Raw genomic sequence first — 124,434 nt, forward strand, 5'->3', positions numbered from 1 at the left:
CTGCAGCAGGACAATTGGGTGGACTATTTGGCCATAGCCGAGTTTGCCTTTAACAACTCGCAGCACACCTCCACGCAGATGACACCGTTCTTGGCCAACGTGGGTTATCACCCCCGGTTTTTCCCCCTTTCTCCCGTGGACTCACCGGAGCCGGCAGCGAATGAATTCATGGCGGAGTTACAGGCGATCCATCGGTTGGTGCGACGGCAGCTGGAGAAGGCCAAGGCCGACTACAAGAGGTTCGCTGATCGGTCGAGAAGGGATACGCCTCCATTATCGGTGGGGGATCGGGTCTGGCTGTCCACCAGGAACCTACCATCCACTCGGCCGGCGAGGAAGCTGGACCACCGTTACCTTGGACCGTTCCCAGTCGAGGCCGTCATCAACCCGGTCGCCTATCGTTTAACTCTGCCACGTTCCCTGCGCGTGCACCCCGTCTTCCATCGGTCCTTGTTGGTCCCCGAACAACCGGCTTGTCCACTTCGCCAAGCGGAACCTCCCCCATCAGGACCTCGTGATGGCGACAGCACCCCCGAGTACGAGGTCGCCAGCATCAGGGATTCCCGCTGGCTGAAAGGTCGCTTCCAGTACCTGATCGAGTGGAAAGGGTACGGGCCGGAGGACTTCACATGGGAAGACGCGACCGCCGTTCATGCCCCTGCGTTGGTGACTGCTTTTCACGAACAGTTCCCATCCCGACCGCATCCGGATCGGCAGACCCGGGGGAAGGGCCCTGCGGTGCGGGATAGTGTTGTGACTCAGGGCCAGCCTGTGGGTCCGACAGCCGGCTCCGATGTATCGGAGGACTCAGATGTGGGGGAGGAGGGAAACGAACCGGCTGATGATGATTTGGAGGCTTTGCAGAGTCCTCAGCCGGGGACCTCTTCTCAGCTGCGTGAGCCCGAGAGTGCGGAGGAAGATGACCCACAGCTGGCCCTGTTCAAGGACGCCCGATGCAGGAGGCAGTCGAGCAGGAACAAACAAAGAAAGGCTGTGAGACTCCTCGGGAGGAGGCACAGGGAGACCACGCCCTGAGCTCTCTATAAAAGGAGTGTTTGGGGAGGGGCTGGTTGCTGAAAGCAACTTTTCCGCTTGAGAAGACAAGCTCTAGTGTTTTTGTTAACTGCGTAATTAAATCTTGGCAGAAGCCTTTTAGCCTTGGACGCTCTCCAGACTCTTCTTTTTGAATAGGGGTTGCGAGAAGAGGGCTGGTTCAGAACAATAGGCCCCAAAGGGGCCATTTATCAAAATGGCCATTTTAGAGGGTGTACAATCTAAATCTATTTTCCATTTGCCTGCTGTGTATCAAACATGGTACCCGAAACATGCAGTAGAAACTTTTCCCTGGTTATATATAAAGTCTGTTAATTTAATTATCATTTTGCCAATTAGATCAAGTTTCCATAATTTCAATCAACAACTTCAACTCAAATGGGAAAAGACATGCCTATGAGGAGTTGATGTCTCTAGTCATGTGTGTCTGGTACAGATGGTCCATGTATAGTGAACACAATTGGGACTGGTAACTTGATCCTTAAATGAAACAGTTGCTAAGTGATACTGCAACTGTGCTTTCCATCTTACTTCAGCTTTCCTTTGCTTTGGCTGATTGGTAGCAAAATAACTTTTTTAATCAACATTATAACTGCAAACGGTTGATAAATGAGGAGTCGCTAAATGAGGACTATCTGTATTGTCTTTTCTTTGAGCAAAGAACATTCAGTTAATATCCCAAAGGTGCAGTTTCGGGAGGCAACTGGACTTTCTTATTTCTCTTTGAAGACATCTTACTTCTCATCTAAGAAGAAGCTTCTTGGATGAGAAGTGAAATGTCTTCAAAGAAAACAAAAAACAAAAAAAATGACAAGAAATTTCCGTTGCCTCCTGAAAAAGCACTTTGGGGACAGCCATGACCTTGAGGACTGATAATCTCCAGAGACATTCAGCACGAGAATTACAAGTTTCCCCATCAATGTTTCTGAGGTATTTTTAATACCTCAATTCTGGGCCTGGGCAACAAAAAATTAGCTACCAGTTCTCCCAAACTGGTGCAAACCAGTTGAATCCCAACCACTGGATGGAAGGATTTTTATTCCTTGCAGTCATCTGGTTGTTAGCACTCTTTCTGAGAGTTGTAGAGGCCACTTGGAGGTTTATCTGTGCCCTCATGTTCACCTGAATAGTACAAATGGGCGTGGAACCTTCTTGGAACTGCTGAAAATACCTTGTTGTAAACAGAAGATAGGTGAGTGCCGTATCCCTCCCCTCTGTTGAGAGAGGGCTACTCAGTCTTAATATAGATGGTCTCTTTGACTGCTCTTTCAAACCAGCGGTTCTCTCTGGCCAGAATGTGGACTTTGCTTTTTACATGCACATCTGGCTCCAGATATGGTCTAAATCAGATGTGTGTGGATATGGTGAAGATCTGTAGGAGATGAGTAGGCTGAGGCTGAGGGTGAGACTAAATGCGTCATCAGTTTGGAATCACTGCGCAGCCACAAGAGACCCAAGTCCAACTACCCCATGAATTCCATTGACTTTTATCTAGCACCAATTTGGCTTGACCTTTAGTAGATCAGATTCTTATGTATAGGTAGCATGTAATAAACTTTTAGTGCTTTGAACTCAACTCCTATTCCTGGTTACTTGCACCTGACAAGAGCCATGGAGATAAATGGTTAGGTTTGTGCTAAGCTAGGGATTCAGAGCCAGGAAGAAAGAAATGGGAAAAGTCCAAATGGTTGGCAGAGAAGAAATGGGAGTTAACTGAGAGATAAATGAACACACATTCATTTGGGTAACAAATTAATGGGAAATTGCCTTGAGACTGATTTTCGATTTGAAGGATTAAATTAATTTGAGTTAAATGCATTTGTGTGATTTGGGGAAATCAACTGGCTAGCCTTCTGTGAAACTGGAACACCAAACTATGAATCAATGGAATCATTTTTATGGTTTTCAACTTGCAATAAAAACTCAGGGGTTACTTGGGGGTTTGTTTCTGTTTCAATTTTGGCCTTTTAACGTCACCTTTTGTGACACCCCTTTCCTCTGCTTGTATAAGGCTCTTAGAAAAGTTACCTGTCTCTCAATCAAAGTCTGTAGGGTGGAGAATATCAATCAAGATGATGACTACAATAGCATAATCAATACCTTTCCCATTGTTACATGCATCAAGCAATTTTAAAAAGCGTGGAGTTTCCATTATGTGGTTGCAGACACCATCTTGATTTTCTTTCTTTTTTTAATATAGGTTTTATTAGTTTTTATAGGACTAGGGATAAGTTGGGGACAGGATTAGGGTTGGGGTTTGGGTTAGAGTTGGGGTTAGGGTTAGGGTTGGGGTTGGGGTTGGGATTTTCCCAAATAACATTTTCAATATTTAGCTTAACCATCTTGATTTTCTGATGCTCCTCCTGTGGATGCCTCTGCCTTTGGATACACTTGCTTCGCTTGTCATAAATGAGGGGTTTTTAATTGCTGACCTCACCCACCCCTTACAACAACTGGAATTAGATAAGGTTAAAGCCTTCAACAGATTCCTCCTCATTATCAGAGAAAGTATATTTTAATTTTCTTTTTACATCTCATTATCAGCTTTCATGAGTCATCAGAAGGTTGAATCCATAAGGTTCGTTTTTTTAAAAAAAAAGTGAGGTTGGCAGAAGCTGTTTAAAAAGATGAGTTTGCTTTTGCAAATCACAGTTTGGCCAAATGTTTAGATGTTCCTCTCTTGTTACTCACTTTCTGGGTTTAACTTCATTCTGATTGCACTCTCTGCCTTTTATTAAAGACAGTCCTAGAGCTTTTCTGCTCTGTTGCTTATTATACTGTTATTTCTTTGCACTATTTTGAATTTTAGTAGATTCAGAATAGAGCTGGAACACAAAGTATTTTGCCCTTAGTACATACAAACACAATGACACTATTATGTGGTTATTGCAAGAGTGATAATAGCGTAATATTTTGTGAGCCAGTTGTAAGATTCGAATCACTAGCTTAGTGCAAATTATTAAGTACCATAATAAAAATGTGTAATGAACTATAGAATGACAAAAACAATTTGCATTTTGCCAACATGAAAACATTTTGCATTTTATCAACATGAAAATTAATGACATTTGTGTGCTGTGTGCTGTGGTTATGGAGGACACTAGGCTGTTATATCTGGTGGCTTACACAACTGTTATTTGTAAAACTGCTAGAGGAAAATTAGAAGTGACAGATCTTATGATGTTTAGCTAAAGGTCATTGGCTAATTGACATCCCAATTAAAATGTTTGTTCATAAACACACAAGTAATTTGAGACATAATTCAGTGAATCCTGGTAAAGCCAGCATAATTCCCATTTCGACCAACCAGCAGAATTCTATCAAACTGCCAATCTTTTTTGTTTGTTTATCTTTCTGAAAAGCTCTCAGCAAGCATTGTTTCCAAGAGATCATTTTTATACGGAATCACACATACTTATATGACCAAGTCACTCTTTCCTTTACCAAGGAAAGGTTACTTGGCATTTAGAAAAAAATGATACACCATATCCCAATGAAATTAAAGATGGCTTCAAATGCTAGATTAAATGCACAAATTTGATACATGCAAAATATCTGCTTTAATTAAGAACAGTGTTCTTTTTCTCTCCATCTAGATGTCAAGTAGTGATGGCATAATGTATACAGTTTCTGGTGAGGAAAATAGATTGGCAGTCATCTATCTGTCTTCAACCTTTATATTTCAGATTCTAATCCCCATGACCCCCAAACCTGCATTTCCAATATATTTCTGTCTCCACTTTGGAATAGTTGAGTTACAACACAATGAAGAAGTCTAATTTATCTATATATATGGGTACTATGCTATAATAGGTGTGATGGCCTAGTGGTAAAGATGCTCACCTCCCACTCGGAAGGTTGAGAGTTCAATCCTAGGAAGTGGCAGATGTTTCTTTCCTAGGGCGCAAAGAAAAAATATTTGCTGTGAACTCCTTGTAGGCATCAGGAAGGGCATCCAGCCAGTAAACACTCAGCTCCATCCGGTCGTCTTGCATCCTGAATTAAGGGATTACAGGGTCATAAAAAGGGAGGGATATGGTTATTAGGTTATGGAGCAGCTTATACAGTAATTTCCAAACAAATAATTCTTGATCTCTTGTACCACTGGAGCTTGGTCTAAATTACCTTTGAGATTTTTTCATATACTAGGATTCTTTATTATAAATTTCTACTCCTGATGCTGGTGTAAAAAAATGCTGAAACAACTGAATTCAAAAATCAGAGGAATAAAAAGCTAAGATGGACTTCCAGTGGTCAAAATTGCTCTTACCTGCAAAGGATTAATTCTGACTTTCTCCCTGCCATCCCCAAAATATCCCTGGCCATTTCTTTTCATGTTTTAATTAGATGATCTTCTCGCAATCTCTTCTGCTTTCTTCTATGGGTGTTGGAAATTAATTAAATGAAACCTGATGGTAAAGCTTGGCAAACTTTGCTTTGCCATTTATCCTGGCAACAGTGAGTAACTGATCAAGTCTTCCTAGTCTTTCTCAATCTTCCAGATATCTTGAATGCAGCTACCCTGCTCATTCACTCTGCTCATTCACTCATACACTCTGGCTGCAGAAGACATATCTAGAAACTAAACAAACCAATGTTTTCTGAGGTTCTCTATGTGTCTCAGTGGAGGTACACAAAAGCCCAACCAATCTCAGTTTGTAGCAGCCCCTGTAGGTGAATGAAACTTCACACTCAACCTAAGTTCAGTAACAATGGAGCAGGAGTAGTAGGGGTGAAGCAAATCTGCAATAGCAGCATGTACCCCACTTAGATGTTTTTCTAGAGGTCCTATGCCCACTTGACTGGAGGCTTTATATTTTGGAGGCTTTAATAATTCGCACAAAATCAAAGCTAGCATTTATAGGAACACAGAGAAAAAAATATTTACACACTCACTTGAATCTCTATAATTCGTAATTCCAGTGAATATCTATAATTCATGGATATTTTGGTACTATCTATGCAGTCATTGACCATGGAGAATCTCAATTGAACCCATTTTCTTTCAACTGGATTTGTTTGAAAGATAGTGAATATTTTCATATCCATTATGCTATTTCCTTGTGAGGTAAGGAATATTATGCAAAGCACAGAAAAAATAAAAGCCATTTAACAGATTGTTCCCATCCCTACTTCTGTTCTCAGGATTACATTCATTCAGAATGTTGCATAATCTTTCCTTAAACTCATTCCTGGATCTTTCATTGATATCATTACCTGGAGCACTTCGAGCATTTAATATCAACTTACGTGTTTTTATTTTCACATAGGCTCACAACAACCTAGATGATTATCAATTCATACTTTTTATTAAAAGTGTTAACCCTCTCTTTCATAATTAAATGTATTCTCTTACTATCCTCCAGTCTATTCTTGAGATCAGACTATCTTCATTCAGTTCTGTTATATTCTTTTCCTTTCTCTTAGTGTTACAGGCTTGTTACATATCTGCTTTTCTTTCATTTCTTATATTAATTCATGCTCTTGACCTATTCATTTTATATTCTGATACAGTCATCACTATGCCATGGTTAACAGCAGATGGGCCTACCAAAGCTGCCCATCCTGGCTTTAGCTAAACAAGGATTTCACATAGTGCTTTTTAGAATGATATGGAAACAGTAAGACTAGATTACCAACCTTAGTCGTGTCCCTGTTAAGAAAAAGGCTACAAAACCGGCCAAGTTTTAGCACATTTTGGAACTTATGGCTCAAACACAGTGAAAGCCCAGGGTATCCCAAATCTACCTGGGCTATTTTATGCCAGCTCTGATCTCTCATCTAGAGATTTCCTTGCAAGTCAACAATTGCTGCCTGTTTCCCAGCAGCTAGGAGATTCACTAACTCCAAACACTTTAAATGTTATTTTAAAGATTGATGACCAAACTGTTAGAATGGTTTGAAAATCTACTGTTCTGTCTCAATGCAATGTATGAATCTGTCATGCACAGCACCAAATATTATGGTTGTAGGCATTTCAGAGGGACGCGGTGGCTCAGTGGGTTAGGATGCTGAGCTTGTTGATTAGAAGGTCGGCAGTTTGGCGGGTCGAATCCCGAGTGCCACGTAACAGAGTGAGCGCCTGTTACTTGTCCCAGCTTCTGCCAACCTAGCAGTTCGAAAGCACATAAAAATGTAAGTAGAAAAATAGGGACCACTACGGTGGGAAGGTAACAGCATTCTGTGCACCTTTGGCATCTAGTCATGCCAGCCACATGACCACAGAGACGTCCTCGGACAAGCGCTGGCTCTTCGGCTTTGAAACGGAGATGAGCACTGGCCCCTAGAGTTGGAAACGACTAGCACACATGTGTGGGGGAACCTTTACCTTTACCTTTAGGCATTTTAGAACCAATCCTCTGTAATTCCACTTTTTAAAAATGTCAGCATGTAAGCTTCCCCTGCAACATCAAGAAGCAGCAAAGAGGCATTAAGATAAACTGAACACAGGTATTTGTCATCTTTTACATAAGACGATGAACATGTGACCCAACAAAGCAAGCTACCTCAAAAACCTTGAATCAGCTTCACTTTTGCCCACAATAAAAATATGTTAGCACCTCCTTTGCTGAAGGCAGTCAAACCTTCTGTTGCTATTAGCTGCGAGGAGGAAAATAAAACCAAATTTATATTCCATGCATGCCAGCAAAAGAAAGTTGATACTGCTTCTGGCATCCCAGTTACAGGTTTTAGAAACTCTTGCTAATAACTTCATGATGCTCACACAAAAAATTCAGCACAGAAATAATAAGGGCTTGGGAAAAGTAACATGTGGATCAGAAGGATCACTGCAATTCAAGACTCTATAAATTATTGCTTTTTCATCAAGGTGACTGGAGCACAATTCAATGTATGATATAATTGTTTCTTGTTGATATCTTTGGGATGGCCAGATTTCTGTTTGAGTTGCACCTCCTTCAGCCATGAAGAAGGACTCTTTTAATAAAAGGAAACATTATGATATCAAACATTTATTATTCTCATGCATATATTCACACATGGATGTTCTGACACATGCAGAATTCCTTTAATTTTCATTTGAAACTTTTTTACTTTTGCCTTTTTAAACCAATATACAAACTTGGTTCTTCAATATTTGGACCTTTCTGAATTAACAGTGCAGTTCACATATTTATTTTAAAAACTCTCAGAGAAAACAACACAACTCTGAATATATGAACACACACAAACTTAAATATTCATGAAAATAGCATATAAAATGCTTTATATTGGGGAAATTCTTATCAACCTCGGATTTCATTTGGGAAATACAAAATTGTGTGTGTGTGTATTGTTGTAAACCTTACAAAAACAGACTCAAATATTAATCATTGTTCATTACAGAAGGAGCAAAACATACTTCAAATGTCATTGTCAGGTTTGATGAACGCTTGGTATTCTAATCTGTTTGCTTTATTCCGGCGTCTGGGAGAAATTTTCCCTAATTTTGCTTTATGCCTTTTAATAAAATTAAGAAGCTTATACCCTTAATAAAAACCTTATGCCCTTTAATAAGATTTGGGTAGTCAGAAAAAATGCTCTCAGACTTCTGGTTTTTTTTGTTTTTTACTTATGCCTTTTAATAAAATTAAAAACCATATACCCTTAATAAAAAGCTTATGCCCTTCAATAAAATCTGTTATTCAGAAAAGATGATCCCCAGATTCTGATTATTATTATTTTGCTACCACCTACTAACATGGCTGTCCTCCTTCTCTACTACCTCCTCTTATTGGTATCATTATTATGATTATTATTACTCTGCTGCTTTGCGTGTACACTTAGAGCTTCTGCACTGAAGACAAATTCTTTGTGTATCTAATCATACTTGGCCAAATAAAGTTCTGTTCGATTCTGTTCTGCTCTGCTCTACTTACTCTGCAATTGCTTTTCTTTCTTTCACTGAAAAGAGAGAGACTGCTCTTTTGTAGGGAAGGAAAACAAAACTATCCTCCGAGCTGCCATTCGCAAAACAGAAGGAGGTCAGAAAATTGCCATGTTTGAATGGCTGCGCAGTTTGAAAGGCTTCATGGGTAGGAAAAATGAAGATGTACGATTAGATTCAGTGAACGCGAGTTCAAATAGTGCAATGTCAGATTTTCAAATTTATATACTGCCCCATCTCACTAAGTGACTCTGAGCGGTTTAGAAATGAGAAACATAAAACAGCATAGAGACCGTTAAAAAGACAGAATTTAAAAACCCAGTTAAAAACAAAGTTTAAAAGGAGGGAGGGAGCACCGTCAAGCCCCCCCAACCTTTCCCAAGGTTGCGTACCACTCTTGGATCCTTGTGCTAGTTGGCAGAGTTAGGTCTTAATGCCTGTGGGGACTAATCTCACCTCTCGGGACAAAATTTATTTATTTATTTTATTTTATTAAAGTTATATACCGCCCTTCTCCTGTAGGACTCAGGGCGGTTCACAAGGTTCCAAAGGGTGGGGTCAATGGCAGAAAAGGCTCTCTTTCTAGACCTGCCAGTCAAAATTCTTTCACCGACGGGGTCCATAGCATACCCTCTCTGCCTGACCATTGGAACAAGCTGATGTAATTTGGACAAGATGGCTCCTCAGATAACCTGGTGCCGTGCCATGGAGGGCTTCAAAGGTACCCAATGCAGCTCACACAGCAGAGGTGAATTAGTGTGACCCAAAGATGCTTTTCAAAAGGCAACTGGACTTCTTGCATTTTTTTCCCCTTGAAAATGTTTTGCTTCTCATCCAAGAAGCTTCTTCAGTGAGGAGCGAAATGTTTTCAAGGGAGAAAAAAAAATTGGGAAAGTCCAGTTGACTTTTGAAAAGTGTCACCTGGACGATTGAGAATCTTCATAAACATGAATTAGTGCAAGTTAGAAATGAGTACCAGATTGCATTTCATGCAAGCTAAAATTCAGTTAGTGTGAGGCTAGCATGCGTGCAGTTGCTGTTGGGGTTTCAAATGCTAATTCTCAGGCGTGTACAATGGAGAAAATGAAGTTTCCTTTCAAGGAAAGCTCAAAAAAAGAAGCAGCTCATTTTGAAGAGCTACAGAAGAATACAGGAGGCAGTAGGTGCCCTTTGGATAGGGGTTTTATCCTGCAGGTTGTCCTTTGTTCGCTTGGGCTATTTATTTCGAGTATTTATTAGTGTTTGTTTATTATCTATCTGGAAGATAGATAGGAATGGTTTTTTTAGAATGTTTTTATTTTTATTTTGCTTTTTATAGCTGGTCTGTGACTTAGTTAAAAATAAATGTAAGATGTAGGTATATTCTTTTTGTTAAGTAGTGGGCTCTTGGTGCAGGAATGATGACAGGAGGCTGAGTACAGGATAACTCATACTTTTATTCTTGCTAAAACTGTACTGAAGCATGGGCTGCAACCAGCCGCAATATATAGTCTAGCCCCTAGGCGGCAGCCAATAAGTTTGAACCAACTCTTGCTGCCTGGGGCTAGCCAATTGCAGGACAGGAGACAGTTAGTCTGGGTTGCTGGAGAGCCATTAGCTGCTCCAGCAACCCACGTGGTGTACAACCCAGTACATAACACTTTTCATCTTCTTATTTTTACATTTTTTTAATCCTGTCTTTTTATAAATAACTCAAGGTGGTGAACATACCTAACGCTCCTTCCTCCTCCTATTTTCCCCTTGACAACAAGAGTGTAGGCTGAGAAAGGGTTCTAGTCCCAGCTGGCTTTCATGCCTAAATTCTAGAAATGTTCTGATTTCTAAGAGGAATGTTATTCTAATCCTTATTTGAAACACTGACAATCACAACACATTATGTTTCTTAGTGAGTTGTACTACGTGTGTGTGTGTGTGTGTGTGTGTGTGTGTGTGTAGAGAGAGAGTAAACAGTCTGGGCAATGAAACATGAACTCCAGGAATAAAGAGGAGAAGACCATCTGTACTCAAAAGAATGCTAAAAAAAAGCCAATAAATTTACATCTGAAGGAATAACCAATTGCAAAAATACCGTCTGTGCAACAGCCTGCAGTGTCAGGGAGTCTAATTTTACTGATACAACAATTAGAGGAGGTAGGAGCCAATGATTTTACCTTCTGCAGAAAGATATTGAACTTTTAGCAAAGCAAGCCAAAGTTGGAAGCTGTTGTAGAAGACAGGAACCTTGAGTTGTCCAATTGAAGCTCAGAAAATGTGTTGTGATTCAGTGTCAGTCTGTGGTTCTGGCAGCTGAGTTGGATGATTCTGAAGAGGTGGAGGAGGAGGGGTTTGGAGAGCCTTTGGTGTCAGAGGAAGGTTCTGATGCACTGCAGAACTTTCAGTCTGGCCCCTCCCGTCTTGTTCCTCCAGTCTCTTCTTAAAGACTTCCAGTGTTGAAGCATTCACAGCTTCTGGAGGCAGGTTGTTCCACTGCTTAATTGTTCTAATTGTCAGGAAGTTTCTCCTTAGTTCTAGGTTGCTTCTCTCCTTGACTAGTTTCCATCCGTTGCTTCTTGTCCTGCCTTCGGGCGCTTTGGAGAATAGCTTGACTCCCTCTTCTTTGTGGCAGCCCCTGAGATATTGGAACACTGTGGAACAGTGTTACTTTGTGAAGCTTTGCCAAACTTTTCCTTAGAGCAAAATCATCCCAAACTCTTGCTTTTAAATAGCTAGTTATTATTTGCATTGTTTAGATTCAAAAAGAATTCTGATGAAAAGAAAAGTAAGGCACATTAAATTAATTCTTAACAGGTTAAAAATCAGTTTGGGGCCAGTTTGGTTTAGTGGTAAGGCATCAGGCTAGAAACCAGGGATGGACTAGTCTTGGGTTAGACGTGAATGCTGGATAGGTTAAATTGTTTAACAATAAAACCATAAAGAATTAAACATCATCTCCCACTTAAAATTTATTTTTAACAGACAACATCCATGGAAGTCAGTTTCCCCCACACACACACCCTTATAGACAGCACAACTGTAGCTTTTTAGCAAATAGTTCAGCTCCAAAGGCCAAGGCCTGCCTGAATGAAAGCATCTTTTGCCATCTGGAGGAAGAAGAGCAAAGATGAAACAGCTGGACATGAAACAAATGGAGGCAGTGAGATTGGTCCATCCTATTCTTTGAGAGGAGAAGATGTTTATGAGCATCTCGAAGGTGCTTTTCAAAGGCGAGTGGACGATGTTTTTTTCTTTGAGGAAGAAGACGTTTCTTTTCTCATCCAAGAAGCTATTTGAATGAGAGAATGAATTGTCTTCTTCCTCAAGGAAAAAAAAACATAGTCCACTTGCCTTTTGAAAAAGCACCTTTGAGAAAACCATGACCTGGATGATGGAGAATCTCCATAGAGATGCTTATAGGTATTATGTCTTTAGGACATGAGCTGCATGCTCTTCCAAACATAAGACTTGGAGGGGGCAATTTCAAAAGAGACAGTGGCAACTCCATCGAAATGCTTTTTTTCAGAGCTCCTTCCTTCTTTGTATGGACCTACTTACTTCCACATTCGTGATGTTATCTCCCAACCATTCAACTTCTTATGAATGTTTGTGCTCAGCTTCTTTTAGCTATATAAAATACCCTAATCCAAAGGATTCTGGGTGGGATATAAAAACAAAATAAGATTTTTATTTATTTTTTAAAAAGCATAATTCCACACTCTGAAATTAAATTAAATGCCCAAGATAGCTAACCTCTCTCAAATCAGCTCTGGTCTAAAGGCTTCTTAAATAGGAGGCTGCTTTATATAGTGTATTTTATCCACTAGGATCATAGTTGTCATTTATAGTCAGACACTACACTGATAATCTGACACACAGCTGCCTGAGCAGATGGGCTCTTTTCAATGGAAACCTAATATACCACTCCGAGCCTCCAACTGAGGAACAGAGTACTGTTCCTTTTGAGTCATTTTGCGTGGTTCATTGAATTCCCTCTGGCCTTGGATCTATGCTTCCTCTACCGTCCATTCTGAATCATTTTCCTGCATTCTCCTTTACTGTTACGCTACAGCAGCTCTGTATGGAAGTTCCAGAGAAAAGCAGTAGCCCAAGGTATAAAACTACTTTTAATGAAACAGAGAAGAACAGATGAATGGGGCAGTCTGAGTTAAGCAATCTTCTGGAACAAAAAAACAAACAAAAAAAAACACCATCCTGCCCAGGCTAATCACAGGACTTGAGCAAGTCTCTGCAGAGATGCAGGGGCCTTAAAGACAGCGAAGTCAGTTGGCCCTGAAATGGAGTGAGGATAATTATTGCTGCAATTAAAATTGCCTAAGTCCATTTGTACCTAGGCAGAAAATTACATTTCTGTTTGGGGAAGGGGTGGGCACCAGTTGCAGAGGATAGCAAGGGAATGGTCTGAGCTCAGTTGCTTTCATTCTTGATGGAAGTGATTAATACAGTTGGATTGCAGTGAAAGGTATGGATAAAAGTGATGTGCTTTTCTCGAAAACTGGGGTGGTCTTGTAAATTGCAAGCTTGGTTTAATATACAGAATAGACTCAGTGAGTGTTAAACTTAACTTCTGGTTGCCTTCTTTCCTCCACCATCAACTAAATTCTTTCTTTCTTTCTTTCTTTCTTTCTTTCTTTCTTTCTTTCTTTCTTTCTTTCTTTCTTTCTTTCTTTCTTTCTTTCGTTCTTTCTTTCTTTCTTTCTTTCTCTTTCTTCTTTCTTTCTTTCTTTCTTTCTTTCTTTCTTTCTTTCTTTCTCTTTCTTTCTTCTTTCTTTCTTTCTTTCTTTCTTTCTTTCTTTCTTTCTTTCTTTCTTTCTTAACTCACACTCATGGACTGCCCCACGATTCTTCAGATGAGCTAGATTGTTTTTAACCCAGTAACGTTCTAGTGTGTTCTGCTTCACAAAGTAAAGGGGCCTCTGTCTACCATCACTTTTTATCTGTAGGACTGTCTAATTCAGGGGTGTCAAACTGGCGGCCCGCAGGCTGGATGCGTCATGTAAAGACCACATCCATCCTGGCTCCGCAAAAGCAAAAAATGTTGCGATATGTCACGATATGTCATGTGACACGATCAAGTTTGACACCCATGGTCTAGTTCCTGCCCATAAAGAAATCCAAGGGGTCCATGTCTTGAACTGAGCAATAGCAAGTAGAATCACCTCATCATAGACTTCCCCACTATGATAAAGGAATGGCACGGCAGTGAGATTTTCTTTGCAACAGTATGGAAATGGTTTGCCATTGAGTTTATCCAGTACATTTTCTAAACTTCTCAAGAAAGTTTAGAACCTTTTGTTATCTTTATGGCATCACATGCATCCATTAATTAGGTCCACTTTTATGAAGTTTCCAAGGCCAAAAGTCAGCCAGGTCTGCTTGCTGCTTCATTTTGGTCTCAGATTGAGTTATATTTTCTCCAAATGAATGCTGGAACATAGTTTTATAAATCGGCAGTATATTTGCTAGAGATACCCTACCTTTTAGCAGAACTTTAATTTTCCAGAATTGTGGTAGGTTAGCGGGAAGCAGAATTATGTGGTTCTAGTGTATCTTTGTTAGATCAATCATGGGGAAACTCCATTTTAGAAAGTATAAATCAAGATGTGTGTGTGTGTGTGTGTGTGTGTATAAGAGAGAGAGAGAGAGAGAGAGAGAGAGAGAGAGAGAGAGAGAGAGAGAGAGAGAGAGAGATATTTGTTGTATCTTTTCAACTAAATTTGAATCAGGCAAAGATTTGCTACTTTATTGACAATTAACTCTTCAAGAATTACAATATCCACAGTCAGGTAATTGAGCAAAAATATAATATCACAAGCATGCTTAGTCATTCACTACTGGCAATAACAACTCAATACATTTTAGGTTCATTAACAAGAAACTCAAGAAACTGCACAGTGGAAATATTATTTTTATAAAAAAAATATTCTGGAGGCTGGTGCTTGCCTGCAAGAAAATGAAATATGCCTTTTATTTATTTATTCCTTTACTTTAAGAAATAACATAGGGATAAGAAGGCCTGAGTTACAGCTTGAAATTTGTTTTGTGTTTTTTGCCATTACTGGAGGAAGAAGACAGAAATGGAAGTAAAAGGAAAAATAATAACAGTCCTTAGGCTTAGGCTATCAGTTGAACCTCAACAGCTTCAATATGGGTGGACTTCAACTCCCTAAATTCTCTAGCCACTAACTTCTTGGCCCTATAAATTAGTAGGTGGGCAATTCAAAGCAACAACACAACATTACTTACTTGTAAATAGTAGTGGGGTTGCTTTGAATGGCCGAAAATATAACTTCTGGAAAAGATAATGGCTTCATCATGTTAATCTTTAATTAAGAAAACTCTAAACCAAATCTCTGTTCCACTAGAAAAGTTGGTGATTTACTCAGAGGCACTTGTTTTGAAAAATACCTTTCTCGGTCTAGTCGCCTGCAGATGGGTTGACCATATTGCCCATTATAACAAGCCACCATAGCCATTTGGCATGACTTTATGTATTTGAGAGAACTGAAGATGATTTAGCCTGTTTCCATCTATATTGCAGAATATTCAGCTGTGTAGTTGTAAAGAATGTGAAACCATTTCTAGTGATGGTTATGTCTCCCACAATGTTTCTGAAGCCTCAATATGACTTGCCCATGGAGAACTCTGCAAGTCTTAAATGACCATCTTTCAGTTTTCACCCTCAGCCACCAACCTTTCATTGTGGATTCCTTGATGCTGTTTAAGCCTGGTTGTTTTCTTGCAGACTTTTCATTACCTAACTAGGTAATATCTTCAGCACTAAAGAGGTTTCCTACTTAGGTAATGAAATGTCTGCAGGAAAACAACCAGACTCAGAAAGCACCAAGGATTCCAAAGTTTAATCCTGAGCTGCAAATATTTTCTATTGGCAAAACATTTAATGACAGGGTTGACTATCATTCAATGGTAATGTGTGAAGCTGTTCACTTCTTCACATTCCTCCTCCATCATCGCATATATTTGCTATCAGATGGAATAGCAACAGAAGAGACATTAGTCCTCCAAGCCCTTATCACAGAAAATGACATTCCCCTGTGACTCTCAACAAGCTTTGTTTCTGATTAACGATAGCCTTCTAATCTGCTCATTCTGCTTGCTGTTGGAGTCATTACTGTATAGCTAAAGGAGATGTTTTTCTGCAGCTTCACGTTTTACAAGTGCTCTTCATCAAAAAGGATTATTCCTAGAAGACAAATGCAAATAGAGGAGCAATACTGATAGTAATGGGGAGAGCACTGGAAATTCCACAAATAAGGAAATTTTTTACAAAATTGTGCTGCCTTTCTCAGCTTCCTTAATGCCCAGAAATCATTTCTGCTGAAAAGATTGCATTCTGATATTGCAGTTTGCAAAATTGGTGGTAGAGTTGTGGATTCATATAAACTGAAGCAATAATTCTAAAACATTGGCTGAAGCCTTGCATTGGCAGGTGAGATTACAGATCATCCAGGATTAAGGACTGCCTTGTTAAGTGACAATTCAAAATTATAATAGTGCTGATAAAGTAACTTTATGACAAAACTTCCCAAATTATAATTTTTGCAGCATTCCTGGCATCATGTGATCAAGCTTCAGGCATATTGTAACTGGTGGGTGTTTATAAGCATTGCAGCATCCCATGGTCATGCAGTCACCATTTGGATGCTTCAGAGCTAAGTCAATGGAGATGCCAGCAATAAAATCACAAGCTGCAGTCCCCTAATGTCTTGTTTAATGACTGCAGGTGAGTCACTTAATGACCACAGCAGAAATGGGATGGTAAGCCTGTCATGGCCACATGGAATCTCGCTTAATGGTTATGTAGCTTAGTGATAGAATTGCTGGTCCCCATTGTGGCCAGTGAGGGAGGACTATCAACACTGATTTCAGCGAGATTTATTTTTGATTCAGCTTGTATAGGGGTTGGATTGCAACACTCCACACAACCTACAAAAGATTTCTCCAACCTGTTATCTTACTGTAAATGTATAACAAGGATCAAGCCAAAATATTGAAATCATTTTCAAATTATTGAACTAGGGTAAGGCGCTCATATGTTGTCTGAATATTTATCTGGAAATATCTCTAGCTATTGCTTTACCTAAAATTGAACTGATTCAAATGATCAATGTACCAAGAATAATTTTGGCTAATTTGACATGCTGGCTAATTAACAACAATCAGTTGTGAATCAACAAAGTGACAGAAATTGGTTTTCTGCTTTGTTTCAGTGCAAAGGCATTATTAACTGACTGCAAGTGATAGCTGTGCCTGGAAGACTACAACTATTTAGAGCAGGGGGGTCTTCAAACTTGGCCCTCTTACGACTTGTGGACTTCAACTCCCAGAATTCCTCAGCCAGTGTGCCTGGCTGAGGAATCTGGGAGTTGAAGTCCACAAGTTATAAAGGGCCAAGTTTGAAGACCCCTGATTTAGAGCATGGGTGTCAAACTCACTGTGTCACATGATGTGTCATGATGTATTGTGACTTTTTTTGCATTGTCGGCACTGGGGTGGGGACAGCCTCCACATGATGCAACCAGCCCGTGGGCCGGCAGCTTGACACCCCTGATTTAGAGAGACTCCGGGGAACTTCAGTGATTTTACACTTGACAGAGCATGACATCAGCCAAATTTTTAAATTCTGTTTTTTTCTGGATGTGAGAAAAGCAATTGTACATCTATTGATTTAGAAAAAGGAGATGATAAAGTACATGGGCTTACATTACAGACATTACAGAAAGTTCTGCAAAAAATGTTTGAAGCGTGTGATAACAGTCGGGCAGGATGGAAAAAGAACATTTGTGAAATAAAATGCATTGCTTCACAACCAGTTCAACACCGAGCAGACAATAAGATGAAGACCTGTAGTATCCCACTCTTGGTTGTACTGTTGCTAAAGAGATTTTAGTTGGAAATGCGAACAAGGTCTCTCTCTCTCTAATTTCTGACACCCTCTGTGCCAAAAAAAAAGTTTTATGAAGATTTCTCAAACTAAGTACAAATTTGTAGCCATTATACTGTGATCTACCATCTAAAGCAGGGGTGCCAAATTGCTGGCCCACGGGCCGGTTTCATCATACCGAAGCCACGACAGACCAGGGAAGCCTCCGGTATAGCGCTCCACTTGCGGATGTCGTTGATACGGTCGGGGCGCCTGTACTTCTCGCCCTTGATGTCCCAACTGTTTTTCATCTTATATCCGGCCACCACAGAGACATCTAGGATGTACAGTTGGTTATCAGTCTCTGCGACCAGGTCTGGTTTGATAAAGGATGAACCAGATGGGATCACCGGTTCGAGAGTGGTTCGGACGCCTTTCTTCCGCAACAAATGGGCAAGACGGTGGAGTACATGATTGTGCTGAGCACATCTCGCATCGTGCGTTATCTCACATACCTGGCGTATGTGGTTCAGAGTTTCGGGCTGGCGGCAGGACCCTCTGCAAGTCTTGTCCCTGACTTGCCTGTTGGTACCCCTCGTGCTTCTGGCTTTGGTGGACAGGAGTCCACCCCTCAGCTGCATGCCTCTCATGTGTAGGTGTGGGAACACCCGTGAGGGACGTAAAAAAAAAGTTACAATATGTCACGACACATCACATGATGTGGTGAGTTTGACACCCATGATCTAAAGCACTTGCACCTTTTTACACTGTATTTTGCTTTTCTTTGCCTCTTCTTTTCCTTCTGGCTCATCCTTTCTCTGTGAAGGAAACATTCCTTCTTTCATCAAGCTTGTTTTTCTCTCTTGGCTGCTGCCTGCAGAGCTGCCAAGACACACACCTCTCCTCCATCCTCCCACCTGTTTCAAGGTTGCAATTTTATTGGCAATCCTGCTGTGCTGATGCTGGGGAGAAGGTTCACATAGACAGGGAGGAAGGCAGCCCAGGTGGCTGCAATTTTTCTCGGCACCCTGACCTTCCACGGCATTGAGAAGAAGATAATTGCATGAACAATGAAGGTCATGAAACTGAGAAGCTTCAGTTGACTATCTTTTGACTTTACATACAGTTACACTGTACGCTGCCTGATACTTTTATAATGGGTATCTATCCATACTAGCCTAAAGTCAGGGACGCAGTGGCTCAGTGAGTTAGGACGCTGAGCTTGTCAATCAGAAGATCGGCAGTTTGGCGGGTCGAATCCCGAGTGCCGCATAACAGAGTGAGCGCCTGTTACTCGTCCCAGCTTCTGCCAACCTAGCAGTTCGAAAGCATGTCAAAATGCAAGTAGAAAAATAGGGACCACTCCGGTGGGAAGGTAACAGCGTTCCGTGCGCCTTTGGCATCTAGTCATGCTGGCCACATGACCACGGAGACGTCCTCGGACAAGCACTGGCTCTTTGGCTTTGAAACGGAGATGAGCACTGGCCCCTAGAGTTGGAAACGACTAGCACGCATGTGCGGGGGAACCTTTACCTTTACCTTTATCCATACTTGAAACAGTAGAAAACTACACCTGCTTGACTTTTTCTGTCACAGTGTTTGGTCCTTAGCTTGCCTCTGTTGTTTCTCTTCTCTCTCAGAACAACTAAGGAGGTCTTACTCATAGGTTGGGGATAACATGAAGGTAAAACCAGAGGACATTGCAGAAAATAAACCTTGCCTGAGCAGGTTTGTTCAATGATTATGTTCAAGTGGGAAAAGTTTGAAATTACAGGTTTTTACTATATGGTAATAAATCAAACACCAGATCAGCTGTTATTTTGGCCTTTCTCCCAACAAAAAATGTTAAGGTGAATATTGCAATGCTATATTTATCCCTTCACTTAATTGCCTTTGATTTCTAAAGCAATGTTTAACAGGTACGGTTTTGCTATGGACACTGAGAATTGGTTATTTTAACAGCTCAGTGTGTAGTGGGAACCCAGCCACTTGTGATGGATGTTACATAGCATTTGTGGGGTTTTTTTAGTCTTTAAGGTTTAGTGTGAGGTATGAATCTATTTGGGCACTGATCAGAATGTTGTTGCTTTCATTCTTCTAGTTTCATTGGGTTTTTCTTCTTATATGACGTGTTTGTTATTTAAGACTGTAACAGTCTCCCATAGAGAATTTGAAACTAATAGCATTTCCCTTGAAGAAAAAGGCTGTTAATTGATTGATAGTCCAAGTACAAAGCATGACAATCAAGATCTACTCTTATTTGATCAGGTTACATTTCTCCTTCCACCCCACTGCCACTTCTGCTCCTTGTCCTGTTGCCATGAAATGTATGAGAAAATGGAATATATTTTTTCAGTAGTGGAACAATTTACAAAGGATTAACTCAGCTGCTTAATTAATGCTTAATTACTGTATCCAGTTTTGGTCACCACGATGTAAAAAAGATGTTGAGACTCTAGAAAGAGTACAGAGAAGAGCAACAAAGATGATTGGGGGACTAAAACATATAGGGAACGGTTGGTGGAATTGGGTATGTGTAGTTTAATGAAGAGAAGGGTAAGGGGTGACATGATAGCAGTGTTCCAATATCTCAGGGGCTGCCACAAAGAAGAGGGAGCCAAGCTATTCTCCAAGGCACCTGAAAGCAGGACAAGAAGCACTGGATGGAAACTCGTCAAGGAGAGAAGCAACCTAGAACTAAGGAGAGACTTCCTGACAGTTAGAACAACTAACCAGTGGAACAACCTGCCTCCAGAAGTGGTGAATGGTCCAACACTGGAAGTTTTTAAGAAGAGACTGGACAACCATTTGTCCAAAATGGTATAGGGTTTCCTGCCTGAGCAGGGGGTTGGACTAGATGACCTCCACCAAGGTCCCTTCCAACTTTATTATTATTATTATCATGGTTTCATTTGCTATTTGCAAGCTGAATATACTAAGGCATTTTTTATTTATCAGATTTTTTTTTTAAAAAAAGCAACCTTATTGTGGAAGAAGATGGCAGGCCTGATGCTTATGTTCTCATTCACATTGTTGTGGTGTTTCAAAACATGGTCATTGGGGAGAAAAATCATTTGCTGGGATGACTCAGCAGATTGTTAGGAGTACAACTGTTCCCTTGTCCAGGATTCTATTGAGCTTTTTGGTGTTCTGGCTGCTGTGGCCAGCAAGGCTTTGGACCTAAAACAAGACTGGCCTGATGTTTCAGAAGACATGAAAAGATTGTTTAAGTGAGAGGAAAGTATTTGGAGGTTGGGAACTGTTGCTCTTCAGAAATAAAGGAATAAGTACTTTCATTGGCAGGGGATGGAAACCTATGGCTTTCCTGATAGCAATAGGAATAGCATTTAAACTTATATACCACTTCATACTGCTTTACAGGCCTCCCTAAGTGGTTTGCAGAGTCAGCATGTTGCCTCCAACAATCTGGGTCCTCATTTTACCAACTTCGGAAAGATGGAAGACCGAATCAACCTTGAGCCAGTGAGAATCAAACTGCTGAACAGTGATAAGTCAAGGACTATCTGTATAATTAGGTATGTATTTCTCCAAATGTATGGATTTTTGTTTTTCCCTTGTCTAATGCAATTTGTGTGCATTCAAACTTGAGGAATGGATTTGGAGAGACTCCGAATCAGATCTATTGGATGAAAGAGTACTATGCATATCTCCTTCAGTGCAAAAAAGATTTATAATCTAATGTGTGCTCAATATAATTTATTTATTAATGACTATGTTCATTTAAAAATGAGCTAAGTATCTTTCTAGTCTAAAAGTTCTAGATCTCATGTAAACACAAAATGGAAAATACATTCCTTTTGAGTTAGGGGCAAAACAGCCCCTCGTGAATTTCCCAGCAGAAGAAAACGCATAACACCTACAGGGGACAGTGGAAATTTGAAAAATTTGTTTCATCTCAGGGGTACAAGAATAGCTGATCCATTCTGACTGCTCTTATCACCCAAGCTATAGAAAAGTTTAGCCTGATAATGTTTTTTAATTAAAAAAAAAGTTAAAGGTACAATAGGCATACTATAAGTAAAAGAAAGCCAGGAAAAGAGCAAACAATAAAAGAAGAATTTGACAAAATGATCCTCGGGTAGCAATAATATCTTCTTTACAGATGATCACTTGGGAAAAATCCATGCTGAATTTGAATGTGCCTCCCATCCATTCTTGGGTCCAGTCCACGTTTAAAGGTAAGTAAACAAAATAGAGAATAAATATCAAAACTGCCAAGCAACAAAGGAAATTGTGATAGGTCACGTGGTCCCAAATGAGAAGTATTATTTTTTAAAAAAGTTACACCAATAAATCTTCTAGAAATCTCTTGTTATCTCTTGTCTTCTTTTAGGGCCGTGCAAAATAGGTCACCCTATTAGACACACAACTTCCAGCATCTGTTTCACTTTGGTTTTTTTTATAACAAATACTGGAAAGTTAATGGCAGATGACACAATCTGAAAAATTAGGTCTCTGTGCCTATTCATTCATGCAGAAACTCTTTGGTCCTGTCTCCTAGTTGTTACAATGATCTGTTTACATCCGAGTACTCACCCGGGATGATACAGGCAACCCATAACTTCAGTTGATTAAAAAGTGAAAAGACATAATTTGTCAAGTTGGGATGTTGCTTCTTGGCAGGTCATTTGTTTTCCATTCTGATGAGCTGCCACAGTATTGTGAGTTGGGCCAACAAATTAATTTCCTTTTCTAGCACACTTGAATGTAAACCATAACCATTAGAATTTTATTTTTTTAATCTGACAGAAAAATGCTTCTCTGAATCTTTTATGTGTCAGCCTGAACTCACAACTTGCCAGTCCATATGCAGCAGCCTTTAAGGACTTTTCCTTTACTTTTATCAAGCATTTATTTTTGTAAATGTAGCACAAATACTTGAAGACAACAGAAAAATGGTTCTTTTGCTAAATTATTCCCTACGGTCATTTAAACAATTTTTTTTTGTCAGCTCCTGGACCTGACTTTAGGCACAGTTTGATAAACAGCTAATGATTTATAGTTTTGGAAAATGGACGATCAGCCGTTGTTTGTTTCTTCTGTCTCCACTCCATAGAGGAAATTATGGATGCAACCTGAAAGTATCAGAAATCCAGACAATGTATGGATGGGCAAACTTGGGCGTTGGAAATGTGTAAGACTTGAAACCATTTGTTGCCAAAAGCTGATCACAAGGAACTTCAAAGAACTCCAAAGAATTAAAATGTATCACACCTTTGCTCTAAATACATTAGATCAGCAGTTTCCAACCTTGGGAACTTTAAGACTTGTGGACTTCAACTCGCAGAATTCCACAGCCAGCCAAGCTGGCTGAGGAATTCTGGGAGTTGAAGTCCACAAGTCTTAAAGTTGCCAAGGTTGGGGACCTTTGCTTTAGATGGTGACCTTTCTATTGAGTTGGAAAGGACTTTTCTTCTGAGACTCTCCCATGAAATTCTCTATTGTAGTGCGGACCTGTGGACAATTTCTCTAAAGTCAGTTAAACTTTTCAGCAGAACCTTTGCAGTGAACTGTTAATCTGCTCTGCAGATCTCACCAGATCTCAGCTAACCCTTGTAGAGATTTCTCTTGATATCCAGGAGAATGCCTACAGTTAATAAAGAAAGTAAAACTGAAGAGAGATTGAATGCTTCAGCAACATGAGTAATTAACTCCCCCCTCAAAAGAATGAGGCTTTCGAATAGTTTGTTGTTGAAAAAAATGTGGGGAGATCTCACTCATGAGGTACATGCAAAGGAGATCTAAGAATATTTGGAGTAGGAAAAGATTCCCCAAGCAAGAATAGAAATATTCTTAACTCGCTACAGCAAAACATTTGAAACCTATTATTTCTGTCAAAGGAGGTGTTACAAAGTACGGGTTGAAAGGGTGTCCATACTTCCACACCTGGTGTGTTCAATTTTACTTTTCTTATTTTGAGTCTGTAAACAGAACATAAATAGTAAGTATGCATTCAAATTTGCCAAAATATATTGTATTTATGTTTTGTTGTTTCAGCTTCATTGAAGGTATTCACTGAAACATACAATTTAACCAGTAGGGCCTAAAGACTGTACTCAAATACATGTATACCCCTTTGCAATTTTAACCTAATGCACATATTAGCCTTTAGCATAATGCATTTTGATATATTTTAGGTATATATAATATTATCCACACACACACAAACAACAACATCTCTGTATCTAGCTGGTTCCAGTTATCCCATCAGGATGGTTTGGGTTGGTTTTTTTTTGCCAAAAAAAGTGATTTATAGCTAACTTGTATGTCATAATCCTTCAAAGCTGAATTTAATCAAAAGCCCCCATTTTCCTTTGCTTTGTCATACTTCATGTTATTTAACACTCCTGGTGCTCCAGCCTACATCAAACATTTGAGAAGGAGAGATGTCAAAAGGTTTTTCCATGGTGGTGAAGGAAGTATGCAAGCCTCTGTACTTATTTCTATGATCTCTCAAACCCTCACTGTTGCAGCGTGATTTTGAAAAGGTCATCAGAGTGTAAATTCATGAGCAAGACATTATAATTTTTCATAGCCCTGGATGAACTGATTTATTTTATGTAGTACCAAAAGGGGAAAAAATAATATTCCTGTACAGATAGTCCTGGACTTACGACCAGCCGCATAGTGACTGTTTAAAGTTATGATGGATATTGTCAGAGATACATACAACCTGGTTTTGAAATTAGGACTGTTGCCCGTCTGTGATCACATGTTCTCATTCTGGGCACTTGGCAACCAGCCCATATTTATGGCCATTTGTTGTGGTGATATTATTGTGATTTTCAGCTTTTTTTTTGCTGGAAGTTGGCATTTATTTCATTCCCATTGACTAAAATGCATTTGTTTAATGATTGTCATGCTTGACTAATGACTGCTGCAGAAAGAAAATAATAATATAATTGGGCACAGTTACATAGTAAACTGCTTAGAGAGGGCTGTAAAGTACTGTGAAGCGGTATATAAGTCTAAGTGCTATTGCTATTATATATCGCTTCATAGAGCTTTACAGCGCTTTCTAAGTGGTTTACAGAGTCAGCATATCAGCCCCAACAATCTGGATCCTCATTTTACTGACCTTGGAAGAATGGAAGGCTGAATCAACCTTGCGCCTGTCAAGATCGAACTCCAAGCTGTGGGGCGGAGTTTCCTTGCAATGCTGCATTCTAACCACTGCACCACCATGGCTCCTGAGCTTATGACAACAGTGGAGCCCAAAATTTCTGCAGCTGTTAAATGAGTTTCGCCCCATTTTATAACCTTTCTTGCCACTCTTGTTAAGTGAAGCACTGCAGTTGATAAGTTAGTAACACGGTTGTTATATGAATCTGGCTCTCCGCTGACTTTGCTTGTTAGAAAGTCACAGAAGGTGATCGCATGACCATGGGACCTTGCAAACGTCATAAATACATGCCAGTTGCCAAGCATCCAAAATTTTGATCATGTGACCATGGGTGATGCTGCAACAGCCATAAGCGTGAAAAATAAAGTCACTTTTTTTCCAGTGCCATTGTAACTTTTGAGTGGTCACTAAATGAGTGGTTGTAAGTCAAGGACTACCTGTTTAAAAAAAGGTGACTTTGTTTCCTTTGCAATTAATTGTGACTTGCTAAGTGGAGCCCCCGGGCCATATTTTGATAAAAAATTTCTCCAATAGATCCTATTATATAAATTATTATCACCAACAAAATAAATCATTTCTCCTTTTTCCTCTAATGAAATATAACAGTCACAGTGACCTATGAAAGGTCCTTATGAGAACAGTTTGATTGCTTTTTTAAAAAAATTGCATAGAACACAATGTCTAAATCTTTCTGGATATTATTCTGAAAAGACCTTTTAGAGTTCTGGTTTCTCCCTAATCTTGATGCCAAAGCACCATACAAATAGTAACAAAAGCAGATTTTTGCTTGCCAAATTATCTTGCTGGCTCCAAATTAAAGTAAGAAGTTTGGTCCAGTGAAGAAGCTGATTTAGCAAAGTGCAAAATCTAATTATATAATTGTTTTTGGCATGGCTACTGGGCATTTCAAAATAGCTTAAGTTCATTAAAAAAAGAACTTCACAAAAGCCGGTCTTTCCATGGTGCATCGCTTGTGCATAAAGTTTGTGCAAGATACCTAACCATCAGCAATCCATTCAAAATTAATCAGTTAAGAACAGCATAGGTTTGTGGGATGATTGCCTACTTTTTCAGCTATATGGTGTATTTTCCTAAAAAAGAGAAATAATCCTGGTAAAAAGAAATAATTATATTTAGAGAAATATAATTATTATATTACACAATTTATATGATTATAGCATCAAGAGAATAAAAGAATTGAAATGGAGATGGGGTGGTCACGTAGCAAGAAGAACTGATGGCAGATGGACTAAAGCAGTCATAGAATGGATCCCACTTGATCAAAAGCATCCACAAAAGAGACCAAAAACAGGACAGATTGACAACATCAGCAAGTATCGTGGGCCCAGCTGGCAAAAGAAAGCTCAAGACCGTATTGGCTGGAAACATGCGAAAGAGGCCTTCATCCTGCAGTGAGTAGACAATGGCTAGAAAGGTGAGGATGATGATTTATAAAGTTATAATATTATATTTATATAATAATAAAATACAATCTAATATAATAAATGTATTGCGTTTATATGACTCACAGTGACTCTAGGTGGCTTACGGATTGTTCAAAACGTTTAAAAACAACAACGGTACAAAAACACCAAATCGACACAAAGCAAAGGAAGAGAGATGGCAGAAGAAAACAAAGCTACTGTAGATGAGAAAAAGAACAAAGGAAGAAAAGGGGCACTCAGGCCAAAGGTCTGAGTGAAGATCCAGGTCTTCAGAGCCCTTCAAAGCACAATTAGGGTGGGGGCCAACTTGCCTGACTTCCAAGTAATAGGCGCCAAAGCCAACCAATTTAATAGCAAATAGCGATAGCATTTAGGCTTACATACCACCACATAGCCCTTTATAGAACTCTCTGGGTGCTTTACAGTGTAAGACTACATTTGCATATTGCCCTCAACAATTTGGGTCCTCATTTTACCAACTGGCAGGGTGGAAGTTTGGGTCAACCTAAGTCAACCTTCAGGATCAAACTCCGGGCTGTGGGCAGAGTTAGCCTGCAATACTACATTCTAACCACTGCGCCACCAGGGCTCGGCAAAACTCCTTGAGGCTGTGTTTGGGGTTCATGGCCACACTCAAGGGCTACCTGAATCTCAGAGGGAATCTTTTTCCACAAGGCAAGTGCTATGACAGAAAAGCCCCATGTTTAGGGTTCTAATAGATGGTTTTAGATTAATCCTTAGCATGCCAACCCTGCCAGATTGAACCAATAGGGCAGATACTATAGGAGATGGGGATTCCTCAAGTAGCCAGGCCTTATGCCTTTATAGGTAGTGACCAGCACCTTGAATTGCACCTGGAAAAAAATTGGCAACCAGTGCAGCTCACAAAGCAGAGGTGTTACATAGGTATACTGAAGTATGCCCGTTATTGTCTGCACTATTTCATTCTGGATTAGCTGAAGATTCTGCATAGTCTTCAAGGTTAGCCCCCTGCAAGTCAAGCTATGAGATGATTAGAGCCCTCCTTGTATTGGAAAGAGGATAAATGGCATAGCAGATACAGTTGAACAGAGCCCTCCCTGGCCACAGTGGCCACCAGTCAGGTGCTGTGAGTCCAGGAAGACCCCTCCCCTAAATCACACACCAGCCTTGAATGGGGAAATGACAGCCCATCCAAGGACAACGCTGAAATATCCCCAAATTGGGCAGTTCAGACACCCATAGTCTCTTGATCTTGGTCAGACTGAACTGGAGATGGTTCCTCCCCATCCAAACTTCAAGCTTTGGGAGAGAACTTCAACAATCTCCACTTGGCTAGGCCAGAGTCGAAAGTCATAATTGGGTTTCATCAAGCGTACTGATGGTGATGTGCTGATGAAGACCAAATCAATGGATTACCTCACTGGAGTTACATAGGAGGGCAGCGAGAATAGAATCCTGTGGTAGCCGATGGAGGAGAGGGGTAGAGATTGATCTCTTCACTTTAACCAACAATAGCTGGAAGCAGCCCCAGAGAAAGAAAGAAAGAGAACAGATCAGAAGGTCGGCAGTTTGGTGGGTCGAATCCCGAGTGCCGCATAACAGAGTGAGCGCCTGTTACTCATCCCAGCTTCTGCCAACCTAGCAGTTCGAAAGCACATAAAAATGCAAGTAGAAAAATAGGGACCACTACGGTGGGAAGGTAACAGCGTTCCGTGCGCCTTTGGCGTCTAGTCATGCCGGCCACATGACCACGGAGACGTCCTCGGACAAGCGCTGGCTCTTCGGTTTTGAAACGGAGATGAGCACTGGCCCCTAGATTCGGAAACGACTAGCACGCATGTGCGGGAGAACCTTTACCTTTACCTTTTAGCTGGAAGCAGCCCCAGAGAAAGAAAGAGAACTAAGTGAAAACAGTGCCTCCAACTGCCAACCCACAGAGCTGGTTCAGAAGGACACCAGGGTTGGTGGCATCAAAAGCCACCAAGAGATATCTTCTCCTGTTGATAAGGGAGAGGAGAAAGGTAGGAAAAAACAAAGTAATGGGGGATGAAGAAAGAGCTATCTGTGGACTGTGAAAGAATTCACACGAATTCAACCTAACAAAGACAGGTCTCCCTGTTAATTTTTGGATAGTGCCATTTCAAGCTTTCGGTTGGTTGGTTTTGAGTATTCTCTGACATAGGTTTTGACTTTCTGTTCAATATAAAGGGCAGTAAGTAAGAACATTGGCATCCCATTTGGCATTTCTAACTCATAGTTTTAAGGTTGTTTAAAGCAGTGTTTCCCAACCTTAGGAACTTGAAGATGCGTGGACTTCAACTCCCAGAATTCCCCAGCCAGCATAGCTGGCTGGGGAATTCTGGGAGTTGAAGTCCACGCATCTTCAAGTTCCTAAGGTTGGGAAACGCTGGTTTAAAGAGTTGCTTTGCTAGTGCAAAGGGAGCAAACGGAAAAGAGATTTAGCAAGAACGAAGTAGAAAAAGGAGCTTTCTTTTGAGGCACTGGTTTCCCTGCGCTATGGGTAAATCAAGCTCACATTGCACAGATGTAAGGATAAGTCCCCTTGAAGGAGATTAAATTCTGTTTAACTGGGAAGAGAAGGACTGGGGGCCATTACAAAAGAGCATTAGCCATGCACTTCGTAAGCAGGGAATTCCAGATTAGGCTCCCATCACCACCACCAGCTCCAATAAAAAAAAAAAGAAAAGGTCCGTTATCCAGCGGCAGAAAGAAGCCTCGGCTGAGTGCTTGGCAGAATTGATGGGTTGATTGGTTGATTTGAATGGAGTTATGAAATACGGTTAAAAAAGAAACAAAACCCTGGGGACAAAATTTGCTTTTGAGGTCCTGACCCCCATTAGGGCGATAGGGAAGGTCTGCCACGAAGGACTCAACCCCCCAGCAAACAGCCTCCTTTCCCAGCATCACAGGCTTTAACTGGCTGCCTCCGAGGGCGAAAGCAGGAAGAGAAACAAACACCCTTGACTCCAAGGCTGGGGCACACACACGATACCCTCGAGACTACGACGTTCGCGGGACGAGGCAGCGAAGCCCCTGGTCTAACGCGTCCCGCGATAGATTTGTTTTTGGGGTAGCGGCAGGTCGTGGGAAGGCAGCCGCTGCGGCTACCGTTAACCCGGGTTTGGCGAGTCGTGGGAAGGCAGCCAAAGGAGCGGGCCTCCTTAAGGCTTGGGCTGGATGGGTCTCCCGTGGGATGGGAGCCGCCTGCTACCGGCGCTGAGCCGGATCACGTGGCGGCGGGAAGCAGATGGGAAGAGACGGCAGAGGAGCGCTGAATAATTGAGGGACTGCAGCGCGCCGCCGGCCTCGGCTGCCTTCCCAAGCGCAAGCACAGGAGGCCGGCAGGCAGGCAGGCAGGCAGGCAGGCAGGCGCTGGCGAGGCGAGCATCTCCCGAGCCCCTCCCCAGCAGCTCCCACCCCTGGTAGTTGCGGACCGGAGAGACGCCTTCCTCCTCCTCCTCCTCCTCCTCCTCCTCCTCCTCCTCCTCCTCCTCCTCCTCCTCCTCCTCCTCCTCCTCCTCCCACCGATCCATCCCACTGAAAGCTGGAGTGGCCGCTCGCTGAGCCGGGCTTCCCAAGCCTCAGCCGGCTTCGCTTCCCCCTTCCACCCCGCCCGGGGAAAGCCGCCCAGAGCCTCGAAGCGGCAGGTGCGGCCAAGCCTCTTGCCTCCCAGAGCCGCAGCCCGCGGCGTCCCCGGCCAGGACCTGACGCCATCCGCCGCTTCCTCGGCCCTTCGCCAGCTCCCCTCGTTCCGGTCGCCGTCGCCCGCGCGGTAAGTGAAAGTGAGGGTGGGGGGGTGGGTGTGGGGGGGGAGCCGTCTCCAGCCCTCCCGCTTCTAGCTTAAGACGATTATTTGGGGCGGGGGGTGGTGGAGAAGGGGGGGGTTAGAAAATACACTGAAGATGTAATAAGAAGATGCTGCATCCCTCGTTTCTCCCTCCCTCCCTCCCTCCCCCCCAGCCCAGCCCAGCCCAGCCTAATTTCCCAGTTTGGAGACGCAACCCGTTTCTGTGTGCGGGACAGGCTGAGTCAAAGCAGGGTGAGGCTGGTCCTCAGGGAGTTTTGAAGAGTTGCCGAGGAGGGGGTGGGATGCTGGACCCCCCCCCCGCCTGCCCCGCCTGTCTTCCGGCACTTCCCCTCCCTCTGCGATCCCTAATGTGGGATGGAGGAAGGGTGCTTCAGAAGAAGGTTCGGGGAAGTGGCGGGATTCCCTCCCCCTCTTCAAAACAGGTAGTAGAAGAAGCAGAACTGTTGTGTTTTTTTTTTACGTGGACTCTTTGCAGTACAGTGTACAAGTCAAGGCAGTCCAAGATGTTGAATTTTTCCTTAGCGCTCTCTCTCTCCCTCCCTCCCTCCCTCCCTCCCTCCACCTTATCTTGTATCACTCTGCGTTTATGTAAGATGTTATGAAGGCTCCAGACACTTCCCGGGGTATATTTTTTTAACTTCAGAAGTCTCACAGCCAAGCTTTTGTGGTAATGAGCTTGATCGGGGTATTTTCTGTATATTTGCTTGTCGCTGATGTTCAAAGAGAGAGTGTTACGTTTTGTTTTTAATCGTCTTCTTGGAATTCTTGGTTGTTTCGCATTATACTTTAACTCATCAACCATTGTGCAAAGAGCCGAGTACACCATCCGTTCATATACGGATAATGGCAACGGTCGTGGTAATAAAAGGATGCTGTCACAAGCGCTGTTGGTTTGTCAGTTTTGTTAGCAACTTACACAGCTGGAAAATGTTATGCCGTTCGCAAAAGGGCAGTTGAACGATTTCCCTGGTGATCGAAGGGAAGGATAGAGATTCTCATGAGATACACAGGACATTTTTTTGCAGCAGCATGCCTAAATTAATGTACAGATGGCATAAAATTAGTCAGTGATTACCAAGAGAGACAAATCATAAAAAAGCAGATGTTGGAAATGCTACACTAGAGAAGGCATATTCTACCACATGTGACCATGCAAAAAAAAAAAACCCTCAGAAGAATTGGAAGGAAATTGAAATGTTGAAAATGTTCAAAAAAATTAAAACATTAAACATGAACCGAAAGCAGAAATATTTTTATTAGAAATAATACCAGAAAACAAAGATGAAAAGTATCACTCATTTACTAAGATGTCTGCTGACAGCTGTAAAAATAAATTTGGCACCATGTTGGAAAAATGAAACTCTCCGAAGATAAAAGATTAGGAGAAGTCCTAACTGGAAACTAGGTAGCAATGGCAAAACTAACAGTACAGTATATATTTATAATAAAAGCCTAATTAAATCCATGCAAGAATTGCTATATGTGCCACATAATACAGCACAGCAAATTTATTTGGAATCTAGTTTTATTAAAAAAAAAGATCAGTCAAAAAAAAATAGTTGAAATGACTTAAACATACCAGCAATAACCTCCAATGTTTAATATACAATACACATATTTGGTGGTCTTTAGTGGCTGTTGAATAAATGGAAAGGAAGGAGAAAATATATTGCCAACATTTTTTATAATACTATTATTTTCCAGTTGTTAATGACTAAAAGAAAAGAAAATCCAAATTAATGCAGTCTTTAAATTGAAAGCCAGTCCCTTTCATTGTATAGAGGTGTGTGTGTGAGAGACAGACAGACAGAGGGAGGGAGGGAGGGAGGGAGGGAGGGAGAGAGAGAGAGAGAGAGAGAGAGAGAGAGAGAGAGAGAGAGAGAGAGAGAGAGAATCTCCAAGGGAGGGAAAAATGATTCATATGGCCCTGAACACTTTGGCATTGGTAGGAATATCTGATAGCATACAGATAAATAGATACCGGTATTCAAGATTAATGAGATTGATTGATTGATTGATTGATTGAAAGGACTTATAGCTCATCCCTCTCTAGAAGATGCTCCTGCACTTGAAATGGAGGATCTATATCGTGTAGTATTTACTCAAGAGATTTGTCTCAAGCCCTGTAGCATATGACTAAATGGAGTATTTTTCTGAGCATCATTGCCAGTCCAAACTGCCTAAGACTCAGGAAGATGTTCTCTGATTTTAAGAAAGCAAAAACTAATAGTAATAATTTTGAACTTGCCCTGGCATCTCTGTCTAACCAGTGTTTCTCAAACATGGCGAGATGTGTGCACCCAGGATGACTGGCTAGAAGATGAATGGAAGCCCCGTGTGAGGGTTGGTAGATAAATATAGGCACATCTTACAAAATTAAGTATTTCCTTTCCATGATTCCTCCCAAAGCTCTGTGTACAGGTGGTCCTTGACTTACAATAATTCATTTAGTGACCATTCAAAGTTACAACAGCAGTGAAAAAAGTGATTTATGACCGTTATTCACACTTACAACCACTGCAGCATCCCCATGGTCATGTGATTAAGATTCAGCCATGTGATCATTTCCCAGGATCATGTGATCACCTTTGGCGACCTTCTGACTAGCAAACCAGATTCACTTAACAGCTGGGTTACTAGGTTAACAACGTATGCCAGGAAGGTCATAAAATGGGACAAAATTCATTTTACAACTGTTTTGCTTAGCAATGGAAAGTCTGGCTCAATTTGGACTACCTGTAAATGTATGGAATCAGGTTACTGTATCCTGTTATGAAACCAAATGAGAAATAGCAAAACAAGAAATCCTGCAGGAAACAAACATAATGGATGTATACCACGGTTATAAATGGGAGGATGAATGAAAGTAAAAAGTAAAGGAGAGAGAGGAGAAAGAAAGAGAAATGGAAGACATCTGACAATCCACAAATACATTTTCTAGGATTGAGACGATCAGGTAAGTTTGATGTTAAAAACAGCCGGATCTACCATGCTAAAACCAGGCACTGATTCTCAGAAAACAGCCATCTGTATTCTAGTAAAGTGTTTACCACAGAATAATTATTCTAGTTGTCAGGCTGAAGTGTGTTCCCATTGGGTTTATCTCTGAGTAGAGATACACAAGTGTTAAATATTCCGCTCTTCACCGGCTCCATTTATTCTAGGCAAATTTCTTTCTAATCCCAAATTGATTCCTCTGCTTTTGTTATTTCCTCCTATTTGTAACATATACCAAATAAATTGGAATAACACATCCCAGGACAAGTGTGTAGTAAATTCTGAATCCATTGGTTTTTACCTCTCTAGACTGCAGCTTCTAATGTACAAAATATAGAATCAAGATCATGTGTACTGCTTTATCATGCCTTGGTAAGACCACACTTGGAATATTGCATCCAGGTTTGGTTGCCACAATATAAAAAAGATGTTGAGAAGAGTACAGAGAAGAGCAACAAAGATGATTTGGGGACTGGAGGATAAAACATATCAAGAATGGTTGCAGGAATTGGGTATGTCTAGTCTAGTCAAAAAAAGGACTAGCGGGTGACATGATAGGAATGTTCCAATATTTGAGGGGCTGCCACAAAGAAGGGAAGGGGAGTCAACCTATTTTCCAAAGCATCAGAAGACAAGAAACCATGGATGGAAACTAATCAAGGAGAGAAGCATCCTAGAATTAAGGAGAAATCTCCTGATAGTGAGAACAATTAACCAGAGGAAAGACTTGCCTTCAGAAGTTGTGGGTGCTCCAACACTGGAAGTTTTGAAGAAGAGATTGGACAGTGATTTGTCTGAAATACTGTAGTATAGGGCTTGAGCAGAGGGTTGGACTAGAAGACCTCCACGTCCCTTACAACTCTTATTCTGTGATCTGTTATGACGAAAGATGTTTTGAGCAGTCTTATACATTACATATTAAGAATGTACCTGCTTTTAGAGTACAATATGTGCAACTGCATAATGTACTGAATCAGAACGACAGTCCTTCATCCTCTGCATTATGCAGGTGGATTCCCAAGGAGATTGCTATTAGCTTCCCACCCATCAGTTGTTGCAGCTTTCACGTGCTCTTTTTGCCACTCTAGACTTGACTGTTAAAAGTAAGCATTGCTATTTCATTTGAAAGATTATCCCTTCGCTTAAAAGCAAGGAATGGAGCTACTACTTTTAAAAGTTTAAAAGAGGACATAAAGCTAACACAAACTAGTGCAGAATAAAGAGGGGGGAAAAGATGTAAGACAAAAGTGCAAAGAAAGAAAAGGTTAAAACAAATAGAAAGAGGCTTCCAATTTCTATTGCAGCAAAAATAAAGGTAAAGGTAAAGGTTCCCCTGCACATGCGTGCTAGTCGTTTCCGACTCTAGGGGCTGGTGCTCATCTCTGTTTCAAAGCCGAAGAGCCAGCGCTTGTCCAAGGACGTCTCTGTGGTCATGTGGCCGGCATGACTAGACACCAAAGGCACACAGAACGCTGTTACCTTCCCACCGTAGTGTACTGTATGATTATTAAAAAGCTCACTTTTTATTATCCAGGATTTTTTTTCTAATCGTCAAATCGTCATCATAAATGCATTTTTCTGTTTCACGCAGAAAGTCCATAAGGTCAGCCATAAATGTAGATATTGTCTTTTCTCTAATCAAGCAATTTAGCCATATCTGCAAGTTCCGTCATCTTCATCATCCATGGTGGATAGTGGCAAACCTTGCCACTTGGGGGATTACAATATTTTAATGGATGACTTTTCTAGATAAGTTTATTTGCAGGCAGAATTAATGTGGGCTTTCTTACATAGCAAAAGGCTTATGATATCCATTAGTTTGGTTGGTTTGTAAAAAAAAAGAAGTAAGCTAATGTATGAAGGATAAGTAGATATAAAAATTATTTAGAAGCATAGCAACCAAATTAAATCTCTATGCCCCAAGCCAGAATACTGTATTTCTGCTTCTACAAGGGCAGAATGTTGAAATCTCTGCCAATAGGCCTGATCTAGTCCATCAGGCTGATTTATCTGGTCCGCAGCAGGAAAGTGGTCAGTCATGCTGTACATCTTTAATGATATTCTGTTAATAACATTCCTAGAAACATTATTTGATTAAATGTGGTGTGTAGAATGAGCCTTTGTTGTAAGACAGCAAGAGGTTTTATTTTTCCCTATCTAGAATCCAGGGGATGGTTTATCTGATCCATTGGTAAAATTCAGTAGTCTATGGTATCTATTGGATTTACAATATTGATATCTTAGATATATATTTCATCTATTCAGGAGCAAAAGGGACCTTCCTTCCTTTTATTTCCAGAAAGATCCTGTGAGAGAATGGAATGGAGGGAGGAGGGTAGGAAGGAAGGATTGGTTTCAATGAGAGTCCATTACTTTAACCCCTGCATCATACTATTCATTCTATATTTCCTTTTAGACTTAGTGCATTGTCCAACGATATGTAATAAACTGGGACTTCTAATTTGGCTAAACTACTTTTTTCTTACTTGGACTTTTGGAAAGCATGCAGAATCAATTTATTTATGACATTTGGTGTCATTTCCAAGTCTATATACTATTGGATTAACACTATTTTTCAGCAGCTGCATAAATTAGAATTTTCTTGACCTTTTTTTGTTCCCTTTCTCTATTTTCATTTAAGGATCCTTTTTATAAATGTAGATCAATAGAAACTTCAATGTTGGGTGTTTTTTTCCCTCTTTTGGCATTAAGGAAAGAGCTGTAAATTCCTGATCAATCACATGTGTAGTTTGTAGATTTGAAAAATTTCAGTTACCAGGGCTGGGAAATATTTATGCCTGAAATTAAGCAAAGTTGCTGCAAGCTATAGAACTAAAGGGAACATTGGTTTAAATTACTGCATGGTAGCTGCTTATGTTCATAGTATAAGAGCAAAACCTGGCTTGATCAGGCACACTATAATATTGCTATTGTCACCAAATGAATGCTGAGTATATACTGTATTTAGCATATTTATTTAGGTAAACATTTCTAGACTGCCTAATGGATCTCAGTCTAGATTACAATATAATAAAAATGCCAGGTGATTATTCCTCACATAACATAATACCAAAAGGCAGCACAAACATGAGTGGCAATAAAATAGTTTAAAATGTTTGTACAAGTCAAAGTGCCTAGTGTTTAGATGCCTGCAGTTTTGGCAGTCACACAAAGATTTGCAGCCTGTGAGCTCTGCATTCAATTTGCACAATATGCCAAACTAGGCCAAAGTGGAGATGGATAATTTATAATTCAACATATGGTAAAACACCCATTTCTGTGATATGTGATGTGAATTAGACCATCACATTAAGACATAACACAGTTATTCATTTGAAAAGAGCAGATTACACCATTTTTCTTAGCCCAGATTTTGGGTTTAACAATGTTGTATGAACTCAACATTTGTGGCTTATACAAAAGTAAACAAACCTTAATACGTGGATCAGCATTGGATTCAGACACAGCACATTACACACATTGGTCCCGAATAAGCCCAAATAGCTGTATTCACAAATAGATCTGGTAAATGTTACACTTATTTAGTGTAAACCTTGGCTGCTGTTTTTATTACTTACCATGTCATATGAAAATAGCTTATTCTGTTAGTTTAATATGTTATATGCATCCAGAAAATGATTAATTTAATAATTAGATGAAGTAGTAGTGTGTTTTATTCCACAAAGCATTTGTTGGGATGATGTAAACTTCAGGGGCGCTGTCCAAGGTTCTGAAGTTGCTATTCTGATGACTTGGATAGGACAGCAAGAGCATTCATGCTCCTCCCCCCAATATAAAAACCGTATTAGCTCTGTTGGTACTGGGGGGGGGGGAATCTATGAACACAATATGTCTATGGAGATTCTCAGTCATCCAGGTTATGGTTGTCCCAAAGGTGCTTTTTCAAGAGAAAAGGTGCTTTTTCGGGAGATGGGTGGTATAGAAATTCAATTAAATAAATAAATAAATAAATGAATAAATGAATAAATAAATAAATAAATAAATAAATAAATAAATAAATAAATAAATAAATAAATAAACTTGTTTAAACAAGAAAGTCCAGTTGCCTCTTGAAAAGGCACCTTTGGGACATATAAACACAATACCTTTATCAGATAAAACATAAGTTTTTATATGGTGGGCTTGGGATTTCTTTCATCTATTATATTAATCCTGGATTTTTCCACAAAAAAACTAAAAATCTTAGAACCTAAAGATTGTTACTATCCGTATATAATTTTGGACTTTGACACAAGGGAATTTGTGCTAGATTTTCTTCCAGACCACTGACAGTGGTCTGGAAGAAAGCACTGTTATGTACCCTATTTCCTTTATGGTATTGTATCAATAATTTACTGAGCAGTGAAATATGATGAGCTGAATCAACAGAATAGGATGACAAAATGAAGCAAACATGCTATGCATAACAAATTCAGTTATTTTTCTTTAATTCAGATGCATGAATAAAATTATAAAGCTAGGCAGGTCTTCCTCCAGACAGTCACAGCCTAGCAGTAAGATGGGAGATTGCTTGCAGAAAAGGGACTATGCTATTAATGCATTCTTAATGTACTCAGAGAAATGTACGAAGATGGTAAAAGGCCCAGAGGCTGGATCCTATGAAGAACAGTTAAAAGAACTTAGTATATTTAATCTAAAGGAGAGACAGCTGAAAGGAGAGATGATAGCAGTCTTCCAATATCTGAGGGGATATCACAGTGAAGAGGATGTGGATTATAAATTATGCAGACCAGTATCAATGTGCTTGCTTATTTACCAGCATTTATCCATGCTTCTATTGAAGTTATGAACATAGAAATATATTAAAATATAAAATCAGTTCTGGATGTGAGCAAAGTTGAAAATTGTATTTTTGTCTTGTAATAAAAAAGAGGGAAAAGAAATGAGATTCTCAGAAAGTTTAATTGTATATTTCTAATTGTGAGGGTGGGGTTCTGCATTTACACACACACACACACACACACACACACACAGAGAGAGAGAGAGAGAGAGAGAGAGAGAGAGAGAGAGTTGAGCCCGAAATTTATGTTTTTAAGTGAGAAATTTTTAAGTGAGTTTTGCCCCATTTTATGACTTTTCTTGCCAGATTTCTTAAGTGAATCACTGCAGTTGTTAAATTAGCAACATGGTTGTAAAGTGAATCTGGCTTTGCTTGTCAGAAGGTCACAAAAGGGGATTACATGATCCTGAGACATTGCAACCGTCATAAATCTGAGTCAGTTGCTAAGCATCTGAATTTTATTCATGTGACCATAGGGATGCTGCGACGGTCATAAGTGTGAAAAATGGTCATAAGTCACTTTTTTCAGTGATGTTGTAACTTCAAACAGTCACTAAATGAACTGTTGTGAGGACTACCTGTATAAGTAATGGCAGACTTTGATCAGATAAAGCAGTTTCTGTCACAAAATGGCCTCTCTCATTTCTAGGACAGCTGCTTGTGTTTGTTAAGAGATTTTCCTTTATTTTGTCCCTAAATAAAAGCTTGGGAAATGCTGTGAGGCCATTGAAATGGAAAGAGATTTTCCGGAGCAGAGAGGAAAACAAACCTTTTATCTATGTAATCTGTGGTTCGTTATTGAAAGAGAAAGTTGCTAGGACTCAGCCTACTTTTACTAAAAATAAAGGTTTCTTGACATTTTACCCAGACAAGACAAAATGACGCCTAAATGAAAGGCAATATCTCCAGCACAGAGTTTTCCCTTTACATATAGAAAAACTCAAAATTCAACTCTTCCCAGTTAAAGCAGGGGTGCCCTAAAAGAAAGCTTTACATTTAACCCATGGAAGCTATTCCAAAATTGCTCAGAATTTAATTCTTGAATACTGTAACATTAGCTCTTAAACAGCGGGGGAAGATAACTGAATACATGGGCAGTAATCCTCTTAACTGTATTGACATAATTATTTTCTAATTCCATGACAATGAAATCAGCTTTAGCGTTTTCTCTGAAAGTGTCCATTTTTCTTCCTTTTTCTGCTGTAGCAGCTTCTGGCATAACCCACAAGAGATAAGCGTAACCCTCAGTTGGAGAAAATAAAATGTGTTCCAGCACCTCCGGAAGGACAGGTAGAAAAAAATCAAGATTGAAGATTTATTTTCTTTTTGTAAAGTGCTAAGGGTGTAACAGAAAAGCCTACAATGGGATTTCCAATATAGATGGGCGATGGTCACTGATGGTTATCAAAATATTAAATGCTAAATCCAATCACATTGCAAATACATCTGGGAGATGTTAATAGCTGGATGTGTCTTCTGCCATGACAGTACTTCAGGTTTTCTCCAAGGGCTGTTATCTGAAAAAAAGGTAAAGATTTCCCCTGTCTTTGTTGTTGTTAGCTGCGAAGTCGTGTCCAATCCATCGCGACCCCATGGACAACATTCCTCCAGGCCTTCCTGTCCTCTACCATCTTCTGGAGTCCATTTAAGCTCACGCCTACTGCTTCAGTGACTCCATCCAGCCACCTCATTCTCTGTCATCCCATTCTTCTCTTGCCCTCAATCTTTCCCAGCATTAGGCTCTTCTCCAGTGAGTCCTTCCTTCTCATTAGGTGGCCAAAGTATTTGAGTTCCAACTTCAGGATCTGGCCTTCTAAAGAGCAGTCAGGGTTGATCTCCTCTAGGACTGACCGGTTTGATCGCCTTGCAGTCCAAGGGACTCGCAGGAGTCTTCTCCAACACCATAGTTCAAAGGCCTCAATTCTTTGGTGGTCAGCCTTTCTTATGGTCCAACTTTCAAGCCATTCATTGCAACTGGGAAAACCATGGCCTTGACTATATGCACTTTTGTTGGCAGGGTGATGTCTCTTCTTTTTAGTGTGCTGTCTAGATTTGCCATGGCTTTCCTCCCCAGGAGCAAGTGTCTTTTAATTTCTTGGCTGCAGTCCCCGTCTGCGGTGATCTTGGAGCCCAGAAAAATAAAATCTGTCACTACCTCCATTTCTTCCCCATCTATTTGCCAGGAATTGAGAGGGCTGGATGCCATGATCTTGGTTCTAGGGGGCAGTGTTCATTGCCATTTCTTAGCCAAGGGAGCCAGTGTTGTCTACAGACATTTCCATGGTCATGTAGCCAACATAACTATATACCGAGGTGCATGGAATGCTGTTATCTTCCCACCAAAGTGGTACCTATTTATCTACTCACATTTACATGCTTTCAAATTGGCAGGAGCTAGGGCAAAAATGGGAGCTCAGCCTGTCATGCAATCCTTGGGTCTCAAACTGCCAATCTTCTAGTCAACAAGCCCAGTGTCTTAACTGCTAGGCCACCACACCACTGTTACCTGAAGTTTGGCTCATTTAATTTTACAAGTGAAAAGCATATGTGTTGTTATTCCTACATGTTGTACAAGCCCACTATGTTTGATTAGTTTGGAGTTTAGTCTGCCACACAAATCTAGAAACTGAGTTAATTGAGTAACCAGGCTGGTCTGAAGTCACCGGTTTTCCAGATGAAATTCTATACATCAAGAAAGCAAATTTCCCCCAAGAGGCTAGTCCACAGCCATGCCCAACAATGAAAATATATTGAATATTTTGCCAAAACATTGATAAACTTTTATAGTATTCTCAAGGGAATCCAGATAGAGTGTTTTCCATAAAACGTGAAAACATCTTTTTAGTATCTATTTCCAGCTTTGATGACAAGCTGTGTTTGGATATATCTGCTACTCCTTAAGCAGATTACATTCATTTAAATCAGGGTTTCCAAATCTTGGCAACTTTAAAACATGTGGACTTCAAGTCCCAGTATTCCCCAGCTAGCATGGTTAGCTGGGGAATTCTGGAAGTTGATATCCACACATCTAAAAGGTGCCAAGGTTGAGAAACCCTGACTTAGATAAATGGACTAATGGTCTGACTTAGGTTAAGTCAACATCAGGTGCTCAGCTCAAGTTCACATAAACTGGGTTCTTATATCTTTAAATAATTCTTTAAGTACATGTTGGTTTGGAGAGCAAAGATGTAAGAATGCTGCCAGTTAGTAGGCCTGCTTAGAGTCCCCATTCCGCATGAGATCAAGGGAACATTGGTTAGGCATTCTGTTGTGTCCCTTATTCTGCAAATCCTTGCCCCCAGCATTTTATGCAGCCGCCTCCTCTAAATACTAAATTTCACAAAGCCACCCAAAATAATCCTATTCCACTGTGGTTTTGAGCAGAACTGAACGTTTATGCTAGTTTATTTGGCCGCAGGATAAAAAGGAGGATCAAAGTATGGATCTATCATCCAACATTGATTCTTCCACTGTGCTCATGAAAATAATATTTAAAGTTGAAATCAGGAAGACCATCAGTTTTCCACTGACAAAAAGCAATGTAATGCAAGCTAGATCTGTATACCGAAATGCAATATGCCTCTGTGGTCCTTTTAGTCTCCATATAATTCCTATTTGTAAGGCCATGATATATCTTTTTTCAGGGATATGGCTTTAAAGGCAATCATCTTTTTGCTTAACTCAGCATCCAGCCCTGTTCTATCTAGTCAAGGATCACCTACCAATATTAAAGGTAAAAGGTAAAGGTTCCCCCGCACATGCGTGCTTGTCGTTTCCAACTCTAGGGGCCGGTGTTCATCTCCGTTTCAAAGCCGAAAAGCCAGTGCTTGTCCGAGGACATCTCCGTGGTCATGTGGCCGGCATGACTAGACGCCAAAGGCACACGGAACACTGTTACCTTCCGACCGTAGTGTTCCCTATTTTTCTACTTGCATTTTTACGTGCTTTCGAACTGCTAGGTTAGCAGAAGCTGGGATGAGTAACAGGCGCTCACTCTGTTACGCAGCACTCGGGATTCGACCCACCAAACTGCCGACCTTCTGATCGACAAGCTCAGCATCCTAACCCACTGAGCCACTAAAACACCACATTCTTTTAATATAGATTTCTCCTTCTGGTTCCCTTCTTTTCCATTTCTGCCTTTACAAGCACAATTTCAGCTGCCAATCCCCTCAATTCTGTAGACAGACCTGTAGATTTCCCATTTGTTTGCACAGCACATTTTTCTCACCAGTGGTGCTGAAAAGCATCCTCCATAACAGTGATAGATCTGTTTTCTGCAGGACCATTTACACTGAGTTCAGTCACACCACTATCCACTGCAAAGTCCAAACATCTCAAGTGTACCTTGACTTCAACTTTCACTCATATTACCTTCATTCCTGGAACATCCATCATTATCATCATCGTCGTCATCATCATCAAGTTGGAAGGGACCTTGGAGTTCATCTAGTCCAACCCCCTGCTCAGGCAGGAAACCCTATACCATTTCAGACAAATGGCTGTCCAGTCTCTTCTTAAAAACATCCAGTGTTGGAGCATTCACCGCTTCTGGAGGCAGGTTGTTCCACTGGTTAATTGTTCTAACTGTCAGGAAATTTATCCTTAGTTCTAGGTTGCTTCTCTCCTTGACTAGTTTCCACCCATTGCTTCTTGTCCTGCCTTCAGGTGCTTTGGAGAATACCTTGACTCCCTCTTCTTTGTGGCAACCCCTGAGACATTGGGACACTGCTATCATGTCATCCCTAGTCCTTCTCTTCATTAAATATATTTAATATACTTAGGACTTTTCCAAACCTTGCCATAAACACATCTGGAGACATGAGATAGTATTCTATAGAAAAAGCCCATGCATGTATATACAGCACAGAAATAGGAATTTTGTTGGGTATGAGAGAGAGAGAGAGAGAGAGAGAGAGAGAGAGAGAGAGAGAGAGAGAGAGAGAGAGAGAGAGAGAGAGAGATATTTTATTTATTTTTTATTTATTTTTATTTTAATTCCATTTATATCCCGCCCTTCTCCGAAGACTCAGGGCGGCTTACAAGCTTAGCAGTAGCCTTCATTCTATGTATATGCCTGCTTATTAGGGCTTTCACACACACACCAAGCGGCATTATTACAAAGTCAGCTTAATTGCCCCCAACAATCTGGGTCCTCATTTTACCTACCTCGGAAGGATGGAAGGCTGAGTCAACCTTGAGCCTGGTGGGATGCGAACCTGCACTAATTGCAGGCAGCTGGTGTTACTTAAGGAGGCATTAGCCCACTGCTCCACCAAGGCTCTTTAGTACAGTGACCCCCAAACTTTTGAATACCAGAGACTGGTTCTGTGGAGAGAGGTTTTTCCATGGACCAGAGGGGGTGTGGTTTCGTGTGCTGCCTGCATCCCACAGATGTCGCTTCACTTGTTTGTGTGGCCCGATTTCTGACATGCCATGGACTGGTCCCGGTCCACATACTGGGGGTTGGGGACCCCTGATTTAGTACCTAGGATTGCAACAGGTACCGTGCAAACCTTAGGATGAGGTAGGTCTCCCAAAGCTAATATTCTTTCAATGTGATAGATCTTTTTATATAATTTATGCTTGGAGCAATGAGATAAGTTAGAAATATTAGTTTTAAATTATGTGCATTCTGGCTGATGAGTTTCCCAACTTTATTTAAACTACTGTGCATCCATTCTACTCAGTAACAGCAATTCTTATAGAAATAGTACTTTTAGATCTCACCTATGAGAGCCTTTAATTTAGCTTAATGAATACCTTCCTGTCCGAACCTGTAGCCCAGAAAACTACCACAGAAGGCAAAGAAAAGAGGGAATCAGCTGGAAAACCAACTGTTTTCAGGATCAGGGAATTTTGGAAAATATAAAAACATGTAACATTCTATCTAATTAAATATATCCAGTGCCTCCTGTCTGTTGCGATGTGCGACCGGTCAGGGTTCTGGCTTCAACTCTTAGAGCCCCTTGACAGGGGTGAGAATTTGGAGGGACCCTCACGAGGGTGTGCACCTTGAATAAGGAAGGATCTGGCCCTTTGCCACCGACCCAGTGTGCCGGACTTTCCGACGGTCACACTTGGGAACTGCGATGACTTCAGGAACAGAGTCCCAGGAGAAACTGAGGCACCGACACAAGTTTGCTCAAGGTGAGAGCACAGAGTGCTCGGGGAAGATGTTATGCCCCCCGAACAGCTCCACAAACCCTCCTTTTATTAAGCTGTTTCATTTGGGAGGGGGGAAAATACACATGAGGAATTAACATAAAGGAAAACATAACTCATTGCATACATCTGCTAATGAACATACGTGAGGTCAAAGGAAAACATAACTCATTACACACATCTGCTAATGAACATATGTGAGGTCAAAGGAAACAATAAAACATAGTTTATGCTAACAGAGAACTGATAATGAAGAGGGTAAAGGCCATTACAGGAAACAATAATGCATAGCTATTTTATACAAATGTTGACAAGGGTTGTAAAGCAAGGACAAATACAGGAGACAAGTCTTGTTATAAATGAAGCAGGGGGCAAAGGTTTATCACAGGAATGCAGACTTCATAATTATAATTGGGGAAAGGCAGAGGTATTATCTTGAAGCAAGGACAATTGCAGGAAACAGGAAGCCATATCTTGAAGCATGAGCAATTACATGAAACAAGTCTTCTTAGTGTAAAGAGATTTATCACTACAACTCAAGAATGCAAAACTGTATAACTTTTAATATAGAAATTAAAAGGGTCTTTTGGAGTCTGGGATAATTACAACTCCTCCTTTTCTGTTTTTTAAAGCCAATTACTGAGAAGGCCCCTCAATGTCCAAAACTTTCTCTTCTGGGATACTTACGCGGGAAAAAGAGAAATCCTACGATACCTCCTGTGCCGGCGTTAGTGTTCCTTTCAAAGAGTGTTGGTGTGAGGGTGCATCAGTCTCTGGGTCAGAAGTGAATTCTAAAAGAGGGTGTTTGTATTCACTGTCAACAGTGTGTTTCATCAACAGAATGTCATCGCTAATGCTGCTCAGCCTTCGTTGTAGAAAATTTAAAAGTTTACCCATAACACATGGGCCAATTGCACATGCAAGTAATAATAAAATTAAAGGACCAGCTATAGCTGAGAAAAGGGTGGTCAGCCAGGGAGAAAAGTTAAACATTCCTTGATATCAAGTATGATGCTGGGAGCGTTCCCTTTCTCTGTCTTTCAATCGTTTGTTTAATTCTGCCATGGAGTCAAGCACAATCAAAGAAATACTGTTAGTAATACTTCTGATAAAAATAGGCAAGACACAAGGTAAAATAATACATCCTAATACAATCATACTAATAAAAGCTACAATAGCTTGTAAACCAAGTACTTTGGGAAACCAGGAGCCAAGTAATTCCTGAAAGTTGAAACCATTTCAAGTTTGGACAGGAACATGAGCACAGGAACATGAGCTACAGAGGTCACATAGATGATGATAGTAGACTCGTTGTTAACAGGTTGTTCCCTCTGGGTCCATGCGATAGGCAAAAACAGTGTGAAAAGAGCCATTTTTGACTGGAACCAATGTCAAAGGTATGAGAGGCGGCAAGACTTTGACGTCTGGGGTTAGCTTTCAGATGGAATTGTGTTTTAGCAGCATCAGTCAGTGGTGTAAGAACAAAGCTGAAAAAAGTCACAAACCATGCTGTCATCTTTAATGGGTTCTGCAGTTGTGTTTGTGGAGGCATGATACGAATGAATGTGGCGACCTGGGATCCACAGCACTTTGTCTGGCAGTTGAGCAACTGCGTAGCCTCTTCCCCAAGTGAGAAGGTCTGCAGGGCCTTTCCAAGTTAGGTCTGGAAGTTGGCGATACCAAACTTGTGGCTTAGGGAGATCTGAAGAAGAAGAAGAAAAATGCTGCTCTGCAGCTGTGGTTAAGGGATGGCCAGTGAAGTTTGAAAAGTTTAGAGTATAGAGGCAAAGATTAAGACTTTCATGCATTGCTGGGAGGTTGGGGTTTCGTTTTCCCCTGTTCTGATTTTTATAGTGATCTAAAGCATGTTTCAAGGTTTGGTTAACCCATTCCACCAAGGCTTGGCCTTGGCTATAATATGGAATTCCAAATTTGTGTGTGATTTGCCAATGATGACAAAATTTTGCCATGGCTTGACTGCTGTAAGCAGGGCCATTATCTGTTTTGAGTTCTTTTGGACATCCCAGCACTGCAAAGGTCCAAATACAATGATTAATGACATGTTTAGTGGCTTCTCCCCTTTGGGGGGTAGCCATGATGAATCCTGAAAAGGTATCAATTGAAACATGAAAATAAACTGCTTCTGCAAAGCTTTGGAATTTTGATGAAAATATGAATGACTTTCCCAGGGGGTGAGGGGTTGCAAAGAACAGGCTGAAGGTCCGGAGGCAGCCTGATCTGCAACATTGTTTCCCACTTGCAAAAAACCTGAAAAAGGCTGATGACTACGAATGTGAGCAATAAAAATAGGATGTTGGTGTTCAAAAAGCAAATTTTGCAAGGTTAAAAAAAAGTTGTAACAAATCTGGTTGAATGGAGGGGGATAAATAAGATCCATAAATCACTTGAATTGTGTGATAAACATAGGTTGAAAGGAAAAAAATTTGACAAGCAAAAATTGAAGCAGCCAGTTCAGCTTTTTGAGCTGACCGCTGGGGTGTTGTTTGCTTGGTTAGTGCGAACAATTTGCATTGCAAACGATAATCGGGTGGTGGGTGGCAAGAAACCTTGCCATGCCAATCAGCTAAGGAAAATTGCAATTCACTTGAGGTTTGAAAAAATGAGTCCCAAATTTGCAAAGACATAAAAATAATTGCGCTTCTCTGGTTAAAACAGAAACTTTGGGCGTATGGGATGAATGAATCCACTCCAAAATTTTCAATTGGTTAAACAATAGCAACATTCGACTCCCATCATGCAACATCTACCTCTCACTTTTCTACTACTTCCCATGTTCCTCCCTATCCATAGTACATTCTTGTTCCTTCAGCATTCTAAGGCTTGTGTTAAGGCATACAATTCATGCATGCAATTCACAAATCTGTGCAAACCAACTTAAAAACCACTTTTCTGTTTCTCCCTTCTATATCCATTCATTCACTGCCCTTCTGCCATTCTGGCCTAACTTCTGTCTTTTTTGCTTCCAGCTTCTATCAACGTTTGCATGAGCCAACTGTTGCTCTTAGCTATTAATCAATCCTCTACATTTCTAATCATAGTTGGAGTCAGTGTATCTTTATTAACAATCTCAGAGCCTGTTGTAAGGCATAAAATAGTGCAGATTAAGGGAGGGAAATTCTCCCAGATATCACCTTCTATCAATGTGTCCTGCACACAGACACAAAAACATCAAAAACAAGAAAACAAAAACAAAAAACAACTCCAGAAAAAGATCAGAGTAATTTCTTTTAGGTGAAGTTTAACTAAAACTCAAAGAATTCCAAAAACTTCTCCAGCAAAGAATCTCTCCTCTTTCGAGTAAAAAAAAATTGCAAGCTGAAACTGCAAGAGTGGGCATCAAGTTTCCACCCCCCTTTCTCAGACTGGAATTCTAAGCAGAGGAAAAAAAATGGTTAAAAGAACCAGCCACCCCCCCTCCTTCTGGCTGTCTCTCCTTTTCTCACTCTTAAAGTAACACAGCAGGGTTGGGGGGGAGTAAAAGAAACTTTACAAAAATCTCACCACCAAAAAAAATTAAAAATAAAAATAGTTTGCTCTCCTTTACATGCATTTACTCTCACACATCATCTATGGCTTTTACAACAATAAAATCTGCAGTTTTGAGGGCTAACACACTCATTTTTACATATCAGCAAATTAACTCATTCACTTCCATTCTGACTGCTTGCATAAACAATTTCACATACAAAAATTTCATTTCATACTTTCTCCAGACAAACCATACATTACAAAAATTCCATTTCATACTTTCTCCAGACAAACCATACATTGTTAAATAAGGCCTTTTTGTTTGGTGTTATCAGAGAGGATTTTGACCCTCTTCCAAGTCTTGGAAATAACACAGAACAACACAGACAGACATATATACACATATACTATTAAAACAACATTTATTTAAAACAGAACAAAACACACATATAAATTTGGGGTTTTAGGTTTTGGGCATATTCATTGTCTATTTGCCTTGTATTTTCTTCCTGCAATCTATCCACAAAGTCTGAATAAGCCTGATTGGGATCTTGATAAACTTTTGCAATAGCTTTTCCGTGAGGATATCTTGTGGAAAGCTGCTAAAGCCCCTTCAAATTAAAAGTCTCCCTTGGGCTTTGAGCCTGTTGGTCATTAGTAATGAATTGTCCCGTGCCAAATAATTGATCCCTATTTACTCCTTGAGGCAATCCAGCAAGAATTTTTCTCTATTTCTTTTTTATTTATATTCAGATTCCCAAACAAGATATTGTGATAGCCAAAACCATGTTAGCTTACCTATACTTATTAAAAATCCTTGCACATAGTTGATGAAGTCATGATGCAAGGGTGGATTGGTGAACCTCCGGCTGCCGGTGGTGGCAAAAAATTAACAAGATAACAAGATGACAAATCTTCCTCGTAAGGAGGGGGAGGTGGAGAAACTGAAAAGGCTTAATGAAAAAGAGAATCATTAAGAGGAAAGGAACAAAAGGTGCCTCTTGAGTGAGGAGAGAGATTTGGAGAAGGAGGAGGAGGGAAGGGGGGAGGGGGGGGTTTAGAAATAGCAACAAGCTCAGAGGCTTTTTCCTCTGTGCCGAGAGCAGAAAGAGAGACAGGCACAGCAGGGCAAAAATAAAAGGCAGAAGGAAGATTCTCCGGAGGCAGAGCAGAGGGGGGGACATGCACAGCAATAGGAGGAAGTTTCTCTGATTTTTCATAGGGTGGGGGTGGCAGATCAGAAGAGTGATCAAGAGGTTTAGAGATAGAAGATGTTAGATCTAAAGGAGATGGCAAGAGTTTTAATGTTGCCATCACGGCTTGCCATGCAGACAGAATGTCAGCAGGCACCCTGGGATGATTGTGAAAATATTTACGTAGCTTTTCCCAGGTTATAACAGACAAAGTACCTGATTCTGGATAAGCCAGACAATTTTTGTTAATATATTGTAAAAGTTTTGTTAAAAGTCTCTTTCCTACAAGATGGATCATGGTGCCATTGTGTTTTTGAACAAAATTAGCCTTCTGCATTATATTAAAAAGTTCGTCCCTATGACCTGACAAAACTTTGAAAATTGGGGAGCCCATGTACTCACGATTTGAAGCCTTCTCCGAAGTGCGTGAGAACAGGGAATGCAGGTAGCACACCCCTAGACAGGAGTCGTACTATGGAGTTGAAGCCGCGATCCAATGGACGAGCCCCCAGTTGTTGCGATGTGCGACCGGTCAGGGTTCTGGCTTCAACTCTTAGAGCCCCTTGACAGGGGTGAGAATTTGGAGGGACCCTCACGAGGGTGTGCACCTTGAATAAGGAAGGATCTGGCCCTTTGCCACCGACCCAGTGTGCCGGACTTTCCGACGGTCACACTTGGGAACTGCGATGACTTCAGGAACAGAGTCCCAGGAGAAACTGAGGCACCGACACAAGTTTGCTCAAGGTGAGAGCACAGAGTGCTCGGGGAAGATGTTATGCCCCCCGAACAGCTCCACAAACCCTCCTTTTATTAAGCTGTTTCATTTGGGAGGGGGGAAAATACACATGAGGAATTAACATAAAGGAAAACATAACTCATTGCATACATCTGCTAATGAACATACGTGAGGTCAAAGGAAAACATAACTCATTACACACATCTGCTAATGAACATATGTGAGGTCAAAGGAAACAATAAAACATAGTTTATGCTAACAGAGAACTGATAATGAAGAGGGTAAAGGCCATTACAGGAAACAATAATGCATAGCTATTTTATACAAATGTTGACAAGGGTTGTAAAGCAAGGACAAATACAGGAGACAAGTCTTGTTATAAATGAAGCAGGGGGCAAAGGTTTATCACAGGAATGCAGACTTCATAATTATAATTGGGGAAAGGCAGAGGTATTATCTTGAAGCAAGGACAATTGCAGGAAACAGGAAGCCATATCTTGAAGCATGAGCAATTACATGAAACAAGTCTTCTTAGTGTAAAGAGATTTATCACTACAACTCAAGAATGCAAAACTGTATAACTTTTAATATAGAAATTAAAAGGGTCTTTTGGAGTCTGGGATAATTACACCTGTCAATCAAGCTAGAAGCCAGAGTATCTTTAAGACAACCATGGCAACAGAGCAAATCTTTATGAATAATGCAGGATGTTTTCATAGTTCAAGATGATTTGTGCTTGTAAGCACTCAGCTTTATACATCTTGTGTTATGATTGCTGTTGTAGTTCATTTTCCCTAATGAAGAATGCTGTTGTGGTACAAACAGCCTTGCTAATAATGAGCCCACCCTTAGCACTTATTGGTAAATCGTTGATGTATAGGAGACACAAGGGAAAATCCTGCTAGAGGTTTTTCAAGAGATGACTGATTTCTTAGTGGTGAAAAGCCCATAGTTGGATCCACGTGAAGGTGAATTCATTATTGAACAAAGCTGTAGCTCTGCTGCTGTGAATAAGTGGGCAATAGCTCCATGTTAAGAAGCCATTCCTGAACACAAGGGTATTCAAGAATTTTCTTTCTGTCATCACCCTTCCTTTCTGCAGGTGAGTTTTGGAAAGGTAATCAGGTTATGACTTTAGATGGCCCTGGGAGAAGGGGATTCCTGGACAGCCTGGATGGGGAGGAACAAGCTCAGGGTCAACTTTAGCAACACTGAGTGGCTATGGTTTGGGGACTTACCATCATTGTTCTGAATGGGAAACCAGTTCCCTGTGCAGAAATAATGCACAATGGAAAAATCCTCCCACATTCTCAGCTCCTATTTGAGGAGCAATGCAGAAATCACCAGGAATAGCAATTGCATCATTCCTAGTCCAGAAGATTCTATTCACTGCTACTCACACCTCAATCATCTCCTGTTTAGATTATTGTTCTGTGTGGGGCTACCTTTGAAGAACTCTCAGAAGCTAGAGTTGGTGCAGAATGGAGGAATATGAATAGTTATGGGCATACCACAGTGAGCCCATGAAACAAATTCAACTTCACCAACTACCTTGGCTTTCAGTGGATTCCAGGTACAGTTCAAGATTTGGCTTATTATGTCTAAAGACCTTCACACTGCAGGATGGGTTATTTGTAGGTCCATCATCGCCAATCATTTTCTCAACCCTTCAAGTCTAACACAGCTGGCTCAGGAATTCTGGGAGTTGAAGTCCACGAGTCATAAAAGAGCCAAGGTTGCCTACCTTTGGGCTAGATGTTTGGATGAGTACTGTTGAGTACTGTGGTTATGGTTTTTTTTAATTACCCTGGGCATGATGAGTTGTTTTTAAATTGTTTCTTGTTGATTATTTTAATTATTAGCTGCTCAGAGTCACTTGTTAAGCTGTTTACATTAAATAAAGAGATAAAGTAACTGGCTTCTATAAGTTTGGGACTTATGATAGTAAATATGAAATTTGTAGAAATGGATGAATTGAATTAGGTCTGTCAGGCATAAATGATCAGGTCCATATGTGAAGGTTTAATTAAATTGATTTATTGGTAAAAGCCTCTGCACAAGAGTCTCCTCAATTAATGGTTTGAACCTGCTTAGAGTTAGATAAGGTTCAACACCACTCAAATGGGGTTGGGCTAAGTTCTCTTGTGGCTAAGTAGTGATTCTAGGCTGATCCCCCTTTTCACTTCACACCTTAGATTTGCCATCCCTTCTCCAACAGTTGGGGGACTTACAAGATTTTGCTTTACGCTCAGAAATTTCCATTTCCGCTTCTACTTAGCTAAACTTTATCAGGTATGTACTGTTTTTAGAAGTTCATGGTAAAACTTTCCTGGAATGTTATCTCCTAATAACCTCTGAAGCAAAGAAAATCGTAGCCTATGTTTTCTAAAATTTTAAAAAGGCAGTTGTGGTATCCAAAAAATCACAAAGATACGTTACCATTCACATTATTACTTTTATGTCCAAGGTAGTAAAAGTAATTGCTTTCCAAGCCTCACTGAACGACATCAAAGTAAGCAGAAAAAAAACATATTAACTTTCTGACAGCTAAAATGACTTTTGCATAGATTCCCTTTTATATTTTCTCGTGTCCAACATTACTTTAATAATTAACTGCTCAAGTCTGACAGATGGTCATGGACAGATGATCTAAGATACCATTCTCTTTCCCAACTCAAAAATAATCTTGTGTCAAACATTTTTGTTGATGTATATATATTCATCAGGAAGATTAATGTAGGAAGAAGTCATACCCCTTATTCTTCAAATCTCTATGCATCATTGTTTAACACTTTGGGTTGGCCATTCAAAAAACAACAATGAATTTTAATGGACATCTTACATTTTATGGCCCTGCCTTGTGCTGGAATCACTGATGTAGTACTGTCATTCACAAGACAAAGGAACATACGGTAGGATCCTTTCTGTTGTGGATATTGAGGTACAGGTAGTCCTTGATTTGTGACAATTGAGCCCAAAACTTCCATTCCTAAGCAGGGTAGTTGTTAAGTCAGTTTCCCTCACTTTATGATCTTTCTTGCCACAGTGTTAAGTGAATTACTGCAGTTTTTAAGTTAGTAACACAGTTGTTAAGTGAATCTGACTTTCCCATTGACTTTGCTTGTCAGAATGTCTTAAAAGGTGATCACATGACCCCAGGACATTGCAACCGTTGACAAGCCTCTGAATTTTGATCACGTGACTGTGGGGGATGCGACCGTCGTGTGAAAAACGGTCATCAGTCACTTTTTTTCAGTACTGTGGTAACTTTGGTCACTAAATGAATGGTTCTAAATCGAGGACTACCTGTACAAATGTCTGAATCACAAACAACCATGGTCAAGCTCTTGTCACCCTTCTGCTAAAACGTTTTCCTGCACTTTATATTTACAAGTGAGCAAATGCAGTTTGTATGGAGAATGCTTGCATTTCATTTAGTCAACTCAGTGGTGGGATTCAAATATGTGAACAACCAGTTCTCTGTGTGGATGCTGCTTCCGGAAGTCTATTCTGGGCCTGGGCAACAAAAAATTAGCTACCGGTTCTGCCGATCTGGTGCGAACTGGCTGAATCCCACCACTGAGTCAACTGCTTCCTCAGTCCTGGAATGTGCAAGAATTTTGCACATAAAAATGATCCCAGTTTTCCGGTTCGCACCCCTTAAATATTGGCTGTTCTTTGCTGATGAATTCCAATTGGAAGCCACGCTTGCCTGATTTCTGAAGGACAGTGAAGAGAGGGCTCCAGAGGGCTCAAAAGAGCATAGTTGGAGATGGCCTGCAGACTAATGGACAGAAGCTATAGGATTTCAGGCAGAAGCTTAATCATGTTGAAATTTGACCTTCTGGTATCTTATGTAAGCAAAGCTGTATAACAGCTCTCCTGTTATTATAGCAAGTAATGTTAGCAACTACCATTTCCAAGGATTCTTTCAAGAGAATCATCATAATAATATAGGAGCAAAATGTACCAATAAAACATAAAACATGCACCAGTTAAATAATGTGTAAATAAAAACATTGGTACTAAGTGTTTCCCATTAATTATTACAGTATTGTAGTTCGGGAACAAGAAACAGTCCTTTTAGCACTCTAAAGGTCTGGTATATTTATTTGGTATTCATGCATTGGACTCTAGTTTAAAAAAAAAGTCAAACTTTGTCTTTTATGAATAGGGCTCTTTCTTTGAAACTCCATTTTAAAAACATAACGAAGCAAAATTTTGTCCATGTCTGTTTGTCTGTTTCTCTTTATCTATCTATCTATCTATCTATCTATCTATCTATCTATCTATCTATCTATCTATCTATCTAATCATCTATCTATCTGTATTCTGCCCTTAATATCTTTAATAACGTTGGTTCTTCAAGTCTTTATGGCATTTTGTTCTGTTTACCATGCAAGAAACAAATCAACAGAGTGAGTGATACTTGTGACATTTAAGCCTTAAGGAACATTATGCTTCCTTGAGTTTTTTATGGCTTCACAGTGGGATACCTCTAAGTAGAGCTAGACATTGGCAGTTTAATTACAAAGCACTCAGTGGCAAATGTTCCAGATGTTTAAATGTTGCTGTTGTATTTATGAAAGATGTATGCTTAGGGATACTTAGAGGCTGCCCCACTTTATGGGAAAAATAAGGTCCAACTTCATATTGTTTGCTGTCATACACCGATACTCATACCTAATCTTGGCCACAATCATCCAATTGATTAAAACACTAATGTGGAAAATTAGAGAGTGGGAGCCCACAACTCGGTGGCCATGCTTTTGCAGCCAAGGGCTATATGTAGTCCTAGGGTTGGTCTGCCATTATCTACCCTGTTACTATAAATTACCGTATTTCTGCCTTCAAATCAGTGTTGACTCCTGGTCAAGTCCATGCAGCTTTCTTGGAAAGATTTTGAAAGTGGTTTGCCCTGCCATCTTCTTCTTAGGGCTGACTTTCCCAAGATCACCCAGCTGGTTTTCATGGCTAAAGTGGGACTAGAACTCTTAATGTCCCACTTTCTAGCCTGTTGCTTTATCCACTGGACCAAACTGGATTATTCCTGGATCAGATAGTACTATTGCTTGCCTTTGACATTGCCTTTTGATTTTCTTTTAAAATGGACCTCTTTTTGGTTTGATATGTCCCATGTTAGCAGTTATTGGTTGTCTTGGATTTTTTTTTTTTGATTAAGATTGCTGTTGGTATTTTCTTGTAAACCAGTCTGGCATCCTGGAGGAAGAAGAGTGAAATAGAAATAGAAATAATCAGGAATATCCTGGTGGGAGGGTGGTGAAAGACGAAACTATCAAAATGGCAGCCATCACTGTGTGACTGAAGCTGCCATCATGGGTTTTTTTTATTCTTCCACAGACACCCATTATTATTATCACAATAGCAATAGCAATAGCGTTTAGACTTCTATACTGCTTCGTGGTGCTTTAATACACTTTCTAAGTGGCTTACAGAGTCAGCCTATTGCCTCCAACAATCTGGCTCCTCATTTTACCGACCTCAGAAGGATGGAAGGCTAAGGCAACCTTGAGCCGATCAGAATTGAACTCCTGGCTGTGGACAGAATCAGCCTGCAATACTGCATTCTAACCACTATGCCACCCCAGCTACTCCTTGTCATCATCATGATCATCATGTATAAATCAAACCTAGTTTTGTACCTGCATCTTACAAAGGTATTCTGAATATCCTTTGTCTTGCCCAAGAAAGAGAGAAATGTTTTGGCAGAAGTTACTTCTAAAATTACCATCAGTAAATCTACACTGTAAATCTGTAACATACAGTAAGTGGATTAGATTGTAAGAAATGCCTGATTTTAAAACACTATGTTGATCCAACTGGATCTGTCATTCTCCAGGATTTACGACTTGAGTTATTTCCAATTCTCACTGGAAATTCCAGGGATCAAAACTGGAACCTTGTGCTCAAAGCACTATGATGTGGTTCCTCCCCTGCAAAATTACACAGTCTTCTACTAAAATATTGACTAACCTTACTTTAATCTTTCCACATGATTAGCAATTTTATTGATATTCGGGCATTCCTTAAGTTCTTCCTCCTTTGAGCCTACTGTCTCTGTAGCTTTCCATTCACTGTTTTCTTCTTTTTCCTTCTTACAGGAGTTTACAAGTTTACAAGGAAGAAGTGTCCACAGAAGAGTAAGAAAAGTTCCTTTTCAGATTCACAAGGATGTGACTTTGAATTGATTTGGACCTTTGGCAAAGAGAATTGTTTATATTTCAAAATTCACACTGTTCAGTTTTGTTCCCGGAATTAATTGACCTTTGCAATTCAACCTGGTGTTTTTCCTCTCGCCGTTGTCCTCACAATGAGTGGTATTTTCTCATACTTGGACCCCAGGCGGGTCCAGTGGGGTGCCACATGGTATGCCATGCACTCAAGAATCCTTCGCACCAAACCAGTAGAATCCATGCTGGAAGGCACAGGCACCACCACCCATGGAACAAAACTGGCCCAGGTACTCACAACCCTGGATTTGGTTTCTTTAGGTGTTGGAAGTTGTGTGGGGACTGGCATGTACGTGGTTTCTGGCCTAGTTGCTAAGGAGATGGCAGGGCCTGGAGTCATCGTTTCCTTCATCATTGCTGCTGTAGCCTCCATCTTGTCTGGTGAGTATTTATTTATTTATTTATTTATTTATTTATTTATTTATTTATTTATTTATTTATTTTATTTTATTTTATTTCTATACCACCCTTCTCCCAAAGGACTCAGGGCGGTGTACAGGGCAATATAAATACAACATACAAAAATAAAAAATAAGATTAAATTAATCTAGCCCTAACAATACATAATTACAAATTACAAATTAAAATACCCCAAACCCATTAGACCAGGCCGGCTTGTTCAAATAAGTAAGTTTTCAGATCACGGCGGAAAGAGCGAAGGTCGGGAGCCATCCGGAGCTCAACCGGTAATTGATTCCAAAGGGCTATACTACACTACACTTACACCTTTATATTATACTTTTCCCAACATAATTATTCTATCATTCTGTGACAGAGACTCTTCTTGAGGCCTCCTCTATTATTTTTGAAAAATTAGTCCATATACTGTATTTTTAAGACACTTAATTTGAAGGATATATACCATTGCTCTTCTTTACTAATTTAATTATGTAGAATTACTATATGACCATTTATCTTAAATACGTAACTCTATATTTAAGACTCCCTGCCTTGAGTCTTTCCAACTAAATGGCCTGCCATCATCATCTTTATCATTATCATCATCAACATCATCATTTTAATCTTTTCCTTTTCTCTATTCTATGCCTCTCTTGATTATGAGTTTTTCTAAAAACTTCCATAGGGCACTACTTCTAAAGTTCATGGGGCATATGCACCCCATCCCTTTTTTGCTCTGTTCCACCCCACTGCCAAATTCAGCAGCAAAGTGCTGTTCTCTGGGCAGTTAGATAAATGTGGTACATTTACTAAACATCTGGCTTGGTGCTGAGATATGCTTAGACCTCCTTCTTCAGTTAGAATCAACAAGTCCAATAAGACCATACTAGTAAAGAGTGCTTGGAATTTCTCCAATCTTAAAATTGGGGTGGGGGGAGGGAGGGAGGGCTGAGATCAGAAGGAAGAGTTTACTCATCCTGGTCTTGTTGCTGTAGAAAGCCTACTCCTGCAAATTAGACCTGTCCCATTCCCTGTTGGCTTTTGGGAAGTACCGGTAAGTTAAGATAGATCTTCCAAAAAGCCTTTTTAGCTAGTTAGGATAATGCTGTAGGAATTCTTCATTGCTACTCTAGTTAAGGTTAAAGTTGACTATTGGTTCTAAATGCTTACATTATGATTTGAATCATAACATGATATTTTATTCATACGTATACTCTCAAGAATCACATACTGTAACTGCAGTAGTATTAATCTCAAATGGATGAATAAATAAATAAATGATATATCCTGATTCTAATCCCCTGAATATAAGTCTTAACATTTCTACCCTGTCCTTCTCTCATTGAAATTCTGCCCTATTCACCTGAAAAGCATTAGAGTTTTCTCCCCCAATATCTTGAAAAAGAAGAAGAGCAGTGATTCTTAACCTTTTCTTCACCAGGGCCCCCCCTTTAAATACCTTTTCTGGCCATGGACCCCCAAGTCTTAAGGTTTAAATCATAATCTTTTTTCAAGCTTTCGCAGATCCCCTGTGATGACAATCTTGGCCCCCCCAGGGGTCCACAGACCACAGTTTGAGAACCACTGCTCTAAAAGTTAAAAATTGTGTACTCTCTTTTATATGGGTCAATTCAGGTTTCATAGTCCAGTCCCAGATTAAAGTCAATTTTTTTAAAAAAAAAATTTCCATGGCCAAAGGGAAGTTTTCCACCAATCAGTGTCATGCTCAGCAATTGACTGGATGTGTATACTGTTGTTGGATCTATCAACAGTTATTGTTATGTATGCAGGCACCTGCATAGCAACAGCCACCAGGGGGCGTTGGCCTGAACGGTTTTGGCGGGAAACCCAGTGTCGGCGGGAAACCTAGGGCCAACCCCATTGGCTGTCCGCTTACCTGGCTAGGTATTTAAGGAGGCCAGGTAACCCTCATTCCCCAGTTCGCTACCCCCCATCCAATAAAGAGCTGAACTCACACACCGGCTGGCGTCTCTTCCTTGCGTCGGACCCACTACACAACAGTTATTAGCCTGGAAATATAGGTTCATCAGAGAGACACCAAGGAGAAGACAGTGGTAGTATCCATACCTTGAACTGCTAGCAATCCAGATAGACTTCTGATCCAATCCAACAAGTTTACACGGCTTAGGTGTCCCAGATTTGGTGGTATACAATGCCTTCATTTGCAAGCCATGATTAAATGTTAAAAGATGTGCCAATGTACTTCTGCTATTCATACAGGTAAAAAAGAAAAGCAAGCCACACTGAAAAGAGCTTTTGTATAGTATGATAGCAACTACTAATGCACTGCATCTGTAAATAAAACATTAACGATAAATGCCACTATAATAAAATGTTTCATCTAATGTTTTTTTTTAAAAAAATAAAGACTACTCTCTAAAGACTGGTGTGCTACATGTAAAATCCATTAGTTTTTTATTCTTTTTTTTACTGCCTTTGTGCATGGAAATGGATTTTACACTCTTTTTTGAGGCTAGAATTCTTATTAGAAATTAGCTGGGATAGATATGAGAAGAGTACCAAGCAAAATAATTTGCTTTTTTCACTTGTTCCAAATGGCAGGCCCCCTTTGCACATCTGCTTCTTGTAGGAAAGTAAATTGATTTCTCAGTTTCTCATTAATAAGTGACCCTGTGGGATGTAAGAGTCCAGATGTTATATCAGGAAAACAAATTGAGCTATCAAGCTAGACTGGTGATAAGAACAAGAGAATTCTAAACCCTAGAAAGGATAATGCTCTTCTTGAGACATTTTCAGGATTTCCCCATCAAATTACGGTAATATTTGTTTTAATTGTGGTTTGTGGATCAGGCAATAATAGGTGGAAACTCCTGTAACAATAACTCATTGTGATTATTGAATAAAGCAGGGATGAGCAGACTTTCTCATCCTGAGCTGCTTCTTCTTCTTCTTCTTCTTCTTCTTCTTCTTCTTCTTCTTCTTCTTCTTCTTCTTCTTCTTCTTCTTCTTCTTCTTCTTCTTCTTCCTTTTCCTCTTCCTCTTCCTCTTCCTCTTCTTTTTTTACAGTATTATTGAGCTAGATCTCATGATATACTGAGTAGAAAAATTGTGGATTTGGAGATTAAGGATTTTAAAGATAGAAATGGATGTGCTAAGTCTCACAAAGGCTTAGCGGCTTAACACATCCATTTAGTCTATTCATTCTAGGAAAAATAAGCTAACAATCACAGCACTGTTTTTGCCACTGAATTTTATTGTTGCTCAAGGCCACAATATGAAGACTGAGATTCCTGTGAAGTTCATGCTATACCTAGCATGAATTGTAAATTACAAAACACAAAGAAAGACTGGTTTTACACAACTTCTTAAGTCAAAACTAAAAAAAAAGGAAGAGAAGAATTATGTGAGTCCAGCTACAATAAAGAATACCTGAAAGAATAGGATGATCCTGTCTTGTAGTTACTAAAGCACATGACTGGGCTGTTTCAACCAAAGTACAGTCAGTGTCACTATGAAGACACACTTACTTATATATCGTTTGAGCAAAACTTCTCTAACTGAACTTAACAGAGTTCAGTTCTGAAAGGACAAACCCTTTTCAGGCTGATGCTGAGTACATGTCTCGTGGAGGTTCATGGCTGAGCTCTGGAAATACATCTGCCTATCTCTGTATCTTTTGTATACCAACCATTCTGCAAAAGCCTCCAATTTAAAACATCACCTGTACAATTAAAAATCTTCAATGCACTTGAAACATTCACAGTTATTTTAAAATGTCCCTAATAGAGTCAGTATCAAATTGTCACAACATAGATAATGACAGCAATAACTTAAGGATCCCATAACAATAGAACTGTCAACCAATTGATAACAAAAACAACATACAATGCTGTCTTTCTTCTGATTCTTGGAAGAATTAATGGAATCACCTTCCATTTCAGACCATTGCATTCCTTTTTTCATCCACTGGATCAAAAGCATGGCTGTGAAATGTATTGTTAGATTTTAAGAGGCACCCCAATATCAAATTGAAATTTTATAATCAAGCTTTTAATTCCAGATTTAATGGTGCTTTTACTGAGAGAGGATTATGGTGCAATGTATAGTTGAAAGTGCACTGTTTTTCTGATTAACCATGGGGTTGTTCTATAGCAGGGGTGTCAAACTCAATTTCATGGAGGGCCGCATCCGCATTGCGTTTGGCCTCAAGGGGCCGGGTGGGTATGGCCTAGGTGGGCGTGGCCTACTGGGTGGGTGTGGCTAGAGTGCGTATGGCCTACTGGGTGGGCGTGGCCAGCTCTACATCGTTTGCATCAAGGGTGCCTATGGGGGCCTGGGCAGGAGTGGGACAGATCTGAGGGTCTCTGGCAGAAGGAGGGTCTCTGGGCCCGGGCCAAGGCAGTGGGGGCCGTTCCCTCACTGTTTCCAGGATGGTTTTGCGGGCCGCATGAAACCACTTCGCGGGCCGGATCTGGCCCCTGGGCCCTGTGTTTGACATGTCTGTTCTATAGGAAGCAAAAGTGCTAAGACGAAACTTCATTGATCTTAGAACAAGTGCAGATTTTATGTACATGCAGTTACAATTTACACTTGTTCAGTTCCCAAACCTATCTGAGAAAAAGGAAAGGAGACAACCTCTTAGAGGAAGAAATTGAAATTTTCCATAAGAAATGTTAAAAACTCTTTCATGTTCAACACTAGGAATAATGAGTAAGTGAAAAGTAGCCTAGATGTTCTCTCATTATTATACAGCAGCTACTTCAAGTGTCAGAGATGAAATACAAATACAAATGAGAAGAGAATATATGAAGCTCCAAGTTGATCTGTGGAATCCTTGGTGATCTTTGAGCTTGGCTCTTTTCTTGCAGATGTTTCATTATCCAACTAGGTAACATCTAGCACTGATGATGTTACCTATTTGGGTAATGAAAGGTCTATGAAACAACCAAGCTAAGATAGCACCCAAATCCCCCCAAAATAAAGATTACTTTTGACTGAGCCTCAAATGCAGTTCTTACACTTAGGAAGAGTATTGTCTAAAAATGAACATTAATAGCAAATAATGTGTTAACTGCAAAGTTGCTTTTGAAGGTTTTGCAAACTGGGGACATGCAGTATTAGCAAAAATGTAATTATTCCTGAGTAGGTTTTGTAAACACTCTGAAGAAGAAACCAGAGTCATATTTTTGAATGTTAACTATCAAAACAACTCTTTGATGGTTTCCCCAGGGAACCTAAAACATATTATTTTTCTTTCACCTGATTTTTGAGCAAAGAAGTTATTGGATGTCATATTCAACTCAGTTAAAATTTCTTGCAATGAAACCACTTAATTCATAGGATCAGGTGAAGAGGTAACGTCTTTTCTCTCTCTCTGAATAAAGGAAAGACTGAAAAATTGGCGCTTGGAGGTGCATTGGCTGTGGAAAAGAAATATTATGGAGAAAGACTCATTTTGAGGTTTTTGGTGTTCTCTGTGCTGGTTTGTGTATTATCCCCGCCAAAACATCACAATTGGCATGCAGACTACAGCTTGTCTGACCCTTAATCCTGCATTTTTGAAAAAAACAACTATTGTGCATATATCCTATATTCCAGTATATCTCCTCTGAAAAGCCATGTCAGGTTTCTTCTCCATCCCCTTGTCTAGAGAAAATGCTAATGGGAAATATGAAATGTGAATAGTGAAGAGAGAATTACTATAAAAAAGGGATGAAAGCAAAGTATTTTTTCCCATCTAGCTGGCTGTCATAGAGCAGGGAGCTGATCTTTATTCACCCTGAATGAGCCAATCTGCTTTATTTAGGATAGACTAAATAATTGGTGACACAGCAGGTCATTGTTTCAGAGATATTTCCTTACCTACACAAAGAAACACAATGACCAAAAAAAAGGGTGTGTGTGTGTGTGGAAGTGACTTCTGACATTCTGTCAAATGACTGAAGTTGATTGTCCTCTGGCAGCTACGTGTCTCCAGAGGGCAGGAACAGTCTATCTGATTTCCAGCAACCAAAGGAAAGGTTGGTCTATCCAGTCTCCAGAGGTATATTGAACTTCTGGTGGTGTATATTGAACTTCTGGTGGTGACTCAATAGTGTGGCAGCACTGAAGCAACCACACATTCCACAAATTTCAATCCCATGGGGTCTCCTAAAATGGAGCCTAAATTGTATGCTACTTCACTTCCACTCTCAGGTTTACTGCTTTAAGGAAAGTTGCTGCCTTGAATGAAAAATATTAATGGACACAGGTAGAAACCGGCAAACCTAGTTCAGTGAGAGTTCAGATTTTGCTTAAAATCTACCTTGAAATTAATTTCTCAGCCATGTTCTTCCCCTGCAAAAGAAAGTTTTGTTTTTGTACCTTATGTTTGAGGAACTTCCTGTTCAAAATTCTCTTTCTGAGATTACATGAGAAGATGTAATTGCTGGTTTCATTTTCTCTTATCCAACTCCTCATGCTCAACTGTGGTGGCTGCCCACAATATGATAAAGCCCCAGTGTAGTTCCTTTATGATCTATTCCTTGAGATTAAATAGTCCTGTATAAATTCAAAGAGGCCACTGACTTGCAAAGAGATGCTTATTTCATGAAAGACAAGGCATTCACACACATTCCTTGCCCGTCTTGAAAACCCACAGGTATAAGAACACATCAGTCTACCTAGGATGATTTTACCAAAAAATCTCCTCCTCCTCCTCCTCCTCCTCCTCCTCCTCCTCCTCTTTGAAAAAAACTTGTCTGTTACTTGTTTGTTTTATATGGTCTTCTATCTCATAATATTGACTCTGGGTGGGGTGCAAAAATTAAAATCCAACTTGAAGTCCCATTCTGAGTGCCAAATTGTTGAAAGAAAAATCTTCATCAGGGTCCATTCCAAGCCGGGAATAAACAAAATGGAGACTGCTTTAGAAAGAAAGTTGTAGTTTATTGAAGAGCAGAGCCAGACAAAGGGCTCTGGGAAAGTTGACTACATGGAACAAGGAGTGGTGGGTTTTTATACCTTCTTGGGCTTTTGTGTTTGAAGTTGTTCCTGTGGCATTGACCTGAGGTTCAATGTGCTTTCTGGTATTCTGATGGTGGTGGGTTAATCCTATTATGTCCTAAAGGTCATATCCTGCTTCCCTGAGGCTGGGGCTGATAGCTATGTCCTGTGTTGGATTTTTTGGGGTGATTGTTATTAGCTCTAGGGATCTTTGTCTTTCTAATCCCATCAGCTCTAAGCTTCCTGGTGCATCTTTCTGAAAGGATTATCACATCTGCATTTCTACAGAGCTGGTTTCTGCTCGGGAGAGGGAGACTTGGGGCTATTAAGAAAAACTGGGCATGCTTTTCTGCCTTTTTAAGATCCTTTGAGGAAATATAATATTCTGCCTTTTAAATATTTCCTTCTCTAGGGGGGGAGGGCTGACTTCCCACACAACTTCCCAGGCTGAGTTTTAATTGGGGGTTTTAACTGGGGTTTTATATTTTTTCAGGGACTTAGTTTAATCTTTTTAAATTGCTCTTAATTTTGTATTGATTTTTTTTATATATACCCTGTAAACCGCCCTGAGTCCTTCGGGAAAGGGCGGTATATAAATTAAATTAAATTAAATTAAATTAAATTAAACAATAACCCACGTGCCCCAGATAAATGACACCTTCCAATCATAAAACATATCAAGCGCTGCCATGGAGAAGATATGATTCTTGGGTCCAACAAGATGATATTGTTTAATTGAGGGGACTCAGAGCATGCTGTCTCTGCCCGATCTGGTGAGTCAATAAAAAATAATGGGGGGAAAAAGACAGCTCTGTAAATAGCCTGGCCCAATTGAATTTTCTCTTTTTGCAATAATATTTAGTTTATTCAAGGAAAGTTAAAATATAAAACAGCAAAATATTACAGCAAAAAACAAAACAAGGGGGAAAAACCCCCCACCACAAACAAGATGTTGAAAAGAAAAAAAATGTTCTGGAAAAAAAAGATTAACACATACTGTGTACACATAACATCCATTAATATTGTTGTATTATATTAATCAGCATTCAATCAGGGAGGATGTTACGTGAATTAATTTCAATTAAATCCTCTTTCATCAGACTGAAGGGAACTGCTGGAAAATACAGTAAACTGCAGAGATTTATTTATGCATACATGCATTGCACAAGAGAAATTATAAAATAGCAGGTGCCCAATCTAATGAAATATTGACTAAGCCGTGTGTTCCTTTAATAGCTGACAAATGTGGATGGAAATTGGAGTCCCTGTCTTCTCGCCTTGCAGTTTGTCTAATACGGGACTTTCAAAGAAAGAAACTGTCAAAGTGGGGACAAATGGCTCTAAGAGTTGAAGAAATATAAATAAACATAACATCTAGAACATAGCTGCATGATAAGATGTTATGACCAATATTCAATAAAACACCTTTTGCCAAGCAGGTTTGATTTTAGATGCATAGAGCCAGGAAAAGATTAGGGGGAAAAATGCTCTAAAGAGCCAGGATTTTTTAAAGTTATAGCCAGCTTGATAAAAAAAACAACTAAATATGCAGCTGTGTTTATTGTCCCCGAATATTATCACAGTGATTATCATACCAACCATGTTTTTGTGATTGCTTATGATTTGAGACAGGGAAAGAATGTAAATGGTCCAATTTCCATTTCCAACCAATTGATCTGAGGGTCTGTTTAGATTTTGTTAAAAAAGAAAAAGGAATTACGCCAAATTGAACAAATCTGCTCCTAATTTGAAAGAACATTACAGAGTCCCATTAGAGTCCCTTGTTGGAAGCTCTGCTGTTTTTTTATTATAAAATGGAACAAACCTTTGCAGCCCACATGAATGCTGAATAGACAGACCAATAATCAAAAGCTGTATTCCTTTCACATAACACCGAATTACTTGGTTGCAGAATAATTGGATTTCTTGCACATAATACCTGGCATCCAGGTATTAGGTTGTATAGACCTCCTGTTTTACACAGCAGGTGAGGAAACTGGACTTCTAACAGAAGTCAAAGTATATTTTTGCTCTGTAAGAAGATGATTGTTTTAAATACATTTGCCTTTTTTAGTAATAGACAACAGAATTCTTCACAAATGAAGGCAAATATATGTGTCCCGGGATAATGTTACACAGGATCCAGTCTGGGTTGGGCACCAGGACTAGAGACTTAGTCTTCTGAGCTTTCAGACTGGTGCTGAAGCCCATCCTCAGAATTTATCTCTAGCAGAGCGTGTGCTTTGGGCTACTCTTTGGGCTATTCTCTGTGTGGTAAATTAGGCATTGCAAAGATTGCTCGGAGGTGGGAGATACAGTTGTTGACTTACAACACTTCGTTTAGTGACCGTTCAAAGTTACAAGGGCACTGAAAAAAAATGGCTTATGACTGTTTTTCACACTCACAACCATTGTAGCATCCCCTTGGTCATGGGCTCAAAATTCAGATGCTTGGGAACTGACTCACGTTTATGACCATTGCAGTGACCCAGGGTCATGTGATCACCTTTTGCAACCTTCTTGCAAGCAAAGTCAGTGGGGAAACCTGATACACTTAGCAACCTTGTTACTAATTTAACAACTGCAAGTGATTCACTTAACAACTGTGGCGAGAAAGGTTGTAAAATGGGGCAAAATTCACTTAACAAATGTTTCACTTAGCAACAAAAATTTTGGGCTCAGTTTTGGGTCGTAAGTCAAGGACTACCTGTATTTCCAATGTAATCTACTGGATCCCCTACATGGATTGCCCCTGTGACCTTGTAGGACAGACAGAGAGGAAGCTAACCACCAGATTGCAAGAACACAAGCAAGCAGTCAGACGAGGAGACCTAAACTCATTAGTACCCTCACATTGCAATGAACAAGGACATATGTTCAATTTTGCGGCTACTAAGATTGTTGAATGAGCAGGCACAAAAACAGCCAGGGAAGTGATTGAAGCCTGGGAAAGGGACCACTCGTAGCTAACAGGAGTGCTGATTTACCACCAGCTTATCAAGTACTTAGGAGGCGAGAGCTTGGCAGCACAAGGAAACCAAGAGTCAATAGCCAGCCATCAACACCACAATCAACTACTAAAAAGCCACACACATACAGGCACCATATAATTACCACACAAAAAATAGCCCAAAGCACACTGCTAGAGAGAAATTCCCTGAGGATGCGCTCCAGCACAAGTCCAAAAGCTCGGAAGACTTTGGTCCCAGTTACCGACTAATTTTTCTCTTTCCCCCTCTTATTTCAGTACAGTTTTTCGGACCTCTTTTTAGAGGTTGAGTGCTATTAGTTAAATGGCATTTGTGGCTGGTGGCTACTGGCAAATGTAGGTAAATGACAGATATGAAAAAAGCACATTAGGAAGGACTGCCTTGTTTTCTCCTTCTCTCCTTTTTATCCTCATCGCAGTGCCTCCAGATCAGCCTCATCCCTCCCTACTTCTAACGGACTTGTGATTCAATTTTTAAATTAACATCCGAAGGCATCCAGAGGAAATCTGCTTTAATTTTTTTCCCCATTTGTCATTAGACTCGCATGAGGTCATGTCTCTTACTAATTTTAGATCTCTGCTCAGAAGCTACTTTTCTGGAATGGCCTCCCACCATCTTTTTCTTACGGAAAGGAAAATGTTTCTGTTCTATTATTTCTGCTGGCTTGAACTTTTGATCCCAAGCGTCTCAGGTCTTTCCACTTCTCTAGCCATGTGCGTGGTCAGCCATGGCGATGATAAGGATCAAGATGATGGTGTCAACACCTTTAATTGGGAGTGCACAAAATTAGTCCAATATTGTCAATGTCTTCCAGATGCCAAGTATTTGCTAAAATATGGGTTGTGCCTGATTCCCTCAGGTGGAATGGAACTGTTTATTTATCTGGTAAATTGGTTTGACTACTTATTCATTATTTGTGCAACCTGTGAACTTTGAGTAATTGTTGGGTGAGCTGGAAGGTCTTTGCAGCTCTCTCTTTCAGTCTGCCTTTCCAAAAGGATCAGACAGGCATGGATTTTCTCCTGGAAGCCATTTCTTGTACCTTTTGGAGCAGAGCTTTTGAGGGAGAGAAGTTTACAGGTAGTCCTCGGCTTACATCCATTCATTTAGTGACCAGAGTTACGATGACATGTTTAAAAAAAGTCACCTATGGTCATTTTTTTCACACTCATGACAGCTGCAGCTTCCCCATGGTCACACGATCAAAATTCGGACACTTGGCAACTGCCATGTACTGTATTTATGGCAGTTACAATGTCCTGGGATCTTGTGATCACTCTTTGAGAACTGCTGACAAGCAAACTCAATGGGGCAGCCAGATTCACTTAATAACCATGTTACTAACTGAACAACTACAGCAATTCACTTAACAATTCTAGCAAGAAAGGTCATAACATGGAGCAAAAGGAGCCAGGGAAATCAGGAGATCCAGGCAGTTCAAATGGATATAAAAATTTATCATAACTTATCATTACAGTAATATTTATTTATTGTAAACTTAAGCTTCTTCTACAAGAATCTGAACTACTAAAGGTCAAAGCAATTTGGTGGTAGATAAGGAATTCACGGAGAGCTGGACTTAGATCTCTTGTGGGTGTGAAGGGACTCAAGACTGATGATGCCTTTGACCCCTCCCTCAGGCTCAGCCTGGTCATTTCCTACATAAAACTTACTTATCAACTGTCTTAGCAACAGAAATTTTGGACACAATTGTGATCATAAGTTGAGGACTACTTGCGTGCAAATGTTTCATACAAAAACTCGAACCAGCCCCGTAGTTTCTTCTTAAAGAGCGCTGAATTTTAGTAACTGCATCATCCACATAATTTTCTCGGCAACATTGCAGAAGGGAGTTTGGTAACCCTACTCCCGTGCATTTCTTTTGTCTTTTTAGCCTTCCATCACAGCACCAACCAGATCCAATCCTGTTTTGATTATGCACCCAGATAAGGTACATCTTTCATTAAACCTTATTTCCCCACAGCCAAAAGTTAGTAGCCAACTTTATTTTTGACTCATAACAAGTCAAAGCTTGGAACTGAACACCTATGGCATCTGTTTCATAAATCTTTCAGACACTGTTCTTCCCTTGCATTTGTAGGCTGCATGCATTTTTAATCATCTTTGAATATTACTTTATATGCAAGCCAGTGTTTGCAGGGTCAGCTGTGGGTGAGAGGTGATGTGAATTGGTGGGGGGTTTTGTTTTGTTTTCTTCTCTTGCTCAAACTCCTTTGTCCCTGAACACCATTGATAGAAATAAAAGTCTCAAATATCCCTTTGAAAATGGTTATTTCCAAGAGTACATTTAAAAAGAGATTGAGATGTACCAGGTCTTTGACAATACGAGCTTATACTATAAGGAACCATTAACGTCTGCACCATTTAATACACTCAGTGGCCTTATTGCAAGAACGGGTAAAATAAAATTGCTACAATTCCATCTTATTATTGGAGAAAAGTCCCCAAAAACTAATTTGGGGAGCAATGGGGCAGTGGAGAGTATTATCAGAAGAGTAGATATATAATTTAGCATAATCATAATGCTTTAAACGTTTATGGCATTATTTTGTATAAGAAATGGCTATTTGTGACCCCATGCCAAATCATATTCAGGGGAGTATTTGCAGGCCAATAATGTACAGATGGTATGTTTGGGAGAAAATACTCCCCAACTCATTAAAATTTCATTCATCCTGCTGCCTCACCCCACTTGCATTACTGGAGCATTCTAGGTACATGAAAGACTAGCAAGATAGCAGAATTTACATTCAAAGTAACCCAGATTTCAGATAAGGTGGCCATGAGTGACCATCCCTATGTGTGATTATTACCTTCTTTTTCTTACAAGAATTTAAAACTTGATTTAAGAATGCCATGTACTTCCCCAAATCCAATTGCTCTGCAATACACATTTTAGATGTTAGGATATTTGATAGGATTTGAGTTTTGTTTGCTTTATTCTGTCTGCAGTCTAATTATTGATGGTTGCCTCTATTTCTTGTCTTCGCTCAGGGGTTTGTTATGCTGAATTTGGAGTGCGGGTACCAAAAACAACAGGTTCTGCCTACACCTACAGCTATGTGACGGTGGGAGAGTTTGTCGCTTTTTTTATCGGATGGAACCTAATCCTCGAATATCTGATTGGCACAGCAGCTGGTGCCAGCGCTCTCAGCAGCATGTTTGACTCCCTGGCCAATCACACCATCAGTCATTGGATGATTGACAGCGTTGGGACTTTGAATGGATTGGGTGAGAATGTCCTGAATATAAACTATTTTTGATGCCTGATCATACTACTTGGACTCTGAAAACCAGCTGAATCCCTGGTGGAAAGTACATATGCCAAGATGCTGCTAATAATTTCAAGGGTCCCATTTTAGTGTTTGTAGACCCCAAGTTATTATGAAATATATAGGATTCTGCCAATATATTGGGCAGAATGAGACAGATGTTTCAGATAGCAAGGTTTATGATTGAGAAGTATATACCAGACATAGTGTATCTGTGTCTCTCAACATAGTCTTTTGACTTTTTCAACAACAGAAAGAATATTGTCCTCTCACCAATGTTGGAGAAAGATTCAACTGCTATTGTGGCCCACTTCTGTGCATGGCATGGGAAGGGCATCACTTTGTCCTTTCCTCTGGAAAAATAAAATTATTAAACAACACTTGGAGTTTGGGCATGTGGTTTTTTTTTTTTTAAAATAAGTTTTCTAAAGGTCACACAGAAAGATGGGGAAAAACCCACAGAGAAACTGTGAGGACAACTATGTGATTTCATTGTTATGTAGCTGTCCTGTTAAATGTAAATGAGTGTAGCTTAGCATGTTAGCAAATTCCTAGAGCAGGGGTCTTCAAATTTGGCCCTTTTATGACTTGTGGACTTCAAGTCCTAGGCATGCTGGCTGAGGAATTCTGGGAGTTGAAGTCCACAAGTCATAAAAGGGCCAAGTTTGAAGAACCCTGGCCTAGAGTGAAACCTTCTTACAAGTCATTTTCTCTGCCATTAAATTGATTCTGTCTAGATTTCTGGAATCACTGATCGTTTTTCTTTTCACAGGTAAAGGGGAAGAGTCCTACCCTGACCTACTAGCTTTGGTTATTGCAGTGATTGTAACTATCATAGTTGCTTTGGGAGTGAAAAACTCAGTAGGATTGAACAATGTGTTGAATGTGATCAATTTGGCTGTGTGGATCTTCATCATGATTGCAGGATTTACCTATGTGAATGGAGAATACTGGGCTGAAGGGCAGTTCCTACCATTTGGATGGTCAGGGGTGAGTGGACATTTTATGACAATTTGATAAAAGGAAAATTGGGAAATGGCGATAGAGCTCTAGAATGGTGTTTCTCAACCTTGGTAACTTTATGATATGTGGACTTCCCAGAGTTCCCAGAATTCCACAGCCAATTGCTCTAGGTCAGGGGTGTCAAACTGCTGGCCTGTGGGTCAGATGCATCATAGCAAAACTGCGCCCACCCCATTGCCAGCAATGGCAAAAAAAAGTCATGCTATGTCATGACATGTCATGTGACGTTGCAAGTTTGACACCCCTACTCAAGGTAGTTGACAGTATAATATCAATAGTTTTGATTAGATGAAAATGCCATAAGCCACATATAAGGAGACTTTGCTACAAAACTCATCACTACCCCATCATTCTTCATTAGAAGAAGGTGTATTTTTGTGGTGTTAATGTAAAGTTGTGTGGATTGTCTGAATTTGGAACCTAAGCAGAATTCTTATTGGCTAGTATATCAGTGAGAGACAACCAGAGAATTCCTAGTATAGGGACAAACTAGGAAATTGGGGGGGGGGGAAACACCCTCATGATAGCATAGCAAACTCTTCTGCTATTTTTTCCAGAAAACTCTGGACATATTTGTGAAATGACTGAGATTTGAACTTGATTCAAAGGAGCCTTTACTTTTTATGTGACAAATGATACATGTTAGGGCTTTGTTTGCTATAAGAAAGCATAATAATTCATATTATACAGAGGACAATGTATAACAGATTGCAAATTTATATTTACAAACATAGGAAAAAATCTTTATAATATTAACTGAATAAAATACACTAAATATGTTAATTGTGCATAAATCTGTTCAACATCCTCATGAGAACAAGGTTTTGGATAGATTTTTATTTAGAAAAACAAGCAGAACAAACTCCGTTTTGAAAGTTGACATAATGGAAGAATTAATGAGTACAGGTGTCATTCACCATAATCACATTTAGATAAGAAATATCTTCATTAGAGTCTGAATTGCCCAATAATAACATTTTTTTAAAAAAAAAAAGCATTTCCTTTAGAAATTAGGCTGCTGAAGGGTTTGGGGTACACTAGAAGTGGCTTATTTGTCATTCAGCTTATATCCCATTTCTTTTTTAAAATATAATGGAATAACAATCACAATATTTTGTAGCTGGACATGGATCTGTACTAGAATATCCTAAGGTGTCCTGGGATGAATAGATATACACCTTTAACCTGTCGGTAATGAGACGGAGGCAATATTTTGTAAAGCATAATCCAAACTATGCATGTTTCCATGTTCACAGAGCCTCCCTTCCACCTGTTCATTTTAATTTGGCTGTTTCAATGAAATATAAAAATAGTGATGTCCGGTTAACCTTTTGGACTCAAGAGCCACCATGCCTGAGTCTGTATTGTGGGCACAATGCCCTGAAGGTCCATTTGAGTCCAAAACACATTGGGCTGTGGAACAATTACGTTTCTTTCAATTGCAGGTAGATTTTTTCCGAACCGTTTGTTAGGTTTTATGTTATTGTGCTGTTCATCCCTCCGTGGGGATTCATTTAAGAGTTGCAGCATCCCTTGTGCCTTCAGAATATTCTCCAGAGAGTTGGGAGCTTCAGAGATTGAAATGCTTGCTTCTATCAGCAGGGGTCAGTGAGGTCCCCAGCCATAATACATTTCACAGCATTGCTAGAAAGACCATAGCTGACTTCCAGAGGTTGCTTGGACTGTAGAACCTACCAACTTTGGTTAATACATCCAGAGTTTGGGGATGACAGGAATTTATTTGTGTACAGGTAGTCCTTGACTCACGAGTACAATTATGCCCAACATTTCTGTTGCTAAGTGAGGCATTTGCCGAGTAGGTTTTGCCCCATTTAATGACCTTTCTTGCCACGGTTGCTAAGTGAATCACCCCAGTTGTTAAATTAATAACACGGTTATTTACGTGAATCTGGCTTCTCCATTGACTTTGCTTGTCAGAAGATCACAAAAGGTGATCACATGACGCCAGGACACTGCAGCCATCATAAGCATGAGTCAGTTGCCAAGCGTCTGAATTGTGATCATGTGACCATGGGGATGCTGCAATGGTCATAAGTAGGAAAAAACAGTCATGAGTCACTTTTTTCAGTGCCATTGTAACTTTGATCAGTCACTAAATGAACTGTTGCAAGTCGAGGATTATCTGTAATTATTAAATGTGTAGGTTGGCAACTCCATCATAGTTCTGAGCAGTGTATCAACCATTCAAAGCTATGCAACAAGAACAATATAAAGAGAAAATGGCGGGGAAAATGACACAACTTCTAACAAATATCCCCCAAGGGATCCATTACCCCTCATAACCCCAAAGCCCTCCTCTGAGGGAGCCATACAAAACTTGGGGAGTGGTAAGGAAATATCCTTCGAAGGGACAGGAACTATGAAAGAGAAGATCCATCCTCTGAGTCCTATCAGGTGACACTATTTAATGTATGGGACCTGGAGCAAGCTGGCTCAGCCAGTTTGTAAAGGATGAGCAAAACTACAGAAGACAGACGATCCCTGAGGTAACCAGGCCCTATGCCATAAACGGCTTTATATGTGATAGCCAGCACCTTGAATTACACTTGGAAATTTATTGGAAGTCAATTCGTTTTTTAAAATTTTCTCCCTCCTTTTCTACACTTTTCTTTTACCTCCTGTTTTTTCCTGCTATTTGCTTTTACGCTTTTGTATTTTATATTATAAATTAATTTTAAAAAACCGTAAAATCAGAACTTTATTGGTAACCATACAAGCCACAAAGCAGAAGTGTAATATGGATATTTTGCAGCATGCTCATAATTTGCAATAATCCAAATCCAAGCTAACCATAAATGGGTGCATTTGAAATACAGGTAGGCCTTGACTTATGACCAGTTGCATTAGTAGCCGTTCAAAGTTACAATAAACCCCCAGAAAGTTACTTATGATCTGGATTTGAACTTCCAACGGCTGTGCCCTTGTTAGTCACATGACCACATTTTGAACACTTGGCAACTGGAACACATCCATTTGTATCCATTTGCGGCATCCCATGGTTCCACATCTAATGGCAGAAAGTGAAGAAAAACTAAAGAGCCTCTTGTTGCGGGTGAAGAAGGAGAGTGCAAAAGTTGGGTTGAAACTTAACATAAAGAAAACCAAGATCATGGCATTCGGCCCTCTCAATTCCTGGCAAATAGATGGGGAAGAAATGGAGGTAGTGACAGATTTTATTTTCCTGGGCTCCAAGATCACTGCAGATGGGGACTGTAGCCAAGAAATTAAAAGACGCTTGCTCCTGGGGAGGAAAGCCATGACAAATCTAGACAGCACACTAAAAAGCAGAGACATCACCCTGTCAACAAAAGTGCGTATAGTCAAGGCTATGGTCTTCCCAGTTGCAATGTATGGCAGTGAAAGTTGGACCATAAGAAAAGCCGAGCACCAAAGAATTGAGGCCTTTGAGCTATGGTGCTGGAGAAGACTCCTGCGAGTCCCTTGGACTGCAAGGCGATCAAACCAGTCAGTCCTAGAGGAGATCAACCCTGACTGCTCTTTAGAAGGCCAGATCCTGAAGTTGAAACTCAAATACTTTGGCCATCTAATGAGAAGGAAGGAGTCACTGGAGAAGAGCCTAATGCTGGGAAAGGTCGAGGGCAATAGAAGAAGGGGACGACAGAGAATGAGGTGACTGGATGGAGTCACTGAAGCAGTAGGCGTGAGCTTAAATGGACTCCAGAAGATGTTAGAGGACAGGAAGGCCTGGAGGAACGTTGTCCATAGGGTCGCGATGGGTCGGACATGACTTCGCAGCTAACTACAATAACCATGGTTCCACAGCTGTGATTTACAGTGTTTTTGTTGGCAACTGGCAGTCACTTCCAGTTCCCTGTAAAAAAAATACACCCCAAAATGAATGTAATGACCACACTGTTTGATTTACAATCACCATGTTCACTTAACAACCACCACAAAAAAGTAAAATCAGACACAGTCATGTGGTGACCTATTTAAAGACCATCATAACTTACACCAGTAATTGAGTCCTCCATTATGGCCATAGGTGGAGGAGTACTTATACTAGATGAATTTGTGCAAAACCTTTTCTGGCCACAGCTGCCCTGGGCTCCTGAAGCAGGAGCGAGGAGACTAAAAGACTCCCAATTTGTACACAAATGCATCTTGGGGGATGTACTGTCATTCAGAACTAAAGATGGAACATCTCCAGATCTGAAGGGTCCAAATACAACCACTTGGTCTTGTCAAAGTTGAGTTTTAGCCTATTCCTCCTTGTTCAGACTCCCAACAGCCTTCAGACATCTGGACAAGATCTTGGCAATGGCAGCTGATTGAACCAAGGAAGTCATTGATGCTTGAAGACAGTAGGAGAAAGTGGGGAGGGGGGAATGGAAAATTCCATGGATCTTCACAGGCTTTAATTTTACTTAATATTTCAAGAACATGCATACATAATAGAGGGAAACAAAATGGAACTGATGCCATAATGAAATACGCTAGGTCACTCCCATATATATAAATACAAAATCCTAATTTTCATCTAGTTCCAGGTTTTCTAAGTCTCCAACTTTTCTCCAGGTGAGGTGCATCTCCCTGTGATGGAAAGTAAAAGAACTGAAGCAAAATGGAACTTAGACCAGTTTTAAGAGCTCATTGATGAGAGAGAATGACCTTTCTGCTTCAAATTAGTTGCTCAGAATTTGAATTTTCAGGGTTAGGCCCATTTTTCTCCTCAATCCAGATTGGCAGGTTTAGACTGGATTAACTCTTTCCGGTTCGGAATTCCCTGACACATATACACAGCCCTCAGTTCCTCCACTTCTCAATGTTTTCTTTTCCTTTCCTTACGGAAATGTGCTTCTCTTTTACTGCTCATTTTCAAATTAACCCTCCTCTGATGCCTACCCCTGAATTTTATTCAGGTAAACCCAAAAGACAACACTTCTTTCCTAAGTTGTCAAAATTGAAAGGGCTCCAAAGGAAATTACTCAGGAGGGTGATATTAGCAATTCATAAACATAATTATCTTGCTCTCTGAAGAATTGAGGCCTTAACAAACTAATTAAGCAATGTATGATTAAACTGCCTGAAAATCAATAGGCAGATGAGTTGCTCATTGAGATGAACAGTGATACAAGCAAAAATCAAGTTTTGTTAGGAAGGGCTATCTAATAAAACATACCCAGGTCTTCTCTTGTTATACAATCATCCTGGCCTATTCACAGAAAATGGGTCAAATTCTCTTTCTCACCCTGCCATATCTTCCTTTTAATTCCCAGGGGATTCTCTCCAACCAGCTTGACATTCCTGATAGAATGAGGAAAGGGAGGATTAATCTTTTTATATATATATTTTAATTTGACCTTGCCCAATGATTCAGTTTATGTAAGAGTGAAGTTATCTCCCACACCAACATTTGCCTTGGAAAATTCACTCCCCCTTCAAGATGGGGAGAGAGGAGAAGATTTACTCCAACTGGTTCTTTCCTCCCACAGGTCGTTCAAAAAAAAAAAGCATTCAGCAGTATTAAAGTTACAATGCTGTGGCAACTTTTGCAAAAACAAAACTTAGGCTAGGAAGAGATTTAGCATCTACCAGAGTAGAAATGTGTTCATTTGATCTGGACATTTTTGGCTGGCATAGAGCTGAGGTCCCCAACCCCCGGACTGTGGATCGGTACCGGGCCGCGTCATGCCAGCAACCAGTCTGCAGAAACAAGAAAAGCCCCATCCACGGGATGCGCACACAACCACAACCACACCGGTCCACGGGAAAACCTCTCTCTCCACTTAACTGGTCCCTGGTGCCCAAAGGGTTGGGGACCTCTGGCATATTGGACAACATATACAGTTACCCAATATGAATTTACTACATTTAGCCTTTATTTCAGATGAATTAGATACTACTCATGTTGGAGCTAAATATAGGCAGTCCTCAACTTATAACAGTTCATTTAGTGACCGTCTGGAGTTAAAACGGCCCTGGAAAAAAGTGACTAATGAGTATTTTTCACTCTTGGAACCATTATCACTTCCCCATGGTCATATGATCAAAATTCAGACCCTTGGCAACGGACTCAAATTTATGATGGTTGCAGTGTCCCGGGTCATGTGATCACTTTTTGTGACCCTCTGACAAGCAAAGTCAATGAGGAAGCCAGATTCACTTCACGACTGTGTTACCAATTTAACAGCTGCAGTGATTCACTTAACAACTGTGGAAAGAAAAGTTGTAAAATGGGGCAAAATTCATTTAACAAATGTCTCAGTTAGCAACATAAATGTTGGGTTCAATTGTGGTCATAGTTCAAGGAGCACTTTGCTTTTTCTGCTATCACTTTACAGCCAGAAAATGAAGAAAAGGCATCCCTTTAAAGTGGATGAGATACTAACAGATTTGATTTGGCTGCTTGTGAGTAAGAGAAAAGAAATGGGGTCCAGCATGTTTGCTTTGAATTCTGCCTAATGCTGCTCGGTTGATGCTTATGGCTAAACTTTGTTTACTGATTGCTTCAACCATTCAAAGTTAGAATGGTGCTGAAAAAATAATTTTGTAACGAAGAGATGCATTTGTGACTTTTGCAACATCTCTCTCTCTCTCTCTCTCTCTCTCTCTCTCTCTCTCTCTCTCTCTCTCTCTCTCTCTCTCTCTCTCTCTCTCTCTCTCTCTCTCTCTCTGTCACATATTTGCCATTACAGTCAGTATGAGTTATCCTGTGCCTGACCTTTTTTTTGGGTTCCCTCCTTCCACCTCACAGTGGAAAGATTGGAGAGAAAAGGATTACAAGAGACTAAGCAGACACACAATGGGGAATACACACTAAAAGCAATGCAATGGCACAGCTGTTTGCCTAGGATAATTGAGCTTACTCTCTTGTAACCTCTTCTTCTCCAATGAATGTAAATTACAATTCCCTTAGTAATTAACCACTTAGGTGAGTGTTGTAAAGGGTGAGGGGGGCGGGGGAAGCTGAAATATAATTGTAAGCATACTTGAGATTACATGACTTTCCAGTTAGCAACCACCCCACTTAGCAACCAAGTTGCCTGTCTCAGTTGTGCTTGCTAAATGAAAACTACCTTTATTTAATGTATTGCAAGTTGAATCCCATGACTTTTTTAAAATCAAAAAGTAATTGAAAGGGTAGCCTATGTAAACACACTTTAATGCTTTCTCTTATATTCTTTCCCAGTGAAAATCCTCCTTCTAATGTTGTAGTCTTCCTGCTATGGTTATTAGACTTATCTTCAAGTATACTATGGCACTGAGTCTTAACTTCTGCTGCAGTTGCTTAAAAATATGCACCCCTAGCTTACAAACTTTGAAACTTTAAATAGTCAGTAGCTGGTGCCAAATTAATTTTTTTTACTATAGAACTGCACTTCTGCTGGCAAACTGAGAGAGCTTACTAAAGTACAGTATGTTCTTAAATAAAAAAAATTGTAGTTTGCAAGATTTTGCATTTGATTTGCATATGGTTTCATCTAGTTCAGGCATGTCAAACTCACAACGTCACGTGACATCCCATGATGTATTGGGACTTTTTCCCCATTGCTGGCAATGGTATGGGCGCAGTTTTGGTATAACACATCCGGCCCACAGGCCAGCAGTTTGACATGCCTGATCTAGTTCCATGCAGCCCAACTATTCCATCATCATCATCATCATCATCATCATCATCATCATCATCATCATTATTATTATTATTATTATTATTATTATTATTATTATTATTATTATTATTATTATTATTATTATATGAGAATTGGAATAAGAGAAAAAACAGTAAGTGAAGCCATTCTAGTCAACCCAGGGAAATTTATGAAAGAATGTAACAAGGGGGCTACATTGATTTGCAGAGAGTGCAAATCTGAGCTTGGTTCTCATTGATGGTGCTGATGACATTACCTAGTTTGGTAATGAAATGCCTACAAGAAAACAACCAGGGTCAGAGAGCACCAAGGACCCCAAAGGAAACTTTTAAGTAAAGATTCAATAAGCTTTAATCATCATTGTATAGCATTAATGGGCAACATTATATAAATACTTTGCAGGTACTACAAGGGGCAGCCACTTGCTTTTATGCCTTCATTGGTTTTGACATCATTGCTACTACAGGAGAAGAAGCCAAGAGTCCCAATACATCTATCCCATATGCCATCACTGCTTCATTGGTCACATGCCTTGTAGCATATGTATCTGTAAGTAAGAAATTTTTGAGTGAAATTTCTCAATCAAACTTTCTGCTTTGCAGGAGAGAAAAGGTGCACATGAGGGCTGTTTCCACACAAAAAACTGTTTCAAATATTTGTCAATTCATCACTGCACTATGAAGTTAATTTTCCCAACCAGGTAACCAGGACAAACTGGATTACAGCTCCTACAATTCTCAACTAGCATCACAATAATGTATATCTCCAAGGGGAAAAAATCGGAGTGATCAGCTTTTCTTAAAGTAGTTTGGCAGTCTGTATGAGGCTATCATATCAGTTGGGAAACACCCAACCAAGTGGGGGGGGGGGGAAGCATCAAGTCTGGGATTAGCTTTGAGTCCTTGCACAGCTGCAAGAGGTCCAGAGCTGACCCTCCCCTCCTTAAGCTCTATAGAACCTTAACTACTGTTCCCAGGCTAAGACTGGCAGTCTGGGGAGATTCCTGTATAATAGGCAGACTATAATAAACCATTGAGCTTGCATGTGTAGTTCTGGTTACTTTGTCTGACAATATCCGGGCTATAAAAAATCAAGAACAAAGCATATTTCTGATGAATTTAACCAGCCCAGATACAGGAACTATAATTATATAGTTCTGGCAGGAGCCAGAATTTTGTATCTCCCTCGACACCCAAAGGAGGAGGAGGAGGAGGAGGAGGAGGAGGAGGAGGAGGAGGAGGAGGAGGAGGAGGAGGAGGATATGAAAGTAGATCTAAGGGTCCCTTTTTTTCCTGCATCATCTGCTGTGAACCTAGTCCCATCAGAAGTCTCAAAAGCACAGTGATAAATTAAATAATCTAAATTAGCAGAAAATATATTTAAAGTCTTCACACTTCGCAAATGTTGGCAATTACAAAACTTTTTAAAAGGAATCTATCAGGGGGCAAAAACCAGCTGGAATTCTGCTCTGCTAATATGGGGATAATACCTTAGAGAGTATTCAAATTCAATGCATCAAAGGAATTTTAACTGATAATTGAATGGGAATTTAGTTTATTATTTTTGCAGTTCTAGGGCCAGAAAGGAGAGAAAGACATTTGTAGGATTTTCTGTCTGAGAAAATAAAATAGCCAGAAAGATGGTAGGGAAGGAGTAATTTCCTGTCCTATCCAGGCAACAAAAGATCTTAATTCAGTCTTGCTAACAAAGAATGAGATAAGTTTGCTATTTCTAATCTTGTCTTTGCCTATTTTATATTCACATTCCATTTTACACACACACACTTTATACAGAAGGCACATGCTGCTTGGATTCCATATTGTCCCTGGTGAAATAATCCTCCCATGCACATCTTTCATATGCTTACAGTTAACTGTTGTTGTAAAATGCTGCCTATCCAACAACTCCATTTATTCTTTGGCCTTGCATACTGATGTGTGTGGTTTTTAAAAAAAACACTGAACTATTGGAATACTCATAAACATTCCACAACTTCTCAGTAGCTGAGCCAATGGCAAAATGTGACTCCTTTCAGTCAATGAAGCCAGAACTTGTTCACCAATAATCATAAGGGCAGCTAACGTTTTGTTGCAGGTTAAACTTTCTTTTACATTATGGAATTAGCTTCTTTTTAGATTTGCAAAACTAAAAGTCTTGTTTTTTTTAAAAAAAATACTAGGAAATAGTAAGTAAAGGTAAAGGTAAAGGTTCCCCCGCACATGCGTGCTAGTCATTTCCGACTCTAGGGGCCGGTGCTCATCTCCGTTTCAAAGTTGAAGAGCCAGTGCTTGTCTGAGGACATCTCCGTGGTCATGTGGCCGGCATGACTAGATGCCAAAGGTGCACGGAACGCTGTTACCTTCCCACCGTAGTGGTCCCTATTTTTTTACTTGCATTTTTACGTGCTTTCGAACTGCTAGCTTGGCAGAAGCTGGGATGAGTAACAGGCACTCACTCTGTTACGCAGCACTTGGGATTCGACCCGCCAAACTGCCGACCATCTGGTCGACAAGCTCAGTGTCCTAACCCACTGAGCCACCGCGTCCCTTAGGAAATAGTAGTACTAAAGATATATTTAATTTAGTGTAGCACAGTTTAGAATTTCACTATTTCCTTATTTTTTTGTATTAATTCGGTTTAGAGGACCATCTGATTCCTAATCATTCTGGATGGCTCACAATTTTAAAAAGGTAACAACAATGCCAACCCCTCCCCAAAAACAAAAACAAGATCAGCTCAAAGATAAATATATAGACAAAGAAAAAAACACTATCTGACTGAAAAGCCCTCTGGAAATATCAATTTCTTGCTGTTCTCAAACAGTTTTGACCAAAAAAATGTCAAACACCAGCATAACTACTGTATATAAGTTGTTAGTCATTTGAAATAAGATACTGAAGTTCAGTATTAGTGGAAGCTCAAATTTTTTTTTGTCCATGTCCCTTTCTCTAACTATCTGTCTTCCTGTTTTCTACAATAGGTGAGCATTGTCTTAACACTGATGGTGCCATACAAAGACATTGATACGGAATCACCCTTGATGGAGATGTTTGTAGCTCATGGGTTTTACACGGCCAAGTTCATTGTTGCTATTGGATCTGTTGCTGGGCTCACCGTGAGTTTGCTGGGCTCCCTCTTCCCGATGCCTCGGGTAATTTATGCTATGGCTGGTGATGGACTTCTCTTTAGGTAAGATATTAACCTATATCCACACCACATTGATAATCAGAGTGCAAACAATTACAAGCGCCTAAAATATTTTAAATCCTGACAAGAAGGTTGAGGTTCTTCTTGGGTGGTGGCTTTCTTCCGTGCTGAGATAACATCTCAAAGCAGCTATGCAGAAATGTGTGTGGATCATTTTCAGACAACGGGGTGAATGTGAGGCCTCCACGGCCTTCCCATATTCTTCTCATCATCTGTCAGCTTCAGTGGAGAGAAGTTTGTGGTTTGTATCTAATTCAAGTTTCCCACTAAGTTCAAACCAGAAAATTCTAATTTTATTTTATCTGTTTAGAAAATGCATATGGCCACCCGCTCACTAACAGTGACTCTGGCAGCTTACAAAAGTTAATTAAATAAGCAAGATAATACTGTAATCCAGGATCTTCTCTAAGTTCTTTGGCTCAAATGTAATGGCAATTCTAGTTTAAACTGGGATCTGCTCACTGGAGAAGTCATGAAGCGAGAGGAGGAGCATGTGAATGGATAGGAGTACAATCCTTATCCATAATTCATAAATCATGAATGAATTCAGGGACAATTACCCACTGTCTATTGCCATGTAAGTCTTCCACAGTCACTGTGGTTCAATGAGCATATAATTGAATTTTAACATATTTGGCCTACATCTCAAATCTAAACAATATAAGAAGCTTATTTTAGAGTTGAAAGGTTCAGCGAGAAGGGGCGTGCATCAAATCCAAATTATGAATATTGCTATGCCAATAGTGTGAGGCATGCAGGGTCAGCCATTTCATGTGGAGAAGCCCAACTGTGCTGGGTTTTGAATCATTTCAACATTGCAAGGGTCTTTCAGAGGGCAGAAAGCTAAATTAGCAATGCAAAGCAGGCTATCTGCGAAACCCAATTCTGTAATCTAAGAAAGAGAAATGATGAAGAAGTTTAGAAGGAATAGCTGGACATCATTCTCTATTTCCCGACTGTCTCGATCTGCTAAATGTTAAGGCAGGCCTGTGTGTATCCTGGAGGAATTGGGTTAGTTTGTCTAACAGTTTCCCTTGCAGATACTTTTTTTGCCACATAAACAAATACAATAAATAAAGTGATCTGCAACTGGGGACACTGGAGGTAGGATTGACCTTACCCCCTGTTCTTCACTGAAAGTTTTCAGGACGTTTTCAGGCTTTTCTCCTGTTGTGTAACATAGTACAGTTTCTTTCTTCAACGCGTTGTCCTCCAGATGTGTGGAAACTGTAACTTTCAGAATTCCAAGTCAATATAGCTTTGATCTGTCTTGGCTGGGAATTTATGGTCTACCTCAACACACCTGAAGGACAGTAGATCATGAAATCCTATCCCACCCAACTGTGTGTGGTGTTGCCTTTCTGTAAAGTTAAATATGAAGTTGATGCTGAGTAACTTTCCTTCTTTTCTCCCTAGATTCTTGGCCCATGTAAGCTCCTATACTGAGACCCCTATAGTAGCATGCATTGTCTCAGGATTTCTGGCAGCACTCCTCTCCTTGCTAGTCAGCCTGAGGGACCTGATAGAGATGATGTCCATTGGTACTTTGCTTGCCTACACCTTAGTCTCTGTATGTGTCCTACTTCTGCGGTATCAACCAGAGAGTGATATTGATGGCTTTGTCAAATTCCTTTCTGAAGAACACACAAAAAAGAAAGAAGGGATTTTAGCTGACTGTGAAAAAGAAGTTTGCTCTCCAGTTAGTGATGGGGAAGATTTTGCAGGACCCCCCGCCAATACCTGTGGTGCAAAGAACCTCCCTTCCTTGGGTGACAATGAGATGCTAATTGGAAAATCAGACAAGTCCGCCTACAACATCAACCATCCCAACTATGGCACAGTTGACATGACCTCAGGAATAGAAGCAGATGAGTCTGAAAACATCTATCTCATCAAGCTGAAGAAATTAATAGGACCACGATATTACACTATGAGAATCCATCTTGGACTGCCAGGGAAAATGGACAGACCTACAGCAGCTACAGGCCAGACTGTTACTACCTGTGTACTCTTGCTGTTTATCCTTATGTTTGTCTTCTGCTCTTTCATTATCTTTGGAGTGGACTATGTTTATGACCAGAGCTGGTGGGCAATTCTTCTGGTGATCCTCATGGTCCTGCTGATTATTATGTTGGTCTTTGTTATCCTTCAACAGCCAGAAAACCCCAAAAAGCTGCCTTACATGGCCCCCTGTCTGCCTTTTGTTCCTGCATTTGCTATGCTCGTGAACATCTATCTCATGCTGAAACTTTCAAAGATCACTTGGATACGGTTTGCTGTCTGGTGCTTTGTGGGTATGTCCTGAATTTGAAATGGGAGTAATCAAAGCAGCCTTTCCAAAAATAGGACCATCCAATGTTGGACTGAAACTTTAATTCCTATCTTCTTCAAGGTTTTTCTTGATTTGATGGTACCTTCAGGGTTAGGAGCCATGCTGGTGCACTGGATAGAATGCACTATTGCAGGCTAAATGCCCGCAGTCAGGAGTTTGATCCTGACTGGCTCAAGGTTGACTCAGCATTGTAAACCTCCCAGAGAGTGCTGTAAAGCACTGTGGAGCAGTATATAAGTCTAAGTGCTATTGATATCGCTATTTGGAAGCACCTTGTCTCAAAATCCTAAGTAGCCAACAGTGAAAATGTTCAGGCAATTCTCCATGGCTTTGCAAATCACAGTTTACAAAGTCATGAAGAAACACCATGTCAGCTGTCAGTAATGGGAGCTGCTGTCCATTCAGCTTATCTTCAGAGTATAAGAGAAACCTATTTTATTAGAGAAAGGAAATAGCTGAATCGGCTTTTCAAAAATTATTTGACTCAATACCCTGAGGCATAATGTGATTCCAGATACAAGTAATAAAACATGATTTATGACTTACTCTACATTGTCTGAACCTGCTCCTTAAGTCATAGTTAAACAATGACATTAATTAATGAATTGTGGACTGCCTTCACATAACTTCACTAGGTTGAAAAATAAATTATCTGGGACCATTCCAGACTACATTTACATGGTGAGCTATTGGAACTTTAAGTAAAATGGCCCCTTGTTTATTCACATCCATTATTTACATTTTAAGTCCATTCGCAGATTGTTCATTTCAATGGCCCTTTTTAATCTCTATTTTTCTATGGCTATTTTTTAAAAAAATAACCTAGAGAGAGTGGATAGCCTCTCTGATTTTTAAAAAATTTAATTAGGTGATGCATGTAGCTTGTTTTGATCATCTTCTTATGAAAAACATACAAGTGGGAAAGCCAAAAGAAAAGGAAAAATAGACTGTCCGTCTTCAACATTGTTCCTTTTCTGCCTGGGTGTCTTGTTTTGTAGCTGAACAATGTAATAAATAATACATATTTTGGTGGGGAGAAAGAATTCATTGTGGAAGAAACAGGAACAACAGAACTGAGCCAATTATATAACTATCCGGCAGTATATATATTCCATACTTGAATTATAAATATTATAAAGTAAACTATTCAACATTATAGCAGTGAATACAGTGGATCTCTGTGAGTTGCCTTCTCTAGGCACTCAGGAGGTGACCTTCTTCTCTGTAAGGCTATGAGGTAACACAATTTGCAGCAGCAAGGCGCTTCTTCTTCAGATAAACAACACGCAGTTCAGGTTGCCTGAAGTAACCTCTCCGTGTCTGTGGAAGATGTGTAAAATCTTTTTCCAGGTGTTGGGACTGCCAGGAGAGAACTCAGAAGCAAGGCGAAGTGAAACAGTATGACTGCCTTGTCCCAAAGCTGCTTTTCAAAAGGCAACTAGACTTTCCCGGTTATTTTTTTTTTCCTTGAAAACTTTTCACACTTCTCATCCAAAAAGCTTCTTCATTTCTGACTGAATGGTGGGGAGTAGAAGGATTTGTATTCTTTGCAGTTATCTGGTGATCAGCACTCAGAAGGTCAGTTGTTAGCTCTGTGCGGAGGCCACTTGGGGATTTATCTGTACCCTCAGGGTCACCTGAATCAGAGTGCAAATGGGTGTGAAACCTTCTCGGGACTGCTGAAAGGCTCCACACCCATTTGCACTTTTTGATTCAGGTGACCCTGAGGATGGAGATAAATCCCCAAGTGGCCTCAGTGACTCTCAGAGAGCTACCATTAGAGTGCTAACGACCAGACGACTGCAAAGAATGTAAATCCTTCTATTCCCCACCATTCAGTCAGAAATCAAGAGGCTTCTTGGATGAGAAGCAAAATGTTTTCAAAGAAAAAGCAAAAGAAGTCCAGTTGCCTCCTGAAAAAGCACCTTTTGGACAGCCATGACCTGGAGGATGAGAATCTCCGTAGACATATGGCTGCCTTACTTTGATTTTAAAAAGTAGGAGAAAAAAAATCCTGCATTACTTCATGAAGCAGCTTGGATGGGTTGTTTCACTTCAAACAAATGTCAAAGTGAGATCCTTCCAACGCTTTGTGTAGTCCTAATGTAGGTCAGCCTTCTTCTTTAGTAAAAGCAGATCAAAAAGAAGGAGAAGACAGAGTTTGATCAAATATACTATGATGACTTTTTTTATCTACAGGACTTTGTTGCTCAGTGTCTATAGAGATTGTCAGTCATCCAGGTCATAGTTATCCTAAAGGTGCTTTTTCACGAGGTAACTGGACTTTGTTGTTTTTCTTTGAAGACATTTTGCTTCTCATCCAAGAAGCGTCTTCAGCCCTGACTGGATGGTGGGGAACTGGCAATACTCAGGTGACCCTGACAACACAGATAAACCTCCAAGTGACCTCAATGACTCTCTAAAAGAATGCAAATAACCAGCTGTCTGCAAGGAATATAAATCCACTCCCCGCCATCCAGTTGGAGCTGATGAAGCTTCTTGGATGAGAAACGAAATGCCTTCAAAGAAAAAAACAAGGAAGTCCAGTTGCCTCTTGAAAAACCACCTTTGGGTTCTCTCTTGCTCCTGGCATTGTCAATTGATCATGATTACAGTAAATATGGGGGACTTGAACATAGCCACTGATGGGCCAAATTCTCTTCTTTTTTCCCTAGGGCTGCTGATTTATTTCGGCTACGGCATATGGAACAGTACACTGGAAATCACAGCTCGAGAGGAGGCTTTGCACCAAAGCACTTACCAGCGTTACGATGTTGATGTGGATCCATTCTCCATTGAAGAAGGATTTGACTCCGCTGGGAATGAAAAGCACCAGGACTGGGATCCTGCTGATGACAAAGGTTTCTCTTATCAGCAGATGGCTGAAGGAAAGGAAAGCAGTCGGACAAGTAGCAAATCAAAGAACAAAGCCAAACATAAAAAGAACTCAGATGCATTGATTTCTAATGATGAGTTAGACTACTCACCAGAGTAGGTGCGATAGAAACACAACCATGGTGTTTTTTTTTTTAATTTTATTTGGTCACTAAGCTAACACTTGGGCTGAAATTCAGGGGCAGTATTCACACAACCTGTTCAACCCAGTTATTGGATTCACCCATTTGGGGGGATTAATATTATGAACCATGATGGCCTAACTCAATAAGCATTTCCACAACATGGCAAGCTTCATGAGCTACTAGCAAGCTCAACATATTGTGCAAAGGCATTTGTTAGGTCTTTAACTGACCCGGTTAAGAGTGTTGTGTGAATCGAGGCAGCAACTTCATTTCAACCATTCTTATCAAGGTTTGGATCCTTCTGCCAGTAATTACTTCACTCACTCTCTGCTGCTCAGGATGGTTCTGTCAAGGGTTCATCCTGAATCCACTGGAGGTCCAACTAAAGGAATCAAAACTGATTTCTCTACACACACCGTCCCAGCCCTAATGTTCTTTCATTTGATGTTGACAGCAACTGATCCTTTACACAAACTAGGAGAGCTTGTGAAGCCTTTCTAGGAAACCCATGCATGAAATGCCTCCTGTTTGCACTGACTTAAGCTTTCAGCCAAAAATGCATCCCAAAAAAATATCAGCAACATAAATTGGGTTCCATTGGTAAGGAAAATGTTAATATTTCCAATGCTTTCCTCAAGAACAGACAATCTTTTTGCATTCAAGGACCACATTTCTTTTCCTTCTCCTCCCCTCTGTGGACTTCTGATGGCATGACAGTGATTTTGTGATGTCGTCCTAGGGTATCAGGCTACAATATTGCTGAAAAAGGAGAAGGATTGGAGGCACGGGAAATAACTGTAATAGATATGTTGAAATTAATGGCATCTTAATTACATCAATTCAGTTTTTTGTTTGTTTTCTGTGAAAAGTTATGTCCTGGTGGAGTGAAAAGAGGGCTAGAGGGCAAATATGACCACAGGATATGGGCTGCAGACCCTTGCTGTAGAAAATGGCTCATCAAGTCTTCTGGCAAATAGATCAGAGTTTCCTTTATTTAAAGATAAGATTGACAAATCATGTTGGCATGCTGAGGATGGTACTATAGTATGTTCCCAAGGAATATGACACAGAGAAAATAGAGATGCAGTGGTTGGGTAGAACAAGTGCATCTTTTCACATACCAATTTAACTTTTTTCCATTTGCATTTTGATTCCATACTTTTTTTTTGTTTGTGCCATCTCAGCTAATTCCCACTGACCTACATTTTTTTCCTGATGAACCAGGGTTCTCCTCAGAGTATGGTCATAAAAGTCAAGATGGCAGCTGCATTGGTGCAGCCAAAGTTCTGCCTGGTTTGTATTTGCATTACATTACCCATGCCAAGCTTCAGTTGCACCATCACATTTGCCCATCTTGACTATGAAGACCATTCCATGAAGATACCAAAGTGATTAATTATGATACAACATTACATGATTGGACTAGATTTGCATCTTGGTAAGATTTGGGGTTGGCTTTCCTTTCACTGAAGGAAATTTGGTTATCCATATTCTCTGATGTAAATTCTATAGGTCAGAACAATGCAGACGCCGTACGACAACAATAAAATTTCAATAGAATGACAGTAAATGCTGAAATTCAGTAGAATTACACAGTACTGTTCTTTTTTATCCTATACTAGTTTAAATTATGGTAGTGGAAAACACAGTTGATTACTTCCTTACAGAATAAAGTTTCCTGCGTGAACATGTCATTAAAACTCTTCTACCATATAATTTCCTAAGCACAAAAAGCTCCTTATTTTATTGTCAGAATCAGAACTATCTCAGTGCAACATTTTGTTTCTCACACTGGCCAACTAGATGTCTCCCAGATGCTAAAGCAAGTGATAGAGACACCCCCTTCTCCCACAAATTCTTCCCTGAAATTCATATTTGGATGCATCCAGCTACTAACAAGGAAGTAGCATTAATTTGTGAAGACTAAATGCCCATAATAAACTGGACCTGTATACATTTATTCAACTATCCCTAAAACCATCTAAATCAGTAGTCATCACCGTGACATGTGGCAATCAATTCAACATGTGAATGAGTTGCTGTATGAAGAAAGTGCTTTCTTTTGCTCTTCAAAATCTCTTTCTCACCAGCTTCATTGGATGACCTCTAGTGTTTTCAGAAAGTGTGGGACAAAAGCTCCTTGTCTCCATCCATGCTTGCTTTTGTGTAGCTCAGACAAGATCTTCCCAGATGCTTGTTTTCTATGCTAAGGTTCCAAACATCTTTTTTAGGGAAGATGTTCAAGTCATTTAGGTTGTCATCTTCTGCCTGATTTTTCCAGCTATATTATATCATTTTACAATGTAACTACCAGAACCTTTTCCTAATATGGATTTAATATGGAGTTATATAAAAGCATCACAATATATTACATTTTTCTTTTTTCCTTTTATTCTTTATTTTTTCTTTGTTTGGTCTACCTTTATCTTGCCTTCTTAATTGTTGCTGTCCTTCTTAACTTTACAGGATCTTGGGAATTATTAGAGATCTTCTGGAACTGGATTGACCCTCCTGATATTGTAGAATACATTCTAGTTGAGTCTTAATTATTATGACTTTATATAATGTATGATTGAGTGTGTGACCCCCCTTAATCCTTCCTTTCCATCTTTTATTCACCAATATCCTTGGCTTTAGTTCTTCCATTTTGTAGTCAGATGTAATTGCATCAAACCCTGCAAGCAATTTCCCAGTTGGATGTAGGGTATATGTAAGAACAGTTTGTTCACTGCTTCCTATCATCTCTACAACACTTAAGTCTTATATGAGATTACGCTCATCATTGTGGATTAAATCTAGGTTTGCTTTTCCCTTGTTGAGTTCCAAGATCATCTGTGTTGGTCACAGTCATTTGGGAAATGTTAACTTCTTACCCTATACATGAATGCAGTCAATCTCTGGTTAGATTCCTTGGCCACTTCTCCATTCCCCAATAACATCAAGCAGCTTCTCAGAACTGTGCATAATGTCTCTAGTCTTCATTAAAAAGACAAATTAACACACAATCTATGCATTAATCACTTAACCCACCTCTGCTTCTAATATCAATTGCACAACCCAAAAAATCTGCGTATCCCTGGCAGAGGGAATTTATTATCCAATGATTGGGTCCCTCTAAAAGGAATATCTTCTTTGTTCTCGAGATGATATCCTTCTTCATAAGAATCCTCCTTCACCTTTGTAGCAAAAGAGCTATCATCCTGAGTGTGAGATGAGGCCGTTATATCCTATTAGATCTCAGCAACCCTAACCCTAATCCTCTGAGCATCTCCAACTCAGCCACCTTGGCTTCAGAGTAATGAACTTGTTCTTGAAAACTGAAAGCTCACTACTCTGAGCACAAATCCATAACATTGCATCCAATAGACAGCTAGTCAAACATTTTACATTCTGTGTGATAAATTAGAAAATAGTTCCTTTCCTAAGGCTTTTGACACTTAGATTTATTGTTGACAAGCTTGGTTTCATTCTTCTGTGGAAACTATTTGACCAAACAACTAGCTCTTCTGTTATGCTTGGCTTCATCAAACAGTGGCAAACCTACCTTGATATTTTTTTCTCTGGCAAATTAGTATGATCCTTCCCCACTAAACCTACTTAGAAAATTCCTCTGTTTTCTTGTTTTCTTCTATTTATTTGCTCTGATAATAAGTTCCCAGGTGCCTCTTATTTTTCTAAAAGTCTTGCCTGAGGCTGAGATTGTTCCTTGTAATTTTTATAAAATCTCCTACAAGTTTTCCTTTGTCCTGCTGTATGATTCTGTTGATCACCTAGATAACCACTATCTACAAACATCTCTCTTGAAAATAAAGTATCAGCAGCTAAATCTAGAATGTGAAGGCTTCTTCTCTAAAACATAATTGGTTACTAGCTTCCATTATTCTTCCTTGAGTGTACTTGAAGCAAAGTTTGAACCACGATCACAATATCTTTGATTTAGGTCATATGAGCCCTGATTAATGTGAATAAATACATACTACCGGTAGGTGTAAGATTACTTCACTCAAAAGATACCTAATTTTGATTATTCTACAATAACTTGTAGTTATTTTGTATACTGATATCCTGAAAGTTCAGTCCTGCTTTATTTGCAACACATAGAGGAAACAAATGCCACCCTTCTGTTTCCTTTTATCTAAATCATAGGCCACTAAATAAAAGTGGTGTGTGTGTGTGTGTGTGTGTGTGTGTGTGTGTGTGTGTTACATCTGGAAATATATATATAGGAAGAAAGGGTTATTTTTATTTTTTTATTTTATTTTAATTCCATTTATATCCCGCCCTTCTCCGAAGACTCAGGGCGGCTTACAAGCTTAGCAGTAGCCTTCATTCTATGTATATGCCTGCTTATTAGGGCTTTCACAAACACCCCCAAGCGGCATTATTACAAAGTCAACTTAATTGCCCCCAACAATCTGGGTCCTACCTGAGGAGTTGTATGTATCTCTTTTCCATTCCTTTGCTTCTGCAGCTCCATGTTTTCTACACTAAACTCTGTAGCCCAGGTTTATTGATAGGACTGAGCTTAAGAGTCCACAAAATCCCCTCTTCCATTATGTGTCTCATTTTTCTTCATCAAGCCCGTTGAGATTTGCACTTGGAATCTTATGAAGGCCATGAGTTCAAAAGGAGGAGGCTGCAGAACCCTTCACTGAACCCCATCATCATCATCATCATCATCATCGTTAACATTGTCATCTATTGAATTTATGTGCTGCCCAACTCCCAGTGATTCTAAAGCAAAGCCCAAAGGAATATTTCCGTAAGAAGGGTAGGAGATTCATTTCAGTCTGTTCTTTCTCCAAGTTTCTATTTAGCTGCAACACGTTATCCCTGTGCTATGGCACCCTTCTCCAAAAGAAGGTCCTCTTCTTTAACTCTCATAAAATCAGACTTAGAACAAGAATAAGAAAACCCTATGGCATTTCCATGGCTTCTCCGAGTCAACAAGAAGTCAATAATAATAGAATTTGTAATCTCACAATTACAGGAACAAAGGTTTCCCCATCCTTGGTCTAGAGCCCCTCCAGGGGTTGCCAACCCAAGTCAAAATGGCTAATGGTCAGAGAAACTAGCAGTTGTAGTTCAAGTGAAAACACCACTTACCCATCCAGACTAATATTGCTAGGTTGGCCATTTTTATTGGAATCAATGGCTATTTAGTATGCTATTGCTAATAAGATTTAGAGACTAGGTGAAGACTTTGTTGTTCTGTGGTATGGGAAGATAAATTCATCTTTCTTTACCACAGATCATGATGCCATGGCTGCTATTTAGCTTTCTAAGCTACATATTAATTACAAATTTGGAAATTTTATCATGTTAGTTCCAGATGTTTAATTATCCATGTTTTCTTGCTCTAGTATTGATTTAAACTAAATTCCTCTGTCTTAAAAAAAAGATTGTTATTTACAAAGCCCCTTCCCAACTGTGTCTGCATAGCTAAGTGCTGGAACTAGTACTTAGTTCCAACTCAATGGTACAAGTACTTAGAACCAACTCAATGAAACCAGTAGCACTCAATTGGCCATACCTACCTTGAGAACCGCTGACAGATCTGCTGTGTTCTCATCATACCATTTATCACAAATAATTGCTGTTCAGAGTTTTGCATCCCAGTTCAAACCCTAATTTGAAGATTTATCATGTACCGTTAGAAGCTGTTTGCCTTGGAAGTGCTTCGCTGGGGTGGGTCTCCTTGTTTTCCTTGACTGCTATCACTAAAGTCATGGAAACACTTTCTAAGGTCAAAGCTTCAACCCAAAATAGGATACAGTCATCGATATAGCTCTGCTGCTCTTTATGAAGCAAACCACGGGAATCTATCGTTGATATACAGTTTGATGGATTTTGAGAGCATGGAATTGGTCTGCACATGCATGATTATCATTAAGCGATTGTGGCATCAGATGGTGACATGCATTGTCAATGAGCCATTTCTGATCGAACGGCAGAAATGAGACCGCCATGGTAGCTTCCACTGTCACAAACACATTGCTTTTCCTGGGATCAGTTCACACATACACAGCAAAGTAGTCAATGCCAGTCAAATGACATGTCTGTGCAACTAATGTATTTGTTTGCCCATGTATTTGTTATGGGAAAGGTGGATGGATGCATGCCCTGTTCTGCATATACCATGTGGCTTTTCTTTGGAAGCAAATGAAAGGCTCTTAAGAGCTGCTTGCGTCACTCCTGTGTCCACAGTGAACCAGTGGAAAAAGGGCAGGGATCCTGCAATTATTTAACTATAAGGCCCTTTACTCAAGCTTTGTTGCTGCAAAAGACTGTCACTGTGCGTCAAACAAAGGCATTTGTATTCAACATGCAATTAGTAAATGGTCTTTGCTGCATTGAATTTCGGTCAGTCTCAATATTGTCTCCTTGGAAGTTGTTTTTGTTTTGTTTTTACAGGTGGCATTTCCTGCTGTGAAGATTATTTGCACTTCTTATATGAAATTGATGTATTTGTTTAAAAGGAAAAATACTTGTTCTCTTATTTATTTTTGTGATTCCCATACCCCGTTGGTGTACTATGCAATGGGCTTTTGTGGTGTGTCCTGATGACAGTTTATGCAGATATCTTAATGAAGTGACCTTTATTTTGAGAATGATTGTGTTGTTGATTATTATATAATATATACAAATATATATAATGATGTCAGAAGACACTTGGAAAAGAAATCTATATTTACCAAAATGTGTATATTTTAATAGATGCATAATGCTTCATTGTGTGCCTTTATATTTACAGAAAAACAGGGATGGGGTTTTAAAAAAGCCAACATCTCAGCTGAATTGTCCATAGGTTTTAAAATGAAATATTAAACCAAAAAAGAGAGAAGAAGAAAACTCATAGTCTATACTGATATATACAAATAGTTCTTAAAATGACCAATATCAGAAGATCTGGTGTTTTTCAGCACTAAAGTGAATTAAATACAGATTATGCCTTAAGAAGCTGGAAATATGTCCTTTGTAGAATAGTAGTTGAAATGGGCTGACTTTGGGGATTTATTTGCATTGTTGGGAAAGGAAAATGGTATTAGATTTCGCAATAAAACTTGGAAAACAACAACAACAACATGTTTAGGGCATTTCCATCATTCTCTGTCTCCTGATCTTTGTTTCTTCCACCCTCTCACTGTCTGAATTCAATATGTCTCATTCCAGCAGTTTTAACTCTTCCCCAAGCAGTTTTAGATCAATGAATAACAGAGTTGGATGGGACCTTGGAGGTCTTCTAGTCCAACCCCCTGCTCAAGCAGGAAACCCTATAGCATTTCAGACAAATGGTTGTCCAATCTCTTCTTAAAAACCTCCAGTGTTGCAGCACTTACAACTTGTGGGGGGCAAGTCATTCCACTGATAAATTGTTCTAACTGTCAGGAAATTTCTTCTTACTTCTAGGTTGCTTCATTCCTTGGTTAGTTTCCATCCATTGCTTCTTGTCCTACCTTTGGGCGCTTTGGAGAATAAATTGACTTGCTTTTCATTGGGGCAGCTCCTTAGATTTTGGAATTTCTAATATGAGGAGTATCTAATATGAGGATGCTGAAACCCATAATCCCCAGAAAAGAATTATTCATGCCAATAATTTACTAAGATCAAATTATTATTAAAGCAATCTCCATGACGAAATTGCACACTTTGTCATTTTGGACTTGGGAATGAATACGTCAGCTCTGTATGTTACCAGAATGGCATCTGTTGAATCTCTGCTATTTCAATGGAAACTCAATTCTCTTGTCAGCCATAAGTAGGCCTTGCTGAAATGAACAGAAATTGGGCCATTAGAGTATTGCAAGGAGAAGATTGGATGCTACAGAAAACTATGTCCACTTTTAGCCTGTTAAGACAGTTTGCCTTGGGCTCTCATGCAGATCAAACGGTCTATTTGGGTAAAGCATCCATGCTATTTCTCCACAGAAGCCAAACCCATTGACACTGACAATGTGAGTTTTGTGTCACATCTTCTCCAAAGCCACCAAACTCCACGCTAAGATTTCCCTCTCCTGAGGACCTAAATTTGAAGAGAGATTGAGGCTGCAGACAGGACATAAGAGTCCTTCCTGCCTAGCACCATCAGCTGCTGGCAAGGCAGAGAGGAGGAGGTGGTGCAGAAGAGCCCAAGAGACATTTCTAACTCAGTCCCTCCTCCACTTGAAGAGCCAAGGACCTTCCTGCCCACACAATGTCCCTCAGTGATCCTACCAAGCGGCTAAGCCTCTGCATAGCCTTAGGGAAAGTCACGTGACCTACTGATAAACATTATTTATAGCCTTGTATGTGCATACAGTACCATCCTTGTTTGGGCAATGTTTGCAACAAAGAAGAATGCCATTATCTTCTCCCCCATGCCACCCACCCACAAGGCATCCACCAGAGGCAGTCAGTCCGCATGCGATCATAAACCACGGCCGCAAGAGACAGGGGATGCGACCCAGAGAAGAATCACCAGAAAGCAGAAGCATCAGGGCTGTATTTGTACCCAGAGATGATCTTTAGCATGTAATGGTAAGATTTGGCTGTGTAGAAGTGTCTGCTCAGATATGATTGTCATGGGTTGTTCTACTAAATTTGGGCTCCACAGCCTGGTACCATTGACTTACAGCATGCCTGTAAGAATTTCCTTTGGTGCCTATGATGCTTTGCAGTACACACACACACACACACACACATACACACACACACACACACTTATTTCCCAAAAAGAAAAATCAATCTGAACTTAATCCCTTCCTTACCCAGTATAAGGATGCCTTCTTTACTGTATTCTCAGAGAATTTAAGACAATTTGAGAGATAAACTGTATGTGAAAAAAACCAGATGATTCTTTCAGAGAAATACAATTTGCACGTACATGTATATACCCTTGTGGACGCAAAGATAGAAAATTATTGTAATTGCAAAAATTAAAAGTGCCACAGAACTCTTGCATCATCATTTGTTCTAATAATCCTTTCTCCCTTTCCCCCCCCCCTCCCTCCCAGCCTGGACATTTGCAGAAAAGAAAAAAAAAACACATCTTTGGAAACATATCAATTTGCAGAGGAAAAATGAGGGTAAACCTTGAGTACTTTTAAAATAATGTTTTAAAAAGAAAAACAATCACTCCTTAAGTGTATTTAAAATAAATATGGGAAAAAAGACAAGGTTGTGGTCACCATTTTTACTTGTTTATATTTTTAACCCCCTTCTGCCATACATAACCCCCACAGGTACAACGGTAATCCAGAATTATAACCACCACACTACTGTAGCTCCATACAGTAATTTCTCATTTGTATTCTTTGTCTATTTATTTGTATTTACTTATTTTTACCCCACACATCCTCCAAGAAACTGTATTACAGTGTTCTATGCCCTTTTGCAATTCACAATGCGAAATTCATTTGAGGTGGTGATTGATTCAAGATCAGCTACTGTAGTTGTTACCTGAGGCCTGCTTTCCTATTTACAGTATCCAGTGACACTGTAACCTCTGTGCACTCCAACTGGCTGTTGAATATCAGTTCCTCAGGTCTCCTAGTTCTCCTCTTCTTGTAACAGCAGAATAACAGAGTTGAAAGGGAACTTGGAGGTCTTCTAATTCCTCCTCCTACAGGAAACCCTATACCATTTCAGACAGTTGGTTGTCCAATTTCTTCTTAAAAACTTCCAGGGTTGGAATAACCACAACTTCTGGAGACAACTTGTTCCACTGATTAATCATTGTAAGTGTCAGGAAATTTCTCCTTGGTTCTAGGTTGCTTCTCTCCTTGATGGGTTTCCATCCATTGTTTCTTGTCCTGCCTACAGGAGCTTTGGAGAATAGGTTGACCCCCTCTTCTTTGAGGCAACCCCTTCGATATTGGAACAATGCAAAGCAGAATACATCCTTCCTGGTGGGACCCTTTCAGACAAGTCTATCTTTCTCAAAGGAAAGCAGGAACTGGGGGGAAAACTGAAAAATACACCTGAGATGTTTCTGGCAAGCAGGAGATATGCCTGTGAGTTGGGATACATTGTTTGGGTGGTCTACTAGACCAGAGGCCTTTTGTAGTTGAGTTGTTCCATCCTTAAGCTAGAGTACCTGACCAGACATCCTTTTGATATATGTATAGTTATGTGCATAGAATGGAAGTTAGGCATGGACCTAGAAACATGAAAAACATATTAGGTTTTGAAGAACACTAAGCAGAATTGTAAATGTAACATAAAATCATCATTGGAGAACACTAAGCATGAATGCACACTTTAGAAGTAGGTACTCCATGTTCCTTATTTATATCTTAATTTCAGTTTTGCAGCTTCTCGTGCCATTTGCCATCCAAAGTATTATGATCAATTTTAGAATACTCCAAGATAGACTAGCCATAATCTTCTAAGCATCTTTGCTCTCCAGTCATATTTGGACCCTGGTTGAGCTGCTCAACCCCCTTCCAGGCCTTTCAATGGGAGTCATTGAGCAGAAAGCGGCATACACCAAAACAACACAGGCCACAATCCTGGGCCAGTCTTCACAAAGCTGCACAGCTGTGTGTTACACATTCCTTTATAGCGCCCACATATTACAATGGCAGTGGTTATTGTTTCTTTTGGGGGTATACAACAAGCAACTGTATCGAGAGCCTATGATGTAATGAGCAGAAATGTTCTGCCAAGATGCTCTGGAATTAGAGTTCACACTGTGAACATTGTGTCAGATAGTGAGAGAATGAAAAACAATATGAAATTAAGATAACAAATTACAGTGAGTGACAGAATACACATTTTGTTCTAAATCTGTTTGACTCCCAAGCCAGTTTGCTACTAACATGTTCAGTGCCAAAGTGGTGGTGTTCTGAACTAACAAATATCTATAGCCACTGCTGAAATAGAGATCCCAAAGCCCATTGAAAACAATGGGATCAGATGCACAAAAGCTTAAGATTGGCAATTTGGTAACTCTTGTCTGCAGTTCAAACAGAATAGGTGAAATTCCAATGGCAGGTTCAGGGCCCATTCCTGGGATAATAATCCATGGTCTACAAGCAAATCTCCCCTTCATGGATTACTGCCTTGTCGTGGCGAAGGGGCTTGCGTAATTCAATGAAGCTATGGGCTATGCCGTGCAGGGCCACCCAAGACGGACAGGTCATAGCAGAGAGTTCTGACAAAACGTGATCCACTGGAGAAGGAAATGGCAACCCACTCCAGTATCTTTGCCATGAAAACCCTATGGACAGTACCAAAAGGCAAAACGATATGACGCTGGAAGATGAGCCCCTCAGGTCGGAAGGCGTCCAACATGCTACTGGGGAAGAGCAGAGGGCTAGTACTAGTAGCGCCAGAAAGAATGAAGCGACTGGGCCAAAGCCGAAAGGACGCTCAGCTGTGGATATGTCTGGTGGTGAAAGGAAAGTCCGATGCTGTAAAGATTTTTTCTCCATAGGAACCTGGAATGTAAGATCCATGAATCAAGGAAAGCTGGACGTGGTCAAACAAGAGATGACAAGACTAAACATTGACATCTTAGGTATCAGCGAACTAAAATGGACAGGAATGGGTGAATTTAATTCAGATGACCATCAGGTATACTACTGTGGGCAAGAATCCCTCAAAAGAAATGGAGTAGCCTTCATAGTCAATAAAAGAGTAGGAAAAGCAATACTGGGATACAATCCTCAAAATGACAGAATGATCTCAGTTCGAATCCAAGGCAAACCATTCAATATCACAGTAGTCCAAGTCTATGCCCCAACCACCAGTGCTGAAGAGGATGAAATTGACCGGTTCTATGAAGCCCTACAGCACCTTATAGAACTAACACCCAGAAATGATGTCCTTATCATCATGGGGGATTGGAATGCTAAAGTAGGAAGCCAAAAGATAACTGGAATAACAGGCAAGTTTGGCCTTGGAGTACAAAATGAAGCAGGGCACAGGCTGATAGAATTTTGTCAACAGAATACGATGGTCATAGCAAACACTCTTTTCCAACAACCCAAGAGACGGCTTTACACATGGACATCACCAGACGGTCAACACAGAAATCAGATTGACTATATGCTCTGCAGCCAAAGATGGAGAAGCTCTATACAGTCAGTAAAAACAAGACCAGGAGCTGACTGTGGCTCAGACCATGAGCTTCTCCTTGCAAAGTTTAGGCTTAAATTAAAGAAAGTAGGGAAAAGCGCTAGGCCAGTCAGGTATGAATTAAATCATATTCCTGTTGAATATACAGTAGAGGTGACAAATAGATTTAAGGAATTAGATCTGATAGACAGAGTGCCTGAAGAACTATGGACAGAGGTTCGCAACATTGTACAACAGGTAGCAACCAAAACCATCCCAAAGAAAAAGAAATGCAAGAAAGCAAAATGGCTGTCTGAGGAAGCTTTGCAAATAGCTGAGGAAAGGAGGGAAGCGAAAGGCAAGGGAGAAAAAGAAAGATATGCCCAATTGAATGCAGAATTCCAAAGAATAGCTAGAAGAGATAAGAATGCCTTCTTAAATGAACAATGCAAAGAAATAGAAGAAAACAATAGAATAGGGAGGACCAGAGATCTTTTCAAGAAAATTGGAGAGATGAAAGGAACGTTTCATGCAAAAATGGGCATGATAAAGGACCAAAATGGCAGGGACCTAACAGAGGCAGAAGAGATTAAGAAGAGGTGGCAAAATTACACAGAAGAATTATACAAGAATGAGCTTAACGTCCCTGATAATCACAATGAGGTGGTCACTGAGCTCGAGCCAGACATCCTAGAATGTGAAGTGAAGTGGGCCTTAGAAAAGCTGAGCAACAACAAAGCTAGTGGAGGTGACAGTATTCCAGCTGAGCTATTCAAAATCTTAAAAGACGATGCAGTAAAAGTGCTACACTCAATTTGCCAGCAAATTTGGAAAACTCAACAGTGGCCACAGGATTGGAAAAGATCAGTTTACATTCCAATTCCAAAGAAAGGCAGTGCCAAAGAATGTTCAAACTATCGCACCATTGCACTCATTTCTCATGCTAGTAAAGTTATGCTTAAAATTCTACAAGCTAGACTCCAGCAGTATGTGGATCGAGAACTACCAGAAGTACAGGCAGGATTTCGAAGAGGCAGAGGAACTAGAGATCAAATTGCTAACATACGCTGGATCATGGAGAAAGCTAGAGAGTTCCAGAAAAACATCTACTTCTGCTTCATTGACTATGCTAAAGCCTTTGATTGTGTGGATCATAACAAACTGTGGCAAGTCCTTAAAGAGATGGGCATACCAGACCATCTTATTTGTCTCTTGAGAAATCTATATGCGGGCCAAGAAGCAACAGTGAGAACTGGACACGGAACCACTGATTGGTTCAAAATTGGGAAAGGAGTCCGGCAAGGCTGTATACTGTCACCTTGCCTATTTAACTTATATGCAGAGCACATCATGAGAAAGGCAGGGCTAGATGAATCAAAAGTTGGAATTAAGATTGCCGGAAGAAACATCAACAACCTAAGATATGCAGATGATACCACTCTAATGGCAGAAAGTGAAGAAGAACTAAAGAGCCTGGTGTTGCGGGTGAAGAAGGAGAGTGCAAAACTTGGGTTGAAACTAAACATTAAGAAAACCAAGATCATGGCATCTGGCCCTCTCAATTCCTGGCAAATAGATGGGGAAGAAATGGAGGTAGTGACAGATTTTATTTTCCTTGGCTCCAAGATCACTGCAGATGGGGACTGTAGCCAAGAAATTAAAAGACGCTTGCTCCTTGGGAGGAAAGCCATGGCAAATCTAGACAGCACACTAAAAAGCAGAGACATCACCCTGTCAACAAAAATCCGTATAGTCAAGGCTATGGTCTTCCCAGTTGCAATGTATGGCAGTGAAAGCTGGACCATAAGAAAGGCTGAGCGCCAAAGAATTGAAGCCTTTGAACTATGGTGCTGGAGAAGACTCCTGCGAGTTCCTTGGACTGCAAGGCGATCAAACCGGTCAGTCCTAGAGGAGATCAACCCTGACTGCTCTTTAGAAGGCCAGATCCTGAAGCTAAAACTCAAATACTTTGGCCACCTAATGAGAAGGAAGGACTCACTGGAGAAGAGCCTAATGCTGGGAAAGATTGAGGGCAATAGAAGAAGGGGACGACAGAGAATGAGGTGGCTGGATGGAGTCACTGAAGCAGTAGGCGTGAGCTTAGATGGACTCCAGAAGATGGTAGAGGACAGGAAGGCCTGGAGGAACATTGTCCATAGGGTCGCGATGGGTCGGACACGACTTCGCAACTAACAACAAACACAAGCAAATCTTGGTTATCATGTATTGGTTCAATCTGAAGAGGGGATCATTTTTTCTCTCTTTCACATGTCGTCCTATATTTCATTCCCTTCTTTCACTGGACAAGTCATGCATGATCATGAGGATCTGAGTCCAGGGCTTTTTTTGTCATAGAACGCTCAGAACGGAGTTCCGGCACCTTTTTTGGATGGAACCTTGTAGGGTAGGCAAGGCAGGTTGTATGACATGTGTGAATTCTGGCATCTTTTTCTCTTACAAAAAAAAAAAGCACTGAATATAACCATCAACTACTAGGCAGGAAATATGGCCAGCTCTCAAAAAATAGGGCTAGCCTTACATTTCCTACTTTATCCCTTCTCTTGTTTGTAGCCACCCAGTTCTAATCTCCAAGAAAGGCTAGATTTTACCTAGCCATATTCTGGGAGCACATCCTAAATAGTTAATTTAGGTTTCGTCTGTTGTGAGAACCTAGAAAAATGGGTTCATTCAGTGAATCCATGAATTAAGTTAATCATGGGTTAGACACATTGTAGGAAAAGTGTCCTAATCACTAGATCAAACTATATTAATATTTGTTTTTTAACAGGGCAAAGGCCTGTATTCTCCAATCAGTGAGGTCTGCATGGTCAAAGCCCCACCCCTCTTCTACTCACATCAATGTCATGTACACGTAAAAGGGGCAGGACTTTAATTTAATTTAATAATTTAATTTAATAATTTAATTTGTATATCGCCCTTCTCCCGAGGGACTCAGGGCGGTGAACAGGGCAATACATAGTAAAAAACCGAATACAAAAATTAAAAGCGATTAAACCATTGTGCCCATAATAATTAATACATCTTAAAATTAGAGCTATTTATAAAAACCCAACCCCATCCCATCAGACCAGGCCAGCTTGTTCAAAAAAGAAGGTTTTAAGATCGCGCCAGAAGGAGCGAAGGTCGGGGGCCATCCGGAGCTCAACCGGTAAGCGGTTCCAAAGGTCTGGCGTGCCCACAGAGAACGCTTTCCCCCTGGGGGCCACCAATCGGCATTCTTTGATCGGTGGCACCCTAAGGAGGCCCTCTCTGTGGGAGCGCACTGGACGGAGGGAAGTTGACGCCGGCCGCAGGTGTTGCCGTAGGTAATCCGGACCCATGCCATGAAGGGCTTTGTAAGTCATCACTAAGACCTTGAACCTCACCCGGAGAGCAACCGGTAGCCAATGCAGCTCACGGAGCAAAGGTGTAACATGGGAGTATCGGGAAACCCCCAAGACAACTCGCGCGGCTGCATTCTGCACCAGCTGAAGTCTCCGGGTGGACCTCAAGGGCAGCCCCATGTAGAGAGCATTACAGTAGTCCAGACGAGAGGTCATGAGCGCATGAGTGACTGTACGCAAGGCATCCCGGTCTAGATAGGACCGCAACTGGCGCACCAGGCGAACCTGGGCAAAGGCCCCCCTAGTCACAGCTCCAATATGCTCTTCCAAAGAGAACTGTGAATCTAGAAGGACCCCCAAGTTGCGAGCCCTATCTACGGGGGGTAATAGCTCACCCCCCCATGGCCAATGATGGAATAATTGGAATTTCCCGGGATGCCGGCACGAACAGCCACTCAGTCTTGTCAGGGTTGAGTCGAAGCCTGTTCCTCCCCATCCAGACCCGGACCGCCTCCAGGCAACGGGACATCACGTCAAGGGCAGTTACACAGTTACATCCCGCCATCTTGATTTTTTTGACCCTCCTGAACGCCTGTGTCCCCATTTATATTAGAAGCCACAACCAGAACAAAACTTGCACACCACATTCTGAATTGCTAGAAGGACTGGGTTGGAGCAATTTGAAAGGGAAGATATCAACAGGCAAAATGAGAAGAAAATAAACTCGTTAATTTCAACATTTATTTCAGTATATTGCGCAGTATTTCACTTCAGAACAAAAAGCATCATTACCATCATCAGTATTCATTGGATGTGACTGGAATTGGCTCTGATTACAGTACAAAAATTTAGATAATAGTTCAATCGCTTATGTCAGAATACAAATTAATTGAAACAAAGTAAAAAAAAACAAGTTGGCAGAAAGGAGACTGAAGAAAAAACATTTAGGATCGGTCCCACTGCATATATATATAAGGAGATATATACATTTTTTGTGTTATTTACCTTGCAATTAGAAATGGGTCTCTTTAATTTCCTTCATACTGATGCATGTAGACAAAAAAAAAAGAACTCCCCACTGTTACTGAAATAGTCATCTTCCTTATAGTGCTTGTTCTGTTTTCAGACTGAGAAAACAAAGAGATATCCCTTAATCTTTGGGGAAAGAAAACATTTCTGCAGTTGGAACACAGAGGCTTCTTTCACCTATCTTGGTAAGCACTGCCAGATAAGATGGCCTTGAGTGATATCAAAGGAAGGGGTAACTTGCATTCTCTGAAATCAGTTTCAGACCATTCAGATACATATTTGTTAATCCTGTTCCTAGCAAGAGGGAGGGAGGGAGGAGGAAGGAAGGGAAAAAGAAAAAGAGGCTTAATATTTTGACAGAATTATGAATGAAAAAGCCTGACCAAAGAAGACTGTGCCTGGACCTAGCTTGATGTTTATTTGCTATTTCAATTCAGAGAAATGGGGTGTTTACGCTTTACAAACACCAGGTTGTGTTTTTTTTCTATTTTCTACAACCGATGCAGCTTAGAAGATGGAAAGTGGAAGTAGATGGATGACCAAAAATTGAATGTAAACCTTTCCACTTGTGCCAAAAAATGTTTCTCCAAGGCCTGGGAAGTTTTAGGAGCTCTTATACGTGGGCACTCTTTGCGTGGGTGGGAGAGCTTGATCCAGAAGCATAGTAGAAGCGGTTCTCTCCAAACGTTTGGGCATCACCTGAACAACAAACAATGATGCATCCACCGAAGAGGCAAAGAGCCGAGCCGATCCAGCCGGTGTAGAGGGAATATCCAAAGCTCATAATCATGGTTTCACGGTGAGCACTCACAGGGAACCAAATGGTAGCCACAATGCCACACAGAGCTGGGGAAACATTTAAAACAAATCACTGCAGCCCATCACAGAGTCTAGAATTCCACAGCAATTTACAAATCCTAGATTTAACAAGTGTCAGAAATAAAATTAAAGGTCAAAAAATTGTGCAGTCATATCATATTATTAGAATGTGTTGTCATGTAAGCCTTTTGATTGATTTTTCTGAATGCCCAAAGATGCTTTTTCACGAGGCAACTGGGCTTTCTTGTTTTTCTTTGAAGACGTTTCTCTTCTCATCCAAGAAGCTTCTTCAGCTCTGAAGCTGAGGAAGCTTCTTGGGTGAGAAGCAAAACATCTTCAAAGAAAAACAAGTCCAGATGCCTTGTGAAAAAGCATCTTTGGGATAACTATTACCTGGATGACTGAGAATCTCCATAGACATTTTTCTGAATGAATTCTCTAAAAAGCAGACACATTAAGTACTATTTCTTAAATGCTCAAGCACTTGACAATTATCTTTCACTCATTGGCTTAAGGTGCAAAATAAACTTGTGACAATTTTTTTTAAAAAAAATTGCCAAACATGGCTAAGCAGAATATGGGATTGTTAACTCTTAGATCTTCAGTCTTTGACTACACCAAAGCCTAGTGGTCTGAAGTAGCAAACTGAATTAATGTGTTACGGTATATATTGTGAAGAAATATCTCCCTTTGGTGAATCTGCAATAGACTCCTTTCTAATTTTATTGAGGATTCTAACAGAAGTCATTTTTTTCCAACTCTCTGCTACTTCTTTTCATTATGCTTTTCTTTCTTGTGTCTTTTTTTAGTATAAGAAAAGGAGATAACGTTCCTCCCTCCAGTCATATAATTTGGCCTTGCAAGAACTGGATCCCTGAATAATTAACTAGACACTGAAATAAAATAAACATTCTAAGCATGCTCAGTCAAGAGTCCATCTCATCAAAATCAGTTATTAGTTTGAAGGAAATAAAAAATGAAATAGGAACATTAAGAGAGACTTTTCCACAGTCACTTTTTAGATATATTGGAAAATGTGGGCAACCAAGGAAGCTTCAGAGTGCAATAGAACAAAGCCTGGATTGCAGCAGCATCTTTTTCTTCCTCCAAAAGCCGAGTTGGTGTAAATGCTCCACTAAGAGAAATCCAAAAGAAATTCTCTATCGTTCTGAGGATAAGATAAAATAATAGATGCCTTTGAAATAATAGAAAATACTTGTGGCTTGGGTTTTAGATTTTGAGCAGTGGTTTGCTCTCCAAGCTTGTTTCAATTTATTTCCCGACCGTTTCGTTAACCAGACTAGGTAACATCGTCTTTCCTTGTCCTATTCTCCTTAGCTTATAAATGTCTTCTGTAATAGTAATAATAGATGCCTTTTGGGGGAAGGGAGGCAGAAATTGGACATCAGATTTCAGCAAGGCACTAGAAAGCATGCTTGAGAGGGGACCACTGAAATGGGGCACACAAAACTGCACAGGTTCTTTTAATGTGGGTGTGACACATTGCATGCCCATAAAACAGAAGTGTGGCCTGGGTCACACAGTGGGAGCCACCATCCTGATCTTTTTGGCCTCCCACACCACTGTGTCGAGGGCTTTTTAAAGAGCCAAAATTATTCCGTTTTACATTTATGCCACAAGAATCCAACACTATGGAACTGTCAAAACATGAAGTCCCATCTTGGTTTAGGAAAAAGCAATGACTTGACAACTGAACTGGCCAATTATTTTATTGCCTGCAGTGGAGAGACACACTGGATTCAATCATTTAAATTCTTTGGGAACCCATGTGTAAGAAAACGCTAGGAGAACTTGTGTTGTCCCAGAGACCACATGGAAAACATAATAAGGCAGTGTCAAAATCCCGAGGTTACAAAAGGAAGAAAATTACAGGGGGGGGAAATAGAAAACAGGGATCAAATGTTTGACTTAAGAGGGATAACCCCATTGCCAGGCCTCCAGGACTAGGATATCACAAGCAAAGTTGTGGCTGTTGAAAAGAGAAAACAGCAGGACAGATGACAGGATCTTAGTAAATTCAAATAGTTTCTATCTAGGACCTCCCAGAGCATCAAACGTCCAACCCAAGTCCATGATGGACACTGTTAACTGTGTGTGAGCAACCCTGCCACAAAGTTTTCGAGCAGCCTGTGAAATGTTATGGGGAGTGTGTGTTTGTTTGGAGATTCCATTAATTCCACAGTGATTTAGGTAGTGTCAGAGAAGAGCAGAAGTGGGAACTTTAGGACTTGAAATCTCTGCATTTTCAATAGGTAACTCTCTTTGTCATATCCAGGGGCAGCATTTTAAAACAGTGTCTGGAACCAAGAAATGTTGCTGTCAGAAAACCATATCATCATAAAACCATAAGGGATTTCAGGAATCATCTAATCCAGCCCCTTGCTTGGTATAGGATCCACTAAAGTGTTTCAGAGAGGTGTGGAGTCCTTGCTGATCTCCGGGCTTGGTTGTTTTCTTGCAGACATTTCAATACCCAATTTAGCACTGATGATGTTATCTAGTTGGGTAATGAAACATCTGCAAGAAAACAACCAAGTTCAGAGAGCACCAAGCACTGCTCAGTGCAACCATGAGCTATAAATATTCTACTCTTTTGGTCTCAAGCCACTGTTTGAAGACCTCTAAGACAAGGGAAGTAAACTACTTCATGAGGAATCTAATCTCCTGATGGAAAGAGAGACCTCCTGAGGATCTCCTGATTCCTAACCTGAATCTACTTTCCTACAAAGAGGAAGCAGATTTACAATGAGGCCATACACTCTTCTCTTTTTATCTCTATGTATCTCTTTCTCCATTCTCCATCTCTAACTCTTCCAGTCAGCACCTTCACCTCATCTTTGCTTTGTCCTTGTTTCACTTTGCTAACTTTTTGGGAAGGCTTGTTCTCTCAATACTTTTTGGAGGGAGAATCAGCAGCAAATGCAGCAAGCCTTGATTATTTGCTTTAGATCCTGTACTGGATTCCTCAGAACAGACCAGTACATCTACAGAGGGTCAAAAGCATCAAAACAGCAAGAATGACTGACAGTTAACTCTCTGCCTTTTTGACATGTCTCGCAGGCATCACATGTGCATAAAAAAGGGAGGGCCTTGACCATCTGGTCATGTTGCCATTTTACCCCAGATAACCCCTCATGCACATCCAGATGTTTCTGGTGCTATCCAGCCAATACATTTGGACAGACAAGCACAGCTAGGAAATACCAGCCCAGAGAAGCTGGATGGAACGAGACTATGATTGTTCTTTCAAATTAATTCATATGAATGGCTCATCTCTCACTCTTCTGGCTTCAAAGATTTCCTTGCAGAAGAATGCATTAACTAATTAGCTGCCAACAAAGGGCTCTTCCTTACAGTTGGGCTAATTTGCCTTCTTACAGTGTTTGAATTGCCACAAAAGAATAATTTATTTTATTTATATTTATTTAAATTTAGATGCTACCAGTTGCCCATTTCATGGTTTGTGGTGACTTGATATACACTGAGCTGCCCCAATCACCAATCCCTGTTTTGTCACAATGACAAAGCTGGTGACTAGGCCTCTCCTTACATTTTTAAGGTAGTATAATTAAAGTATAGCAACTGATGCATTTCCCCCTCCTTCCCAGTACAGGTAGTCCTTGACATATGACCACAGTTGAGCCCAAAACTTCTGTTGTTAAGAGAGACATTTGTTAACTGACTTTTGCCCCATTTTACGACCTTTCTTGCCACAGTTGTTAAGTGAATCACTACAGTTGATAAGTTAATAACCCACTTGCTAAGTGACTCTGGCTACCCCATTGACTTTGCTTGTCAGAAGTTCACAAAAAGGGACCTCATGAACCTGGGACACTGCAATGCTCATAAATATGAGCCAGAATTTGGATCATATGATCGTGGGGATGCTGCAAAGGTCGTAACTGTGAAAAATGGTCATAAGTCACTTTTTCCAGTGCCGTTGTAACTTTGAATGGTCACTAAATGAAGTGTTGTAAGTCAAGGACTACTCATATCACTCGTTGGCAGCATCAATCACTACCTTTAATGTAAGACAGGCTTGGTGACTACAAATGTGTGTCTGGGACAGAGGTTTTAGCCACATTCCTGGTTGCCCTGCTCCTCCTGAACGATCTTGCAGGTTATTTCTGAAAATGCATCCAGGTCAATGGATCTGTTTGTTTAAATACAGGTCTAATGGTCTTCTGGAAGTGCATTAAACCCATGTCCCCAAAATAGCCCCAATGCAGTAGGGGAGTGCAGGATGATGCTCAAATTTTAGTTTTTAAAACTAAATTAAACTAAACTTAGTTGTTTTTTTTCAGGAGATCTATCCTGCTTCATCCCATGTCTTTCTTACTGCTCTGCATGTGACCAGTCAGCCAGGCTGTTTTTGGGACATGAGTTTGGTGGGTCTTATGAAAATCACTAGTCCCATCTTCAAAAATAGCTGCCAACATGGCAAAGGGATTGCAAGGTGCATCAGGAGAGCTCGCTTTCCCTTCAATCCATGCCCTTTGCTATGAATGCTCATCTCTCGGACACCAGATGAAACCTGAAGGAATGAACAAAAAAAGGGGTTGCAAGAGAATTGAAGTATGGCCAATTGGTTGCAGCGTCCAAATCACTCTCTCGTCCACCTTTCCTCAACAGGTTCTCCTCTGCCCTGACTTTGCTGGCAAAAAGACCAAGACAGAAGAAGAATGTGGAAGAGAGATAATAATTCTTGACAGAAGTAAGCAAGATGGAGACTGGAAACAGCCACTACGTTTCAGTATACTGGTTTCCAGGAAAAGCAGAGAGTTAAATCACCTGCAGATGGGAGGAACCATGGTAGGAGCAAAGCTGAGCTTGTCTGGCACTAGAGGTAAAGGAGGGGTTGACCTGGACCCAAGAAAACCGTCAGGGAACAGAGATTAATGTCTCTGGGAAGGAGAAGTGGCAGAGATTCTAGGCTGGCAGAATGGATGGCCTGGGACTGGTAGTAAAAACTCAGCTAAGAGTGTTGGAATGGAGGTTAAAGAATTATAATGCAGAAACCTCCAGGGTGTCAAACAGGAGCTAAAATAAAATGTTCCAAAAGCTTTGATTAAAGGTTGCAATCACAGGGAGTCATGGATTAGTCCACAGCTCTGCAACCCGCGGCTCCGGAGCCGCATGTGGCTCTTTCAGCCACCTCCTGCGGCTCCCAGTCCTCTGCCATGTGCAGTCCAAAAAAAGAAAAAAGAAAAAGTGGGACTAAAAAAGTTCAACCAATCAATTCAAATATGCAGGGTAGGTGCATATCTCACCTTGGCTCCACTCTTCAGTCAAACCCTGTTCTGCGCATGCGCGCACATACGCGCATGCGTGCACATTTTTTGCGGCTCCCAGTTTTTCCTTTTGTGAGGGAACCAGTTCCGAGTGGCTCTTTCACTGTTTCAGGTTGCTGACCCCTGGATTAGTCAGTACCAGCAACTTGGAGAAGCAAGATAGGAAAAAATCTCTCTTCTGGTGGGAAAGTAAAAGTTCTAGGCTAGGATTTGCACTCAAGTACATTCTTTTGTTTTCAGGAACATTCCTCTGCCTTATGGATGCTAGTATTGGGGAAGAGATGACTAATTTTGCCCTTTGTTTGGCATCGTTTTATGGTAAATGTACCACTCTACTTGTATTATTTTACTGTATTTTATGCTAACTCAAGCCTTGCAAGTTTTCTGCCATCTTAAGCCATTTCAGCCCAGTTCTTACTCTATTCAGTGGAAAAAAAAGATGTTGCTTTTGACATTTCTTCCAAAAGAAATAAAACATTTTGGTGAAATTCTCATGGCCAGAATCTACTCCTGAACTGATTTTGTTGCAAGTAGCCAAGAGACGGATGTGAATGTCCTATCTCCCATTGAACAATAATCTCTTTGGCAGTTTATAGTCTCTCTGGCTTCCCACATTTTGATTAAATTGTTTTTTTTAAAAAAGATATTATAAGGGAACTTCCCATAGTTTCCCCCCAAGATGGGAGAGATATTGAGTATGTTGAAAGCCCATCTGATGGGCTGGTTAAGGTGCTGGCCTAGGAATTAGGAGACTGTGAGTTCTAGTCCTGCCTTAGGAAATGAAAACAACAGGTTGGGTAACTTTGCACCAATTATTCTCTCTCAGCCCAACATACCACACAGGATTGCTGTTGTGGGAAAAAATGGGAGGAGGAAAGAGTATTATCCATGTTCCCTGCCTTGATTTACTTATAAAGTGGTAAAGGCAGGATAAAAATCTAATACATAAATAAGTTACGCCACATCAATATCCTTCCCACTGGCAGATTGTTTCAAACCAAACTATAAAATTCCTCCACTTTCTCCTATCTGCCAGTCAAAGCATGGCACAATTATTATGGCTCTGAGTTTGAAGTTTGCGGAGGACATCTTCAGCCAATCATTGTGCAGCTTCAATGGGCCAATAAAAGAACACAGGAAATACCAGCTAATGAGCACTCATTCTCCCATTTTCTAACTTTCCCATTCTGGAAGCCTTAGGGCTTCCCTTATCCTCTTCAAGGACAAACAATTTTCTATCCCACACCCCGAACAGAGTCAATGCACTCGAAAACATGTATTTGTGTTTCTTTGTAACTTTGAAGGACAACTTTTGATGCCAGGTGATTAAAGAGGAGATAGTTTATTTAAGTAGTAGCAAATACAAAGACAAGTCTAGGAAACCTCATATTTTTTTTAAAAAAAAATACATTTGTGAAAAGTTCTGAAATTAATCAAAAGAACTTCTGTCACATAATCTATGAGCGACATAAATAAAGAATGATATTAGGGTTGAAGCCAAATTGTTATCATTCTCATTTTTGCCAGCCTCAAAACACTATTGTGAAGAGTTGTGGCTAAGCTGCCAAAGTCACCATTCCTTTGTTATTAAGGAAGTTATCTTTCCATTTTCAGACATAGTTTCTTTACTAAAGGCAATAGCACCATCAAAATATGCTAGACAATTTTTTTAAAAGAGAACTGATTGCAACTCAATTCCAGCCTCATTCAATTTTTGCATTCACACATGAGACTAAATCCAGATGTCCTTTTTTTTAAAAAAAAAAAAGAACAAGCCATAGTGTCTAGTTTGTATACAGCAATCATAATGACTAGAATTATATATTATGCTAAGCCAAGTGGAAACAAACTATACAATGGTTTGTGAAAATGGAAAGATAACTTCCTTAATAATGAAGGAATGGGGACTTTGGCAGCTTAGCCACAACCCTTCACAATAGCGTTTTGAGGCTGGCAGAAACAAGAATGATAACAATTTGGCTTCAACCCTAATATCATTCTTTAGTGATGATGGAGGAGGAGGAGGAGGAGGAGGAGGAGGAGGAGGAGGAGGAGGAGGAGGAGGAGGAGGAGGTGGAGGAGGAGGAGAAAAAATCCTATAAATCTGCAACCACTAGATCTGTAAGAAGTGGAGTAGAATTTCACTTTCAGATCTAAGAAGTTTGGAATTACAAGTAAGAAGAGTTAGGGATGGTCTCTAAAGCAATCTTCTCTCAAGTGGCCTCCTCCAGATATGCTGAGTCTGCAGTTCCCCAAACGTCTGACCAAACAGAATAGAATAGAATAGAGCTGGAAGGGACCTTGGTCTTCTAGTCCAGCCCCCTGCTGAAGCAGGAGAACCTGTACCATCTCAGATAAGTGACTGTCTAGACTCTTTTTAAAAATCTCCAGTGATTTCTGGATCAAGCTATTCGACTAGTTAATTGTCCTCACTGTCAGGAAGTTTCTCCTTAATTCCTGGTTGCTTCTCTCTTTGATCAGTTTCCAAACATTGTTTCTTGTCCTGTCCCCTGGTGCTTTGGTGAATAACATGACCCCCTCTTCTTCGTGGCAGCCCCTCAGATACTGGAACACTGCTATCATGTCTCCCCTAGTTCTTCTTTTCTTTAGACTAGCCCAGAGGTAGGCAACCTTGGCTCTTTTATGACTCGTGAACTTCAATTCCCAGAATTCCTGAGCCAGCCACGAGTCATAAAAGAGCCAAGGTTGCCTACCCCTGGACTAGCCAAGCCCAAGTCCTGCAGCTGTTCTTCGTATGTTTTAGTCTCCAGGCCTCTGATCATCTTAGTTGCTCTTCTCTGATTTTTTTCCAAACTGTCAACATCTTTTTTGTGATATGGTGACCAAAATTGGCTGTAGTATTCCAGGTGTGGTCTTACTAGTGTTTTATAAAGCGGTACCAATACCTCTATGCCTCTGTTTATACAACCCAGGATTGTATTAGCTTTTTTGGCTGCTGCTGCACACTGCTGGCTCATGGTTAAGTGATTATCCACTAGGACTCCAAGGTCCCTCTCACAGTTACTGTTTTTAAGCCAGGTATTGCAAAGGTGCTTGTACCTTTGATTTTTCCTACCTAAATGTAAAACTTTGCTTTTCTCCACATTGAAACTCATTTTCTTGAATAGGTCCCATTGTTCAAGTTTGTCAAGACCTTTTTGGATCCTGAGTTTGTCTTCTGGGGTGTTGGCTACTCCTGCCAGTTTGGTGTCGTCTGCAAATTTGATGAGTTCCCCCTCAATTCCCTCATCTAAGTCACTGATGAAGATATTGCAGAGTACTGGGCCTAGGACATAACCTTGTGGTACCCCACTGCTTACTTCTCTCTAAATGGCTAATATTAATAAGATAAGAGCTGAGAAAGGTGCACCCATCCAGACTATAAAGTTCCTTTGAAGTAAGCTCAGCTACTCTTCATCACTTCTTCCGTGTAGTTTTGTTGGAATAATACTGTACAATAATGCCTTTTTCTAGGATGCTTTTTCAACTTTCCAGGGTAGTCTAGAGAGCTGATTAGCAGCACTCAGGCATTATCTGGCTTCAGTTCTGCATAGCTATCTAAGATAAGCTGCTTAACTATAATTCCTAGTAGTCCCAATCATTATAACCAATGGTTAGGAACTCTTGTAGGCTGGCTACATCTTGAAATCTATAACCTCCTTATCCTTTCTGTCAGTCTGTCTAGGTCTTTGGTTGTTTAACCTGTTGGAACAGTTGGATTTTGGGCTACATATTGCAAATTGCAGAGAACTTGGAAGTCTCTACTGCAGCTGGACATGTCTTCTCCAGTATGGTGGAAACTGGGCATCCATTATAATAAAGCATGATGTCAGTGCTGGCTACCAGAAGCAGAGAGTCCACTTCAGGGCAAGGCAGCACAAAGAAGCTACTCTCCTCTTGGCCAACCCATCCTCCTCCTCAGCTAAACAAACTGGTGAAAAAAAAGACACCAAGGCTTCTTGTTGTGAGATGGCCAGGCTCAAAAATGCACAGGTGCTAATGATGGTTGTATTGGCCATTGTTGTCAGGGTGATACTGACTGGGTCTTCCATACTGATCAGAAGAAAATACATTATATGAGAATTGCTCCTGATCAACATAAGCATAACAGCCCAATAGTAGGGGGAGGAGGACACATAGGGACAATCATCTTCAGAATTCTGTATTCACAAAATGCAATTGACCTCTTTGGTTTCCTGAAAAATGACAACCCCGCTGAATTTGATAGCAGCTTCCAATTTGGCAATTGTGTGAACCAGCCAGCCCCAGTACAAGCTTCCCCATAATGTTGATCCTCAACTGTTCTGTCATCCTTGGTCATTTTTCCAGGACAGGTAGTCCTTGACTTACAACCACAACTGAACTCAACGTTTCTGTTGCTAAGTGTGACAGTAGGTTTCGCCCCATTTGGCGACCTTTCTTGCCACAGTTGTTCAGTGAATCACTGCGGTTGTTAAGTTAGTAACTCGGTTGTTAAGAGAATCTGGCTTCCCCATTGATTTTGTCTGTCATGTTTATAAACCTGCAGCTGTCATAAATATGAGCCAGCTGCCAAGTGTATGAATTTTGATCCTGTGACCAGGGGGATGCTGCAACAGTTGTAAGTGTGAAAAAATGATCGTATTTTCAGGGTCGTTGTAACTTCAAACAGTCGCTAAATGAATGCTGCGTGGCAGCGGTGGTTAGAACGCAGCACTGCAGGCAAACTCTGCCCGCAGCTTGGCGTTTGATCCTGACCGGCTCAAAGGTTGACTCAGCCTTCCATCCTTCCGAAGTCGGTAAAATGAGGACCCACATTATTGGGGGCAACATGCTGACTATGTAAACTGCTTAGAGAGGGCTGTAAAGCACTGTGGAGCAGTATGTAAGTGCTGCTGCTATTGGGGCAGTATAGTTTATACTGGCATCCTTTTCACTGAGTCAAGGACTGGAGATAAGAACTGGAAGGAAGGCTCTTTAGTGTGCCCACAAACCTCAAACACAGCCTCAAGGAGCTTTAAGTCTGTTAGCTCTGGCATCTAATACTTGGAAGTCAGGCAAGTTGGCAGCAGCTGGGAACAGAGGCAAGACAGGGATCAGCAACTGGAAAAGGACATTTTATGCCAGCATTGCTTTCTTCCAACTCAAGGCTGGACAGAGAGAACCCTAATTTAGTAATATAGAAAAGCCCACCACTTCTGCATAAAGTAGCTACAGGCAGTATGTATGGCCCCAGTTGGAGATGGAATGGTCTGTTGCTAACCATGGCAGTTGTTAAATGAGTTGTGCCTGATTTTATGTCCTTTTAATGCCACAGTTGTTAAGTGATCACCCGAACTGTTAAGTGAATCATATAGTCATTAAGCGGATCCAGCTTTCCCCCCCCCATTGAGTTTGCTTGCTACTGCTATTGTAAATCAAGGACTACCTGTATTCCCAAAAATTGTCTAGCATAAAATGGATGGAGTCTTGCATCAATACTTAACCAGCTCAGGAAAGGATGTAGTACATGCATTCACACATCTTAAGCTCCATTCATGTCAACATTGGTTAGATTTGTTGAGGTTTAGAGTGAGTCAGGCAGATCAGTGCCATTTGGGTAAGATATGATTCAATATATTGTATAGATCAGGGGTCTTCAAACTTGGCCCTTTTATGACTTGTGGACTTCAACTCCCAGAATTGCCTGGCTGAGGAATTCTGGGAGTTGAAGTCCACAAGTCATAAAAGGGCCAAGTTTGAAGACCCCTGGTATACAGTAGATATTCAAAACAGGTTAATGTAGCATGCTTGAATGCAGCCTTCAAGGAGAGGCTGGCTCTGTTCCAGGTTAGAGTGATGATAACTATGATCCGGGGGTCAAGCACAGCTTTGTGGATCTCTCACTTGCTAGATTAGAGTTTGATTAGCAATCAAGGAAGAGAATTGAGACATGGGGAAAACCTTACCCAAGAGGATTAGAAGGATTCCACCCAACTGAGAACGCCGATACTTAGCCACTCCAGGTTCATGACCCATCCGAATGCAAGGCAAAACAGTCACCAAGAGGAAAACAGCTGGGAGTCCCAAAACTGTGGCAGCAATCATCAGGGCCCGACATGCCTGTACATACCCTGTGGGAAGAAAGAGTTCAGAACGTGCAAACCTACAGTGTTCGATGGTGTATATCTGCTTTAAATAACAGGGATGACCTCGACAATTGCAACTACCAAACAAAGGCCTTCCCCAGAGGAAAAAATCCATTTGCATGACTGAAAACTTCCATCTGCACTTCCTCTCAGTGGGACCTCTAAAGCAGGGGGCAGACAACCTTTCTTTCCAGAGAGGAAAGGATAGTCCTTCCCTTCCAAAGGCTGCACAGATGACAACACAATAGAGGAAGCAGAGTCTACAACTTTGAACTGGTTTGTTGTTGTTGTTGTTTTTCCTGTGGCAGTGGCAAACATGCTGGCTTGTTACTTTTATATCAAACTTTCCAGAAAGTGACATCAGCTATTTTTATCATTTTCTTCCTAATTGTCAGTTTTAGGATTTGGGGGTGAACTAAAACTCAACAGGAATGCCCGCTGCAGCCACAAAGTCAGGTACACGTACGGTGCTCTGTACCAGGAATCCTCAAACTTGGCCACTTTAAGACTTGTGGACTTCAACTCCCAGAATTCACCAGCCAGCCATGCTGGCTGCGGAGTTCTGGGAGTTGAAGTCCACAAGTTTTAAAGTGGCCAGGTTTGAGGACCCCTGCTCTGTACTGAAGCCCCTAGGCATGCCAGGTACCTTCTAAAAGGGAAAGGTGGAAACTTTCTTACTTGGAATAATAGGCTGGCAAGCAGACTGAAACCAATCAGCTCAAAATAATAATCTCCAAGGCTAAAAAATGTAGCGAAAAGTGAAGCAAGAATGCCTAGGAATTCTCTGAGCTCACAAATTGATTTCTAAATTAGGTATAGGGCAGGGGTAGGCAACCTTGGGTCTTTTATGACTCATGGACTTCAACTCCCAGAATTCCTGAGCCATCCATGCTGAGGGGAAAGGGAGAGGTTTCCAAGCTGAGCCATGCTGGCTCAGGAATTCTGGGAGTTGAAGTCCACGAGTCATAAAAGAGCCAAGGTTGCCTACCCTTGGTATAGGGTGATAATAGGTTGTCTTCTTCCAACTACGGGTTGACTTACAATCACAACTGAGCCCCAAAAGCAAGAGAGTTGTTAAGCTGTGCCCCATTTTAATGACCTGTTTTGCCATGGTTGTTAAGTGAATCATGCGGTTAAGTGAATCTGGCTTCTCCATGGACTGTTTGGCAAAAGGCAGCTGGGAAGGTAACAAGTGATCCTGGAATGGCACAACAGTTATAAATATAAGCCAGTTGCCAAGCACCCAAATTTTTACCATGTGACCATGGGGGATGCTTCACTGGTCGTAAGTGTGGAAACTGGTCCTAAATCACTTTTTCCAATGTTGTTGTAACTTCAAACAGCCACTAAATGAAAGGCTGTAAATCGAGGACTACTTGAACCATGTTCCTGTCACTTGCAGAATTGCAGTTACAGAAAATAACAGTAAATCATCTTCAATATTAGGAGGGAGCAAAAGAGTTTTATGACTACAACTTGCTAATGACATCAGATTTAAATAAAAGAGGAGGTTGGTGTTTTGGAGCTTGAATGGGGAGATCTAGATTTAAATCTGCATTTCCCTATAGAACAATTGGAAGACTTGGGGCCAGTCACATTCTCTGCCTCTAGCTGACCCCACAAGGTTGATGTAAGAATATGGTCTAGGCCAGGCGTCCCCAACCCTGGTCCATGGACCGGTACTGGGCCACAGCATGCCAGCAACTGGTCAGCACAAAAAAGTGAAGCCCCATTTGCAGGATGCAGGCAGCACACAAAATCACGTACTCTCTGGTCCATGGAAAAACCTTTCTCCACAGAACTGGTCCCTCGTGCCCAAAAGGTTGGGGATCTAGGGGAGGAAAATAATTGTATGGACCTCTAGAGGTTTGAAGATAATGAGATTTACAATCATGCGCATCAGAATAGCTCCAGGTTAGAGAAAACTGATAACAGCAAACTGGAGAATTAGAAGTATGAAACCTAGATTTATTATATGCAAACAGGAGCTGGTGTAGAACTGAGCAGTAAGTTAAACATTCTGGGACTACAGAAGGTCTTCCAGAGATGAATAACCTATAGTTTGAGTTTATGCTGGCTGCTAATGATGTCATGTTGCCAAAAGTGAGCAGAATTCCAGCTTTCAGGTGCTATTTTATTGGGGACTTTAAAATTTTAATCAAAGTATTTGTATTCTGACCTTAAAATCCATTACTTGAAATCTGTTGCAAAAGATTAGCTGTCAAAAGATTAGCATTTAAAACATCTCAGCCTGGAAATGTATTCACAGGGACAAAATTGAATAAAATTTACAGTCCTTCTACACTAATGTTCCCTGGGGTTTTTCGAATTTTAGCTCTATGAGAATTGGAACTGATTTATTAAAGTTCCTGCAAAGTATGCAGAAAATATGTGTGTATATCTCAGCCAGATCTTTTCTAACCACTGGACTAATGTAATTCCTGAAAGGGACACTTCCCTGCTTCACCTTTCATGTTATGCTTGAATGTGTGTGTTATGTACTGGGCTCATAGTAATACCACATGGGTTGCTGGAGCAGCTAATGGCTCTCCAGCAACCCAGACTACAAGTCTCCAATGCTACAATTGGCTATTCCTAGGCAGCAATAGTTGTTTCAAACCTATTGGCTGCCGCCTAGGGGGCTAGACTATATATTGCGGCTAGTTGCAGCCATTTGCTCAGTACAGATTCTGCACGAAATAAAATATGAGGTTCCCTATACTCAGCTACCTCGTCTTCATTCCTGCGCCAAAGAACCCGCTATTGAACAGTGTGGATATTTGCAGACTAACCATGCTGTTAGTTAAGCCAATCATGTACATAAGAAAAGCAGAATATAACATCACCTTTTCTGGAACAACTGTCTATTCCTCCATCCTATTTAATAGCTTTTAATTTTGAACTTCTGGAAAACCCTCTAAGTTCTAGCAACTTTCATCACCTGATATTCAGATGTATCTTTGAATTAGGAGATTACATAGAAACTGGCCATTAATAAATGTGTCCTCCCAGGAGCCCTTTGACTTGGTGGTCATTTCTATCCAATGGCAGGGAGTTCCATAAGTCCATGAAGCAACATATAAAAGGCTATTTCCAACTCTTACCAATCAAACTGGTGCTCATAATGTTACAATGAAATAAAATGAAATAAGACCAATATACCAAGCTTTTAAAAATGATATCATACTGGCTGGGTGAGGTCAAGCTTCTAGTTAGAATATCTCATTAGTCAGGAACTCACTAGCCAGCCTCAAGTAATTAGTCAAGGCTCTGACCTGAAAGTTGAGGGATAATAGAGAAAAATATATTATTATATATAACATAATAATATATTATTCTTTATTATCCCTCAACTGCATATATAATATAATAATATCTGAGATATTTAGGAAACAAATATAGGTTATAGGTTTGTGACTACATAAAATATTTCATGATTCTAATTTGTTGCATCTTTTAAGCATTGTTTTATGTCATATGCACACAATGTGATCAGTCCTCTCAATTTAATATTTTCAACTTTCTTAAATGTTATATGTGTATCTGTGCATGTGTGTGTGTGTATGTGTGTGCGTACGTGCATTAAAAAATAAAAAAATATGTGGATTATAAATATTATTGTCATAATCTTTATATCCTTTATAATGGATGTGTGCACGCACACAGGATTTTTATACATGCATGCACACATGTATACAAATCCTAAAATCTGGAGAAGAGGAGGAACATATTTAACATATGTTTAATATTGATTGATAATGACTAATTGATAAATGTATGAACACTGTTTGTTAATAATAATGCTAATTATCATGCTAACCCTTTGTTTAGTTCTTTATTATCAGAAAAACATATCCTTCCTGGAGAAAGTGACTCTTGTAAAGTCATGGTCTAATAGGCTAGAGAGTCATAAAAAAACCCCACTTTTTTGACATGGTGATTCTAAAACATATCCTCCCTGATAGCACAAACTTCCCATGCTGGAATAAAAGAATTCAGCTGTTACTGTTTGTATAGCTTTGTATTTTGTACCATACAGTGTGGAAAATATTTTCATTGTCTCCATTCCCACACAAAGTCACTGAAGCTAACCCACCAGTAAAAAAAAGAGCTTGGTGATACAGAGCAGATGGTATATTAGATTTCATTCCAGGCTGGGAAAGACCTGCCCAATAGTATAAACAGGATTTACCAGATAGCCCCTAAGCCCAACCTATTTTAAGACAAATGTCAAAGCGTCTATCAGTCCCATTTTACTGATAGTTAAATAGAGACCCCAAGATGTGGAATATCCAGAATCACACAAATTTCAGTGGCAATTTCTAGGAATTAGGGCCTGGCTGTGGAGTCAAAGACAGGCTTAAAAGATGACCCCATGCCAACCACTCACAGTGACTGGAAATTGGGTGGAAAGTAAATTTAAAAAAAATTATTACAGTTAGCCTGATTTTTGCTCTGCCCCTTTTGAATATTTCCATTTGCCAGAAATTGGGATATTTTGATCTGAGCATGTGCACAATAATAATAACTGATGTGACAATACCAGAACAGAAGACAAAGAATTGGAGAAGAACAGAAAGCCTCAAGATCTGAAAATCGAAACTGAAAAGATTGTGGCATACAGCAACTATGGTGGTCCCATGGGGGTTACTGGGCACACTGAGTACCACACTAAAAAAAATCTTGGATGGCACTTAGAAAATTGATAAATTTTCCATCTCTCAATTGCAAAAGGCCACACTGCTCGTATCCATACATATATACCAAGCCCGATACATTATGATGTCCTAAGTTCTTGGGAAGAATTCTTCAATTGCAGGAATTGGGTACGTCTAGTCTAATGAAAAGAAGACATGACAGCAGTCTTCCAATATCTAAGGGGCTGCCACAAAGAAGAGGGGGGTCAAGCTATTCTCCAAAGCACCTGAAGGCAGAATAAGAAGCAATGGATGGAAGTTAATCAAGGAGAGAAGCAACCTAGCACTAAGGAAGAATTTTTGGACAGTCAGAACAATCGATCAGTGGAACAATTTGCCTCCAGATGTTGTGAATGCGCCAACACTGGAAGTATTTAACAAGAGATTAGAAGGCCATTTGTCTGAAATGGTACATGGTCTTCTGCTTGACCAGGGGATTGAACTAGAAGACCTCAAAGGTCCCTTCCAACTCTGTTTCCAAGGTGTCCTCACTTCATAAATTCCTTCACAAATTTATCTCTCTCTCTGTTTATTCAAATATAATTTCAAATGCACCCTTTCTATAAAAGATTAACCCTCAGTTTGCTGCTGTTATTATTGGGATTCTAAACAAACATAACTAGATTTCCCCACATATTACTTCTTTGTCTGTTCTAATTCTTTATTATTTTCCATGTAGAAAAAAATAGCCTGTAAAATCTTTGGAACATCGTTTGAAAATTTTTCAGCAATTCTACCAAACATTCCCAAATTCCCCTAAGAAGTCCTATCTAAAAATATAATAAGCCAGCACCAAAGCTGTGGGGTTTAGTTTGAGTTGGGAGTCCTTGGCAGTTGCTAGATAATCCATACCTGGTAATATGAGGATGTCCACCAGTGGCTTGCAGTGATATAGCCCTGTTGCCATGACACAGTCAGCCCACAGTCCCTTGGACCCCAGCTCGTCCATCTTCCGGCAAGTGGTGATGGTGTATCCACAAGTCACAACCCAGTCATTTGTGGAAGTGGCCACAATCAAGCCAATCCAGCCGACAAAGCTAGACACAAACCCAGTAAGATGTAAACAAGTGGCAACCATTCTTCTCCTAAGATTGGCTGAACACTGAAAAACTGGTAAGCAAGAAGGTGAGGGTCTGACTGCAAGTTGTCAGCTAAAGGCACTAAAATGAGATCAGCTCAGATGGAGATGCTTGGCATCTCTTAGCACAGCCCCTGGGAGGAGACACCTCCCACACAGATGGAGGGAGGTGGCTCAAAATGTGCCAAGTTTTGTTCTTCTTTTCCCTTTGTTTAAAACTTCCTGCAACTACACAGTAGGAAAAGTGAACGCAGAAAGGCAAATGGGAGTAGAGAGTACACATTTAGGTCTGAGCTTAAACAAGGCCTGATCCTAAGTTAGAAAATGCATTGAGGAAAGATATGAGGAAACACGAATTAGAGGAAGCGATCCTTTTCAAAAGAAGAGGCAGCGCAAAAGGCCAGCTTATTACTGTGCCCATTCTCTGAAGAGTCTTGTTCTACAACACGCAGGCACACCACCACACTTTTTGCAGAAAAAACCACTGCAGCAAATAAATGGGGTAAATACAGATCCTCAGAATCATATTTGCACCCTTTGGAATAGACGGAGTACAGCAGATGGGTTGGTGGGCATTTTCAGTCTCTTTTCTGCATTGGGTGAAGTTAGGGATGTTTTAAGGATAAAGTGGATGCTTTTGGCTTAGATTACATGGATCTTCAAACTGGGCCCTTTTATGACTTGTGGACTTCAACTCCCAGAATTCTTCAGCCAGCCTGGCTGAGGAATTCTGGGAGTTGAAGTCCACAAGTCATAAAAGGTCCCAGTTTGAAGACCCCTGGCTTAGAAGAAGCTTCGGGCACTCAGAGTAACTCTGACCGCACTCCATGATTGGGCTGATTTATTTTCTCTGGAAAGGTTGTGGTCAGTCATGTGCCTTAAGCCTCTACACATTACAGGTATTCTATGACTCACGACCACAATTGAACCCAAAATTTATGTTGCTAAGTGAGAAATTTGCCAAGTGATTTTTACCGCATTTTCCGATTTTTCTTGCCACTTTTGTTAAGGGAACCACTGCAATTATTAAATTAGTAAGTGAATTTGTTTTCCCCATTGACTTTGCTTGTCAGAATGTCACAAAAAATGATCACATGACCCCGGGACACTGCAACCGTCACAGATATGAACCAATTGTCCAGCATCCGAATGTAAATGACGTGACCATGGGGGATGCTGCAATGGTCATAAATGTGAAAAATGGTCATAACTCACTTTTTTCAGTGCTGTTGTAAGTTTGAACAGTCACTCAATGAACTGTTGTAAATCAAGGACTACCTGTACTTTATTCATTTCTACAACTCCATTCATAGCTAAGATTGCTAATTTTACAGGTGGGATATATTTTAGGGATTGAAGCAAACTAGGGATTATGTCTTTTGGTAAACTGACTTTATGCAATTGTACTACAATGATTAATCTCTGGTTTGACAGTCTCAGTAGCTCAATGCTTTTGCAATAATCCTAAAGGTTATGGAGGGGGGGGGGACAGATTTAAGGTCAGTTTATAAACCTGGAATAAACAATTACAAGTGGATTCTATTTTAATATTCAGAGAGATTTTAATCAAAATCTGAAAGACTTGTTTGCTAAGATCAAAGGTGAAAAATAAATCTTCAAGAGAGTTTTCAAAGCAAAACCTAATAGAATCCACTTTGCATTCAAGTTAGAATTTTTCCTTTCTCGAATAAAACGTGCCTATAGCGACCACCAGTGGCATTTTGAGGCATTGCAGTCCTTGTTACAAAGCAGGTTGCTTGACCTTTTTCCTTGACCTTTTGGCAACTCACAATGGAATAAAATTAAACATGTGAAAGACTGCATTGGGAGAGCACTGTGGGTGCAAGTCATGCATTTGATCGAAGGTGGTTCCCTCACATATGCAGGGGATGGACTTAAATTAGCAAATATTGAATATCCGGCAATCAGCAATATTTATGGTAGGGTGAGCAGATGAAATCATCCCTACATTTACAGTTTTACTCATCTCATGTACATGTGCTGCAGACTCCCTTTAGAAAATAAAAAGAGAAAATCTGATCTATGGAATCAATATGTGTGTGTGTGTATGTATACACACACACACACACATACAAACACACACACACACACATATATATACATATATACATATACATATATATATATATATATATATATATATATATATATATATATATATATATATATATATATATATATATATATATATATATATATATATATACACATACACACACACACACATATATATATATAAGGTAAAGGTTCCCCCGCAGATGCGTGCTAGTCGTTTCCAACTCTAGGGGCCGGTGCTCATCTCCGTTTTAAAGCCGAAGAGCCAGCGCTTGTCCGAGGACGTCTCCGGCATGACTAGATGCCAGAGGCACATGGAACACTGTTACCTTCCCACTGCAGTGGTCCCTATTTTTCTACTTGCATTTTTACGTGCTTTCGAACTGCTAGGTTGGCAGAAACTGGGACGAGTAACAGGCGCTCACTCTGTTACGCGACACTCAGGATTCGACCCGCCAAACTGCCAACCTTTTGATCGACAAGCTCAGCGTCCTAACCCACTGAGCTACCGCGTGTGTATATATATATATATATATATATATATATTTGTTTTATTTGTTTGTTTTATTTAATTTATATACCGCCCTTCTCCCTGGGGACTCAGGGCGGTTCACAGGGCATATAAATAAAAATACCATACTATACAAAAGTTAAAACAAAGATTAAATCAGTGCCCAATTAAAAAACAATAATGCAATCTAAAATAACAATTTAAAACCCAGCTCCCCCATCAGGCCAGACCGGCCAATTCAAACAAATGGGTCTTCAGACCACGGCGGAAAGTTCGGAGGTCCGATGCCGTCCGGAGCTCCACCGGCAGTTGGTTCCACAAAGCCGGGGCACCCACAGAGAAGGCTCTCCCCCTGGGGGCCGCCAGTCGGCATTCCCTGACCGGAGGCACCCTGAGGAGGCCCTCTCTGTGGGAACGCACAGGGCGGAGGGGAGTTGAAGCCGGCAGCAGGTGGTCCCCGAGGTACCCCGGACCCATGCCATGTAGGGACTTAAAGATCATAACTAATACCTTGAACCTCACCCGGAAGACAACTGGTAACCAATGCAGCTCGCGGAGCAAAGGTGTAACATGGGAGTACCGGGAAACTCCCAAGACAACTCTCGCGGCCGCATTCTGTACCAGTTGGAGCCTCCGAGTGGTCTTCAAGGGAAGCCCCATGTAGAGAGCATTACAGTAGTCAAGGCGAGAGGTCACAAGCGCATGAGTGA

At 40.4% G+C, this 124,434-nt stretch overlaps 2 protein-coding genes across 2 annotated transcripts; one reads left to right on the forward strand and one right to left on the reverse strand.

Moving 5' to 3' along the window:
* Positions 1-55,928: 55,928 nt before the first annotated feature.
* Positions 55,929-86,687, forward strand: SLC7A14 (solute carrier family 7 member 14; the record flags this gene model as incomplete). Its single annotated transcript, XM_083364548.1, has 7 exons — positions 55,929-56,229; positions 69,219-69,455; positions 70,269-70,486; positions 78,556-78,702; positions 81,134-81,342; positions 82,777-83,654; positions 86,368-86,687. The coding sequence occupies 7 exons, from the start codon at positions 55,929-55,931 to the stop codon at positions 86,685-86,687; spliced, it is 2,310 nt and encodes a 769-aa protein (XP_083220674.1).
* Positions 86,688-103,651: 16,964 nt separating this feature from the next.
* Positions 103,652-121,137, reverse strand: CLDN11 (claudin 11; the record flags this gene model as incomplete). Its single annotated transcript, XM_083363434.1, has 3 exons — positions 103,652-103,970; positions 115,183-115,347; positions 120,912-121,137. 3 exons carry the CDS (start codon positions 121,135-121,137, stop codon positions 103,738-103,740), a joined length of 624 nt encoding a protein of 207 aa, XP_083219560.1. The 3' UTR covers positions 103,652-103,737.
* Between the last annotated feature and the right edge of the window lie 3,297 nt (positions 121,138-124,434).

Source organism: Vipera ursinii (assembly GCF_947247035.1).
Source record: "Vipera ursinii genome assembly, chromosome: 5".
NCBI classification, from domain to species: Eukaryota; Metazoa; Chordata; class Lepidosauria; order Squamata; family Viperidae; genus Vipera; species Vipera ursinii.